Source organism: Phaethon aethereus, assembly GCF_964289735.1.
Source record: "Phaethon aethereus genome assembly, chromosome: 2".
NCBI classification, from domain to species: Eukaryota; Metazoa; Chordata; class Aves; order Phaethontiformes; family Phaethontidae; genus Phaethon; species Phaethon aethereus.
The window spans coordinates 155680086-155824264 of record NC_138582.1 but is presented as its reverse complement, the minus strand read 5'-3'; the positions used below and the strand labels follow the sequence as shown (position 1 = coordinate 155824264).

The window sequence follows — 144179 nt, the reverse complement described above, 5'->3', positions numbered from 1 at the left end:
ACATTTTTTAAAATACCAGCTTTAAAAAATAAGCATCAAAAATAGGTATTGCAACAGCTGTACAAGTGGGGAATAACATAACTTGAATGGAGAAGTCTGGTATGACCCAAATTTTGTAGGACTTAATGATAGTCAACAAGAATATAGTACACTCTCTTCATTAAGATAATGCAAATTAGTAACATTAAAACAAGCACAAGAAATGGTAAAACTCGTGATCACCAAATTAATTTCCAAACCAGAAGGAACAGAGGACAAGTGAACAAATCACCGTTGAAACAGTATTGGACACCAATCATGTTAGAACAATTGAAAAAGGACCTACGATCCTTAAACAGGAAAAACATACGAATTGGCTAGTAGCACTGGGGGAATATCCAGGGCTAAACAGTGAAGATCAAACTTTAATTGATAAAGCAGCCCCCAAAATTTTGGCTAGGCTTTACTTACTCAAAAATGCAAAGTAATCCAAAAGGTACAAGTGTATTAGGAAGGGAACTTGACAGGTCTGACAGTTCATTTAAAGTGCTGGTAAATTGCTAGTAAGTTGTTTTACACTGCAGAACAAAGAGCAAATTAAAATGGCCAAGGGATATAAAAAAGAAAAGAAATAATTGGGGACTGCAGCCAGATTAGTGATTGAGAACATTGGGGAATATTTATAAAGAGGGTTTCAAACTAGCTGTATATGAAGGGCTAAACCAGGCTGAGAAGATAACGAAGCCCAGTAAATCCAGCAACCACGAAATTGGAGAATTTTGTAAATATTATTTGAAGAGCTGAAGAAATTTTACAAGAAGAATGGGAGAGTTAAAAAGCTACCAGGTTAATAAGAAGGAAAAAAACTGTTCAAGTGGTAAGCTTTTCTAATCAATGACTACAGAGTAAAAAAATATTCACAGGTAAACAAGATCATAGATAAGACTGTAATAGAAACAACTGTGTATCCAACAACCAGGGTGAAAATGTTAGCCTGGTCCTAAAAGATACTGCAGACAAAAGCAGGGGATGGCAAGACAAACAGGAAAGGAATAGAATGAGGAATTAAATGATTGATTGTTATTCTTCAAGGGATGTGAAATCCATGGAGAGAAGCCTATGTATTTGAAGCCACCATGGAAATCTGAACGTTTTTTTCAAATTTACAATAAAGAGTTGCATAACACAGAAATCAACTTAAATATTCCTTTCAACACAAATTTTTGAATTGTCAGCTGGAACATATCTTGCGCTAAACCCATGCAGACAATGGATTAAAAAAAGTATGAGTAGAAGGGAAAGAGACCCAAGTACTTCATTGAGAAGTGTAGGGGTAATGAGTGGGACATTACATAGTATAGATTTCAGATCCATATCTAATGTATTTGCATTTATCATTCATGGACAATGACATGATAAAAGCATTCTTACAGGGAAATGGAAGTTTATACATTTTAGAAAATAACGGAAGACACCCTTTATTTTTTCTTTTCTTATTCTTTCTAACATCCACTTCATTATTTTCAAGTGTTATAAAAACAGCAGAAGAATCCATCTGTATTATTACATGACCTGTGTGATGTGCTGGTATGCAATGTTTGTTGCAAAATACAATTTTCCAAGGCTTAAAATAAGTGAAAATGTAGAAATGTCTACTTTGGTAAGTTTTATTTCAGAAGGTTGCACACCCTTACATGCAGCTTTATAGCATTATGATTAGGAAAGGGGACGGTTTGTGCAGTGTTATACTGGGAATATTTTAAAATAAGTATGTTAACGGCCTCACATTTGTCCTAAGAAAATACTAGAAATGGTAGAGGCCAGAAATTTCCTAACTATGGAGATATACTGATAATCAAAACACTACAAATCTGTATGATATGCAAGCATGTACCAATTTAGTAGAAAGAGTCTTTTGTTTTCAAGGAGACAATCAAGTAGCTTTAGAGATGTCCAACAATTGTTCTCCTGCTTCAGGAAAACAGCAGCAAATATCCATCACCATGAAGAATCACTCAATACAAAAGTTATCTTTTTCAGTCTGCAAAAAACACGCGCTTTATGTACTTTGTCATGTGGTATCTTGGCAGTTAGACCACACTTTGTAATTGAAAACCAAAATTTATCCAAAGACATTTGGTGCTCTGTGCACTCAATCAGATGGATTCAAGTGCATAATCAAACATACAATTCTGCCATTACAGTAATTGAAAATAACGCACAGGCTTTATGCTGATTTACTCCAACGGGGCCAATGGATGGAAAAAATTATGGAAAAAATCTTATACCTGTATCTACAGGGAATTATTCAATAACAGAATTCCAGCAAAATTAAAAGAAGATTGAACAAATCCAGCAAAATGTCACAACATGTGCATCACAACTTGAAAAAATATATGGTGATTTTTAATGGGATTAGATATTTTACAGTTCCACAGCATCTAAACTATTACATGTATTATTTCATCCATTTATTGTATTGTTAATAGTACAAGCTGGGATACTGCTATGTATCATTATGATATTTAAGTGTTTATCAAAAGCATGTGCATATTACAGCAAATATCAAAAAGTCAGTATCGGATGAGGCAAAACCAAAGCATTCAAAATAGACTTTCCAGTCAGGAGGCACATAGCAACAACCAGCCAACGCAGGCCGGGTAACGAACGCTTTAACCAGCCGAACTGCAAGACCGCAGTTACCTGAATACGTCCCTGCAAAGGAAGAGACGGGTGTAACCTGAACAGAACCAAATTCATCCCCCTTAACATTGTAATAATGACATAAATACCCACAAATATATGAAAACAGTGTGTTGCGTGTGTCTATGCTTTGAAACACCAGGGCTGTGCAGAGCGGATTACTGGTGGCTCTGGGATAAGGCCGTAGGTAGCAGGAAGCAATCACGAGGCAGCAGCAGAGGCCCCCAGGACAACCAGGGAGCAGAGGCCTCGGAAGGACAGAGAGAGGAGAGGGCCAGAGACCCAGAAGACAGACAACATGGCCGCTCATTGATACAGAGGTGTAACAGTGTAATGGAGCTGCCTATAGCAGGTAGCATGCCAGGGGTGCTTTTAAGGTGTATCTATCATAAGAATGCCACAGGAGCAACTGGTTGCCCTTGCCCTGTACTTCAGAGCCACGCATGCCCACTACATGGGTAGGTATTATGTGAGTAGCACCTTTAAAGGGACCTGTGTTTTGGGGTTTGGTCTAATGTTTTGCTAATTGTATATGATTGGTTTGGCTGCATGCTTTTGAGGACTGTCTGTTAAACTTCGCGGCATGAGAGACGACTGGCTGAGGAGACAAATTAAACCCCTTTTTTTTTGTCCTTCGTCTTTGAAGTTTGCAGTTTTTGAGGCTGTGTAGGTCAAGAAATTCAGAGTTCTAAGTATGAAGGCTGGTCACCTCAAGACAAGGACGGATGTGAAGAGTTCAGAGGGCAATACAAATGAAAACACACTGTTTTAGTTGCGGTGAGGCCACTGGCTTTGGCACTATTCATTTAAGGGCAATTTGTCATCGGAGTTAGGAACACTGTGCTGCTGGAGAATTTAATGTGATTGCAGAGACATTTTAAAACAACTCCCAATATGAAATGGAATCAAAGAAGCTTGTGGAGCTCTTCAGCAAAGAGAAATCCCTACTGAGTTGTGTAGAAGTATGTCATAAATGAATATGGAGTGTCTGAGCTGTGACCAAACGTCCATTGCTAGCCAACTTTATTTTGTGGTGGATTGATCTTTCTTCTTCCAAAGCCCAGTATTCATAAATTGTTCTGGAAAACATCAAAGTTATTTGAAAAGGTCTATAGCAGTATAAATTTCTCTATGCAAAATGGCTGTTTAACAAGATTGCCTCCTTGAACTTTTCACATGATTGTGACAGCCACTTTCATTTACTAATGGAAGTTTTATAGCGGATTTTCCCACTACTCCCACATCTCTGTTTACTATTATTTTATGGAGAATACTTTACAAATTGGGTCTCTGAAACAAAGGAATAAACATTCCCAGACTACTATGTGGCTTGCTAGCAGGCCTGCCCAAGAGACAGCACGCAGGAGAACCCCAACTCACCTGGACTGCAACCTAATGGTCCCATCTACATGGGGGTTAATTCAACAGTCGTTATGGTCATTGCTGAGAAACTCTTTTTGTGTTAGCCCTGCTTATATTCAAATTAGGAAGAACAGAAGGTTCATGAGGAATTGTTCCTCATTTTTCGTGGTGCAGAGAGCAAAAGGATGGTGTGTGTGTATAGTTAGGTTTTAAAGTGATAGTGATCATTTAAGTGAAAAAGGAAGAGAGAGGATTAAGGAGTAAGTGATTAGGAAGGCATCTGAGGCTTCATGCACCCAACATCCATCATACTGTAGCTGAATGAGTTTTGGAACTGATCAGGAACTGACTATTTTCACGTCTCACCATGCATAGAAAGCATTCACTTGGTATTTTAGGAAATGTCTCATGTATTCCATCTGGAGAATCCCTGGGTAATTTTGTGTTAAATGGCTGAATTCCCTCAGGGCAAGAAGTAAAGATGTTTTCAATTGCTTGATGAGGAAGAAGAGAGTAGAAAGGAGGAAAAAATATCTGGAGAAAAGAAACAGTAGATAAGTGTAGAGTATCATTTAGAGAAGCAGAAAAGAAGTGTAACAGAAGTCAAGGAATGATTTATTTATCTTTTATTTTTCCAAGTTATATGTCTCTGTGAAGTCTCTGTTGCAAAAGAAAAACCTCGAGTTTGCCTGATTTGACATTTTTCATTTTATGAAGGTTCATATTTTTTTTCAAAGACATTAATATTTCTCCCAGCAACTGAAGAATTTTTTACTCCAACTCCATTTATAAATGAGAATTAAAATAAATTTATGAAATTCTCTGACTTTGCACTTTGGTGAAAAGTCTCATTTTTACAGACAAACATCTTCTTTCTGAGCAATTAACAAAAAAGACATGTAGAAATAACTTTTTAATCAGAAAAAGTATCTTTTATTCTCAATGAAGTTCCAAAACTTCACAGAAGCTTTAATTTTTTTTTTATCAGCCCAAAAGAATATTTTGCACATTCCTGAATGTGACATGATGAACACTTCTTAGCTTTTGAGGCTGGGTCATCCTTCTGAACCAGGGTCATCCAAGGTCAATGCACTATCCTCAGCAGTGACAGTGTGAAGCTTATGATGAATCATTTCTACACATGGGATAAAAGCATTAGACTGCATTTTTCTTCCAGATGCACTCATTAAATTACACAAAAAACTAGTGGGAAAAAATCAGGCTTGAGACACACAGAACGTCATGGCTCTAATTGAGATGGCTTGTGCTTACATCAAGATTGAATTTCATATAGTGGTTGTACATTGCTGACTGAAAACTGTTTTGATTCAGGCTGTGTGGTTTCATATCAGCAACCTTCACTTTAATGCATACTTGCATCACTGTAATTAAATTTAATTCATAAAACAAAGATAATTTTAAAAAAAAATTAATTTTGTTGCTGTGTAAATGCTAGCATTGAAAATTTTAAGCTTATAGTAGGCACAGCAGGAGCTAAGCAACTAAATATGCAGTCCTACCTCCAGACCCCTTAAATTGCCTACTGTTGAGGCACATCATCTACATCAAAAGGACAGAATTCCGGCAGAGTATGTCCTCATTCATTACTGTGGCAAGTGAAGAGATGCACGATCAGATTACAATTACACTATGTAAATGCAAAGGATCAGAATAGGACCTCAAAGACATATAGTCTGGGCTTCTCAAGTAAAAGAGTTCCTAAATGTTGTGCAAAATAATATGTGGCATTTAATCTTCTAAGAGATGTAAAAAAAATGTCTTTTACTTTATACATTTAAAGGGAAAAGTCTTTTGTTGATCACATTGGATTTTTTATCCTTAAACTGTCAAGATGATAAAGGCATCAACATATATTTAAATTCCTTACCTCGAAAGATGGTAAATGATGTAATGTGCAAAAGAAAACCAGAGTGCACAAGAAATTTCTTTACACAGAGTTTGTACCATGGAAGTGAATGTAAAAAAATAGGTGTGTTTTTTTTAAGCTAATGTTAATGCATGATGAGGTCAAGTGGCAAGCAACTCCAGACAACTGAAGGCTTTTTTTTTAATAAGAAATATCATTTTTTTTTGAGATAGAAGATTATTTTTTTCTTTGCTTTTGCTTATATTGATGGACTGTGAAGGTCAGGAAGAGATTGATCCACAGAGGCCAGTAAAATTTAGAAGTAATTTAATTAGAGTTGTCCAAATCCGAAATATCTTCTAATCCAATTATTTCTTGAAGGAGAGTTTTTAGGTATCTATATTTGCTATAGAAAGATACTTTTTTGTAATCTAAAAAGATTCAGTTATTAATTCTTTCTTAAGAAACGAGTCAAGAAAAAAAAAATTGCCCTGATATTTTTCCATAGTTAAAAAATAGAAAATGTTTATGTTAGTTTATATGTCAAATTAACTGTATGTATGTGTGTGTGTTTGTGTATATTATATCTACATTCCATAAAATAGTCTTGTTGAGTCCAAGGGGAGACACTGTTGGTTAGATGTGCCATGTAAGAATCCATTTTAGTGCTACCTGCCTGATGTAGGCTGCTGTGATTCATCATAACAAAGGACGCACTCTGGGACATTTAAAGAGATGTAATTTTGTCTAACTGTCCTAATATTAAATAGACAAAATGCTTTCTGTGAAGAGAAAGACTGTCATCCATCAAAGATTTTCAATCCCATCTTTGCTGTGGTCATCCTTTTAGGGTTTTAAGGGTACAAAATGTACATTAATGGTAAGTACAAAAACTGAGGTGACTCTTAACAACTCTGAAAGCAAATGAAACATCATGTGAAGGTGAATACACTGCAAATGAGAGCAGAGAGGTGTGGAAGCAAATGGTAGTACTCGCCGAAGTGCAGCACAATCTGCCTCACAGAGCCCCGAGCTGCAGAGAAAGGTCTTCCCAGAGCCCCAAAACAGTAATGCTACCGAGAGGTTTCTAAGTTGCGCCTTCTCCACAGATAAACAGGTATTGCAGTCCTTCCTGGCAGCGTAGAACAGGATTTGCCTGAAAAGTGTTCAGTAGAAGTCTTGAGATAAAGTAGGTTTGGGTGTCCAAGCACAGGAGTGTAGGTGAATCCTTTCCTCTCCCTGTGTCGTTTTGTAGCACCAAAACAGAAACAAAGGGGTTTTTTAAGACATTGAGATATATTTTTCAAAAAGTCCCTCCCTTTCGTTTTTTGAATTACAGAGCCAGAAATAGCAGTACTGAGATTCTGTGAGAAAAACCGTTCTTGCACTTCTGGGAAATACCATCGTTATCGCTATAAAGTCTGTTGCTGTAAGATTTGGAGATGTTTTGCTGACTGCAGAGATCTGGATGTTCTTCAGACAAGGAATTGAAAGTTTGTCGCATTACCAGATGCAAATCTCCACTCTAAGGTCCACCCATTAACAGATTAGATTGTTGAAGTATGTTGAAGTATATTGAAGTATAACTATCTGCTAAAAATCTGGTAGGGTCTCCTTGACGTGAACATTTGCAACACTGGCTTCAGAAAATCTATAAATGAGGATGGACTGGTGATGTTAGCCAACATGATTAAGATGTTACCTAAATCAATGCCACCACTGAGTTGCCCACAAATGGCACAGAAATTATTTTATTTTGACAAATAAAGTATCAGAGTTAAAAAGCCCTGTGCACTGAGTGCTCCTGAGCTTTTACTTTTTTACCTTAGATGAGCAACCGATACAAACAATAATTAAGGGCTTACTTTAAGCAAGATCTTAAGCTCCATGTGCTCAAGTGCTTTGCTAAGCAAGAATGAGGTTACTCATATACTTAAAGATTTGTCTTGCTATTAGACAAAGAATTAAAAATTCAAAATTTATATCCATGCAAACTCCATCTTCGTATAACAGTTTTGCAAATCAAGAAATGTGCTGTGCTTTTTAGAGCTTGCTGCATCCTGGAAAACAGAGAATACTTTATTTTGTTTCTCTGGTTATTTCACCGGGCAGTTGAATTTCTTGAAGAGTATTGGGCAGATCATGCATTCCTAATGATAAATATGCCAGCATGATGACAACTGCTTTTACCTTGAATGTTTCCCTGGATAGTGAATTTTTTCTAAGCTGCTAATAATATGGCTCAGTCTCCCAGAGGGGTTAAAAATACTTTCCTAGGAGCTGTGTTAGTCTATGCTGAATGAGGGCTCTAAGAACAACCCTAGTGAGAAGTCACACGAAAGCTTTTTTAGTTAAAAAAAAAAAAGGCGGCTGGTCTAAAAGAGTTTACACAGCTGTGAGTGATAAAATATAGCAGCCATGGCAACCCACTCTCCAGTATTCTGATAATGCATCAGAAATGAGGCTATTAGAATTATTAATTCACATTAGTGGCTATTAAAATTACTACCTGCAGATTCACAGCCTGAAAATCCTTTTCTATTTCTAAGAGAAGGTTCAATTGCAGAAGGAACCTTTTTGCTAAATAGGTGCACTGCATTGTATGCTAGACATTATGGGAAGTCCAACAGATAATAAAGCTCACATTGAGCTTTATGTAGCTGCTTTGTAATGCAAGGGTAGCAGATGTAATACTTTATTCTTCTAATGATGGCAAAGAACCAATACAGCCCCAATAGCAGTAACAATAACTGGACTCTTACTGGTTCCCTGGAAGCTAATACTAGAGATTCAACTTACTGTAGGGTATTTCATTAAATAGCAAGTGAAATACAAAATATTCTACTTTGGTAGGTAATAAACAAAGCCAACAGAAATCAGCAGAAAAACTGAGCCAGACCCATAGAAAGGTTTTGTAGAGATGCTGTGGTGAGACTCAGGGAGTCCTGTAGAGATTTGGCTACATCCTTTCCATCCCCCATTAACTTAACTCAAAATGCAATTGCATGCTGTTTTAAGTAAAAGAAGAAACACTATTACACCAAGGACACAGCAGGAAATAATCAGGGGAAACAGCAACATGGCAGAGAAAGAACATTTTATTTATGGAAATGAGCAGAAAAAGTAGCACACAAGCTAGAAGCAGCCAAATAGGTACCAGTAAAAATAACAAACAAGCAAAGAACATGAGCTTGGATCAAAACCAGTTTTTAGGAATTCACATTACAGTCTATCTTCTTTAAGATCCCATGTACCAAAAATGGGTATGATATCCAGTGTTCTTTCTAAAAATTATTGTCCTCAGAAAGAGAAGAGGAAAACAAGGGTGACTGCAAAATGAAATTTAGCACGTCCCCACAGGCTAGCCACAGCAAATTATGTAGGCATATACATGGGGTTTGAGTAGCCTTTACACTAAATGCTGTTCTGAATTCTCTCCCCCTGGCTGCCACTTAACTCAAGAACAGTGCTGAATTCCCTAGGGACTTTATTTTTTTACAAAGCTCCCTCTGTGCCTACAGACATTTCTTTCTACATATGCATTTTTTATTTCCTGCAGAACTCTATCATTACTCTATCAGTGATGCCAACGGGTACCTGGAAGTAGATATTTATCCTCCTTAGCTTCCTTTGGAGCATGGAATCAGGTTCTCAATGAATACAGACACTCTTCTTTTTAAACATAGTGGCAATTACTTTCCTAACAAATAAAAAAGGTGGTAATACTTAAGGTCATGACTTAGAAGACCTAGTGTTCGTTTTTTCCTGAGGATGTTCAGGCTGACAAACACTGGATGTCTGGATGGCAGTCTCCTCAACATTCTTGAGGCTGTGCCTAGAAAAGTTCGTTTAGTTTAGCTGTGCCACCAAAAAACACCAACTGTGGGTGCACTTACAATGTTAAGAAGGTGAACGTAGAAATTTGGTTTAGTCCAGTTTGGCCAGCAAAATCAAAGAAATATTAACTCGTTGGGCATGCCAGGAAATGATGGTCCTCACAAGAGATGACCACATAACAAAAATATTTGTCAGTGACCTTATTTGTAAAATTTACAAGGACTAGAATTCTGTGGTATCAGTACCCTGCCCTTTTCCCATATTTCCTCAGGCATTCAGACAAACATTGATGGCTATGGTATTACTCAGACAGATAACAGTATCCCCGCACAACTAAAGGGGTTCATGCATGAACAAAAGTATTTGTTGTTTCTTTTTCATTACTTGCTGTTCATCAGCTCAAGTTCATGTCAGCTGGATGACTCATGTGCTTCCATTTAGCACGTGCTTAATGCTCAGCTGAGTGAAGCAGAGCCTACTGTGGCCTGGAGAGCCCCACTTGCTAGTGGGGGAGGGTGGGGAGGGGAGGGGAGGGGAGGGGAGGGGAGGGGAGGGGAGGGGAGAACAGAACCGAACCGAACCGAACCGAACCGCTTGTGCCCCATGGACAGTCACTACGTGAGCAACTAGCTGAGCTGCCACGGAGGAAGTACGACGTTGCCCCATACGAGGAGTGCTCTCCCAAGTACCCTCAGATACAGCCACACTTTCTTAGGTCACAAAAGTGTTGGGGAAATATTTTTGCCTAAGAACTTGCTGTCTCATAAGAAATGAAAGGTCTGGCAGAAGTGGTTTGGTTTTGACAACGTTGTGACAGAGCCCTGACCAGGTCTCATAGACCTACCTACCCGCCAAGTCTCTGTTGGCAATCTTCTTGGTTTCCTGTCATTGCAGCTGCCCAGGTCCTCCGTAACCACCGTGGATCATGGAGAGGTTTGGCATGACCGTACAGGAGCAGGGCCAATCACCAAATATCTTTTTGTTCCTCCTTTCAAAAGCTGAATTTTTTTTTTTTGCTTTTTCCAAATTACAGCTGGAAAAAATAATTAAAATATTAAAATCTTCTACAAAGCAAAATCACCTCTCTATACAGTTTGTGTGTAATGGACTAATGAACAGTTATTTTTCCCAGTGTCCAAAAGAAGATTTTTAGAAAACATTTGAAATGAGAGACAAAAGAAACTTTGCAGGGACTGGCTGGGGAGATCACATGAATCGGAAGAGGCAGTAGAAAATGATAAAGAGTCAAGAGTAGGCAAAGAACACAGAGAGGAACAGTCGAAGTATCAAAAAATATTATTATTTCTTACTAAAATGTCCACAGTTTAAAAAAAGGGTCCAGGTTTATAGTAAAATTTACATGGACAAATGCTGAAGGATACATGATGAAATTCTTCAGCGGGTCAGGGGAGATCGACTCAACGAATGCACAGGTCGTTCCAGCCATGACTCCTGGGACGTGCTCCCCATGCCCCTCACGTCGCTGCTCCAGAGCAGCTCTGCGGAGGGGGCGGACGCTTCCACAGCAAAACAGGCTTTCCCAGGGAAACTATTTCCACTAACAGTATCATCTGACAAAAAGTTTAAAATCATTTGCCTCTTTCCATTTTAACATTGTATGTGTGTTTTCCTTCAGATCATCCTCTTTTAAGTCACCACTAAGGCACAGCTTCCATCCAGTTTCATCCATTGCCCATTGACTAAATGACTGCTGCTACTTTTAGTCATTTTGATTTTAACTTAATCTCATATTAAAATCTAAATGAGGGATGATTTCAATTTCTTCTTGGAGGCTGGAAGGACCAGCAATGTGGGACTGTACCAGCTGCAGCTTTAGAGCTTTATTTGGAAGGCTACAAGGACATACTTTATTTCCTTATGGATCTCAAAGGCCTTAACTAATTAGTAGTTATTAGAAAACAAATTAGAAATGCATTTTATTTCTCCATATGGTGAAAGCAGGAGCTACAGTAAAGGGATAGGATATCAGAAGAGCTGAGGTAGTGCTTTGCAATGCATAATTTATTTGACTAATTTTGCCTTTTCCGTTATGCCGATGCATTGTCTATGCACAGGTAACAACTTCCTCGAATGTGTCCGTTGTTCAAAACAATTTGTCAAATAATTTTTGCTATGTAGTTCATCCGTGAACAATTCAATTCAATGTATTTGATCACTAAAATTCAAAATTGCAGTGCCAAAAAAAAATAGATATGCAGGTGACCTGGTAATTTTTTTATTTGATAATATGGTTACCACTATGAGCTTTTTTTATGTGACTGTGCTTGATATGATTTTTTAATTTTCTGTCAGCATAAATTCTTCAAAATTAGCTTAAAACTGCTTGATTGCCAGTAAAATTGACACAGAAAACAGGCACTATCAGGATTAAGTAGAATACACAGGAGCTTAAACCTTATCCTCCCTGTTTTGTGGTTGTTTCTCCCATGGTGTCCCTTATGTATGTAGAAGGTGATCCTGGCAGATGACTAAACACAGTTAAAGCAATTTGATTTTTTTTAAGTTAAAATGAATACCCAGAGAAAAAAGACAAGTTATCGTAGTAACTACTGTCAGAGACACCTTATGGAAACTCTGTCATAACCAATGCACTATTTCTACGTTTGTAAAAGACAGGAGCTCTAAGTGTTTTGAGGCTGGAATAAAGAACTAACGGTTCATTACGCCTTGAGTACATTAGAAACAGGAACACTGATCACTTTGGTGATCTCCTCCTGATACTGTTCATCAACAGGATGACTCCAGCACTAGCACCTGCAGAACACGACCACATAGAAGGCTACGTCCTGGTGATGTCAAATTCACAGCTCTTACCTCTCTTTCCTGAGTAGGACATAGTGGCCACAAAGCTAAAGCCATCCTTCTCAGCCCAAATAATGACCTCTAATCTTGGGACTAGTTAAGGTATTGAAAGATGTTCTTTTCCACATGCCCAAAGTTCAGGTCTTTAATTTCTGAGTAGGTTACTATTCAATAGGTTTTTATATGAACCATTTCTAGTAACCTGCCAACCACATTTGTTGTGGAAGTCATGTAGTGTGGAAGTCAGTATTACCAATGGGCTAGGTGTGCTTTCAGCACGCCCACCTACAAAACAGGGTGCCTTAGGGGAGCAAGGGCAGAAATGCCAGATTTGTTTATCCAAAAGAATTTCTCCCATTTGTCTGCTCTGGGCAATTTAAAACAGAGAAAATTATGCATGGATAGAAGTGAACAGAAGTAATTATGTCTATATGCACGCTGACCGTGCAATTGCATGAACAATTGATTCCAGACATTCCTTTTATAGCCCCTACACCTAGCTGACTCTAAACAGTCATCTTAGACCCCAGTACATGAAGAGCACATGGAGCCTAGTCCCATTAGTGAGACATCTAAATCCTTTGGAAACAAGCGTGTACCCTTCACACTACTAAATACTACAAGAAAAGGCATTCTATACATCTACTGGTAGAAAGAACTGTAAAAATAATCTAAGTAAGTATGACAGTTTGGGGGAATTGATTTTATCCCTGGATTAGTTTTTGTTCACTATTTGTAGATTCCAGTCAGACATAATATATTTTATTCTACTGAGGAGAAAAGGATAGGAGATCTGTTATCGTCCTTAAAATGTTTTCTAGCTAAAAATGCTTCTAATTTGTATGGTGCATTACTCCATGGGTGTTATAGAACTACGTGTTTAATTTATACAAACTGTAAGTATGCATGGATCATGTGTAGTTTTTAAAATTATGGAAAACTTCTTGACTTCTTGTTTTTCTCTGTTGATTTCCTTACTGACAGGACAGAGCTCACCTTTCAACCACCTTTTTTAACAGCACTTGGCTAGTCTATATGTAGTTTATAAACTCTTTTCTCTCTTTGAAAATGTTTTCTCCAGTATGTTCCACATTCAGAGCTGTATTTCAAAGTGCCACTTTAATCCTTTTTATCTTTCTGATAACTTAGAGTATTGGTCATTACTTGGTTATTCTGGTCACATTTCACTGTTCTTCACTGAAATCTCAATAGTGAAAGAATGCTTTAGGCAAAATGAACTCTGAACTTTTGTGTCATCAAAATCTTAATGTAAGTATATTGAATACAGCCTGCACAGCTTAACCTAAAATCATAAGAAACACATTTACATTATAAAGTTTGCATCAACACACAAATGGAATCTTTTGTGAAAAAGAAATTTCATTTCTCAGTGTTATTTCTTACAACCCTGGGTACTTACTAAATCTAATAATAAAAACAGCTTGAAAATATTTATATGAAATCCAAGAATGGTAGTGCAGAGAAGATAACAATAAAAACTTCCTGCTCCTTCCTATACAAACCATAATGCTTTTTACTGTCCATAAACTATTAAATGATTTGGCCTTCTACAATTACAAAGCTAGGACATTGTCTTCATGTGCCACATTTGAATACTTACAGGTCATGATGACACCATGAAAGTTAATGCGCATACTCTTTTTTTAAATACCATTATTACTCCAAGGAAGTAGTGCTTATCACAAAACTGTGTTTGAATTAAAAAGAGATATTAGCATGAGTTAAAGTGTCCTTTTCTCTTTCATTCTTTTAATACTTCATCTCTTAGGGATCATCAGAAAACTACTTGTTTTCTAAAATAGACATTTCTGACATAGGTACTTCAGCTCATACTTTTCACATATATCCCCACATCCTTAGTACATTAAATGACCATTTTTGTAAAGGATTTTGTCTTCTTTGCTTCAGCTTCTGCATTAGTTATCAAACCTGCTGCTCCCTTCTGGTACAGACCAATTTCTCACAGCTTAATACTCAAATTATTATCTCAAAATTCCTAAAATGCAGTTCCACCATGGCTTAGCCACTTTTTCTGCTTTTAAAATCGCTACTTATTAATGTTAATCATGTTAGAATGCTGGGTTTTCTTAACTAGTATAAGAGCTTAAGTTTTTAATCTGAGTCTTTTTTTTCCCCTCACAAATTTCCAGAAAATTGCTAGGATTAAAATACCATAGAGATTTCCTTTCAACCCATGTGAGCCTGTAACCCAGATTGCTTAGAAGAGAATCTTTTATCCCATTCAAAGGACATATATGCAGACCGATGTAAAGCACGATCTGTACTACATGCATGTCCACTCCGTCAGGACATTTGCACATCTTGCATGCTGTGGTTAGTAAAAAAAATAAGAACAAAGGAATTTTGTTACAAGCAGCTTTTTCGTCCCTTCACCTTCATCCTGTAACTATGTCATCACCCATCTTTTATACACCTTTTGAGTGTCACCCTAGGTGAAATATATAAGGCTTTTAAGCTGCACAGACCCCAAAGGGTAGTGAAAGCTGTGTCTCCATTCAGAAGAATAAAGGTGACCCTACAGAGGAAGCCAAGCTAACCTACCTCATTGCAATTAATTACCTGGGGAAAGGAGATGGACAAATGAACTCTTCACCCTCAGTGCTCTCCAAGACAACCAGTGTCTCCACCTGTGGTCACACAGCTGGGACTGGAAGGGATAAATGTGACCTATTCTCTAGTAATATGTCAGCCAGTTTAAGCAGCAGCAGTTTTGAAGTTTGAGGAAGGACTTCAATTTGCAACCTGGATTTTGGAACCAAGTTGAGCACAAATGCGTTAGATCAGATATTTCTGATTCTTCATAAGAACTAAAGACAGCATCTTTGCAAAACTACATAACCATTGGTCTTCTTTAAAAATGCATGTCGGTACTTGTAATTAATTCTGTTGCTATCACATTGCTCCACAACCTCCTTTCTAAGGGCCTTCAAGAAGGAAGATGAGGATAGATAAACCAGTCAGGAACCTTAATCTCTCCTTCATCCTTTTTTTTCAGGTTAATTTGAGTTAGGAGAATAACACAGAGGTTATTCTAGTCTCACTGGTTGTTGGTTTCTCCTTAACAATGGGCAAAACCTCAGAAGTCAGTTATAATTTCTTAGATCAGTCAGCAGGCTTTGATACCCGTGGTCCTTGGTTGTGATAAACAGCATAGCTCTTATGTTATCACTCACTTCAGTGATTTTGTTCTTTCCTCTCCAAATGTCAACTCCAGTTCCCACTGAACTCAACTGCAAAACTGCTTTAGGCTTCAACTAAAACAGGTTTGGGCCCCAGGAGATGAAAGTAAGTGATTTTGATCAATTGCTCATCTGCCCAAAGAACACTTTCACACAGGTTCTGCCAGGCTATATTTTAGCACCCCTCCTCTATGTGATGCTGAGAGAGATAATAACACAGTTTGGGCTGTTGTGCTATCAAGATGCAGATGACATGCAGCTCTATGCCTCATTTTCGTCAAACCCAGATGGTGCGGCATCTTTGCTTTGCCTGTGCCTGGCAGAGATTAATACTTAGATAAGGGCAAGCCGACAGAAGCTTAATTTGGACAAGGTGGAGGAGGTGCTATTGTGTAAGTGAAAATAGGTGTGATCTTACTTCTTTTCCACTTCCCATTTGGAAGAATTTCGACCTGGAGTGCATTTGGATTCCTATTGCTATTTGACATCGCAGGTGGCTTTGAAGACCCAAGACAACATTTCATATCTCCTTCCATTAGACATCTATCACATTTCTTCTTGGCTTCGGACAGTGCCACCTCCAGTCCGTGCCTTTGTAAATTCTAGACTTAATTATTGTGATGTGCTCTATATGGGGCTACAGATGAGGACCAACTGGAAACAATAGTGCGTGTTGAAACCAGCTGCTTGCCTGGCTGGCAACAGGAGCCATTGAGCACATACTTGATAGCTTCTCTGGCAAAAATTCTGTCTCTCTCCCCACCAAAGGGATGGTTCCCTCCCTATTGAATCTGGCTCCTACACTGAATTAGTATTAAATGACCTGGGTCCTATCTTCTTGAGAAAACACCTCCTGCCAAGTGAAGTCTCAAAGCAATTTCTGACAATATAATGTTAGAGCTCTAGAATTAAACAAATAGGAGGCAGTAGCAATGCTTTTAAAACAAACAGCTCTCAGCTTCAAAATTGGCTTCCCTAACTACTCCAACAGAGCCCAAATGTGTTAAGCTTGGCACAGCAAATGACCCTTCACTTTTCCCTAGCTTTGGATTATCAACACGCTTATCACAAAGGACTGGTTTGGGAATCTCATAGTAATTGCATCTGTATTCATGAGCTTTTTAACATCATCATTAATATTGCACTAGAGTTATGGGCTTGCCATTAAATTACACTAAACTGACACCAAGAACTTAATCTAAACAGCCTTGAACTTTGGATTCTTATTTTAAAGATTCCATCCGTGACCCATTGCTCCTCAAAATGTGCGGTTCATATAAGCACTCCCAGGGTTCAGTATTTTTCTGACGTGCCTCTTGGGTCAGCAAAAGTGGTTTGGAAAGCTCAGGAGAGTAGCCTTATTTATTATGTTTCAGCACTTCTTCTTCTAATTCTTGTTAAAACCAGGACCTACAGAGAGGAATTCTTAGGACATTAGAAAACTCCTTTTGAATTCCAGAAGGACTTTATGATTAGTCCTAAGATGGGAAAGCCTGTCACTTCTTATTGCAGCCAAATCATCCATTACAGGGGAAAGCTTAAGTAGAACACCATGGTCAGAAGTTGTACTACTATGTATTTAATGCAGAATACTGAAAAATCTTTTCTTTCAGACAGATTTGGTTATCTGTATCCATGTCAGATAATGCTATTCTCCATCAGTAGTGAAACTGCCAAAATGGTGTAAGATACTGAGGACTAAGCTACAACTTTATGAGAGTAACAGTGGCAGAATCTGCTTTTTATGATAATAGACCAATAATCAAATTCCTTCCTCTGTTGCTCCAGCCGACCTGTTCAGACCTTGTTGTCTGAATACAATACCTCTGTCTCAATTATTCAATTTAGATGTAATTTATAATTCTTGGAGGCAAAAATATTTCATTATTTCCTATATAGACTACATATACCAATAATAATTTAAATTCCTAAAGATATGCAGGTGTTTGGATGGAAAAATGAGACATTTCAATTCCTTGGTCTCTACTTTGTTTAATTGGATTTTACTGAGCATTTTAAATCCCCTGAGACTTTTGATCAACTGCACATCCACCATCACTTCCAAGAGCTTTCACAACACTACAGACCTGAATACTCATGACAGACATATTTTTGAATCTACTAACAGTTCCTTACTAAGATATTTTCATCAAAAATGTAAAACCTTATAAAAAATTCAAATGTTTTGGTGCAGTTGAGGCCCTCAACTAGCATAATATCATCTCATGTCTATATGGCATGGTGTTGTTTTTATTTGGAGGCTTTTAATACTACAGTGATAGTGATTTCAAAGGTTCTAGCTCCTTTTTAAGAGATAACTGCTCTATTCTTGATTTTGATCTGTCACCACCTTGCCACAGTATGGTATTCCAGGTTTCTTGTTTTGAGTAAATGTATTTTTTTAATCATTGCAGCTTGATAAAACAGAAGGCCATTTTGAACAATAAAGCATAAGTAATGTATTTCTATTTTTATATGTTTTCTTGAATATGATTGCAATTTATGAGAAAAACCACTATAATTATGAATGCAAATGATTTCACAGTTACTGCAACAGATTTTGTTTATATATGTTAAACTACGCTGAGAAAGAGCCGGCTTTGATCTGGGAAACTCATTAATGTCTTTGCAAAACAGCAATCAGAACATGGTGTACAGCAGCGATAGTGACCATGGTTCACCAGGATGTGACTCAAACCATGCCAGCTTTGAAATTCAGACACCTTCTTCTGTCAACACACAGAGGTAGATCATAGGGAAGCTAGTAAGACTTTTTTAATTAAATTGTTTAAAAATTGTGTTTCTAGCCTGATACTAATAACACTGTAATTTATTAAAGCAATAGAACCATGGTTTCTACCAAGGAAAGGCAGATATTCCAGGAAAGACTGATGGTGCATATCCATACCTTGTGAAATGAGTGTGCAAGCTTGAGCATTTGGCCCTTGACCTCTGCTCTGCATTCTCCTTTGTAGAAGTAGAAGTGGTATGGACTATCCCCCTTACATCTCTTCAAGATGAAGCTTGGGTTCATCCTGGGGTTAGCTTCCACCAAGGAGCAGTGTGGATGAGGCCATACCATGTTTAGCTATCTCCATCTGTCACCGTACTCCAACATTAACCCAGAAGACCTTGTACTCTCACATGCAACCCAAAATATTCACACAACACTCCAGGGCACGTGTATACTCTCCACATCACACTTATTAAAATCCCACTCTTGAGGCTGTAAGGCAATTTCCTCATTAGCAGCCTGGCCTAAGGACCCAGTCCTGATGACAAGTGTTGTTAACGCTATGTCAACAAATGCCTGAGGAGCACTGTGGAGCCAGCCTGGGCCTCACAGACAGAGCAACCCTTCTTTCAGCATGCAAAGAGAAAGCGCAGGAGGGGAGGGCCAGCCAGGTGCCCCAAAAGAAACATCAGGATACTGCACGATCCACAGGCCATACCGCTAGCACCACACAAGTTCGAAAAACAACAAAGTTATCCTGAGAGTATCCCAAAGGCAATGTCTAAAAGACATACCTTGCCTTAACCTTTCCCATTTTCCTAATATCTGTGTACACTCCAGTTTTTAACTCATTCATAGTTGGCCCAGGTGAGCTTAGAAGGATCTAGCTGTGCTTTACACAAGGCATAGGGAATATCTATGGGTGACTCAGCATACAGGGGCAAGATGGGCACCACACTGCACAGGCTCAAGACCTAGAAGGCAAAGGCAGGACATATGGCATGAGAAGGGTCATCTCCCACTGCCTTCAGTGTTTTCCCAGAACTCACCATCACATAGATGTGCTTCGGCTATGGGGTGGAAAGGTAGCAGGCCCCTCTTACAGCAAATGCGAGATCCACTCCTGATTGTGGTGGCAAAGCAAACTGGCACAGCAATATGGGGTGGTGCCCCTCTGTCCCTCTCAAAGGCACCCTCTTCCCTTCTGTAGGGTGTTTGAAAGTGTAACAGACACTGCACCCACTCCCCGTTGACGATGAGCAGCTCACACTGCTGAATGCTGAAACACTTCCTAGACCTTCTGCTAACCAGAGCTGTTGGAAGCCCTGTGCACCCTGGCCTGGCGACACAGAGAAGTCTGGGCCATCACCCAGTAGCTGAATAATAGGAATTTGAATGGGAAAGGGGTGATGAATCCTTTGCATGTCCTCGTGCTCGAGACCCTCCCAGAAACCCTGCCTGGAGCACCTGCAGGGTCTGATCCCTGGGTATCAGCAGGGACTGCTCTCCACACTGGGGACCTGAGAACAGGCTGTGGTACATAAGGTCCCCCTTCACTTTGATTGCTTCCTCTCCACACCAAAAACATGTTCCCCAGAAAAGTAGCTAGTTTTGGTTAACTCTTATTTTGATAGTTTTCCATTTGCTGGACAGCAACAGTTTTTGCAAAGATGTAGCAATTGTCTGCGCAGCTACTAAAACTATGTCTATACTAGACTAAAACTATGTCTATACTAGTTGGTGAAACAGGTCAGGGACTGCGGTCTGGGCTGATGGCAACTAACCCAGCCTTGTTAATGCAGGACAGCTTTGTCCTGGCTTCCTATGGGGAATGGTCCCTGGCACACGCTAACTCCCAATGCCCAGTGCCCGGGCACTGCCTGCCAGCACGAGCTCTCGCTGCCCAAAACCACGGGCTGTTTAATTCACTAAAATATTAAGCTAATTCAAGTTGATATAAGTAGGGATTGGAATGACTGTAAGTAACAGAGCAACACTCTTTCTTTGTTCTATCCTTTGGAAAAATAAACTTCTCTTTGGACTCCAAAATAGATTGACAACTGAACAAAATTATCCTGATCTGTTTTAATATACATTAAGTTGAATTTCATGAAGACAAAGTTTTCCATAGGGCATAGGCAAGCAGCAGAGTCTCCCAGAAAACTGACTTTTATCAATGAGCGTTTCTCAGGTAAATCTTCTGATTAGTTGCCAAGGAATTGTTTCTTTTCAATGTTTGTAATACCTTACCCTTCAATGAGAGCTGATTATGGCTGGCAGCATTCTCATTCTGGGGCAGCAGGTCAATAGGTTAATATCTTGGCTAAAGGACCTGAGTGTGCTTCACTTGGCAACACCGCAGAGTGCTGCCAGAATGCAGCAGGAGACAACAACAGGGAGCTTAACTCCCCCAGTAACGCTCCTCTTTGCCAAGGGAAGCATTACACACAAATACCCCCAGCCTCTAAACACCTGCAACTCTCCTTCCTGCTGGGTTTTAGCATCTACATTGCAGTCTTCCCACCATGTCTAGAGATACTAAACTTTGAAGCTACATTTTTAGTTTTGAAAGCAGTCAGTGTATAAAATGTTCACATTTCTTCTGCAAAAGTGTGGGCCTTTGGAGGGATGAGCACCAGCTCATCTCTGCTCTTCTTTAGCCATGAAAAAGATAACATTTAAAAGCAAAATCTGTTTGTCAACACTGTCTCACCACGAACTTCATCTTTTTTCTCCAAGTACCACATTTACATAATTAAGAACCATTCACACACTTTGTTTTTAAATTTTAATTCACCTTAAACTCTCCAAAATAATCTATACTTTACTTGAATGAAGACTTGGAGAGATTCTGAATATACTGATGAATGCAACATGTATTACATTTATATTGATTGCACCAGAATCATCTATCTATGCCACAAAATTATTTTGTAAGACAAAAATCAAGGTAGTAAATGTAAAAGAGGAATTTTCAATAAATCCAGTAAGTTCCTATCGTTCTCAAAAATCATATTTTAATTATACTCAGGAAGTGATACTGCACATGCCAAAAAATCAACTTCACTAATTTTCTAAAGTTTCATCCAGATACTGTATCACATAGGTCTAGCAGCCCTTTTCTAATTACGGGTAATTGGGTGAAAGAACATTTGAATTTATATTAACATATGAACTTTCTGCATGAAGGATACAGAGCTTTCCAGCAAGATGTGCAGTGTTTTTCTAAGGAGCTGAGGAAACGTCAGCTCCTACTCCGTGTTGTATGGCAGCTGAGGTTACTCAGTCTTTTATAAGATTGCTTGGTACCTTGCAGGATTAATTTGAAGTGGGGTTCTTGGCCATTGGTCACAGCATGGTGTTTTCTGCCTAGCTGAAATCATCTTCATTCCAGTCAATAAAAACCAAGCACCTTTTGGATTCACTACGTGCAGTTGCCAAGCCGTTAAAGTGGGCTTTGACCTTTTTCCAGTCTATATGTGGTACCTGTTTTTTGTCTGTTTTTTACTCATTAAGGTCTTTGTGATGGAAGAAATTGCCCCAAAGGAGAAGAAAATAATTGAAGGTTTTATGATATGCTATGGTGCGATGAACAAGCCATGAAGGAAATCTCAAAAACAACATAACATATAAATGTCAGGGAGTTTCCATTCAAACACAAATCTCACCAGAATAAATCAATGACTGTTACTAATCAGAGTCTGAAATAATCTTAAAGAACAAAGGTGTAAGTAAGATTATAACTACAGGGATGAAAAAGGAGTCAATGTCATGTTTATAAATTCTGCAATGGTGAAAAAGAAGCTTCAACACAGTAAAGCCAACAGAGTAGTTGAGAACAAAAAAGTGATCTCTCCTGATAGATGTAGAAAAACATTGAATTTCATTTTTTTTCACAGCAAACAAGATGTTCTCTGGCAAATGATATGAATCCTTTGTCAAGGCTGTCCAGATGGCCTTTGTGAATAAAATACTGCACACAGCAGTGACATACTTGTTGGACAGATAACTTACAGATTTGGAAACAGCCTGCTGGAGAGCTTCTTCATTAAACTAATAATGGTTATTTGGTTACAAGAAGCCAAGGCCCTGGTGACAATTTCACAAAAAAAGAAAGTTTTAGCTGCTATGACAGCCTGGAAAACTGTGTTTCTCCTCATGACAACCTGTCTGAATTATATAAAATCATGAACCCACAATGAAAACTGGATTCCAGAAAGGTCTCAGAAATGTAAAGCCATACCTGGGAGATTACAAGAAATTTAACACAATGATTCTGTTATCCTTTTCATGAAATAAGATTGGGAAGATTGTGAGATGTGTTAAAAACCACTTTAAGTATTGCTTACAAGCTTCTTTAGAAAACATTTTTTTTCCTACAAGGTAGGTAAAAATTGTTAAGTCAACTTTACTCAAAACAGGAGTTCTTCAGTTTACTTTATTGGCAACTAAAAGGTCCCAATACAGGTAAAAATGTGTTAGAAAAGACAGGAGAAAGAAAAAAGACAAACAGAACAGATTTCCAAGAAAGGTGAGGCCTTTTAAAACATAATTTCCTGTTCAGTCAGTCCTTGTTCAGGTTCTCTTTTGCTTTCTTTTTCTAGTTATATACCAGTGAGTCTGCCAGTCCACTTTTCTGTCATCCCCATTTGGTTTCTCTGAAATCCCTCTACTGCACCCTACAAATTCAGTTTTTAAAAAATTGCCCACCCATATTCCATAGCCAAAATGTCTTTCTGTTTAAATGCATCTTCTTGAAAAAGTAAGAAAGCAAAATATTACTCTGTAGGGTTTTTTACGAAGCAATTTTACAAGACATAACATTTCAGAGCCATTTTTCTACAGAGATAGCAATAAGGAGAAAGTACTGAAAGAAACCAACATTCTGAAAATGAACCCATTAGATCAGACCAGTTATGTTTCTTGCTTTCCACTTTCAAGACCCAGTATGAAACAAAATTTATCCAAGTAGAGCCTCAGAGCTCCTTCCAGATCTCGATCCATATTCTTAAGGTGCAAGACCAACAACAAGCAGATATATAAACTAATTATATTTACTTTCTTTGAATAATACTCCTACCATTTTATGTAATCACCTGAATAAAGATCTGAGTCTTAGGGCTTGCTTCCATCTCTTCCAATGAAGCTAACCAACTGGAAGTAATCCATTGCCTAAGAGTTAATCCCTTTGAATACGATTCCCTGAATTTCTAGTTAATCCACTATAGTCTACAAATGGGTTCTGCATTTCATGTATAACATCAAAGTATGCCAGTGTAAATGTTCTCTAGTTAATAAATAACCCAAACAAGCATTTAGCTGAAAAGCCATTTAACATCAGCTGTAATAAGTGACAAAGAAAATTATGATAGAGAGCATCTCTTGAAGAAGATGAGGGATGACGGAGAAAAGGAATCTGATCTGTAATGAATGCAGTTCGACTGCTTGTTTACAGTGATTGCTGCATTGTAGCTAAAGGGGGTGCATGACAACCATGCAGTGTCGCTGTGACAGCTTCCATTTCCCTAATAACATCGCACCCTGCCTAGTATTATTCTATCAGATGTAACACATATAAAGTAGTGCATATAATTTTCAATAATATGATACAATCATATGGGCCTTTACAGATGAATAGATTACATGAGCAGGACACTAATTTTCCAGCCAAAAATAGAGCAAGACAAGAAATACAAAGATACACCTAACACCATTTTCACCTACTTCTTAATGATTATAGACCTTCAGTCTGGCAAAGCCTTGCTTTGAAAGGAACTGCTATTTTGGCTTTTTGTAGCAGTTATCTTTGTGTAAACACAGGCATTGATATACCCATTGTGCAACCAAATGGAAACAACTGAAGTTGATAAAAACAAGTTTATAATCTAAGGGTCCATTATCGTCATACAGGGCTTGCTTTTCTCCTTTGAAGTCAGTGGGATTTTGTCATTGCCATCAATGGAAATATAATCAGATTCCTAGTCTGTATGCATGGATTTGATATGTATTACTTCCTTCATCACAGAAACAGCTACTTCAGAACCCCTTGAGTTGATCAGGCATTATTAAGGACACTGCCATAAATCATATGCTGTATATGTCCCCCACTTCCTATTTCAGATAAAAAGCAGATTACACCGAGAACATACGAATATTACTGAAGAAAAGAAAAGGTGTGGGGCAATCTGGAAGAACACGGTGACCATGCTTATATTTTCAGCAGCTGTAGCCATGCAAGCAGAAGAGGAATTAGGCCTAGGAGAGACCTGACAAGCTTGTTGTCAGATTGGAAATGAGAGTAGAATGATATGTGTGATGATTTGCCTTTGACACAGATGAAAACATCTGACTTTTGATAATCAGATAATCAGCTAATAAAGCCTTGGGCTGTGCTAATTTGTTGGAGTGGAATGTGTTTGGACAGGATGATGAACATGTTTTGATAAGGCGTTTGTGAGATGGCACAGTTGTGATTCCAAGGAGTTTGGTAAGATATTTGTAAAGTCACTCTAACCCTAACATCAGTATGGAGATGATGTAAATGCAAATGAATCTGATCTCTAACCAATGGAGTATAAGATCTGAGTGTATTTTGCAAGACATGGCCATATGTAAATTTAAATAATGAACAAATTAGATAGCATGGTTTATAAAAACACGTGTATTTGTAGTGGTTCTTTGGAGAAGGGTAAGATGTGCTGTGAAAAAAGAAGGATCATTTAGATGCATGTGGCTGGGTGTGGAAAAGAGGTGTAATGTGAGAGGACAGGGTAAAAAAGCATTGGGTGTGAGAGACTGAGTAGGAGGATAAAAGATGTAGGAGATAAAAGGGTTGAGAGGAGAGATATAGACAAGGGAAAATGTATGTCTGATCTTAAAGATAAGGGTAAATAGCTTCAGTTCAGTACAGTAAGCAACAGGAAGCCAAGCAGTGATTCATATGGCCAAAGCAACAGGAGAGGAGATGACATAGAAGCCTGATTTTGCAGAGATTACTGGGGAAGATAAGTGAAAGAAAAGTAAAGCATTAGAGAAGGTTATAAATGAGCACCAGACTATATATAAAGATATTAGTAGGTACTAGTCATAAAGCAAATATATCTTTATTCCCCACTAAATATTGGTAGGAAGTCTCCGTTTTCAGGCATTTAATATTATGGATGGGTTTAATTTGTTGTGTTTCTTTTCCAGAATAATACCAAATAAAGGTGTCTTCAGCTATGGATTAATCATTTGCCAAACTTAGTTTTTAATTAAATGCATTACTGTGCTATATGAGTGCATAAAGGAGTAAACATCAAAGCTGTTCTGTTCTGCTATTGTTAAAGTGGAAAAAGTGGTTTTTTCTTTGGAATTTTAAGTTTTATATTACATGATTTAGCCCAAGGCAAATATTTTTTATGGCTGAATTATAAAGTTCTTGAGAAACAGGTTTATAACAGAAGTGCAGGCAATCTTCAAAAAAGCATTATAAGCACCAAGTCAAATTATGAAGCAAAGATGGGCCTGAACCCAAACCCCAAAGCTAGCCACTCCATTAACTTTTACATACACTGGATTCAGATTCAGTCTTTGTAACGTTAACTCATCCTTGCCATAAAATGCCATTACTGATGTGAAAATGGAGAGCTGAACAAATGTGTAAGCAGTTGCAGGATCGGGACCTAAAATACTGTGACTAAAATGTGAGAAGTGGATTATAAAAAGAGATTTCTGAACATTTCATTTTATGCCAGTTTATATTCAAGATGATTAAAGATTAAATATTTTCAGATAAATATATGTAAACCAAGGATAGAATGTCTTCACTTATCATTTCAGGGCTATTCATACACGGAAGAAACCTGCTTCCTGTTATACCACATTACGATAGGAAAGGACATTAATGTACCAGACTCTGTTATATTTCCTAGGCCTTGAGAATTCAACAGCAAAAAAAAAAAGCCCCATTGTGAAATCCAAAATTCCCACAGAGTGCTGAGGAAGGGCAGAAATCCTCTTCCACGGGCCACGTTAGCCACAACAGAGGCCATTCCTGTTCAGCTGTCTTTGCAGCCTGGTGCACATCTCCCTCTGTGCAAGAGGAGGAAGCCCCGATATTTGAGACATGAGCATATTGAAATAAACCTTGGTATATGGATTAGTGGTTACAAGGTAGGCTGAGGTGATAAAAGCAACCTTCATCATTAGTCTTACAATTTATCACATTGTACCATCTTCACTAATGTACATGTTCTGCCTACATTTAAGTGTTTAATTTTCCTTCCAGAGAATGGAATTTCTTTAAAATACACTAGCTACTAACACACTGTGCCTGCATCTGTGGAAAGTGACTTGCTAATCCGATAGGAAAACAAATAGAAAAAACAACCACGGCTGGTTGGTTGGTTGGTTGGTTTGGAACATCTTTACAGCATGAGTGAATGAGTATTGCCTCTCTGCAGATTCGTAGAAATTACCTGATGGACAATGCTAATCCCAAAGCAGGAGAGCTATCATTGTCATGCACTAAGTGTAATTTTATATATATATGCTCTCTGGGTATCTGCTTACTATTTTTCACTTACAGAATTAATCTTAGCTTCTGAGACAGAATGTTTAAAACAAACTTGTATGTATACACTTCTGCAACCCCCAGTAAGCTACCATCAGGAGGTAATTTCTGTTTTCAAAATACATGTATTTTATTTTAAAACCTATATTGTCTCTCAGTCAGTCGCAGACTACGATCTGCTTCAGGACAGAACCAATTTATCTCAAGGACCATCCAGCAGCATGAGAGTTTTAATAACCAGAAAGCACTGTTAACTCTCCCCTTCCCCCTTGTTCTGGGAACTTCTCTACAAGAAAAAAATAAAGGGGGCTTAATGTGCTACCCATAAAATATACATCCCAATCAATCAAGGAAATGCATAAGTATTGCACATGATGATCCAGAGACTGCCTAAAGATGAGGAAATGAGACTGAACCCGATAACTCAGTCTGACCAGTTCCAGCCTGCCCGCTTTCCAGCCTGCCTGCAGATGTGGGCACGGGCAGCTGCAGGGGCAAGAGCAGGGGCAGAGGCAGAAGCTAAGGAAGGAAAGAATGAAGGAAAGTACAGAGAGTATAACAGGATCAAACTGTACTTTAGTGCACGATATTACAGAACTGCAATCACAGAAGAGAAGGGGAATGTCTGGCAAAAACTCAGAAAAGTAGTGATGAGAGAGTGTGCAGTACGAAACCGGCAGACAGATTTCCTACGGACTTAATCTCCAGACTTCAGCTGACCTTAAAGTCAGGGCTTCAAAAGGGCAGCGAGGGAGAGTGAGGGTGGAAGGCTTAAACTTGGGGCCGGAGACAAAGGGATAGGGGAGGCTGAATCTGTGTATGATTTCTGAACACAGATGTAACACATTTGTAGTTAATCTATGTGGCTGCAGACTTACAGTTATGTTTGAAAACTTTCAAACATAGTTACATCTTCAGAGCGGACAGGGATTTACTGCTGTGGCTGCACTTGGAGGATGACCCTGCCCCAGCAAAGCTCAACTCTTTTTCTCTCTGCATCCTTCAGAAAGACTCCTTGTGGAGTAGGTCCTCTAACAGGCCTTTTTCCTGATGAAGCGTTAACAGAGTTTGCCTCGACTGTGCACCACTAATAAATTGTTTTCAAACTCTGCTCTGGGAGATGAGAGTGGCTGACAGCCACTGTTGGACACAGGTCAGTTTCCTAGCACGGACCCATCTTTGGGGACCATTTAACACTGTGTTTCAGCTTTCAGCCTTAGAGCTCTTCCTCTAACCCCTACCCCAGTGGCCGGATAGCCTCCATACAGAGGGAGCTCAAAGAGCTCCACATAAAAGAGGCAGCCGGGTTCAGCTATTTAATCTCTCCCCGGGTGCAGAGACAGCCTGTAAGGCAGGGCAATGGGACAAGGAAGGGACAGAACCCATAGCTGGTGAGCACCAGATCGTGCAGCCAAAGCAGCGGGATTCAGAGCCCGCCAAGTCCCCGCCTTGTACCTGTGTCCCGGTGCCAGTGTGGGGTGCGGGAATTGCTCAGGAGACACACAGTCCCCAGTGGGGATTTCACACTGCATAGCCTCCATGGGGAGCAGAGCTGGCCCAGAGGTCACCAGCAGCTCCTCAGCCCCTCAAGCGGCTTCATATGAAAGATGGACAGACTGGGTGGGCAAAGCAGCAAGAGAAGCTGAGAGAAGCAGGAATGACAGCCAGGGTGGGCGAGAAGGGGAGTGGGAAGAGGGTCAGGAGGGAGAGGGTGCAGAAAGGCCCCCCCAGAGATGCAGAAATACAAAGGGGACAAAGGCCGTGGGTCTGGGTGAGGTTGCCACTGGGGGTCCCCTCACAGGGGGTCCCCACAGCTCAGTCCACACCAGAGTGGCCAGCAGCCCCTAGGATCACAGGAGAGGGTGGTGTCCCACTGGGGGACCGCAGGGACTCTGAGGGACACGTGTGGGGCCGGGTGCTTGGCTGCACATTCGCGCAAAAAAAAAGAGCGGGGTCGGGGGGGAGGAGGCAGAGAGGGAGGCCCGGGGGGCGGCGCAGGGTGCCCGCGGGGCACCGCGGAGGGAGTGGGCCGGCAGGCGGGAAGGGTGCGTGTGTGCACCCTGTGGGGTCGGGCCGGGCCGGGCCGGGCCGGGCATGAGCCCGCGGGCGCGGCGGGGCGCAGGTGGGTCCCTCCGCCTCGCTCGGCTCTACCTGCCATGGCGGGGGAGGCCGCCTCTCGTCCCCCTTCTTCCCCTCCCGCGTCCCCCCGAGCCAGCCCCCGCCCCGCCTGGGTGCCGTGTTTGTTTGTTGGTTCTTCCGTGCTGCCGATGTCTTGGGGGGCTGAGGAGGAGGAGGAGGAGGGCGGGGAGGGGGAGGGGACTGGGGCTTGGGAGACGGCGGCTCCTCGGCCTCTCTTATTGCCGCTGAGTTGCGCTCCTCTTCCTCAGGCTGCGAGCAGGAGCCGCCCGGGCGCTTCCCGTTCCCCGGCCGGCCGAGCGTCCCCGCGGCGGCAGCGCGCTCGCTCGCTTCCCGCCGGGGCAGGTGAGTGCGGGGCGCCGGGCACGGCTGGGCACCGCCGCCGGGCACCGCTGGGCACCACCGCCGGGCACCACCTCTGGGCACGGCCGGGCACGGCCGGGCACTACCGCCGGGCACCGCCGCGCCGGGGCTGCCGGGCTCCCGGCCGCGCCGCAGCGGGAGAGCGGGTCAGGCTGGGGGGGGACGCAGTTTGCCAAACTCCAGCTCCTGGCTGGTCCCCGCTCACGGCCGCTTTCCCTTCCTTCTCTCCTCTCCGCAGCGCACCCCTCCCCGTCTCCCGGAGCCCGCCCCAGCAGAGTGCTCCCGAGGTGCCAGCAGCGGCGAGGATTTTTGTCTGTCCTGTTTGTGTGTTTGTTGGTTTTGTGTTGTTTTTTTTCCCCTCGTTTTCATTTGGCTTTCTAGTCTCGCTGGGAATGGCAGGGGCAGCGGCGCCCGGGGAAGGAACAAGTGCGGGCAAGGGGAGAGGGAGCCGGCGGTGAATGACAGGATGCGGGCGACCTGAGCCACGGAAAGAAACCAGCTTCCCCCGGCCCCCGGGACTGCCCTTGCGGACCGTGCTTTCTGCTCCTGACTCCGGCTGGCGGATTTAACACCTAGGAAGAGTTGTGCGTGGAGGGCATTTTTGTTTTGGGTTGTTTTTTGGTTTTTTGTGTTTTTTTTTTTCCTCCTTTCCCTGCTGTCGGAAGGGAAAATGGATTGGGGACTTCTCCTGCACTGTGCTGCCCTCACCTTCACCCTCGCCAGGGCTCTGCGAAGCGGTAAGTGTCACGGGGCGCGTCGGGTCTCAGCCTGAGCAGGCAGCTGCGGGCGGGGCTGGGCTCTGGGGCTGCCAGAGCGGGGCGGAGTGCTGGTGGGCGATGGGGCACGGCGGACGATGGGGCCGCTACCGAGCTGAGCCCGGCTGGGGGGAACTTTCTGCCGGAGGAGGGAGGTGGAGCGGTCCGCGCCCGAGGATCGCCCGCCTGGCATGGCCTTGCGACGTTATTTTCTGCTCTTTTGGGTTGTTGTATACAGCAGGCTGCTCGTTCTCGCTAGATCAGGACAGCCAATTATCTTAACAATGTTTCCTCCCATAGGCGATTAAATAAGTGTCGCCTTCGATATCTGAAAGATAATGAACCCTTTAAAGGGAAGGCTTTTTCTCCCCCCCTCCCTTTCTTTTTCCAAAGCGTAAGATCGTAGTATCTTACGTAGTATCGGAGTATCGTGCCTTTTACTAGCTGTGTGTGTACCTGCGGGTAGTCTTCAAACGGAGAGCTCTCTGGGCTACCCCTTTCCCAAGTCTGCAGTTTACGTGCAACTTGCACAGTGCCAAGAGAGAAGCTGAGCTTCTCTGTGAAGGCTCAAGTCTCCCTTCCAAGAGAGAAATCCTGTAGCAAATGACTGATGTAGCTAATGTACTATCAGGCAGCCCTTGAAAACACCACTAATTAAAAGCAGCGTGGTCCTCCTTCCCCGAACAATGCCAGGGCACCGTGAATATTTCACTGCATGATGCATTTTTAAAGACGGTCTAATTGTGGGACTGCTTGACGTTTAGCTCTCGCACACGAGTTTTCCTTTCCCGACGAATCCTGAGCAATCATTATCAACTAATTATCAAATATTTACTTTTGCCTGACTGCGTTTTCAATCAAAGTAATTAAAAGAAGAGCACACTCTCCACTTAGGCTGGTATATTGTTTTAATAAGGGACCACAAGTGGAGTGTCGTGGAAGAGAGAGTATTAAAATCGCGTGTTTTATGATGGAAGTTAATCTCTTTCCCAATGCGTTTTGAGGAGGCTGCTTAATTTAATCAGGACGAGCTGCCTCCTCCAGCGTGCGCCAAGCCCAGCTTGGGGATGCTCTGAGAGGTGCACTTTGCTCACCCCTCCAGCCCAGGTGAGGGGTACGGGCAGCTGCCTCCCTGGCTCCCGCATAAACCGGGGCTGCCCCTAGTCCTGCACCTTCTGAGGGGCAGGAGGAGGCACCCAGTGCTGCTGTTGATCATTTCTCCCCTTTCAAATGGGAGTAGGGCAGGTTGCTGGTCAGAAGCCTCCACCACAAGCGGTTAATGTGGTGGCCCTGCTGGAGTCACCAAGGCCATTAACCTCCTCTGTAACCTACCAGACCTAACTAATGCCACCTTCACCTACATGCAGTACTAGTGTCCGCTAAATTAATTCATTAACCTTATTTAGAACTAATGGTCCAAAGTCATTAGAAACTGCTCTTCTTAATCAAGTGTGAGAGAGATTGCGCAGAGCCAGGGAGTCTAGCAGACCGTATTATCTTATTACACTGTCACTTTCCCAGAAGTCGCAGATTAAGGAGCACTGGTGGTAGTGAGTCCACCGCAGCGTCCTCTGAAGTGACTCTGTCAAGTGACTGGAAGCAGCACTGCTTTATTTCAGGGATTTAACAGATGCCAGACTCTGCCATGTTGTTTGCAGGGCTGGAGTGGGCTTAATGAGACAGGATCACTTTCCGAGTGTGCTTACACAGGGAGGAAAAGGCAAGATTCCCTGAGAGCCCCATACAGCAGATTAGCAAAATCACCAGTGACAATTTTTGAGCTTTAAGCTGCAATGCCTTTTGTTCTGGTCAGAGGAAAACAGCCTGTTTTGCAAAAGCAAAGTGGAAATAAATAATAAGATAGCCTTTCCCAGCAACATGCTTAGCAATATCTGGGTTTTGACCATACAGCTGAGTATGTATCATACCCTTCCCTCCTAATTTATGGCAAACAATTTCTGTAGTGTAGCTTTATGCATTTTTGATGTGCACTTCCTCATTCATTTCCGTTTGACCTGTTTTTCCTACAGTAAAATCCCATACATTTATAAATTCACGCTGAGAGCAAGGAATGCCATTTTTCTTTCACAGGGAATGTATTAGATACAGCACTGCAGCCTGTACATACCATTATTGGGATGTAGTGATACGTAGTCTGGCTCTTTAGTGTGGACATTCTTCCTGTCTGAAGTTTACTGTCATATTTTATTGCTCAAAATCAAAAAAACAGTGTGTGAAGAAAGCTTTTCCTCCCTGAAGGTCTATAGAAAGAAATCCATAGCAGTAAAAAAGTGGTAACACAAACCTGCTCTGGACAGTAAAGTGAGTGACCGTGTAGGTTGGATTTCTTGTCCCTTTTTATTTTTCCTGTAAACCTTAATAATGCAACCCTGACAATGCTGGCCAAAGGAGCAAGATGCAGCACAGCACATTTCACAGTCACACTTGGTGATTCTGGAAACTTTTGCAACTATTTTGCTGCTAGAAATAAATCTTTGTTGGGGGGGGGGGGGGAGGAAGGGATGGAGGGGAGAGGAAAGGATGTTGTTCTGCTCCATTACTTTGATGCAGTCTCCAAGCATGAACAAACTTCCTTGAAGGAATAAATAGTGGATGATTTCTGCTTCACTAAAACCACTTTGTTCTCTGCTAGCCTGGGTTTGGAGACCACAGATAGTTTCAACCTGCCTAGATTTATGGACTGATAAAACAAAGGGAGGGTCTGCTGTGAATGAGCTTGGATCCACCAAGACAATCCCAGTGGTCACTGACACAGAGCAGGCTTATCCCATAGCTTGGCAGGGGGTCAAATGGCATCCTTTTAGGTCTCCTCCCAGCTTTCCTTAAAACTTCATACTTAAGAAGATTATACTTTTTAGAGGTAATTGAGTCTCAGACACCCTTCTGAGCCAGCGTTAACGCTGTTGTGAGGATGCAAGGTTTTGACACTGTAAGAGGCACTGTGAGCTTGGGGCAAGGGTACTGTTAGAAACAGGCTGTCTTCTGCTACCTGCTGCCTGTCCAGCCGCTGGACTTAAGGATGAGTTGGAGAGGCAGGCCTCTTTCCTTCGGTAAAATGCAGCAGAGATGACTCTGTGTTAAAGGCGTAGGGATGCGGGAAAAGTTTACTTGAAGAAGGCCGCGACCCCCACCCCCCCCGGCATATTCCCATGGCGATGGGCTGATTCGCCGCTGCCGGCCGCAACCGAGTGCTTGCCGGGAGGAACTGAAAAAAGGCCAATCTGTTTGCTTCCCCTTGCAGATAAGTGCGGCGACACGATCAAAATCTTAAACCCCGGGTACCTCACCTCTCCCGGCTACCCCCAGTCCTACCACCCCAGCCAGAAGTGCGAGTGGCTGATCCAGGCGCCCGAGCCCTACCAGCGGATCATGATCAACTTCAACCCCCACTTCGACCTGGAGGACCGCGACTGCAAGTAAGTGCGGGCGCGCGCGCGCTCCGGAGCGCCACGGCGCCACCTGCCGGCGCGCCGCCGCCCCGCGCGCCCCGCGCCGCGCTGGGCTCTAAAGAGTTGGAAAAGATCTTGGCAACTTCTTTGAGCTTTGTAGGAGGTTTGAGTTCCGCCCGCCTGATGGGAGAGGCAAGCGGATGACGGTGCTGCTGCGCGTTACCGGGCTGCGGTTGGGGGAGGCACCGTTGCGCGTTCGTTGGGCTGCTGGCCTCTTTGAGCGAGCCTCCAGGGCTGTAAAAAATAGTTCCCTTCTGTTTCGTATCCTCGCAGCTACAAACAGCCTATGGCAGAAACAGACAATTTATAAATTGCCAAAGCCTCTTAACGTGGAGTTAGTCTGGCATTTACTCTCGCCCATTAAGGGGGCAGTGGACCGCAGGACTGATAGTCGTATTTCCCCCTTTCACTCTTTTCTGCTCATTTATAGCCAATAGCTCTTCTTCCCCCACCCCTCCTGCTCTGCTGTAGTGCCCCAAGAGGAGGAAGGGGACAGCTGAGGCTCCCCTCATTCCCTTCAACCACCTATTTCCAAGAATGAGGATGGGACTCGGAGCCTCCCAGGAGCTGTTTTCCACTTTTCCCCACGTCTGTAAACCGCATAGCTTGCACAAGGCAACACATGGTCAGATCGTTCCCCTCTTCAATGTGCCCTCTAAATTCAGCCTACTTGTTTCATGAAGAAAATATTTTAGTGATTCATTATTTAAAAATTTATTGAGTACCATGGATTTTTCATCCCCTTCTGACAACTGCAAGAGAGAGTTATTGTTCATTAATGCTACCAGTCAAGGTTTTCTCTGCATGTCAGAAAGAGATTAAACTCAATAGCTGTTGTGTTTGCCATTTCATGGAAGTATTCGGGATTTTACAGGTTTTGGTCCTGTAAAGTGATGCTCAGCTTTGTCAGGAGTGGTTGTAACAGACCATGTGGTTAGAGTGTTGAACTGAAAGACAGCAACTGTACTCAAGCACTTAGTTTTTACCATGCACATCTTTGTTCCTATTATTTAATAAATTGATTACTTAGATCGCAATTATTGATTTCCCTTAAAATGAAGTTCTGTAATGATGCAGTGTGGTGCTTAGTTGCTTTTTTGTTGTTTTTTCATAATCTCTTATACATCAGCATTTCAGTACCATTGTTCAGTGATAATGCAGGAAACCCTATGCTCATAAAACTAAACCGACTCTTTGTTAAAATGAGTTTTTACTGTGGTGTTGGAGCTGCAGCTCATATTCGCACCATATGTTCACACGCTGACTTCCCATTCTTTAATTTTTAATTTGTTGTATTGAGGCAATGATTCACTTCCCAGTGTTTTCTTGATACAGTTTTGCTTTCGTTCTGTGGGACAGTGCTAATGCTTTAAAATGTTTGTCTGTCTATGTCTCTTAGGTAGAGATTAGGAAATTAAATGAAGCATATTTCAGTGTCAAATCCTTCTTATTCCTTGCTAGAATACATGTTTTTCCAAGACTGTAAAACCAACATGGTCTTTGACAGCAGTAAAGTGGTGTACAGGATACAATTATTTGAAGAACAAGTAATCTTTGTGGCATAGTGTTGTGCTAAACAGTGATAGACTGAGCTGAACGGGGTCCAGGGAAGGGATTGACTCCCTCCCGCCATCACTCCCTTCTCAATATTCATTGTCTACTCTCTCCCCTGCATTATTTCTCTGAAAGGGGGCCCAGTGCAGTAATGCGATGGTAGTGGGTGGAAGGAAGTCTCTAAACAGGGTTGCTTGCATTGTCTTTGCAGTGTGCTATGGTGATGACTTTACCGTTATTTAGTCTACGCTGAAATGCTAATCTTCTAGGCTATGCTAAATTACTCAGCTGCTACTTCACTTATATTTAAAATTGCTCCTTTTAACTTGAGAGGGATTGCATTTGTGCCAAAAAAATTAGGACCAGAATAATAGAAAATTATTTCAGCAACAGGAACTCGTCAACAACCTCTGTGGTTTGAAATTTCAGTGTCTACTTACAAAATTCATATTCCTTGTACCAAATATTGGGTACAACAGGAGATTAATACAATAAAACATATCACAAGATTTTTTGGTTTTGCAACTAAGTACATTTTGATTTCCTAATATACTTAGCTTATTAGTAACTCGGTCTGCAGTCTAGAAATGTGCAATTTAGGTTACACTCTAGTTTATTGAAAGGTTTAGCACTGGAAATTAATAAGCACTTAAATATGAAATGCAGATAGAAAATGAGAGATAGGGGAATTCATGTCTGAGAAAAAAAAATGCCCCATACAATTAGAGTAGACTAGAGGAGAAGATTAGCTTGCTGGCCTAGCTCCCAAAATCCTCTTTACAATGCTGTTCATTGCATCTCAGACCTTAGTTAGTGTTGAAAACAACTTTAATAACAAGGACCCCCCTGAGCCCAGGGAGGGAAACAATGTGACTTTGGAAAGGTTACCTTCTTGTTCTGTAGTGTCAACAAGAAAATCGAGAGACCTTATCTAACTTTTAAAAATACTACTCTATATAGAGGGCTAGATGTATTGAAATGTAAAACTGGTGAAAGGTTGATTCTCTGAGGAGAATCAAAAGCAGCAAATCTAAGTATTAGCTGTACTGAAGCTGTTCCCAGTTAGTCTCTTTGTATGTTAGGGTTTGGAATTAATTTAAAAAATATGCCCTTGATTTACCTACTTATTATGCTATGCTTTAATGAATAAGTATTTCTCAAATGACTCCTAATAAAATTCATGTATGTGTGATTTTCTGACAATCAGAACTGTTTGAGTTGTTTTACATTTCAAGCAAACATGGTGAAAATTCCTGTTTCTCTGGAGGCATTCCAAAGGACTCAACTTTCACAGTTTTGAAGAATAAAGATACGCAAATAATTAAAAATCTGTTCACACAAGCTAGGTTCATCTAATAAAAAATCCAGCCAGAACTACTGAACCAGCATAATGGAAATCCTGGGTCTCGACGGGAAGTATACAATCATGTCAACCACAGATTGTTATCAAGGACATACATAATGAAAAAATACACAGTCTCTTTTTAACTTTTAACTTTAATGAGTGTTATGCCTCCTTTTCAGGAGCCCAAGAAACAGAAACTATGGTTGTACTTTAAGAGAAAATAGTTTCTGTTTGCTGTTTTGCCTTTTCTCAAGCAAGCCCAAATAATAGCCATGCATTTTTGGAGTCAGGAACATGGTTAAAATGAATAGAAGAGACAAAACATATGGCTACATATTAGTTAAAATGCTCCAGTGTTTGTTGCATGTGGTAAATGCTTTTCAGCACTTTCTGCAAGCTGTACAAGTCTCGTGTTGCTGAAGTATCCTACTGTGTAAATGTAGCCATCTTGAATCTAGTAAAACTTTATACCTAGATAATAAACAAGAATGTCACTGATACAGTACTTTGAATTTATGGAACTTTTCCGGTTTCCCAGCAATGCACACTATCAGCATGATAATTTATAATGGTTTGTGACAAATGTTGCTGAGCAAAGAGGTGTGTGGTTACATTCAGATCAGATGTCATTATCTAGGGAGCAATAAAAATTTCACAGACACTAGGTTAAAAACATTAAGAAAATGAATGTGAAGCTTCAGAAGAAAGGGGCTTTAGAAAGGTGGAGGGTTGGGTAGAGAAAGCCCAATAGTGGTTTCCTTACTGACAAATTATTGACTTCGTTGCCAGACTTGACTGCGTTGTTTTACAACGTTTTCATAGATATACCACACAGCACAATTGTTTTATTTGCCATCATTTATAGTAGTAGAGAGTAAATATCAGCCTTGGTTGACAACTATGGAGTATACGCACAATGCTGTCAAATCACTTGGAATGGAAAAATTACCCATTTTGGAAACATTTGAGTTGTAGAAGGAGAGATGTCATAGATAATTATTCTTTATATTGCATGTACCAGGGTTTAGTTTCACTGGTATTAGAGCTGTATAGAAACTGCAGTCACTTATAGAATACAGAGCAAAGAATACCCATGTTTGTTTATACAGAATAAAACAGCTCCTCCAGATCCTTGGGTAAGGAAGACAGCATAGCTATCCAGACCTGCAAGGTGAAACTGTAGCCCCACGGAACTCCTGTAGACCTTAATGACGTTAGAAATTCGTCCATCCATTTTATTTCTAAATAATGTCAATGGATTCATGCTGTAAGTCTGTAGGTATAACAAACTGAGGCCGGTAAAATAAACAGGAGCAAGGCAAGCCACGGCTCCGCCTTTCTTTAGTTCCTGCAAAGGGTAAGCTTTCCTTTGCTTTTGCCTAAATCCTGGTGCCTGTCCCTCTGTGCAGCGAGGCCTGCTTTGTGCTTCCTCGCGCAGAGGCGGTGCGAGCCCGCTGCCTCGAGTCACGGGGCTCGGAGTGCGGGTGTCCTAGCTGCCCGCCTCGCGGAGACCCGCCCGTGGCGGACGTCGCTGGGCCGCCCATCCGGCCTCGCCTGTCGGAAGGCTCCCGTGAAGGGCTGCGCGCACGTAGCCGCTTTCTGGCTGCCCAGAGGTGCGGCCCAGACTCCGGCCTTAGCAGCCCTGACCTGCTTCCCCGAAACTGCAACAGGGACATCTCGGGTGTAATGGAGGGTCTGGGCCCAGTGCAGCCTCCTTATCACTGAAAGCGATGGGAATTTTGCCCTCCGCTTCCACAGAGCTGTCGGCTGTTATTCTTTAAGGCTGTGAGGAAGGGTGCAGCACAGGCCCTGTAGGACTGTTCTATGACTGTATCAGTCGTTTTGGTGGCAAATGTCAGTCAGAGCTTCCTAATTCCCTCTCCCTCTGCTGCTGCTGGGCCCCTCCACTCCTCTGGGCAGCAGCGTCGGGCTTTTAGCGATTCGCCTGGGGACGAGGTACCCAAGAGCGGCGGGCGTGCCCCCTCCTCGCCTGCTGAGGGCAGCTGGAGAAGCGCCCACGCTCCCATGTTTGTCCTGATTTGAGTTCACTAAATCCCCCAGCCCACACACTTTGAGCCTGGGTGCACTTCAAGGGCATTTCTCTACTTTATATAAAGCACACAGATGGCTTTCTGAGGGACCGTGCTGCTAGTAAGTAGACTCCAGACACCTCTGCTGGTGACCATTGCTATTTGATACCCTCTGGAAGCTACAGTAAACCATGCCAAGGAAAGGAGTGAGCCCAGAGCCTGCGCAGGATCGGGGAAGCAAAAAACCCCACTTGTTGTAGTAGACATGGAGCATGTTATCGCACAGACACACACCTTTTCTGAACTTAAAGGTTCTGGATCATGAAAGTATATACAAGTACATGCTATAGGACTCGGCATATATTTGCATACAAGTATCAGATGCAACTATCTAAAGATAATGCTGTTATTTTATTGTGCTTTAGAGACTAAATAAGTGTTGAAAGAAGTTGGAAATTATATTGTTTTTCTGATTCCACAGTGTCATAAACTGACTCTTCCGTTGTTTATCCAAGCAGTTAACTCTTGTGAAAGTCTTTATGGTCAAACTGTTTAATAATTCTTTTAGAGTAGCGGTTTGGGTTTGAGTTTTCTTAGGAAAAGGTATTAGGGAAACCATGACTAAACTGCCTGGTCATAGCTGGAGATTCTGTGCTTGCCTGCGTTGGGGGCTGAGGTGCTGGATGCAGAGCCTGGTTTTCCACTCTGTGTGTATGGGTGCATTCCCTGGCACAGTAGAGCCTTGAGTTGGGTTTCTGTACAGTAGCGCACTAAAATTATAATAACAATCATATGTAAGTGCTTCTATTAATCCAGACAGTTAAGTGAACTGTGGGGAGAATTCCGTCTTGATGTGCTACAACCAGATGCCCTTCAGACAGAAAAGCTGAGGGTCATATTTGGATTCCCATGAGCCTAATCCTTCACCATTTCTGTGGACAGAGATAGACAAATTCAGAACAGAGGGCTGTCCTTTCTAAATTGAAATCCAGCGTCATTTGCATTAGTCCCATGAAACACTCAGTATGTTTTCAGTCAACTCCACCCTGCTCTCCTCTCCTCCCTCCTTTTCTGTGCTAATATAATTAATACAAAAACCTATGTGTTGCTGAAAATTAGTTTCTTAATTATAGCTCATTGAAAGCTATAACATTGGATCATAACTTGATAATTATGATTGATAGAGAGATTTTTATACAGCTGGTGTAAAACCAAATTCAATTATTTTCTTTTGTAGTATTTCCAAAGAATGAAATTATGTCTGAAAACAGGATATACATGCACTCACATGTATGTGTCTAGATTTCTATATCACACAGAACTACTGGGATATAGGCATACATGTTACATGCACCTCTTTAAGACTGTGCATATATACACACATTTATGCATATAGTAGATTTCTTAGTTTATGTAGAAGTTCCTAAAGTAAATCTACTAATTAAAGCGCTAATACCCATCTTAAGGCTGATAATTAGGTATAAAGAGAAAAAGAGACAGGATTAGTGTTCAGATCATGTTCCAAATGCCTCTTAATTGGGTGTTTGTAATCAATCCTGATTGCAAGAGGCAATGGTTTGGCAGAATAAAGAATGGAAAAGCCTTAGCACTACTATTTTCCTGTTAGTTGATTTGGCCATAGTATTTAGGTCAGGATCCAGTGTCAAACAAGGTAATTTTGTCAGCCTTAGCGATCCTCATAAAACATATAAAAATCTTTTCTAATGATATTTTTTCAAGCTAAAAACTCTCTCAAGCTAGAGAGTTATTTCTACCCAGAATCTTAAAAAGTGTTTTCAAGTTAACCACAGAAAAGACTTCGTTGTCCTGGCCTCCATCCACTGCTGACTTCTGAAATCAGGTCTGAGTTCACTGTTGGTCTTTCATTGCATTGACCTTGGTACTTTTCTCACCAAGCCACAGTTTTCCATCACAAAACCACACAGCTTGGTATAATGATTATTTCTTTATCCCAAGTAACCAAACAATTTTTTAAACAGGGTGACAGATTTCCCTCTTGCACTGTGGGAAGCAAGCACCTGGCCATTTCCAAATAGAGTTTTAATGAACTTCCTGAAGCAGATTTGAGAGAAGTTTAATAAGTCACCTGCCAACTTTTGGAGAGCATAGGTCATTTGTTTTTCTGTAGGAATTCACAAAAATGTGAGAGTAACCCCCTTCCCAAGTCTTAAACTTCCATGGAGGAAATTGATTTTCATGTGTAATATCAAAGCTTTTTAAAAATGTAACCTAAAAAAATCACATTTCTGATTTTTTCTCACACATAAGGTACTATGAAACTCTGGTCCACAAAGCTGGGTTGTGAACTGTGTGAGCTTTATAATAATTCATTTAAACAGAAAAGGATTGTGCATATTTAGATGCATCTTGCATGTTAATAGCATTACAAGTATTTTATGTAATGCTATAAACCAAAGAATTAGGTGGCTCAGAAGGACCATTGACAAAATATCTCCATATGTGGAAGAGACACGTGTTTGACGTGCTGATTTCTTCCAGAAGAAACTATGCACATCCCAGAAGCACAATAACCTGCTGTTCTACAGGAGAAACTGGGCGGTTGTCTGCTCCCTTCCATGCTGATGTGGAGCTGCAGTGGCCACATGCCCCATGTCTCCCCTAAATACAGACCAGCCAAGCCTCACAGTGAATGAGAGCCTGGGTTGATCCCTTCCTTACGCTCCCAGCAGCTTGGGCTCCACTGCACATTTGCACCGTGGGCTGCTCCGTGCCCCCATGTGAAGACACAGTCCATCAGAGCTGTGGGGTGGGAGAGGGCTTGGAGCACCCCACTGCAGGGCAGGCACACGCTGCACTCACAGCTCAGCCCTGCGCTGGGGCCATGCCCCACTGCTTTTCATGTTGGAAAAGAAGATACAGGTAGTCCCTTTTCTTTTTTTTTTTTTTTACAACATTCCTTCTTAAGTTAGAAGCTGGTAACCTAAAGAAAAATGGAGTTCTGTTCACACCCATGTGATTATTCTGCCTCAGGCTTTGAGAAATGCTCCCTCACAGCCAAAGTTTTGCTCATCTTACGCACATAAACAGTCCTGCTGAAGTCAATGAAAACAACAGACTCACTTGTGCAGATAATAGCTAGGACATACATCTATGGCACTACACAAATGAATAGTTACTTTTTATAACAATAGATTTCAGATGCTTGCAGAGTAATTTACGATACAGTAGAAAATTCAGCTTCGTTCTTTTTTGTCCCCTCAATTCATAAATCACGATAAATAAGTTATCATTTCTCCGCCTGAATCTTAGCTCATAATAGTGAAGGTTTGGGACAAGTTGCTAAGTGCAAGGGTAAGAACCAAAGTTTGCCTTTTTTTAGGATCTTGTGCCAATCTGTCATTAAGCCAGACAACTTCTACCGACTTTCCTCTCATGTATTCATCTGTAACAAGGGAAGCAGATCAGCAATTTAGAAAAGCTTTAGCTTGATCACCATGCAGAAACGTAGGCTATGCTGCCTATTTCCATAGCGATCATTCTACTTTGCCAGATGCAAAATGCGAGGCTTACATCCCTCATGCTAAAAACCCTTCTTAGAGGAAATCCTAGGCTGTCGCTCCGTTTGAGTAGCTTTAGTTAAGTCTGGAAAAATATGCAAAGGTAGCTCTTAAATAAAAGCTCTTTTTTTCTGTTTCACAGCCATCTCCATAATCTGTGTTGGAGACAGAGGCATAAGATGTATTAACATGGCAGGTATATGTTCTGATTGCTGAGTGTTTTTTGACATTCCCACAAAACCCCTGAGAGTTTGTGTCACAATTCTATAAACTTTATCTATTTGTATATTCATATCTGGGCTTAAATCCAAAACTTCTTTACATGCATTTATAGCAGACAATTTAAGTTCATCTCCTTGTATTTCAGATGGCAAGCAGTTAAAGCAGGTACACATTTTGACCACTCTACATAGTCTAACATTCTAATACATTTCAAAAATTTTCTGTTGTGCTTCAATAGCACATACGCTATATAATGTAGGTATATAAAATTGATACAGGACCACATTGAGCTGCGAAGCAAGCAAAGACAGCTCCACTGATGCCAATAGTGTTGCACCAATAGCTCAAGCACAAAATACCATAAGCATATCGTATTATGTTCCTTACTGGTCTCCATTTTCATTTCTCCTCCACAGCTATACTAGATGATGGCCTTCAAACAGTATAATAGTCTTCTTTATCTCATTTCTCTGACATCATTTTCAAGTTCCTTATTACTCTTGAACAGTGTAGCTAATAGTGCTTCTCATTCTTTCCATCATAGCATGTCATTATTCAAAAAGCCAGTGCTCTTCAGCCTTTCCCACACAAATAGCTGTCCCTCAAAGTAAACTTAAAACTTTCTTCCAAGAGCCAGTCTCACATTTCCCAGGCAATTAGGCTTCCTCTACTGGCTATTACATTTTTACTTTGCACATTTTTACACTTTTTAATTAACCGTACCTGCGTAGTCCTTGAGACTTGAATCTTTGTCTTCTAAAGCCTAGTCTTGACACACCGATTTTTGTACTCATTTAATGATTTCAATTAAGGTTTTGTGTATAGTTAAAACAATTCAACACACACTGGGGAATACATGTATTCTAGTATAAAGATGTCTTATGTCAGTACTTTTGAAGAAATAAACATTGTTAGTGTCAGCTGTTTGTAGTGGGGATTGTACTGCTTTATCTATAATGCTTTCTAAGCTGGTATAGCTAAAATGGTTGTAAAAACAATGTATAGGTTTACTTCTGCGTTGCATAACTAGTCACAAATGCTAGTAGAGGTTTTTGGACACTGTATTAGCTAAATTTGTTAGCAAAAATTAATTAGATTGCCTTAATGGTTGCAAGTTGCAAATTGCAATATACACACATATCTCTCTCTCTCTATGTGCATATTGACCTCCTCATACTGACACGTCCATTTTCTCCCAGCTTTTCCTCTTCAACCAAAAGCTTAGGCAAAGTGTCTAAGCTAAGCAGTTCCTCTGCCTGATGTAACTTATGCGTTCCAGGAAGGTTTTTTTTGAACTTGCCTCAGTAGGCAGCTAGATAAATTACTGTGGTGTGACCTTCAAGCACCTCGCTTACTCCATGGAAATTGTCCATATGCACACTCTCGCCCCATGATATTCCATATGACGTGCAAGGTAGTTTATCCCTTTTCTTAGTTATTCCTCCTCCCACCCCTGACATTACAAAGTAAAAACATGCTCACAGGTGTAACCACAGCTCAGCTGATGCTCTGAAATCAAACTCTGAGTGCTCTGAAAATAAACGTCTGATCACCACGTAACTTTGGTATGTGCCCATATGCTCAGCATAGAAAGGAAAATATATCCTTCCTTGACACATCGCAGCTTCATCTCTTTCTCATCTGATAATTTTCCTTTAAAAATGTAAAGAAAGGAAGCTGTTTTTCATGGGCAATATTCTAATTTGTCCAAAGATCATTCTACTGAAGTGAGTGGAGCACCAGTGATTTATATCAGCTGAGTGAGGAGCTGATTACATTTCTACAGTTCCCTAGAAACTCTCAGAAGAAAGGCCAATATTGTAGCTAAAACAGCATTAACTCAGAGTGAAGTCAGTTAAAGTTTTGCCATTCAGCAAGATCAGGCTTCAGTACTCATGCAGGATGGGTAGGAGCTTGTTAAAAGTAGGTGGAATAAAGACCAAAGTCCTTTTGTCATGTGTACAAACCTTTCTTTCCACTAACATCTTTAAAGCAGCACACAGGAGTGGGTGCTAGGGCACTGTGGCTGTTTACAGTGCTAACGCTCTCAGACTGCTTGATCTTGGGCCAGTCAATCGCCATCTTTGTGCCTCAGTTTCCTTAGAGAGGATAGTATTTCTCTGGTTTGCAAATATCTGAGGATGCACTTCTTAGTGTTTGTGAAGTCCTTGGAGACTGCTGGGTGGAAATGTAGTGCAATGTAACAGTTATTTGCCATTAGTTTGTATTTGTTCTTCTTCTGGCTGTTAATTTTTTTTTAACAATATACTGCTGTGTAAAAATGCGTGTGGCAATATTTTGGCTTTCAGAGAAGTGCTATCCAAACAAAAACAAAGAATAGGACTCATGCTCACAGGAGACACATTATCCTTGATGAGAAGAATCTATAACAGACACGGCACTAACTCAAAACTGAGCACCAAACAGCATCCAAATGCAAGCAATTTCAAATGTGTGCATACTGCCAGTACAAAACCAGGCCATTCTGCAAACGCAGCGTCCCCCGAGGAGCAGTGAACCTAGCAGCAGCAACACTAATGGCTGTCTTCTCATGTGCAGCGAGGGAAAGCAGCACTTTAGAGCCGCCTTGGGTAGCTGTTAAGTTATTCATTCTTAACTTACTTCTATAAAGCTGTTATTGTGGAAGCAGATGACACAAAGATTTTGGGCCTGCTCTGCCTGCTATGGGGGGAGCATTCCTCATCCCTGCACAGAAGGTAAAATTCTGGCTTCTTTCAAGTCAATGGCAAAATTTCTCCCTACTGAAAAAAACGTTGGTTTAGACTCCAGAAAATCTTTTTTTGAAGAGCACTTTTCTGGTACCAGTGTATGGCGTAGAATTTTTCTCAGTTTGGACATTACTTTCCTTCCAGTGCACACAGTGCGTGTAGGGGAGAAAAGAGGCCCATGAGTTTTCAAATGCATTCGTACTGCTAGAACAATGATAAAATAAAATTAAAAAACACCCCCATTTCTGTTGTTAGAGTACACGTAATGCATGAAGGACTGTGCTGGGTCATCAACCTTGTTTCTTAACCTCCTTTCGGAACATTTCAGGCTGTTTTGTGGTTTGCTTGTTCCACCTGATGCCTCATCCTTCCCCATCTCCTCTCTGTAGGTGATGTGAAAGCTCACACCCTCCTGAGTAAAACACAGTAGCTTGCTTTCTCAATATTGTCCACTCGAAGTTTTGGACATCGTAAGTCAGGCCTCAAAATTTGTGAAACTTTATAAAAATCCTTGTATCTCAAAAAGTACTGTTGATTTCTTTTTCATTTTCCATCTAATATATTTTGGGGAATTTCCTCGGTGATAATAATAGCCAGAAAATTCCTCCGCCTTAAATGAGAAGTTTGGCAATAGTATGTTATCAGCAGCTGATGCTTTAAAACCTGCAACCAAATTTCATGATACTCATGACAAAAACCATGACAGCTGGTAATGTTGGGTTCTTGCTAAAACCCCAACTTCCTGATGCTGTTTCTGTTCTCAGTCACAGCCTTGAAACTCCCGCTCAAGTGATAAACTTATAGAAGGAAAATAGAATCAAAAGGAAATGGAAGTATTAATTTATATTGATTTGACTGCTTGGCTATGTTTCTTCACCCCTCACTGCATGATCAAAACTTTCAGAAAGCAAAATTCATCCCAGCAAAAAAAACCAAACTCTGAGTTTACCAGCCTTTTCTCTCAGTACACATAAAATAGCATTAGGGGTCCCATTGTTATGGAGTCTAAATGTTTGGCTTCAAAGCCGACTTACACCAATGAGAAGAAAATTGTTTGAAAGCCATTAAACACAAGGACATGACTTTTGGCTCAGGAAGACCCTGATGTGCAAATTACTGGCATATTTGGGACAAAGATCACACTGGCTGCTGCAAGATCCTTACACTGTCCCACTGCTATCCCCTGGCAGGCGTGGTGGAGATAAATGAGCTGGACTGGCACAGAAAAAACCTTCTTATGCCATGTTCTTCTACACGTTGTGCAGGCTTACATTTCCAGGGAATTGTTCTCTTTCAAATATTACACAAAAATACTGTGCAAAATAGCTAACATCATTGACATTAAGGGTCCTATCCTCTACCTAACTATACCAGTTTTATGTCTGTGTGTTTCTAGTGAAGTTAGTGAAATTGTGACTACTTTGTATTTCCTTTACGGTTTGGATCCTTCCCTGCTGCTGTTACGATAACTGCAGTGGGTCTAACCTGATGTGCACAAGCTGAGAAGTGGCCAGATAGCTCTAAACTGAGGGGCTGTTCTGAAGACAAAACTAATTTTCAAAACATTTTTATAAACTCAAGGAAATCTTAATGTCTTTGTTCTATTATTACTTTAAAATAATAATCCCAAACTGACCTTGGAGCTATTACTCAATGAGTGCTGGCCCCTTGGAAGGTTTCAACTTGTCAAGTTTAGCCATTTTTTGAACGCACAGAGGAAGTCATTAAGGCACATCAGGCTGCTGATTGCTATTAAACTCTGCAGAGAATTCCGTGTAAAAATCAATGCCATAACAGGGCTACAAGAATCTAAGAGGCAGGAAAAGCATTTCTTTACCCTCTTGGTAACTCAAAAATGGATTGATAAAATTTGTGAAACCTCAAAAACATATCGCCTATGAGCTAGGGGCCAAATGTAAACCTCTGTGACAAAATAATACAGCTCAGAAAGCTCCAAGCACGTGAAAATGGGATTATAATGGAACTGTCACTGCTGTAACCTCAACTGAATGTTTCTGTGCTGGAGAAATCTCACACATCTGCACATATACGCATGCACGTGCTTATTTATTGTATCCCAAGGAACACCTTTTTTTCTGTATCGCCACTAAGGAACCTGGAGGGAAAGTGCATTTTTAGTAAAGTATGATCTTATACGGCTTTTGCCAGAAAAGTACTACAAGAATTTTCCAGATGGGTTGAGTCCCAGCATCAGCAAAAGCATTACTTAGAGGGCTGGTGGGTTTTGCTTGTGTGGGAACTGCGCTGAAAAATTCAACACAGTTTGCTACTAGTTGAAGACTTTTGTAGAAAAAATATTTTTGATGAGAAAAACTAGTTTAAATCATATTAGGAAGTCTTATTGTAACCATGTAGCATATAAACCAGGCAAAGGACATTGTCTGGCTCTGAGGCCAATTGCCATGGAATGGCTTAAATTCAAACCACCCAGTTCTCTTCCCCCCAGAAAGCAGAGTGGCAGCATTCAAATCATTTTTTGGTGCAAATTTTGTTCAATTTTTGATCATAAAATGTTGAAACATCTTTTTAATTTGATTATTTTTCTTTGAGTCTTATATTAAAACAAAATTTTACTTAGCTGTATTAAATTTGCTTCATTCTATCACAGGATCAATTGGGTTGGAAGGGACCTCAGGAAATCATCTTGTCCAACTTGCTACTCAAAGGAATTGCATTTTATATAATACAAAAGTTAAAATTAATCAATCCATGTAAAACCAAATATTTCCATAAAACCGAAGAAGACCTAGTTAGGATGTTTCAGAACCTTTATTTCACAGCCTATCCCAGCCTTTCTGCTCAAGTTATATATACTAGTTTCTCACCAGCTCTCCTTATTCATTTCAAAACTTTAGTTTTCATGCTTTTATCGAAAAGAAGGTGCCCTTCTGTTCTTCCATTTTAAAATACATGGAAATATCATGTAGGGTTGACCCACCCTAGGAGGAGGGCTGCAGGGTAGGTCCACAAGCATGTCCCTACATGTTGGCTGCAGGGCCCCGCTGGGTCATGGTCTGCCATCTCAGCTAAGCCCGGGAAAGACCTTTTTAAAAAAAGAGCATGAGGGTGAGCCGCCTCAGAATCAGGGCTCAGGACAGGAAGGACTTAGGACCAAAATAGCTATCTTTGGTCCCGGTGCAGGTAAGTTTTGCCCCAAGTTCACCAAGGCTGCAGGCATCTGGCAGTTTCCACCCTGTCCTGGGGAGCTCCCGCTGTGCGCCCGCCAGAGTCCATGGCGAGAGCAGGCGGTCGTGGCCGCAGCCAGCATGGCAAACCCTCCCAGAGTATCCGGGCCCCAGACTGAGACCTGGAGAAAAGGATCAAAAATAAGCTGTCCGTTAAGGACCATATCAAGAGCACTGGTTAACAGTGTGTTAACACAAGTTAAAGCCTGTTTTAGTGCGTATGGTCTGGATCGGCTGCAGCGAGGGCGCAGATTGCGGACTGTTTCCTCAGTGCAGAGCTGAGGATGGAGGTTCCTACACTCATTATAGCAGAGGAAAATCCACTTTTCTTGCATGGATAATTTGGAAGTTATGAATCAGCCTGTTGTTTTGATTTCAGCAGAGTACAGACAAGAGTTGTGTAAAATGAGATTGCTGCCTGTCTGTCAGGCAGCTGTAGTTTTTTACCCTGCAGCCTCTTTTAATGTGCATTCTTGGTGAATTCTGAAGAGAAGCAGTCACAACTGTGCGCTCAGACGTTAGAGCAGATCTCATACCCTGGTCACTGAGCCGAGGACTTCACTCGTGCATCGCCCTGTGTTTGATGCAGCCATTAAGCAAACTGACCCAGTAACCAGAAAACTGAATTGGTGTCTAAGTTAAAAGGTGCTGTAAAAATACGCTCTTGAACCATCTGTTTTTGGACAGAGTTTAATATTTTTTTGCAGTGTATCTGTTTTTCCCAAGTGTTAAATAGATGATTTGCTGTCTGCTGGTTCTTAGGGTTTTTTAAAGTAGGTGTTAAAGGCTATTCCAGCCTAACTCTACAGGGTTTTAAGGCATGAGAGGCGGTTATCTGCAGAAAAAACGTCCATCTCTCAAATAATTAGCAATTATCTGTCAAAAAAAGCTTCTGAACTGACTGCAGTAAGAAAAACATTTTTCATCCTAGGCTTTTTTTGTCTCCCTCTTTTCCCCTCCTCCTCACCTCCCTCCACCCTTTCCCCTAGCATTTTTAGAGCAGTTTTTGCCAAAGGAAACACTGATGAAAGTAGCTTTCAGTGGCTGAGCAGTTCCCTCCGTCACCTCCTCCCTGTCCACCCCCAAGATTGCAACAGACGTCTGCCTTTGTACACACCATGTCAGAGTCCAGCAGAGACATTTTATGTTCATTGTTTCTCCAAAATAAATAAAAGCAGCACAGACGATGCGAACTGGCTGTAGACATCCCATTGCTAATAATGGAGTTATGTTGGTAATTGCTAATAATGATGCAGTGTTTCAGCATGGGAACACTGTTCTAGCTGTAATGTGGATCTGGCCTGAATAAAGTGACACAGATGGTAACATTATTGCATATTTCTTTCTAGTGGAAGTTGAAATTTTACTGTGGGAAAAAAGCCCATTCCTACATTTCCTTCCAGATATTTCTTCACTATTAGCAGCACTGGCATACTTGATCCGTGAACTGTGTCAGTGCCACCTAAGGAACCTAAAGAGGAGTCTGCCAAGTGAGGAGAAGCAATTGTTTCCACTTAGCAAAGGAAGCACTTAGATGCTGTTTGACAGAATTGCATTTGCCTGCCTTGGCAGGGGTGACCCATTTTGATCACACGCAACAGCCAAACAACAAACAGACAATCTGCAGTAAATCGGACTCTAAACACCTCCGTAGCTGCTGTCTGAAAGACTGGTTCTGGAGTCCTCTCTCATGAACCAGAGCTCCCACATCTGTACCTCAGTCGTCCCGGAGTGCTTTGTTGCCTTTTTGCAGGCTGCAAACAGCGGGAACACATGCTTTGTGGGCCAGCTCCTGGGTTTCAGCTTCCTTTGATGCGCGCAAAGTACGTGCTCCTCTGGGACTGCCCGGCGTCCTCCGTGCTTACGTGCACGACCACTTCAGCACCCTGCTGAGCCAACCCCAGTGGAAGCACACCCTGACTGCAACATGTTTCCTTTGAAAGGTGTTTGTAAAGCTGTGGCAGCACGTCAAAGATAAGAGAGGCAGGAATCGGTCGTATTTGCCAAGCGCCTGCCTTTGTTGGCTCCGTCCGCAAGAGCAGCTACCCTCACTTTTGAACTCTCCGAACTTGCTGCGTGTTCACCCACAAAAATCGCTAGCTCACACAGACCTAGAGTGTCAGGGCCAGGGTTGTCCTTCCTGCAAGATTAGGTCACAGCATTAGATCAAAGTCCTACTATGCCATTTTAGACCACGTGGCTGCAACAACCAGCCAAGTTTCAAGTCCCAAGCACAGGTGTCTAGTAACTGCATGATACACACATGGAAGTTAGAGCCAGAAGCCGAATTTACAAGCTAAATTTATCTTTGTCCCCAACATTACACCTTTCTCATCTACCCTTGTAACTGCATTTCCAACTTAAATTTCAGAAGATTGCAGCTAATGTCTAAAACTTTCCTGCTTGTCTTTCCCTTTGCAATTTTCTCTCTTCCTCATTCTTTCAGAACTGAGCTTAATAATGTCCTTTTAAACAGTTGAGAGAGAGTGATCCACCAAAGAGGTTTCTCCCTGGCAAAAGAAGCAGTGCACAGTATTTATTACGATGTGGAGGGAACATGTAGCAGAAAGCAGTGTTGGCATGTGTGTAGGAAATAAACACAGTGTATTTGCTGCGGCATTTGCTGTGTAGCTGGAAGTGCAAGGCATAAGCAGGAATGATAAGCAAGTGTCATTTAGAAACGATTATGAGAAAAAAGGTGAGAAAGTGCAGGAAGAGCACCCAATTTCACCTAATCGATCCTTCCAAAAGCTGGATGTCTCCTCTAAACTGGGTATCTGCTCTTCCTCTGTGGCTTATGGGGAGGGAGATACCTCCAGCAAAAATATATTCCACTGTAAGACTGAGCACCAAGATACATCGTTCTTTCAAGGTGCTCCCATTTCTCTCCCCAGACTACCAAGGGATAACTATCTCAGCGTATCTCCCTGGGCTTTAGACAGCTACTGTAAGGCGAAATAGATTGCACCCAAAGTCCTCAGAAATGGCTGCCTGAGTGGACAGGAAAGCTGGCAGACTTAGATAGCTGCAGAAGCTCATTTCTGTCATGGTGGACACAGAGCTGATTGCCAGGATTGGTACAATATCACCCATGACAACAAGATAAAAAAAATCTTGCAGTTGATTGGAAATTGCTTGCCACGTCACAGGCTTAATGCACAACAAGCAGTATAAGTGGGTTACAAATGAAAATGAAAACAGAAAATGTGCACAAGACCTTTATTCTGTTCATATAGAAGTAAACACTTTCTTCAAGAACTGAAGCTGTTGTCTTAAAATATATGACTTGTTGATGTACTTACAGTGTAAAACTGCATGTGCTTGGGCAGTGTTACCTGCAGCTTCTGCAGCTTGGCTCAGAGCCTCTTTGAATCTCACTGGGGCGGGCTGACAGACCTGTGCTCACTGGTCTGTGGCGTTCAAAGTCACCTCTGCAGAGCCCATGCACTGCAGGAGCACACTGGTTGGCAGTTAGAGATCTTCTGCAGCAGACATACTTGGTAGGACATAAAGATATGAGCACCGTCCCTGAAGTGGAAGGCAATGGAAAGAAAAATACCAGAATGTAAGCGGACACAACATAGACTGCCTAATGCAGCAAACGCAACTCATTCACTTGAGCTTCCTCATTCTTCTCTCGGCACACACTCAGCCCTGTTTAACACATGCTTGAACCCCGCTTTATTTAATGTAGCCAACAGGTGCTTACAATTAGGCACATGCTTAGTAACGTGACTGAATTAAGGCCCAAATATTCCTGCCTCAACACATGAACAAGACTGTTTCTATTAAGATGGAGTATCGCACGCTAAGATTTGTAATCACTGCAGACCACACCACGTGGATGATGAGCCACTATGAAATGCTTCTGTTCAGAGACTGTTCATATGCATCCTTTTAGGTCTGAGCTCAAAACTTTTTCTTAATCGGGGTCAAAGTAATGACTGTGTCTTAGACCAAGTTATGAAGCCCAAATCCTGAAGTTCCTGTTGCTGCAAAACTCCCACAGTCTTGAAACACGCAAATCAGATGCAGTTCATAGACTCCTGGCAGATTGTCAGGGCAGTATCCTTAGGTTTCTGATGTTTTGCTAAATTGTAGTAAGTAGTTCTGTAGTTAAAAATTCAGCAAAAATAGAGGACACTGCATTTTCACTTACAAACTGATTTCTTGTCTCTACTTTATGCAGATAAAATAGGGTGGACTTAAGCAGCAATAGGTTAAGCAGTAACGATGCCAGCATTTTCTTTTGCTGAGTCTTTAGCCAAGCTAAGGATGTAATGCTAATCTAGAGTTGTTTCTCTTTTTCCTTAAATAATATTTTTATTGAGCAAGAAGCGGATGCCAGAATGGCCTTTTGATCAGCTAAAAACAACAGTGTCTCTAAGGGAATCTTTCCTGTTTATTGTATGCTGCTGCATTTGAAAAATGCTAGCCTACAGTAGAGCTAGACTCCTTAACATACAAGAAGAAGGGCAAAACAGGATGAGGCCAAAATGGGAACTGTATATCACAGGAACTTGGAAAGGCAGGAAGTAACAAAAGAAGTAGAAATTCTTGATTAAAAGTATAATTGTACCAGCTTGTGCAAGAGGATAATGACTTTCAAATGTCAGCCTTTGTGCCTGTTCATAATAATAAAGCTATTAACCGTATGTACTGTTCTTAATTCCATTTCTCATGGCAAGACATTTAGGATCCACAACTATTCTGTCCACTAAAATCTGAAGTATTTCTTCAGCAGTACATTCAAACAGTAGATTAAAAAGAGTGCTAACGAGAGCAGTGCCAGCCAGGACTGTTGCACAGTGGTTTAAAACATGTCAGAGATTCTGTTATAAGGCCCTACTTTCAAGGATTTAAATATCAGCCATAAAAATTCACTCCCAGGATAAAAGCCAGCCAAGGAGTGAATATTTAAACCTAATTTGTTAAAATAAAAAGACATAATTTTTGTAGTTTAGAAGTTTTCTGTGTAAAAAGGAATAAGGTCCTAAAAGATTTTCTTCAGATCTGTAACTGAAAAGTAAATCTATTTTAAAAATTAACTCAATAAGAAATTAACCCTTAAAGTAGTCAATGGCTCTGTTATTTCAGATAATTAGTTATAGCAGACATAGTCACAAACAAGTTACCAAGTTTTAAAACCGCTGCTGCACAGCTGAACTTGGTCCAGCTCTGCGTTGCTAATGGAAAAAACCCATTTGCTTCAGCGGTAACTGGATCAAATGCGAACTTCCTCGTCAGGAAGTTAGATTCTGGAAGAAAAATTGCAATCACAACACTTGGTAAAATGTTCACTTATAATGGCATTAAAGTTGCCTCCAAAGACAGGAGGACAAACATGCTGGTGTCACCATGGGTGCTTTAGCCTTCCCCAGCACTTCAGTCAGAGTGTCAGCGCTTCTGGTCCCAGGCCGTGGGATGGTGTTGCTTCCAGACTGGAGATGGTCATAACATGATTTATAATTATAGGCACATGCCAACAGAAAGGTACAGAATAAATTGTCATTACCAGATGGTTCAATGTTTCAGGGGGGAAGATGTTAGCAGAGAATTCTGCAGTAGCTTCCACAAGTCCTACCCAGCAGGTGATATTTATGGACTGTTTGTAAGATTTTCACATATGGCATTCTAAAGAGGTTTGTAACTTTTATACTCTGCCATCCAGTTTATTTATTTTACAAAAACCCACCCCAAAGGTCGGCTACGTTCTGTCTGTTCCAGCAACTGCAGGCCTAGGGAAAAATACTGAACGTAATCTGAACATGGAGTAGTTAAACAAATGTGGTTTTAAACATGGTAGAGAAGGTTTTGTGTCTTGTTCTCATATATCTTAGACCCCGTGTCTCTTGGCTTTAGGCATCATTTAAATAAGAGCACTGTTTAGCACCTCTTTCACATTCAAATGATATATTTGTGTTCTTTTGTGTGGAAATGTCTGTATATTTTCAATACTGCTCAGTTCATGTGAAAGCAGACAGGAACAAACCAACCAAGGAGACAAAGATTATGTCAAAGTGGGTGAATAATACCAAAGTGATCATGATGCATCTATTCTTCTTTTCAAAATCTTCAGAAGAAAACCTCCGTTCCTTTTCCAGCTTCCAAGGAGCACAAGGAAGCTCATTTCAAACCCTTGCAGCCTGACACTCTGCTCTTGGGATTTGGTTTCTGTCTCTGAGCCTCCTCCTCTGCTCCATCTGATTCAGGCACGGAGGCCAAACCCAGTACTGACTTCCCTCCTTACCTGACAGCAGAACAGAATGCCTTCTCTTTTTCTGACCACATCTTATCCATAGACCCGAATAGGTGCCATGCTAAGTAATGAATTGCGGGTGAAATTCAAGTAACACAAATGCCACTGCTCTCGCATGATCAATTCATTTTATGGGTGCAAGACATGCTTGCACACAGGGAAGACACAGATCAGCTTTTTGATTTGTACCCTAAATGTCACTGTAGCTGGGAGGTATTAGTACCTCAAAGTTATATTTATTGTAGAAGATCAGTGATAAAATTTCAACAATTGATTGAAGAGTTGAATCTCTGATTCACAAAAGCAGTATGATTACAGGGCAACTATTATTTATACCATATCTATTTGTGATATATATGTATAATCAATTGCAAATTATGTGCTTTCCAAACATCTGCTGTGGTTTATCGTGAGTCTATTACAGGATATCTAATATCCAGTAACAAATGATGTGTAAGAAGTCCATCACCTCTTTTCTGGCAGGAGGGCCTTGTAATTCAGAGGCTGTCTATCTATCTTCTTTGTTATATCAGCCCGCTGGATTTGAGGATCTGAGGCTTTCTGCTGAACCATCATGAAAATACCTTCATGATATTTTCATGTCTGCCATAATAAGCCTCTTTTCTGACCAAGAGGACAAAGCATCTATACAGTATGCAAAAATGGGCATAGCTTTAAAACAGGCATTAGTTCAAAGTTATGAAATAGTACTCTTAGAAAAATAACAAAATCCGTGTTTTCAAGTCAAAAATCACAAAATCGTTATTTTCACCAGCTGGTAATATCACAAGCACTATTCCTTCTAGGAATACTGCTTGGGAGTGTAGATTCCCTTTGCTCTTAGGAGTCCGAGGTACAAATTCGGACGCAGGATGCGTGGTTGCTCGTAGGATGCATAGGGACGTTTGCCATTTCTGGTCTTCCGCAAGTTTTGTCAAACCACCACAGTTTACAAATTCCATATTTTGCACTGGAGGCAGAACACTTGAAACCGCATCTCAGCTGCAAGGGATAAAGCAGCTATTAAATATACCCACTGCTACATGTTTATAGGTGTACGAAGGAGGACTTTCCCTGGGCTAGGTCTCAGCAGGTTAAATTGCATCCACGTAAATTAATAGAGCCGTGGCAGTTTTCAACTTTGGTGGAGCCGGAGCAGCCGGCCCGGACACCATGCAGGTCCTGCAAGCAGGACCAGAAAAGCTCCATGAGAAGGACTTGTAGATATTTTCAAATTGCTGTTTTCAAATTGCTCTTTGATACCCGAGATTCTTCAGTCGGTGACGCCTTTTCTCCTCCTGAGCATATGTGGCTCCACCAGCAGAACCTGCATGCTGCCATGCCCTCTGCTACCGAAGTCCGCCGAATTTCACAAAAAGCCAGAGAGGAGAGTGTGATTGCAGCGTGCAGGTTTTTTGGGTTCCTTGTTGGCTAAGGTGTCTGCCATGGTCCTGCGCACAGGACGGCCGCTGCGCAGCTCCCTTGGAGCTTCTGCTTTCAGCTGCGTGGCCGACTGTCATGGGCATGTTTTTCCCTTTTTTTTCCTCAGCCTGGTAAAAGTTCTATTATCTCTGTGAGAATTTAACTTATGCAGAGACCGTGGGATCGGGACCGTGGCTTACTCTGTTACACCTAATTAACCCTGGGAATTCATTTCCACAACACAGAACTAGGCCAAGAACATAGGTAGCTTTACGAAAGAAAATGAAGGATTTGCAATGAATACGTGGAATATCTACAATTACATTTCATATGATACAAAATAATTAAGGGATATAAGCCATAATGGTTCATGGCACAATCCGCATTCTAACAGATGGGGATACGATGAAATTTCCCCATGGGAAAGTGATTTTGTAATTGTAGAGGTGGGTGTATTCCATTTACTTCTGTATTTATTTTAGCTGTGTGTTTATATTTGTATAAACATTAAGGAACAGCATCAATCTATAACCTCTGGGTATTTTTACCATTTCTTTAAAACACAGAGGTAATTGCTGCATGCTTCTTAAAGAATAAAAGGGGAAAAAAAATGAAACCCCTCATTTTTCCCCACCCACACATTTCTCTTCACTTCATATATCCCAACCCTCAGATTGCCCCTCCCTCTGCAAAAGCCTGGGAAAAGATTCACAAGCACATGTGAAAAATGATAGTTTCACATGGCTGTAGTAGGTTCACATCCTTATTATGTAAATGAGTGGTTTTGGTTTGGGCGTCTCTTTTGTGGTTTCTGTGCAGATGGTTAAATACTTAAAGACAGTGGGCCAAATTGTTCCTACTGGAATTTCACTGGCTTTGGCTAAACTACGGCAGGAATCGAAATAGGCCGTGGAACCAAAATCTACTTTTGCATATAACGAAACAGCCAAATGGGTAATGGGATTGCTGCACAGTAGCAGAAAGGAAAAAGCAACCGTGAACAGATTTCCCTTTGTCTGTTCAGTAATTAATGAAGTACCTGGTGAACGATAGATCTGAGGAACCTCGCTTTGCTCCTGTGATCTGCACTTCCTCCAGACAGGTAAGCACAGAGCCCTGGGTGCTGGAGACTGATTAATTAGCCCGAGCCAGTTGTAAAATCGTTAGGAAACAAGTGGTGTCTGTTTTCTTTTGCACAGGATGCCAAGAGATGTATTTAAAGGGTGAGAGTCAAAGGTCAGTTTGACATCACGTACTCCAAGACAGACCCCTCGCCTGGATCGCTGTTTCGCGTTAGGAATCCTGTCTGCGCGCCGCGAAGCCATCGTGCTTGATAAGAGAAGGAGTGGGATTAATCTGTGGCAAGGAAAATTTAGGTTAAATATTATGAAAAACGTTGTAACTGTGAGATCACTTAAGCAAAGTAGCAGGCTGTCAAGGGAGACAGTCAAGGCTAGAAGTGACGCTTTTCTATCAGAGCTGGTTTGGAGAAGAATTAATAAGCATTTCTCTCTGAACGGGGGGAAGGGCACCAGGCTCCGCTGAAGCCTCTGCCAAACCAAATGAGCCTACGTACAGATAAAGCAGAGCTCTCGGAAAGGACTTTTCCAGCCTCTTCTCAGCTTGTGTTACATATTCTAAATGTAAATTGAATGCAAATACTTTGAGCTGTTCGCCACAAAGCAGTTTACGATCTCCTGCACTAAATCTGACCCACTGGAAATTTAAGGGTCTGTAGTAATGGTTCATAGAACTCTTTCAAAACTAATTGGGTCGCAACAGTGAAAAAGTCTGCTCCAACCTGTGATTTCTTATGCCTGTTTCATATTTATTTTCACAAATTTCTTATTATAGTTTAATATTTCTAAGTTTTTGACCAATCTCGCTCTGTGTCAAAGTTAATGAATGTGGTAGCATTGCATTCAGTGAGAAAATGCATAAGCTAGATGTGTGGCTGAAGTTCGAAACACTCTGCTAAGGTTTTTATCTTCAGATTGTTCAGGCTTATCCGCTTGCACTAAACCAGCGGTAATAACGTATCTTTCTTTCTGTCTTTGCTCTGGAAAGATAAAATTTGTCGTTTCCTAGCATTATATCCAAGCGCAGCAAATTGCAAAACAAATGCATTACCTCTATTTCGGGGGTGCAGTGTGTGTTAAACTCATTTTCAAAATCAGATTACAGGAGGTTAATTCCCAGTCCCTGATTTGCACCACCCAAATTGGTACATCATTTTAACAAAGGACCAAAGAATTATTGCCTTGATAATAACAGAAAATTTGAACTTGGTAGTTTTATAGATTGGCCCGTGTCTAAAATGCTTTAGTAAACGTTGTTCACCACCATCTCCAGTGGAGTGGCCTTCATAAAAGCAAACATTCATTTTGCCCACTGACAGGGGTTTTGGCAAAGTAAAGGGGGGCATAGGCAACACGAAATTTAATCCATAGCTTTCCATCTACTGCACCACACAGAGCCACAGCCCAGGGAACCAGAAGAAAGAGATCAAAAGGCTTTAAAAACGTCAGGCAACAGGATCTTATTTAAATTATTAGGTGAGATGCCCTCTTGTTTTTAACAATAACAAAACATATCACGTAGCCTGTTTTCTTCTCTCCCTTTTATGCTGTTTTTGACAGGCTGGTGCAAATTGCATGTAGAAACTGTATTTCTGCTTTCCAGCATCACTTTGGACAACATTTGAAAACATGGTTTCATAAAACAATGTAATATTCAAAGGTATTTGAATCATATAGAAGCTGGAGGATTTGTAATAGGTTCTTGAACAATATTGACTGAAATAAAACTAATTTGACAAAAAAACAGAAACCTGCCTTAGGTGAGACTGATAAGCACTTAGGGAATATAAGAAGGCTTATCTATAATTCTGTTAAGTGATTCAACTTTAAGAATTGCGCATTTCTAATTCACATACATATGCTAAAAGGTTTTTTTGCATTTCCAACAATTGAAATCATTAAAATCATATAAGAAGAGGTTTTTTTCTTGTTATTTATGTTGGCTTTATTGCAGAAAGATAGATACTGTCCCAACCTGATGTCATACTGCAGAACAGTAAAACCTTTCTCCCAAGCTCTGTGTGCAACCTCTATGCTTTTAAATCCTTGTGCACGAGTAGTCTCACTGATGTCAGCAAAAGCAGGGCTGTACAGTCTAATTCTCGAAATATGTCATGTACATATCAATTCGTGATGCTGTCATTTTTATCTCAGCTTTTGTAAGTTGAAGCATATGGCCTGAATATGAGACTGGCTGAATATTAGACTTCTCTAGCTTATGGAGTAATTCATGTTTCTAAATCATATGAGTAGCGGATAGTACTGATTTAATAAAGCACCAGTTAGCCAAGACTGATGTGCTTAAAATGAAAGAAATACAAATAAAATGTCATCAATATACACATGATTAATGATCACACTTAAAAGCAGTTTTCACCGTGCCTCCTAATCATGGATTTGCATGTCTCTGTGTCTGTGTGTATGAAGGGTGGGCTGAAACGAGGGAAAAGAAGATCTCTGCACCATCCTGTCTTCCTTACTTGTGTTAATGCCTTTAGGATTCTTTTACAGAATAACACAGATATTGCAGATTAAGGAAAACAGGATGGGCTATTTTTAGGATTCAATTCATATGAAACCATTTTCCTTTACCTTATAGCAACTCCCTGATTTTCTTCTTACAGAGTGTGTTGGCTTAAGGTAGATGGGCCGGGGACTACAAAATTGAAGTGAGCGGGACTTGCATCCTTAAGGATTAGAAGCATCAGGAGACAAAATGCATGTTGGAGAGGAGCAAGCTTAAGTTCTGGGTGTAAAGGGCACTGGTCATACTGCGTGAAAGGCATTTCACATTCAGAATGACTTGCCATAGTGAAGAGTTTGCTAATAGGCTCGCTTCCTCTCATGTTGCCCCAGGTATCTAAAACAGTTCTTATGTGGCAAACAGAGGGAGAGTCATTTATTACGTGACAGACTCATGCTAAGGCTGGCAGGGAATATCGTTAACCTCACAAGTCTTGATGTGACTGAAGAGGCTCGAGATCTGTATGGGAGACAAGTCTGAAAATTAACAGCCTCATTAATCAAATCACAATGTTTTGACAGCTTCATGGTGTGTGTGTAATCTATCCTGTGTACAATTTGGCTAAGGCTTTTATGCAATGAGACATTTTCTGCAATAACTTTATGTGAAAAGGCTCCACTCCACAGTACAATTACTGGATTGTATGCTGATTATCAAAGGGTGAGAAAGCATAATCAGCTGAGATTCGAATAGAAAATACTGGCAGGATTAGGAAGGAGGTAGCACATCTCCTTGGTTCCTGTTCTGTTTTACTGACTGAAGTATAATCACCATCATCATTTAGGAAGTCTGGGGGAAAGGTGGCCAACCTCTCACACCTGAGCTCAGGTACTCCTGTACCTCTCCTCAAAGAAGAAATCCTTTGAATCCATTTGCCCCAATATGTTTAGTCAAGAGTGAAACAAGTGTGGATAACCTGCTGGGGCACCCTGCCATGACCCAACAGAACATATTCCTCAGATAACCAGTTTTCCAGAGCAGCAGGATGCTCAGCACGGGGTAATTCAGAGTAATTTTGGGTCCCTCAGATGTCAGACAATCATTTTCTGCTTAAAAACAGACTGTCCCCCAAATCCTTTGTTCTTCAGACTCCTTGTAAGTACCCATCTTAAGGAGCTTATGGATACATGGTAGCCTCTTTCCACACCTAGGGATTTATGCAGAAGGCTTATTAATACTTTTGAGTATTAATTTTGTAAATCTCTGCACATCCATGACTATTTCTGAGTTATAAAGAAATGTTATTGCTTGTTATAATGTACTTAGTAGAACAATGTTTCATGTAGGGGCAAGAGTAGCAAAATGCCGTATTTCACAATGAACATTTTGAAATGCAAGCTCACAAAAAATACATAGTATTTTGAGACTTTTTGTCTGTCTTGTTCATTGTCCATCTGCAAAGGTAAAAATCTTAAATCAGTGCTGAAAGGGTTAGGAGCAAGAATAAAGAGCTGTCAACTAAATATATCTATTTACAAAAGACGTATTAAATCACTAAATTAATGACAGTGTAGCCATCTCAGTTCATCCAATGCCTTCAAACTCTTTCAGGGAAATATCAATATCCGATTTTCCAGGCAGTGAAAGTGAGGCGCAGGGAAGTTAGCTGTCACTTGGCTTCACTGAATAGTGATGGCACAGGAACAGAGCCTGTGCCTTCAGCCTTCCAGTCCAGTCTCTGCCCACTTTCTCCCATCATCTCCCATCTCCCTAAACAGCCTAAGCTCCATCACACTGACGGCCATATAGACTTACATTTGTTTGCATTTGAAGCATGAGATCTCAACTCTCTCTTTAATCCCCTGATGCTATGGCCCTGTTAGCTACCGTGTGAGCAGTACAGAGCTGTAATGACATGGAAAGTTTACAGGTGACTAAACAGGCAACCCCTGGGCAGCATGGCAGTCCTGCCCCATTCCCTCCCAACGCTCCTGCCTTCCCGGCCGGTGGCTCTCACAACAGCACAATGACTCCCAGCTTCCAACCTGCCACGTGTTGGACATCTGCATCCGCTCTGCAGTGAAAGACATGACTGAGGCATCTGTAATGGTGCCGAATCCTTACCCAGTTAGTGGCAAAGCTGTGGTGACATAGGTTTTATTGTCCCTGGTGGGAACATTCAGCACTGAACAGAGTCTATGACATTATTAGTACCTCAGCCTGTTAAATAAAAATGGTTCAGTCATGTGTCCCTGTGTTGTAATCACATCTCCAAATGCAAGAATAGCAGTTTTTGGTAGAGTTTATCACTGCTCTGAGCAGCACCATTAACGAGCAATACTGTTATTTTCCCAGAGCATAATGCTGCATATAAACCTTACTCAGGTTCTTTCCAGCTGATATACCCTTTTGTTGCCGGCATGAGAGGCTCTTCCATGATCCTTATCCCTATGGGGAAAATGGAGACAATCCTTCATCCGTTCCTCTCTTATCCCTCTGCTAGTTCTGACTTTTGTGAATTCCCATGTGGAATTTTCATGGGGGAAGGGACAAAGGTTTGAAATATTTCTTGAAGTTGTCTAACTCGTGTAGTTCCTGCATTAGACATGTGGCAATAATGCCAGGGAAGAGGACACTTCATGGTAACTGTTTGAGGAGGAAGAATGTGCAGTAATTGAGGAAAAGCTGAAATACAGGCTGTTATATGCCAAATACATGAAAATTCAATTCACTGGAGCTGTTTCAGGAACCTGTTCGTCTCAACATGTGTTGGTACTGTGAGTCAGGCAGGATTTTGCCTCTGCAATAGTCTGTTAGTCTCTTAACATCCCTTTGTTCAGAGAGAGAAAGAAGGACTGGTTTTACAGTGCCCGCGAGACCGGATTCAGGTTAAAGCTAATGAGGAATGTGTACATTTAATTTGTTAAAGGCTTTTTCTGCATGTTTCAGGAAAAAGAAGGGATTATTACTGTTTCACCCCCGTAATAAAAAACAGGATCCTGTATCTTGGAAATGTTTACATCGTAACAAAATGAGGTTATGTTACGCTGTAAAATTTTAAAGGGGACTACGTGCTGACACCTAGGCTCGATGGCACGAAACAAGCGAGCTGTTCAAACAGGAAGGGTTTGTATTTAGAAGTTACGAAAATAATGTTTCAGTTTGAGAAAACCAAGTGCTTTTGACAAAAAGTTTGAGATTCCCCCAGCTACAGATCCTCCCGCTGCCGGGTACCAACCCTTTTATTCAGCGCGTGTATCATCTGGCTCAAAGCCGGGTGCGATCGTGGTTATTTGGGTATCTCAGCGCCGAGCGAGCGAAACCGCAGGTTTCCCTTTCGTTACCACGCTGCAAGGGACGGTGCCTGGCGGTACCGCGGGCAGCGGGGGGACGGCTCCAGGAGCCCACCCGCGACCTGCCGGGAGCCGCACCGCCTCAGGCACAGCACGGGGCGGGGGGGGGCGGGCCAGGAGGATGGAGGCTACGCTGCCAGAAGGAGTCCCTGCGTCCTTCTGTGCAAGCCAGACATCTCTGTGAGCCAGCTCCGGGGGCTCAAAGTGAGGAAAGGGATGGGGCATTATCTCATTTCCTTCCCAGACTTCCTACTACTGTTTTGGGCAATTTATACCTTTAAGAATGCATAAGGCAAACAAACCTTGTTCTCCCTCGTGAGCGAAAGCCTGTCTTTTGCATTATTAAACCGCAGAGGAAAGCATGGCGTTATCTCGCTCAGATTCTCTGCACGTAGAAGAGAATCCGGCCCAAATATATTTCACGGCTTGTCTGTCTGGGTTAGTGTGCTGCTTGCCGTGAGTGAAGGAGAGGAAAGAATCAATGCTTAATACCACAGAGTCTTACCCAGATTGTTCTTGTATGCTTACCACTACTACGTAGACAAACAGAAATAAAAGCATTAATAGATACCTGACTAGAATTATCAGTTAGTGATAAAAGTGTAAACAAAACAAAAGCCATCAAATCAGGATTTTATCCGTTTAATTGCAGAGTAGGTGTTTTCATCAGCCATGTAATGGTTTATTGCCTTTCAAGTCTTATTTATTGTAATTGATTAATGAAGACTTAGAGAACCACTCTCTCATGGGTAACAAAAGGAAAGAAGTATCAACACCATTTATGTTTGCAATTCATTGAGTTACTACAGGTCCCCTTGATATACCAGGTAATACGTTATTATAGCTCCATGTCATACTGTCCCTGAGTAGAAAGCAAGGACAGAAGCCTGACCCATGAAATGCAGAAGACAAATCAACACCATTACCCCATGCTTTCTCAGACCCAGTAAAAGCCCTTTCCTGGAGACTGTGTTTTTCTGGACCACAGCTGTCGAAGCAGCCAGGACAAGGATGGGAGAGAGTGATTCTAGGAGAACATTACTGCTGACCTCAAAAGCAGCAATTCCTCTGTGTGTGGGTTAGTCCTGACTTAGGTTTTGCACTGCCCTGATTGGAAAGGCAGGGGCCATCTCACAGCCATGCAGCTCCAAACAAGATTTAGCCTTCACTGAGTATAGGTCCCAATGCTCAGCACGTTTAAGAGAGTACATCTCAAGAAGTTGCACTGATGAGGGAGGAGAAGGAAGTGGAAAGAAGACAAACTCGGTCCCATCTAATGAATACTTCCTTGACATTAGCGCAGCTCCCACCGGGGATTTGAGCTGGCGTGCATGCATGCGGTATGGTCCCAATTACTGAAGCCCACGAGCTGTGTATGTGTGTGTGTTGTGTGTATGTTCATTACCCTGCTTGCTTTCACAGGTAAGTACTTAGTACCAGAAGAAAACTATGCAAAATTCTTTAGCCGACACTTATCAGTTCTGGCAGGTTTTCAACGTAGTTTTCCATTTTAAAATAGTGTAGGCCAATGGACACCTGATGCAACTCCACTAAACTCTGTAAATTTGTACCAGGGATGATGTTGATCTGCTGTGCACATTTTCCTTCCTGTAAGTCATTATCACATGCCTCTCTTTCTAAGAAAGACATTTTTATGAGAGGTGGATCACTGGGGTGGGTTTTTTTTGTATAGCTGGTTTGCCCCACGCTCTAGCTATAACAATGCAGTTTCACTAGGCGCTGGGTCATATGGCTGACCTCAGCTAACAAGCTGTTCCTGTTTTTAGGCTACTGGGAATGTTTATTGGCCACTGTTTTCCTCCATTCTAAACACATAGTTATTTCTCAAGACCCATATAAATCATAAGGTCACAAAACTCATAAATACTGTGACACTCTCTGTGATACAAGATACGAATGAACTAACTTCAGGCTTAGCAGCTTTAAACAACTATGGTATATTTTATCATAATATAAATACATTCATTGAAGTTATATATGCTTTTTAGTTCAATGATACACACAATAAAATGGTAATAAAATTGCTCAACGGGACAAACTTATATACTGATGTTTCAAAGTGGTATAGTTCAACTGTGAGCTCTATTACAAAAACAATGTGCTGTAACTCTGTATGAAACTGAGTTTAAGAGAAATAGCGATCTGTTTGCAATAAATGTTAAATATTCACGTACTTTTTAAGAAAATGATGCTGAGGATGCTATTGAATTTCCTAATGTAGATTTCAAGAGCAGAAACTCATGGGGAGGCCTGTACTAACATGCTGGATCAACACACTGATGTGTGCAAAACCCAACTACACCTGTTAAGTTATCAACAGAAGTTTTATTCATAATGTCTGTACTGAAATTGGACAACAAATTAATAGAAAAGGCTTGGTAGCAATTACTACAGTTAAATTTGCATAGAGGTTTCCACTCTACTTCCCTGTTCTAATTTGCTTTAGTTGTTTTGAAATGCACATCTCCCAGGCTGAAAGTTTCCCAGGCTGCTGCTCTGCTTGAGAATGAATGGAAAGAGATAGTTACACCGATTCAGGTCTTTTTTTGTACAAAGAATATAAAAGATACACACAGAAACAAGCACACATACGTGCATACACATGTCCCCATTGCAAAACAGAAGAAGAACTGTGAGATTTTTTCAGGCAGCTCTTCAACCACATTTACTAAGATCAGAAGGCTGAAATTTGAAAGCACCATCCATGAGTAAATGTTCCTTGCACTGGTCTTGTGAAATATCATTTAGATTTCACAAAGCCAGGGCTTCTTTAAAGTTGCCGGCTATGCGTATTACTCATGCTGCTTAAGGGTTGTTTGCTAAAGTGGCAATGTACACAACCAAATTATTTTGTGCTGAGATAACGGCCCGCCAGGAAACATGCAGACATTGTAAGTGGGTTGATCTCTGAACTACAAATGCTTCTTATTCAGCTTTGTGTGCCTCTTGTGCCAGAAAGCACTTCTAGATGCTATGGCCAGGCACTTTGCCTTTCCAAGTTTGTATTAATTATATGAAAGAACTAAGGAGGGATGGTTTTCATCTTTAAGTGTTACAACAGACTGCCAACGTTCTTCTCAGCATTATGAGAATATTTAGCTACTAAAGCCACACATTTCATACACTTTAGGACTCCGTTTTCAATCCAAAAAAACCTTGAAAGTTTTGATCTTCTTTATGTAATTCAAACTCTTTTTTCCTTGGTGGTAGCTTAAGAGAGTCTGCCCCCATCCCTGCCCTAAAAAAAACACAGGAAAAGCTCTAATACGTGTACTTGCTTAAACACTGACAAGACAAAAGTTTCAACAACAAAGCTGTATTTTTCCAATAACTCCACTTCTTTGTACATATGCCTGGTTTTGTGGCTATATACAGGTTTTAGACACAGTCTCAGCAAAAATCAATCCACTCATTTACATGTGTCACACTTTCAGGCAAGGAAGACCCATAGCAATCATTTATATCAATACAGACTAGGTATGTGACGACACTAATCCCACAGCGGATTTTTCACTTGGCCAATGGTCTGCCCAAAGGGAATGTGGTGCAGAAATCAGAACAAAGGGAACAACATTGAGAACTATTGAGTTCCAAGTGCCTAACATTGCATCCTTAATACTCTCCTAATATAGTTCCTAACTGGAAAGAAATGAAAATACCCATCATTTTACTGCATTTACAGAGCTTCAGGACATGGTTGCCATGGAGGAAAATTGCCATAACTTGTGTTCTAAAGCTGATATGTATGTCTGCAATTTCCTTTCTCCTTTAGCCTCTTTTAGTTTCATTAATTATGGGTGTTTCTCAGAAAGGTTGTAGACAGCCCACAAGGGACAAATATTTGAGTTTCAAAAGTGTGGAACTTATTTTATGTTCTGAACTTTCACAGTTTCTGTGAAAAGCTAACATCTACCCAATACTTTCAAGAGTCAAGTTCCTAAGGTTATGATTAATATACCACATAGATCCCACCAGCATAATTACAAATTAATCAGCAGTTCAAAATTCCCAAATGGAGTACTATAAGGTTGCCATCACTTTAAAGCATTCCTTTTCTATTTTCGTGGAAAGAAAAAGAAATCACAAATGATTCTGATCTTCTTTTGATACAACTCTCTCTGTTCTTTAGGCATTTGAGGAAGCAAACCTGAAGCTTCTACAATTTACCAATTAGGCGGACTTTTTAGTGAATTCAGCAGCACATGCTAACAGCACTAATCCAACCACAAAACATTAAACTAGTTAGGCACATGAAAATAATGCTTAATGGATATAGAGGCATACAGTTAGTGTTTGTCTCCTTGCAGCAGTGTGTGTGTGTATATATGCATGAGTCTCTGTATGCGAGTAATTTAGTCTAGCTCTCCTACAGAAATCACACCAATGTATTTGTGGGACTGTCTGAGACTTTGCAGACCCTTCTTCCAGTCATTCTATGGCTTGAGAAAACTTCCAAGTTTTGAACCTCTGTTAAGAAGCTTTATTTGAAACCCACAGAAGCCATTAGGAGTCTTTACATTATTTCAGGAGGAGTAGACTGGGGTCTTATATTTAAAACACAGTATCTGGCTATCTAGGCTTTGTTCCTTGCTGTTTGCAAAATTTCTGGGAGACTGTTGGCACTCGGTCTCTCTCTTCTGTCTCCACATATGTAAAATGAGAATGACAACTTTACCTCAGAGGTATCTTGTAAAGCTTCACTTATAAACAGATTGGCATACTTGGATGAAGTTGCTCAACTAACGAGAAGTCCTCTGATTGATGGGCATCTCTTGGGAGATCATAAAAACAAAACCAAAATGGTATAATTGAGATTTTGGAAATAATTTTTTGGGGCTTACAAGAACCTACTCTTATGCAAGATGACCGCTTGTGCCGTCTTTTTTCTCTCTCTTATCACCTAGAATATCTTTCCAAATCTAACCATGTCAAATTAATGGCTAAATACCAAACTAAGTCAAGGCATAACCCTCACACCTGAAATGTCCACATGAAAGAATATAAAGCTTGAGGTATAGTAAGTAAAAAGAAAATTACTTTTAAAAAATTATAATTTTTTCCAGTTTCTTAAGCCCTTAAGAGCTACTGGCTCAATGTAGATAAAGTAACTATGAAACAACCAGTAAAAATTAGACTGTATTTTATTTTGTGAAGAACAGTGGAAAGTTGGCAAGAGGTAAGATTTTGCAGTGAAATAGGGAGGTGAACAAGTTGTAAATGACTCTAATATCTTCCAGATGGCATATTTTACTTGGGAACTGAGTTTAGAGTAATTAGAGGCATGTGAAATTCCTATAAATACTAAACTTCACCAGTTTGACACTAGAAAGCTCTTTCGTCTCTGAAGTCTTTAAACTGCTAAGTGTTTCTTTCCACCCCCCACTTAAAGTGGACATCATAGATTTGTAAATTTGTCTTACTTGACAGACAGAAACCTTTTTCCACTAAAAGATAGCATTTTTCTATGCCAAAAAGTTATGAACTGAAGTTCCTCACTGAAGAGGTTTAGAATTGAATGCTTCTTCCCAGAAGAGGTTTTGAATTTTATATACTGGGATCATTATATTATAATTTATTACAGTATGTGGCAAGCAGTGAAATCAGTGGAGTTTACCCTAACTTCAAGATCAAATCTTTTCATTGGTAAAATGTTTTTTGCAGATAGATATGCTGAAGACCTTAGCAGATGAATTTTGCTTTTACCTCCCCTAGGACATTGCAATACTAAAATGGCAAAACCTGGTCCACAACCTCTGCTTCTTCTTCATTTTCTGCATGACATCGTTACATTCATTCCTGGAGTGAATCCTGGTGTTCACATTCCTGTTGAAGAATTTTCCAGGTTTTATTTGGTGTAAATAGAATAGAACTAAGTAAATACAAGGCAAAATATTCTGTCACCACTTGCACCCTCTTCAGCCATATATCAGTGTAAACTGGCTGAGATCCATTGACATAAAGCGGCTAATCTCATTTGCAGCAGCTAAAGATCTGTCTACTGTTCTCAGTGGAGCTGTATAGATAAAAGTGCAGATATAATCTTGCTTATTTAGTTCAGATCTTCAGTTCTGCCAGTCCCAGGTATTCAAAAGGCATGAGCCAAACAACCAGAAGTGTGTGATAAGATGAAGGATAATCAGATTTTAAAATAGTAGCGATTATTTTTATTACTTCTGGGTTTTGAACTTTTATTGGTTAAGGTATGTTGTATTTCAGATTCCTCTGTTCAGCAGAGAATTAAAAGCTTAATTTTAAAATGGAAGGGCAAATCCCAAAGCATTAGATGATGCCAGAAACCGGTGTAATAATAAAACTGTTGCTAACATTAGTTGCAATCAAACTGTTACAGTGGGTAACCGTAGATCTTCATCCATGTCTTTGTTATATCTTTTCCCTTTTTCAATACAGCATTGTCTTGTACTAAAATAGATCCTCACTAGTTCATTCTTAATGGAGACCCACTGTCAGTTAATGGCATTAGTAAATTACTGAACAGTGGCCAAATCCCAATGGCCTTATTCCCAGAAATCTCTTAGGTTGACAGGACCTTTGTATGAGTAACTTCAGTGAATTTTGGCCCTGGGTGAAGACCACAAAAACACCAGCTCACAAAACACCAATGGAAACAAACCCCCCCCAACTGACAGGGATTTCAGTAGATTACAAATCGTTAATCGATTTGTATTTAAATATCCAGCACTTTAGAGAACTGTGGGATTCAGATGATATGTTGTCTCCCTTAGGGGCCTTCATCCGCACCATGAATCCAGTACAAGCAAAACCAGATTAAAAGCCTCCTGCCATGGGCATTCGCTCCCACCTCCGCCTTTCTCATGGAGTTTGTGCTGCCTGGCTGGTGCTAATTCAACTGTATCCGTGTGCACTTGCGGAGAAAGAGAGAAAGAGGGAAAGAGAGAGGGAGGGAGGGAGAGAGGGAGGGAGAGAGGGAGGGAGGGAGAGAGGGAGGGAGGGAGGGAGGGAGGGAGGGAGGAAGGAAGGAAGGAAGGAAGGAAGGAAGGAAGGAAGGAAGGAAGGAAGGAAGGAAGGAAGGAAGGAAGGAAGGAAGGAAGGAAGGAAGGAAGGAAGGAAGGAAGGAAGGAAGGAAGGAAGGAAGGAAGGAAGGAAGGAAGGAAGGGGTCACTTCACTCATCATGTCAAAGACAGACGTCCACACCAACAGTTGACTTGGGGGGACGGAGAAAGACTTCTGCATTGAGAAGACTGCAGTGTGTGGTGGGAGCGATCAGCCAGGCAGGAATACACCACGCAGGACCCTATGGCACCAAGCCCACTGGGAAGGGGCTAAAAAAACAAAAGACCCGGCGGTTCCCTGCGGTTCCCGTGCCTCCCGGTGCTGAGGGGGTACCCATGCCCCGCTCAGGCCTGGCGGCTGGCTGCAGACACAGCAGTCGCCCGGGGTCCCCCAAGGCCCACGTGGTGCTCGCACCTCCACCGAGGCGTGTTTTGAGGCCTGTGAGTCAGGAGTTATATCCCCTCCCGTGTGGCTACCGGCACTTTGCTGCCAGGGGAGGCTGGCCCGTGCCCGCAGGAGGGGGCTGCCCCTCCAGCACCCACCAGCCAGGTCACCTGGCCAGGCTGGGGCTGAGGAGGCCGCCGCGAGCAGTCAGGCTGCACGGAGGCTCGGGTGGAGACCGACCCGACAGACCCTTGAGGTTACAGGCAGAAAAACAGCCCATTTGGGGCTCAGTTTAATTTTTTATTTTTAACAGCGTGTACTTCCTTTTCCTGTTGCTAATAAAGCGGGGTGAGGGTTGGTGTCCCTCGAGTGCCTGCGGTTCTTAAGCTTCTATCTCTGGGCTCCAGACTGGCTTGTGCCACCATCACTGCGCTAAGTCCCACACTGCTGACCCTCAGTCACTAGTGGGGCACAACTCCATGGTGCAGAACAGCTCGAAACTCTTTATTTAGACTTCCTCTTGCAATGCCTTCTGTTCAGCTAAAATGGAGCTTTGCGAGGAATTTAAAAAAAAAAAAAATTATAAAATAAAGGCAAAAGAAAGATACATACTAAGAAGCAAGTGCTCAGAACTAAAGATAGTCTGACCAGGGTGGATCATTTGTGTCAGGGAGAGATTTAGCAGCTTGGTGGAAGTGAAATCAGAGTGATAAAAGAAACAGAGGGGTGGAAAATCTTTTCAGTCTAACAGGTGAATAACCAAAATACTCATAACCACCCCAGAGGTGCATATCATAGCCTACTATAGTAGGCTGCAGAAAAATACGGCATATTCAGATGGAAATTGTAGTTGTATATGCTTCACTGATTGTTGCATAAGGTAAAATGGCAGATATTTAGATTTCAGCTGAGTTCTGCATATGTCTTGGGAAGGAGTTTTTTTTAGGCAAAAGGCATAAGATCTCACTGCCCTAATAATAGGAAAATGTGTAGAAGCGGAGCGTAGCTTGGCAGAGCGGCTGGCTTCGGCAGCAGGCAGGGCTTTCCAGCGCTTTCACTTCATTTTCTGCGGTACAAGGTGCTATGGTGCACTTCGGGGGTCGCCAGCATGTTCAGAACCGAAACCAGACGTAAGCACTGTTAGCACCTACTAGAAACTGGAGTTCACCAAAATCTGAATTCTGCAGCTGTTTGTGTTTTTCATTGCCCAGTGCTCATTCTGTAAGTATTGCTTGGCCTTTTCCTCGAACCCACAACTTACACTTTCCAAAAAAAGAGCAAGTTTTTCGCAGTTCCTTCAAATATGTGTAGAGGAATCCTTAGATTCCCTCATCTTTCCGATGGGAATCTGTCCCAGACGTTGTTTTACTGAACCATCACACGAGGACCATCTAGTAATGGCATGCTCAGGCACGGGCTGGGAGGAGCAGGGGCAGCGTGGGAGCTCTGCGGCGCGCTTCAGCAGGCTCCCACGCGAGAGCCACGCCTGGTCCTCGCGCACCGCAGGGGGTGCGGGCAGAAAATGGGATGTCTGGAAAGACCCAGACAAGCAAAAAGGGAATGATTTTTTGCCTTGTGGCACAGTGGCTCCATGAACATATCTGCTGATTACCCCCTCTTCTGGGCAGGCGTCTCCTGTTTTCGCACGTGACCTCGTGCTCTAGTCGTTCACCTGAAACTACCCTCAACGGTTAGCGCCATGTTTATATTTACATCTCTGTGCCATAAACCCTAAAGGATTATAACATTACAAGAAATATTTGCCACACCATTGGCAGCAGTAACTGAGCGAAGAATTGCCAAGTGGGAAATCCAAATTTGCAAACTCAGTATTCTGGGCTGCGCGCCAAGACTGTCTGGGCGCTGTGGAGGTGACACGTTCAGTCTCCTCACAGGGATGCCAATGTGCCAACTGCATCCCTGGCACAGCATCTTCTCCTGACAAACTTACGGAGAACTGCTACCAAGTCCAGAGGGAGATGCAAGCTGCTTTCTGAGCTTCCTTGGCAGCAACTCCATTTTCAAGTTGTGACTGTACTGTCTCCTATTTACAAGAACAGTTGTTTGTGATACACTATGGTCTCCGGTAGGATTTTGAAAAGTGCAAAAATGACAGCGGGACATTGGTTTCCAAGTATGAACTAGTAAAATCCAGAGTAATTTCATTTCCCTGAGAAAAAAATAACACAGATACTCACAGCAGCCCAGATATCAGATGTTGCTGCCAGTGTGGGAGAATCCAAATCCATTTGTTAGCTGCCAAGTGAAAGGCACGATCCTTAGAATATGAAGTCTCTAGGGCTGATCGCTGAAGTTTCCCCTTTTCAAATCATGCTTTGTACGTATTGTCTTACAGCTAAACTTCTTTTCTGTCTGTCAGTAATTTTTCAAAGCAAAAGAAAAACCCTCCAGTCTTCCACAGGGCTGCATGACCTATAACTTGCAAAATCCATTAGAAGACAGCCTTTTAGTAACCAAATTGTGTCATTTACAATTGCACAGCAGCCAGAAGGAGCACCATAAATTACAGTTCTGTCATTATAAGGGACAATGGAAAGGTGTGGGCAGGCTACCACTATAAAGTAGGAAACCTAGGAGAGTGATAGAATTTAATTTGATTTTTTTTTTTGCCGAATTTACTCCATATAATTGCTACTTACAGGTTAATTATTTTTTTGGTTGTATACAAAAGACTTAATAAGGCTATAGAAGATTGTTTATTTTTAAAATATAGCAGAATAAAAATGCTGAATTCAAAACTTTTGTTGTTTTTTTTTTCTTCTTTATAGATGAGGTAAATAATCATACTTCAGAAATAGGGTTCTTCTTGATATTCATTTGAAAAAGTATGTACTGTTGAGGCTTGAGCAATGAATGGTGCCTGGGAAACTGGTGAAATAATGTCATCATGGAGAGAAGAGCAAAGACTGTCACGCAGATGCTGCGGTTTTATGTGGTTACTCTTTCTCTTTAATGAACGGTTAATTATTCGGAGGAAGGTTTTGTTAAAAATTTTCAACATTCATTTTTTCCCTAAAGTATAAAAACTAGCAGCCGGCATTCCTGAGTACTTCCAATAGGTTTTGCAAGGAACTTAGAGCTGGTATTCTTCAGGATATTGCTAAATGAAAAACAACAACAACAACAACAAAAAAACCCCAAAGAAAAACGATTCCGAGGTCTTTTTACAACTCTCCTCACAACTTTCAAATCCTGTTATACATATATCACAAAGAAATTACAGAAAAAACAAAACTCTATTTAAAAAAAAAAATGCAGGCTACTTAAAGTATCTGTAAAATTATCTCAGAAATTAACATTTCCACTTTGTATTTCCACCAGTCTGAATCAGGACAGTGAAGCTAACTAGCTGAGCAATTGCTACTAGAAAAATCAAATACATAAGAGGAAATGCAGTTAACACAGTATTTCACATATGTTAATGCTTACAGTTCCATCAGTGTCAGCTTTATTTTCTACTTGATATACACCAAAGCTGGCACACAATTTTAACTGATGAGGTAATGTCATTTTCAATTTAAGGAGCCTTAAGCCGTCCACTTTAACTAGTGATATCATCTTTGCAGTTGTCTCACGGGACTTCATGTAAACATAAGTAATGTGCCCTGGATGGTTTGGAGCAGAGTTGTTAAAAATGACATTGGTCATCATGAAGACATTTTTTTCCTTTGATCTCTTTAAAAATGTCAGACACACTTTATTGTCCTGTCGTTTTTAGCTCTTCCTTTTATATTAATGTGCTCGGAACATTTCAGTGAATGTAACGGCAGAATAAAGGTCTAAACAAATTAATGGCAACATTTTAACGTCAGTCGTAGTAGGATAATGAAAAGTAAATGAGATTGTCTGGCTAACAGCAACCCGTTAAATGAAACGGCAGCGCGGCTGAGGCACCAAGACGCGGGGGCAGAGAAAAGCCTCGCGCCGCAGCCTGAAAGAGTCCCGGAGCACAGCCCGGGCTCCCAGTGCCACCGCCTTTCGGAGAGGACTAGACTGATTCTACAGGTTGTGTCTGCTCCCCCTTCCTGTCCGGGGTCTGGTGAAATCGTCTGCTGATAAAGCTTAAAAACCAGCCCTGTCTCTGCACCTGCAGCCTCTGCCGCGCCGTGACTCTTCCGCTCATTTGTGTTCCCCGGCTGGCTCAGGACACCAAGCTCGCGGCTCTCCTCAGCCCTCCGAAACGAACCCGTCAGGCCAAGCCCCGCGTATTGGCACCTCCGGTGGCAGGGCTGAGGCACCCGAAGATGACTCTTGCTCTCAGGCAAAGTTTTCCTACCAATCATTATTGCGGTGTTATATGCTTTTCCTTACACAGTCCTTAGGAGCGAAGCGAGTAACCAGGGCAGGATTTAGCCCAGTCTGTTCCGTAATCACACGCTGTACAAACACGAATATTATGGTGTGCCTTTCTTGATTCAAATACCTAAGCGAAGACGATTTGTAATGAAACGGGTTTTGTCTGAGAAAAAACAAGTGCTGTGACTGACGTGTGGATTTTGTGATTTGCTCCAAACTGTTTGTCCAGCTAACAAGGAAAATAACAGATTTTTCTACCACTGCTCGGAAACATGGTGGAGTTTTGAACAAAATCTAATGTTGAGGGATTTATTTATCATTCTGCGGACATATGTTTGGAGGACAGCATATGGAAATCAAAGTATTGTTCATAAAGAGTTCCAGCTAAAAAGACATTTTTGAATTCATAACAGAACTTCACAGTTTGAAAAGGATGCCATGCATTATGTATTGATAACAACACTACACAGACAAAGGAACACAATTTAATAACACAGAATTGTGCTCATGAGATTTCCTTTTTTTTTGTTAATTGGTTACTTTAGCTGACATTGTCTGCAAGCATAATGGACACCATTCTTCCTAATAGTTCCATGTTGCCAGATGATGTCTACAGACATAATGTAGTCCATTTTAATTATTTCATTTTGCTTACATCTTTCAGCATAATGCATTTTCCAAGCAAGCTAGCATTTTTCTTGATTATCTATGTTGTGTTATGGTTTCTAAATTAATTAGTTCTCCTTCTTTCCTGGAAGTTAAAAGTTTCTTCCTTCCATTTATCTACCAGGTATGATTATGTTGAAGTGATTGATGGAGATAATGCTGAAGGACGCTTATGGGGAAAGTACTGTGGAAAAATTGCTCCCCCTCCTTTAGTGTCTTCAGGACCATATCTTTTTATTAAATTTGTTTCCGACTATGAGACACATGGAGCAGGATTTTCTATCCGTTACGAAGTTTTCAAAAGAGGTGAGAAACAATTCATTGTTATATCGCTCGTGACCTGTGATTTTTGCTTGCATCAAAAAGTTCACCGTAATTCCTTGGAACAGGGGCAATGCATGAAAATGCTTGAAAGAGAAAATTGTATTACCCTTGTCATGCCAAGGTGGGGCGTGTATTCAATGGGTGTAAATCGTTTTGAATCCAATGGGTCAGCTGCATCTGAGGATTGGCTCCTCTGGGTGTAATGTGATAGTCTTCATCAGCTGTTTCAACCATCTTAAAACCATTAGCTTTCTTCCTTTTTTGTGTGTGCGATAATAATTACCGTGTGATTTACAATGTTACTTCTTTAACAGCACTGTAACCTTCTGAGTCCTTGACTTATCTTGGTTAGTGTTCTGCTCTGAATTCCCAAGAGATGGCCGTGGGCTTGGAAAGGACGAGAGTACACATGGGCAGCAGATGATGATGATGTTGCTGTTGCTTTCACAAATCATATCTGGGAGATAAGCTATAGGAGAAACTCACACTGTTCACAGGCATGACCTGCTGGATGCTTGTGCCAGGCGTTCAGTGCCAGTGAGCACAGATACCTGTATAGGGCATGGAGAAAGCCCAGAGAAACAAACAGTCCAGGATTAACCAGACCTATAGAGAGTCCCTCTTTGGTAGCTCTCTTGCTGAGTCAATAGCTAGAAGGGCAGTAAGATCTTTTTTTTTTGCCATACACCTTCCCTATAGTTGGATGGAGAGAAATAATTCATATATTCCATGCCTGGAGAATACAGAACCAAAACTCATAATATATAAAAAGACAATAAGCTTAACTTTATAGAAAGAGATATTGACTTCCACATCAATGTTTAGGGTCATATTCACAAAAGCAGCTTAAACCTCCAAATTTCCAATGCACACCACTCCCAGCCAGTGCCCCATTTTCAGAATCAGTTAAAGACCCTTTTACAGACCTAAACCAGAGCCAGATTTTCAGCTGTGTTCAGCACACCCGCTTGGTGGCAGCTGTACTGTTAATGAGGAGAATCACAGTAGTGAAGTCTCTTTTTTATCGCATGTGATTGCTGCTCTGCACAGTGCTAATTGGGGCCATAGACCTCTTGTTCACCATCTTCCCTGTCTGTAAATCCACTCCTGGCTCCCAGAAATTCTTTTGGTGACCTTCAGGGTCACATTTTTTGAAAGAACTCAGCATCGAAATGACACCAAGCTTTCCTGAAAAAATATCTCTATTTGTTTTGGTGTCTTTAGGAGGCTAAACTCTTGAAACTGTGTCATGAAGTTTCTCAGTGCTTATATATACAGTACCATCTTCCGTAAAGAACAAGGCTGAAGCACAAGAAGTGCTGAAAGAATGATCTGTGAAACATCTATTTTAGCAACTGAGCATTTTCAAGAAAAAAGCTTTTATTTCTTTCCTAATAGTGTAGTGGCAACTCAGAGCTGACAGGAATGTTGTGTTTATTTCCTTGTGTGGTCATTTACGTCTCTCAATGATACACATTAACCATGTTAAGGTGGCGTTATGAATGTGATTTTACACACACAGAAGTCAGAGAAGTCAAAATTATGGCTCCCAGAGCAATTTTAACTCTAGTTCATCCCACGTAAACTGTATATTAAGGCAGGAAAGTTACCACTGAGTACACTGTTAGAAAATGCTGTGTGTACACAAAGGATACAACTTATAGTTGCGGTGGGAACACAGCCCTTTTTAATTTTTGAATTAATGCGTATATGCTATTCCAAATGCACATTTTAATATCTGTACCAAATAAAGCTGACCAGTTCACCGTGTTATGCAGGTGAATCTCAGTTGCTCACGCCAGACTAATATGCTTCGTTTTAGCATATTCACAATTTAGCTCATCATTTCCCAGGTATAAGAAGTATTAAAATGATCCCAAGGTCCTGTGGTGCTGAGCTGAAGGCTAAGCTGCATTCCAGCAGACAGTATATTTTTGCCCATTATTCCTGTCAAATCATCCTGGTTTTGAAAAGAGATACTGCATTACACTACCTGTGTCCTAAGCTGAATTTTAAACCTGATGCTTAAAGTGCCCCATGCCATGGAAATTGTAAGGAGACACCAGCCAGCACATGTAATGACTGCAATAAATGAAGTACGGGCTTTGAGAGTAGGAGCTGCCTTTCCTCCTCATTCAGCTCCTTAGCCACAAAGACACTGAAGAATTTGAAATGAAGAAACAATGTGAAGAAGTTGAATTCCAGACTAAAACATGAAACCCGTATTGCCCATCTGAAATGTTCATTGTTTTGGATTCGGCAGCCAGCCTATCTTAGGATGGATGAGGGGCCTATTCACTAGAAGAGGATCTACACGGTTCACATTCAACATTCCTCACTTTAGTCAACTAAATTTATGGTGTAAACTGGAAGAAAAGACAGTGTCAACCAAGAAGGCAAATGATTTTCTGGCTCAGTGACACCTTCAGAGACAAAATGAAATTATCTCCAAGGTCACATCTTTTTCTTTGCTCTCTGTATTGCTTCCTCTCTCTTTCCTTCAGCTCATATCTCTTCCTCTGTTTCATACACATGCCCACATGTAGTTTCTCCACCTCAGAAGTATCTATTCTGTCAGGTCTCTGCTAGAACCTTTTCTGCTACTTTTCCGTGAAGATCACCCTATGAGTTCCTCATAGTCTCAGTGTTTATTTAACTCCTGGAGCTTCTTCACAATGTCAGTAAAGGGTCAAAATCTGTGGAGGGCATTTTAGTGAGGCAGGTCTTCCAAAAACAGCTTTTGTTTCTTCCACCAGATTGACTTGAACATGTTTAAAACAAAGCAAGCTGGTATTGAGATACCATGTGTAAGCGTAAGGAGCCTGACGATTGTGCACTCACAGAGCCGGGATCTGTCTGTATCTAATAAAGCAGTAATGATCCTGGCTTACATTTTATATTGCATCTTTTATTGGATTCCAAGAGGAGTATAGAGCACTTTATGCTATGAATGGCATAGCAAAGCTTTTTTATCCTGGAAGAGCAGCTACTGGTCGGAGTGAGGAGCAACAACCAGAATATAACCCTCCCGTACATGACAAGGAGACAAGGGAATGACAGGGACAGAAGAGAAATATCCGACTAATGTGTAAGGAGGCGATTTAATTATAGGCAAAATGTAATTTCCCAAATTGGAATGGGTCAGGTTACGTGTGCATTAATATTTACATCTTCCAAAATATGCCATGAAGTGTTCTGAATATTGATGTGATAGCTCAAGCATTTTCTCTCAGTGTCTGTTGAAGGACAAAAATACCTGAACAGACTAAATTCATTCAGACCTCTCTCTTGAATGCTGAATTTAACTGGGAGGTGGCCAAATCTGTAGGGGGTAATATGTTTGGCACATTCACAAGGAAAACATTTTCTATGGTGAAATAAAAGTATTCATATATGCAACAAGCCAGACTGTTTTCTTTCAATGATCTGTGTTAAACATTGGAAATCCTCTAAGGCTCCTGACTATAGTCTTTAAGGATGCTGGGCATCCTCATCCAAACTGAAACCTCGCACACACTCATCCTCCAGCACTGACCTGCCTGTTGCAACCAGACTCTGTTGCCTGTGTCCTTCTACTTACGTCCAAAGACCTTCATCTGAGCCATCCTACTCAAACTTCCCAGGTTGGCTGCTATCCACCAATGCCCCAAATCCTGTAAATCACTTTCCATTAAATTTGGAGTGTCAAAAGGCAGAGAGGGGTACCTAGGCTGACCTTGTGGGAGGATGTGTGGGCAGTGCCTGCGGCTGACTTCTGAGCACACCTGCAGATGTGGGATCCACAGGGAGGATTCCTGAGGGACCTAAATAAAGGAGAAATGCGATCTGTCAACAAGAGAGGGACTCCAGTTTTAGTCCCCTGTATTCACAAAAGCAAATCCAGGGATATGGCCTTTTATACCCTTGCACCTTTACTGCCACTTCCGTGCTCCGCCAAGAGCACTGTTTGGAGCATCCCATTATGCCATGGTGGGGACATCAGGGAAAGCTGGTGTGTCAACATTGACATTAGGTGACTTCTAGCAACACTGCCTCTAATCACACAGTTTATCATGCCTGCACTAACAGCAACATTTTACTGGTGCACCTGTGTCAACACCACTCAGAATGAGTCACTCACCCTTGGTACATGTACGAATTACCTTTCACATTTAGTTTGTCAAGGAGGCATAGGTCACATCTGGCAGAGTTACTGAGTCAATGCTCCAGGAATCCGAAACCACTACTCCCTCTACTGAATTCACTCACCCGCTTTTGTAAAAAATTCTATTTTACCAATAAAAGCCTGTCAGCCATAAGATTTAAAGATTTGAGCTTGAAGGGGCTATAATTATTTCTCTAGGGCTCTGTCGAGATTTCTGCAGCTTACACTTTCATTGTTCCCACATGACTTTGTATTTGTCATAATTTTTTCTAGAGCTGGTACAAGTTTTCATATTGTTCCATACAAATTGAAAATTAGAGATCAGACAGTATATGTGAAATGTGCTTTAAAACCTGACTATCAATAATAGGAACAAGCTGGCTGAATGATTAATGCAACGATTAAAATGAGGTGTTTCATTGAAAAGCCACCTTTGCTGCTGGAGAGACAATACGACCTAATTTGTTTTCCAGCTAACTACTTTGCTTAGTAGCACAGTGTTAACCCAGGTGATTTTTCTCTTTCTTTTACAGGACCTGAATGTTCCAGAAACTTTACGGCATCAAGTGGAGTCATAAAGTCCCCTGGATTCCCTGAAAAATATCCTAATAGCCTTGAATGCACTTATATTATCTTTGCACCAAAGATGTCGGAGATTATACTGGAATTTGAAAGCTTTGAGCTAGAACCTGATTCAAATACTCCAGGGGGAGCGTTCTGTCGCTATGACCGATTGGAGATCTGGGATGGATTCCCTGACGGTAAGAGAAAAATGGACTGTGATATGCATAACCATTACTCTACAGTGGGCTGCAGAAGGCGTAGTCTCATTTATTTAAATGTCATAGTAGAGAGGTTCTTGCTTGATTTATGTAAAAAGAGTTGAATTAAAGAGAAATAGGGAAAATGCTCTGTGAGTTCATTCAGTAAAGCCTATCATAGTGTGAATGGGATTTTTTATGAAATATGTTGAATTTTGAACAGTTGGCTTGGGGGAAACCTCTCTTTTTAGAGGGAATGTGTGATGGACCTGCTAGGCTAAATTAAATTAAATATGAAGCCTTATAATGGGTCCCCAGACTTCCACAGCTAACACACAAGTATTGTCCAGAAATTTCCAACGACTTGCACAAACTGGACTTCAGGTACTAACCCTCCAGCTTGTGGAGGAACCAAGTTACAGATCAGCTGTCAAAGCAGAGAATTTTTTTGCCAGGGAAAGCATGGTGTCCATACAACTGAAATTATAGTGACTAAATGATTAGCCAGGTTAGGAAATAGTCAATGAGTTATTCATTCGGTTAGCTTTGGCAATTGGGCACTGCAGGGTTCCTCCCTTACTGTGCTCTCTCTTCCAGCAGTATAAGCAAATCCAAAGGTTTTATCTTAATTTGTTAATTTATAATCTCTGATTAGCTGGGCACATGTGTCAGGGTGGGTGTGTTGGATACCCTTCTGGAACTTACTTCTCTGCCATGTCAGTAATTTTCCATTTAGTTGTTGACCACACTTGACCTTGTGCAAATTCACTAAGTGCATAGCTAGATATTAGCTAAGCCTGTAGAGCCAGCGGGCCCTCATTTCACCCTCTGCCCAATCTCATATCCCTGTTTTACACTGAGACTGATGGACAAAATAGCTGCATGATTCCTCTATTTTTCTCATATACGGCAATGAGTCCGCAAGATCCAAGTCACCTCCAGGTAGGGCAGCCATGTGCCAGTTCTCCAAGGACCTCAGCTCAATAGGCTGCGGCTCCAGCCTAAGAGGGACTGTTCAAGCTGAATGCCTAAGCTTTAGGGTGCCCAAATGCCTATATGAATTGTGCAAACAGCTATGTAAAACTGATTGTTTGTGATGCCTACTTCACTGTTTCTATGTATGGCATAAGCTGATAAAGGGAAGCATATTGAGGCTGTCCTTTTTCTTCCTAATTTTGTAACTTGTAGCAAAATTCAACAACTGAAGATTTATGTTGTTTGTGTTGGGCACCAATTACAGCTATTTCAGTTTTCCACTGGTGTGATAATCCATATTAACAGATATTTTCTTTGCTTTTATGAACAGCAGTGGCAGTTTCTACAAACTACTAATCTTACATTAATATTTCAGTTAAATGAAAACATATAAAGTAAGGAACATATTTTAATAACACAATTAAACTTGCCTGTTTTCCTAGATGAATCCCCAATATAATTTTAATTAAAGTTTTTATTGATGCTGCGGTAAATAGGTATGTGCTTTTTAATGTATATTTGGTTTTCCTTTTTGTTTTATGCTTAATGGGCTTATCATGGCTCTTTTCAATCGACACCAATAAATAACGGAGAAAGACCCATAACAGTAGCTGAAAGACTATTTAGTATTTAATGCCTCAGTTAGGAAAACATTGTTGTAACACTGCAATAATGATGTCTGGAACATTTAATAACAGGTTTATTTGTGTATAGGCCAAATCTGTCCAAGCTGAATTTCTGTAGAACTTGCATTTAAACTGACATATGAAAAGATGATCCAATCAATCAATTTATGTGCAATATTACCAAAATGAAATGCATTATTATTAGTGTCAGAGGGTTTCAAAGCCATAATTTCCTGGTTCAAGAAAGTGGCTGAGCCATACTGGAGAGCAATTAACAGCAGGCATTATCAGCCTTCCAGTTCCCTCACAAACTGTCCAAACCCAAAATGATCCTGACATCCAATAAGGGTTTTTACATGTTTGTAAATATTCAACTGAATTTGTAGACTAGAAAGAAGTGTTTCCTTAGATACAAACTGTTGGAGGTTGAGGCAGTTGTAAGGAAATGTTTGCTGCATCATTTCACTGCAGGACGATCCTTAGCTGTCAGTCTCACTTGTTTAACTTAACACTACAAAGGCAGAGAGGATGCGATTACTTCTCTATAAATGCATCACAGGATGAATCCCTGGGAGGGAGAAGAACTGTTTCAACCGAAGAGCAAAGCTGACACAAGAAACCACTGATATGACCTGGCCATAAACTGAAAATAGAAATTAAATGTTTCTAGATATCAAAAAGAGAGTATACAGATAATTTTGGAAGAAAAAAAAAGGAGAAAGGAAGGCAAAATAAATCTAATTTTCATCCACATGGAAGTAGTAAATTTCTGAAAATTATTAGACAGTATGTTTGCCTTTGATGAAGGGAAGCTCACCCAAGGTGAGTCTTTCAGCCATTTGTCCATTTTCCTTTAGTCCGTGAAAAAATATTCTGAACCTCCATCTACACTATTAACTAAAACAGAGCCAAGGCACGGTTATGTGTACTTCTTAACTGCGGGCACACTCCCTTGCACAATTTTAGCCCACATCAGCTTGCACTTTCCCAAGCAATTCCTAAGCATAATTTGGAGGACAGCGAAAGCTGGGCAGCGTTCCCAGCCGGCACGTTGGACACGGCCATCCTGCCTCCGAGGGAAGGGCCCTGTGGGAGTGAACTGTGTCACACGGGGAGTCTGGTCCCAGGAACAGTCCCTGGCCACTGGCAGCAGGTCTGGAGAGTGGTCCCTGGCCTGCTCTATGTAGTGATATAGACATAGCCATAAAAAAGCAACCTATTTTGCTTTGTTGCACTGCATTGCCTCTCACATGCCCAGTTGTGTTAGAGGTTAAAGCCCTTACTGCACTGCACTGATATAAACAAGAAGTAGAAGGATTTTTTAAATGCTTGGAAAAAATTATACCCTTCAGTTCAAACCCCCTGCTCCACAGCAACACAGCTGTGATTTGCCAAGGTGATGGCAGTTCTTAATAGGACATGGAGAACAGTTTGATGGAAAATAGTTGTGGCTGCAGCCAGCGCAGAATTAGATGGACAGCCCCCTGAACGTGCTGCTCTGACCCAGCTCGGGAAACCTGGTGTCAATATTTGAGCCAGGCACCTTTAATCCCCCCATTCTCAGCAGAGAACAGCACCCCACTGATTTGTCTCTGATATCTACTTTAAGGCAGTTAATGGAGCTCTAGAGATGTTTATCTCATTGACTGTACTGGCAGCTGTGGATCACTAACGTAGACGTAAATTTGAGGTACATAAGTTAGAGCAGATGAAATCCACCATAAGTGGAAAATGTTTTCACTGTAGAGTTTGATCAGCTACAGTCACCGGAGATCAGCAGGAAATGAATTTGCTGTTTTCTACAGTTGTGATTTTTTTCCTTCCTCCCCAAAAAAAGAGAAAAAAAAAAAAGTTCTCTTAAACAAATTTTCACAATGATGTTGAAAAGAATGTGTCAAAATCAGCATGCTTCCATTTACATTTTGTTTCTATGTAACTGCCATTTTTCTCATGGAAAACAATTTTCTGTTAGAGAATTTCCTAGCAACTATAACAGTCATTTGCGATGACGTTAATCCTGAAATGCTCTGTCACAATCAGGGAGTCCTCAGCCTACCTGGTTGCCCTTTCAGTGGATTGAATCTGGCAAGTGTTGAGTACTTGCGTCTTGATTCTGAAAAACATGTGCTTATCTTTGAAGCATGTGGGCAGTTAGATTAGATTGACTTCAAAAGGAATTCACCAAGGACACTTACGGGTCTGAAGTTAAACACTGGTGTAAGTGTTTTGCTGGTTCAGGAGGGGAATGGTAGGCATTCAGGAATGCCTCAAACCTAGCATTTTGTTTCTGCATAACTGCATGCCAAGGACACCCTTTGGTCTCTGTTTTAAAACAAAGCAGTAAGTGAAACAAACCCTGTTGGAGAGTGTTTGAGAACTAGAGGTGCATGTTGCAAATATTGCACAGAAAAGGGACCATGGTTTGAAGGAGATAACAGGTGGAGTGGGAGCAGGGGAGCGAGTAGATCACAGAAGAAAAATATGTGATTTGCATCAATGAACTAGACACCAAAAACGTCTTTGCCCAAGGCACAAATATACCTCAGCCAGCCTCGCTGAGAACAGGCCATTGATGACTTTGAAGAAAAATAGCCCACTCAAAACCAGGACTAGCTTAAGTGATGAATTGCACATATTCATCACGCAGCTCTCTCTGAAGCTCTATAGACTGTCTTATAGGGGCTCAAAAGTAATTTAAAGAAGTTTACATATGGTTTGAGAACCACAGGCTAAGCATTGCTGCTTCGGTCAATACCACAAGAGCCTCCACTGAATTACAGAGCAAAACAGAACACTTTACTTCAGTTGTTAACATCAGTGCAAATGAAAGTTGCTATTAATCTAGGTGTGTTTCTCCTCTGTTGTGATTGCTTTCTACATTCTTGTGAGAAGCTCTTCAGATACAAGAGTATACACAACCACAGTGTAGGTGACTACTGCGCTGTGAGGATGGGATTCATTTCTCAGTTATTTTCTCTTTAGCATCCTAAATTGAGTGTAAATGTTTTGTCACTAATAATCATACTGCTGTGAAAATACTGTCCACAGCACACCAGCATAATTTACAGACCAGCTTTAAAATTCAGTAAAATGGCTCTATACTATAACATTTCTTTTAATATTTTAGACGTCTGATACACCATTTTTCTTTGCTTGTGTTTCGTTGGGGGGGGTTAAAATTAGTTCAAAAAGGTAAGATTTCAAATGGGTGGGCAAATGTGTATTTCAATAAGTCTCAAGATTTCCTGATACCAATACTTTCTGTCCAGAAGGGCAAACAGTAGAAAAGAAAAGAAGAATTAGTAAGGATAGGGTTTATATTTAGTCTTAAACCACCAGCCATATTCTATACATTCCAGACTCAGATTCTGTAAACCTTCAAACACACGTATTAAGAATAATCAAGGATTTACTGAAGTTCTAGAATTAGACTCTGCAAGTTGGGAAAAGCTTGCACAGCAGGTTTCTTAGTTGCCCCTCTACCTTTTAACCTGAAGTTTACTTAGTTTTCCACTGTATCATACTATGCCACTGGGAAGAGGAGCCCAGGTCCCAGAAATAGCTACCACATGGGCAGTCAAATGAAGCGGCTGGCTCACCGAAATGCCTTTGTTCTGCAGGTAATGTAGAAGTGTCCTTGAGTGAGAACATTTCCAAGTGACTCGCGTTTGGAGTAGGCCTTCCTACAGAATGCTGACAAAATGACATGATGGTCTATAGGTAAAGGCTGCAAAGAGCTTTGTGGACCTAAAGACTTCTCAGGATCTGCCACCCTAAAATTCCCATTTGGAACTGTATATGTCTATTATGAAAGCCCATCGCGGTTCGTAAGGACGGGTCAGAGGAAGATGGTTAAAAAAAAGCAGTGGCATAGTCTACCTAAGCAGACAGCAGTATCATCCTCTTAATGATTGCACAGATGGTGTTCCCCACACAGCATTTATTTGATGTGGTGACACCTGAAACATTTGATAATTTATTGTCATTCAAAAGTTTCCAAGATTTGAACAGAAAAAAGGATAACTTTGTGTTAGGAATTTATTCAAGAAGAATAAGAATCCCTATTTCATCCAGTTCTGCTCAGATCAATACCGTATTACCTCAGTAGGCTAAGGTTTACATGTTGTGCAAAAATATTCAATACCTCTTTGTGTCATATTCTGCAAGTTTTAACTCTTGTGTCTACACAGCTAGCAAGGGGAATAGTACTCTAACAGCAGGGACAATCTGTAGAAGACTGAAATGCAGAATCACTAAATATGTCTTAAAAATTATAAACCAGTGAGTCATGGGGAATCTTAAAGCCTGTCTGCTTTAAACAAAGTTCTCTTCTGTTTGTCATTTCAAAGAGGCTTCCCTACAGGAAATGGGAGGAGGGAGGCTCAGAGTGCCATAACATGGTGGCCTTATCCTCCCTATTTTCTTGCAGTTCAGAGCAACATCAGCAGCTATAATGTTGAAAGACCATCACGGCAAGAAGCAGGATCAGAGTTGTTTGCACATAGAAAATGCAAAGAAAAAAAAAAAACCCTGCAGCAATTGGAGTGGGGGCATTATTTTGTGTTTTTAAAAAGCCACTAATGTTAACAGTCTAAAACAACTTTCTCACTCCAAATAATAAAACAGTAAAGCTTTAATTATTTCTAGGGCGAGGAAGAATTCAAGTTATATCCTCTATAGGGCGTTTCGTTCTATCAATACTGCACTGGACAACCTTGGTGGAAAAGGGCTGAACTGGCAATTATTTTAAGATGCCACGGTATTGCCAAGGCAACTGAAGACTCACTATGGCCAGAATATGGATAGAAAAGCACATGCTGGCAGCAAGAGCTATAACATCTGAGCTCCCTCTTTCTGGCAGCTCTGGGGCTTTACAGAAATGTGTAGCTTACATAATAAAGTTATTCCAAGCTGTTTTAAAAGAGTTCTGTTTTACTTGTTGGAAAATACCAATAAATTACTACAAAATTATGTTAGCTGAGGATTTTCTTTGAACTGTGAATAATTAGGATATATAAACATTTTATATTTTAAACTGAAAGTGAAATGGGCTTCCTAGAGGAGAAATGACAAGGTGTTAATTTAAGCCTGGAAAGCCAGTGGTGTAAGCATTAGAATGACATCTTATGATTATTTTCATGATTGACTCCGTGGGTGGGTTGTAACATTACCTTTTCTTATTGTTTGTAAGCACAGAGGTACTACTGTTCAACAGCCTAGGGACCTATCTGTCGGGAATGCTCAAGTGCTAGAAGGCCACGTACGTTGGTTGTGAATTGAGTAGCTTAATCAAGGAAAAAGATTATCTCATTGCACAGGAAATCCAGAAAAATATCGTGAGCTGGTTTATACATTCTAACACTGAGCAAGCTCATACATGTGTGTATGTGCCTGTGTTCTGTGACATGGAGATATATCTAAGACATCCTTTGCTCTTTTGAAAAGATTAAAATTTTCCTCTTGAATTCTTTTACAGTATTCTTTAGTATTGAGCCTATGGGCAAGAGATCCATGAGAGTGTGCTGAAAACCTAAATAGGAGAGGATAAAAAGTCATCAGTCATAGCCTCAATATGAATGCAAAAATGTTTTTCTAAGTTGTTTATAAAAATAACAGATTATCTGCAGTATTGAGCATAAAACCTGGAAGGTGCTGTTTGAACTCCTAGTCCCAGAGCATCTTGTAGACTGGGTGGGCAAATCAGGGCATTTAGATGTCCTTGGCATAAATAGGTGCTTCGATCACACTTTGGAAAGTACTTTTGGTATTTTGTACGTGTAATTTTGTGCACTGTTGCCCTCTCTGCACACTTTAAAGGACACTTTTTGAAATCCTGATTCTTTACATTTTCAGAGGTTTATGGAGTGCTATCTGGAACATTTTAGAAGTAAGATTACTAGAGTAGGATAAGCAATTTATTGTTCACTGCTAAGTTATTGATGAGATTGTGATTTTGAACTGTTATAGAGGTTCACTGCTTCCTGCTGAGGGACTCTCTTTAGGAGGTTATTGTAGTGGCATCTATTGTAGTAGAACTGGTAGTTTACCATTATATCCTGTCTTTTTGCAGTTGGCCCGCACATAGGACGTTATTGTGGGCAGAACAACCCAGGACGTGTCCGGTCTTCAACAGGGATTCTTTCAATGGTATTTTACACCGACAGTGCAATAGCAAAAGAGGGATTCTCAGCAAACTACAGTGTGTCACAGAGCAGTGTATCAGAAGGTCAGTATTTATCTATCCTACAGAACTTCTTGGAAAATATTCTCCGTCATGTCTTCTTGCACACCAGGTGTTGCATGAAACTTTAAAGAAACCTTAAATAAATAAGATGGTGGGTAAGGGTTGGTTCTGTTTTGCCTTTTTTTTTTTAAAGAGCAGCTGCCCTTTGAAAAGCAGCGCAAGAAGCAGAATTCTCCTTACGATTTTATTCCACAGTATTGCCAGGAAGTTGGGATAATTATTGTGAAAAACTGTGCTGACCAAGGAAATGCAGGAATGCAGAGCAATTGAACACTTGCTTTAAAACAATGAAACATGAACAATGAATGCACTATCCAAAGCCTTCTTTTATTACATAGAATAAGCTTTGATGATCGATTTCTTGAATAAAAAGAACCCATTTAATATATGTGCTCTTGTTAAAGCATTTCATAAGCTATCTAAGCTTTGTTCTCTGTCTCGTATTTTTTTCCCAATTGCCTCATTTTCATGCTTACCCTCTGGACAGAGAAAGAAACAAAGTGAGGGAGACACAGGAAAATAACAGGCTGTGTTATACCATGTCCTTGCAGATTTCCCTGCTTTGGTCAATGATTAAACAGGCACTTTAAATCAAACTCTCTCTCCTTTCTGCGACTTACTGAGTTTTGAGCAAATTCACCCAGATTTGATGTATTTGTTTAGTCAAAGAAGGAACAAAAGAAAAATCAGTGAACTGCAATTATCCCTGTTACTCCCCACCTCTCCTCTGCCCTTTGCCTTTTTAATAGCTTTCTTACACATGCATAGCCGGGAAGAGGGAATGGGACATACCCCAGCCTCTGTGGATGAATCCTCCTCCATCTCTCTCAGGCTGTACCTCCACCTAGTTTGGCTTCTCCTTATGTAGGCGCTGCTCCTACCCCTTCATTAGCTAGCACAGCCAACTCAGGTCCCCATGTCCACCTCCTCCACGGTCACCCTCCCTGAGGCATCATCACACTGGAGCCAGAATTAATATCTGCTATGGTGGGATGCCCTCAGATCTTAAACACAGAACAACAGAACAGAAGTTAGTGTGTGTGAAAACCCTTCTGGATGATAAGAGGACACATTTTCTATGATGCAGGCTTAGATAGAGGAGTTTCAACATTTTTTTCCAGGATATTTTAATTTTCATTGAAAAATGAGAACTTTGCTTATTAAAAGCTCATTTTTCCAACTCATAGATTTTGAAACCTTCAGCTCAGCACCTTAGTCTCTGAAGGTTTCAACTGATTCTATAGTGTCTTGGTAACTTTTGTGTCAACAAAAAGAGATCAAATAGAGATGATCAACTTATTTAAAATGCAGCACATTATAGAAGAGGCGGTAATTCCCCTAGGTCAATACTCTTCCGGCCTGGATTCAAATTTTGTTGATCTGTTTCTTTCCTGTGTTTAGGATCAAAAGAAAATGGCTAGAATTTTAATAATATTTTTTGAAAATTATATACTTTTTGTACTGGAGTAAATAGTTTTAAAATAAAATTGTTTTATACGGTCATCTGGTTTGTCTTTCCTGGCTTTGTGCATAATTATGAGTTGAACATATGTTGTTTTATATTACGAAACCACAGAAGTGCCTGTGCTACCCTAGAAAAGAGAATTCTATTGTCCTATATTGAAATGGCTAGAATGTTGGGCTAAAAATATTTGTATAGCATTATTATTGCAGGAATTGCCATGGCAACCCAAGTGACAGTATTAAGAATGACACCATAAGCCCAATACTGCCTCACTTGAAGTTGCTAAAGAATTCAAAGTCACATAAAAATAAATTATTTATGTATTCATATTCAAAGCAGGAAAATGTTCTCATTATTCAAAGTCTAAATCAAAAAGCTGACCATAATAATGATGGTAATTTATTTTTCTTCAGATTTCCAGTGCATGGAACCACTAGGTATGGAGTCAGGAGAAATTCACTCTGATCAAATCACTGTCTCCTCGCAGTACAGCGCTATCTGGTCTTCAGAAAGGTCCCGGCTAAATTACCCTGAGAACGGATGGACCCCAGGGGAAGATTCTAGCAGAGAATGGATACAGGTAAAAAGATAATGTTTTAAAGATATTATTAATAATATTCTGAGGAGTTTATTGAGTGTGGAGCATGCAAAAGAAAGAAAAAAAATAACACAGTAAAGTAATTCTACATAATCTAAGAATCATTGCAAGTGAATAGCTCACATTCCCTATTAGACACCAAAAAAAAAGACTGACTCCCAAAGGTATAAAAAAAGAAAAGGTCAGGAAGATTAATTCTTCTGCTTCCTACGTCTATTGTTTTTTCAGTCTTCTGGGCACAAATAACAGAGATTTTGGTTTAGTGGAAAAGTCAATATTAGTTTAACATGCACTTAAAGTGGAATGTTCCAGTAAACTGAGCATGTGCTATGTCTCTAGCTGATTGCAGTTAAGCATTAATACGGCACGGTGTTTTTATGCACTCAGATTTCACCTCAGAAGACCTATGTCCCTTCTAGAATATGCTACACACAAAATGAGTTTAGCGTTCTCTGTCTAGTGGCTATTCTTCCATGTACATTAACACAACATTCATTAGCAAGATTGCTTTGGCTCTGCTCTGTTAATACAGGAGAAAACCTGCAAAGGTTTGACCCCACGAAGAGACTCCTTAAGTTCGGTTAGCCTATTTAAGCTTGTTTGGTAGTTGTCATCAGTCCATAGCTTAATTGCACATGATTCCTGAACAGGTCAGAATTATTCGTATGAATTACTGTATACAAATAATCCATACTAGCAGGCAAGTATTAATATCATAGGTGAAAAAAATACTGATTTGTCTCAACTGTAGGTTGACTTACACTTCTTAGTTGCGATCTAGATTCTATTTATGTTGGCAAAAGCTAAGAGAAAGACTTGAGCATATTAGATCAATATTACTAATATTGAAAACTTGTTCATATATTTGAAACATTCCTCCTGCTTCTGTTATTTTCTATAGGAAATTACTAACTGACATATGAAAACAATGCCTTATTAGCCGTCCACATGAATGTTCACACTGATGTTTCCTGTGAGGTTTGCTGTCTGCAAGAAAGCTTAAAAACATGTTAGTAAAGTAGTTAGTAAAGGGAAGAAAGAGGGGAAAATCTTCCATTTCTGATCCTTTGCACACAATGGGGATCTCAGGTGTACTGCTTAGGGGCCCCTACACATCCTGAGCTCTTGGCAAATTAGTAATCGTGTACAATAGTCCTAATCAGACTTCAGAGTGGCAAAAAAAAAAATCTGTGGATCCTTTTTCCTTACTTAGGAATAAATGTTAAAATCTCCCCAGCCTTATCTGAGTGCAAGCCTTGTTATTAATCATTGCTACTTGCAATTTGTGGAATGCACATGGAAAAAGCGTGGAATGCCTCAGAATCAAATTCCATATGCTTCATCTGGTTGGAGGGCCACCACTTTTTCTTTATTTCCTTCTTTTCTGCTGTCACTTACATATTTATGACTGGATAATCAAAACAAGAGAACTAGTTAAATCTCATTCATGTGTTCTGTGTGCATATTAATTTTGTTAAGTTATGATGGATACGTACATACACATATAGATTAATCCTTTCACTTAGAACTAGATCTTTCTGAGAAAAAGTTTCAAAGGACTTTTTTTAACCATTAACTGTTTTAATAACAAGCACATAACAGAATCCAAGCTACTCGGGGGTTTATGCTTAAAACAGCTCAGGGTATCTCAGGCCTCCTGCCCATGAATTTCTCAGCCTCCTTTGCCTTCTGCCATAAACCAGGATTCTCAGGTGCTGAAACAACCCCTGAGCATAATTTTGAGCAGCTTTACACTGCCTCCAGCTATGACATGAGCCAAGAAGTTGGTGGTTATTTGTATGCTGTACTGCTCACACGACAGCTCTCACCTCTTTCACCTAGCCCCTGGTTTGGAAAAAGCAGCATGAACTGTTTCCCTGAGCAGTCTAGCCCTAGGGCATCTCCTCCACTGCCCAGGGCCCATGTTGAGAGACCAGCACCCCCAAGGCAGACTTCATGACGGGCTGTATCAGCCTTCATGCAGAGCTGGGTCTTGTTTGCAAGACTGGGCCTACAAAGTCTTGTTTGAAGATTCATTGCATTGAATAGACGTGGTTAACACATGTTGCAGAACTGTTAATCTTTCTACCACTCAGCCTATGCAGCAGAAGGAACTGAGCTAGTTTGGAGACTGACTATGCCATCCTATGGCTTTTCACAAGGAACAACAGTTTAACTCATCTTTGGTTCCATTTGTGTCAGGAGAATATTAATTCTTATACTTATTTATTACGGTTTAATTCAATACTAACATTGCTAATTCAAACTTCCAAATGCTTTCCTGTTAAACTTAATTGACAGTCTTGAGACGGGTGCTAAGCTCTTCAGACCATCAGGCACCTCAATAACAGGGTCCTTGCATGTGTGAACTGCGATCTTCTACAAAGGCTTGATGCCATTGGCAGTAAGCACATGTTGCGAGTTTGTATCTGGATAAAATATTGAAATCCCATGTTTCCTCTGTACAAATATCCCCAGGAACAGATGTTCATCTCCGTAAGAGCCTAGAAAAAACCAAGGACATGCAACTAATAAAACACTCTGAAATCACCCGTTGAAAAAAATCATAATATTTTATAAAAAGAGAAAGACACTTGTATGTGAAGGACTGAGGTCACTTTGTTCTGTTTTGTTCTGTATGTTATTGTAAACTAGTCATTTATTTGAAGTATTTGCTTTTGTGCAGTGCAACATAAAATGGATTTTTGTTGCATAGTGCAAGAACTCTAGAAAATTTTCAACAGCAAAAAGCAGGCTGAAAGATACAGCAATGCTGAACTTGGAACTTTTAAAGTGAAATTATGCCTATATGCCCCTGTCTGAGAGACAAAGATTTTGTGTATATCAATATTCATTAATCATTTCATGACTGCAGGTTTACATACCTGCACACACACACTGCAGCTGGTTAAGTAGTGATGTCTGCCTTCAAACTGCTAATATGTATATGCAAGAAGGGCATATATATCAGATACGTACAATCATACATGGGCGAAGCAGCTTGAAAATTTGGCTCCAAATACCAGTTTCCTTAGTGTATCATTTTTTTTTTTAGTATAGGGGAAATATTATAGTTTTCCTTTCCCTTCCTTTTACCCCTCCCTTCAAGGTTAATGTTTTTGCTAAGACAAAAGAAACAGAAAACCTCAGTTAAGTATCAGCAAGGGGAGATTGGTATCTATAGAGGACGTCTAGAGGGCATGTGATATGATTGTCTCCTTTGAGGTGTTGACGTCTTTCAGACCATTTAGCTGAAAAGAATTGGGAAAATAATGTTGGCTTGTTGTTGGAAATGGATTTGCATGAATTCCATCTGTGGATGTGGAACCCATTCTTTGGTGGAAAAAATAGATTTCTCCTTTGTGGCTGACAAGGTACTAACTCCTGAGTTCATCTGAATGATGCCTGCTTACTGGGCTCTGCTAAGTGAAAGCTGTCTGTCCGTTCCTTTCCTTAGTTGTTTTGAAATAAATGTCAAAGCATAGGTTCAAAATATCCATAGCACAGTCACACCGTAAGTCTGCACAGTACTTTCTCTATTTTATTTTTACCCTCAAATACACTTTTTAAAATTGCTTGACTAACTTGAGATTTGGAGTGACTCCATAATCAGAAACAGAGTCACTCCAGATTGAATTTCTTCTTTAAAAAAACGTTAATAAAGTCTGTGGATTTTCTAACATGAATGGAATAAAGATATGCATGAGGCATGGGCTGCCAAGAAAAAGCATGAAGTTAGTTTATTGTCGTATGGGATATTAGCTCCTCAACCCTAAGCTCAGTCTACTTGTTTATTACACTTATGTTTCACACATTCGACTGCCCTTTAGTGTGCAATAGCATAATTTAAGATAAAAAGTAAAAAGAGCCCTTTAATTTAATCGGGATCAGGGAACTGCCATTGCAACGCAAGTCATTGTCCCTCATTAATGTATCCTTTCACAGGAAAAATAGTATAGTGTTTCCATTTCTGTAATCTGAACAACAAACACGTTAATAGGTATCAATTACCAGCCAGTTTCAGTACTTAGAACCAGTAAGAAGGCCAGTGTGAGGGTTTCACATCTGGTTTTAGTGAAACTGTTCCTGTCTGTGGTATTTAAAATTTAAAGAACTCCTGTTATTGTGCAATTGGGAATCCTAGGGGAGTACAATGTTAATGAAATCCATAACGTGCAGGGATTTTATGATTGCATTTTCAAGGCATTCCTTCAAAAGGGACAACTGATTTCTGCCATGGCAGCAGTAATTGTGTTTTTACAGAGTAGATTTAATGTTTGCATTTAAGAACAGCAGTTACGTTTGCACTCGTCAGAAAAAGAAACATGCAAAACCTTTATATTTAGGGAACTTTCTGCATCTCATTTTTGAAGCCTTTGAGCGGGAGCCATGGGCCACTGTGCGTGGCAAGCCCTTGCTGCTCGGGGATGCCCCGACGGGTCGTGGCCAGCAGCCGCCCAGGGCAGCGCGGGAGCGGGGGTGCTCCAGGAGTTGCGCCTTGCCGGAGAGGTGCCGTCAGCTAAAGACACTTGAGACCCACGTGTGTCTGGTTTTGAAGGGAGACTGATTGCCTATTACCAGGGTCACTGGGAACCTGTGCTATCATCAATCCTCATAATGGTGTGGGTTTTCAAACCCGCAGGGAGCAACACCTTCTGGGTACTTTTACTGCGGAACCTGTATGTTCTCTATCAAAATGTTTCTTCGAATGCATATAACACAAAACTTTACACTCCCACCAAGCTGGATGATAGTTGCTGGGTGGCACAATTTTTCTCTCATCCTGTAACACTGAGCGAGACCTCCAGCTTGCCCAGAGAGCAAAGCATGTTTGTTAATAACACAAGATCTTCAGTTCATATTATGGCTGGGCTTGGACAGAACCATAAATCCAGCTTTGAGAATCCTAGTATCAGATCAAAACTTTGCAGCCATAAACCAAGAAGCACTACTCTGGTATAAACACAAGTTTAAAGCCAGTTCAAATTTGTTTAAAAAAGGTTAACAGCGGGTTAACATAAACAGACATTATACCCTGGGTTGGGTATTATCTGTCATTCTGCAGCTGACATAAGGCCATACACCAAGATGGACTCCTTGTTGTCCGTTCTGGCTAATATGACACAAAGGGCTAATCCAGCCCAAATTTGTACTGCTGGGTTTTTCAGCAGGGCACAGGTCTGGTATCACGTGGAAATGGCCGGAGTCAGCGGTTGGCGCCGGGAGCGGGTCTGGTCGCTCCCTCTGGCCTCTGCCTGCTCAGCTCCACCTCGTTCCCCACCCATCCCTTGGGCGCCTACGGCTCCTGCAGAGTATGCCGCTAGACCTCCAGAGAATAGACCTTTGGGAATATCAGCGGATGTGGTGCAAACTTCTCCCTCTGTATCTTGCAGCATTCAGGGATCTGGAGAGAGGCCGGAGAATAGGCCTCCTCAAAAAGCAACCTGGGAGATCCCTCCCGCCTCCACTGATTGAAATATCAGTTGTTTATTTAACACTAACTCTCCCGTGCAAGGAAAATACACTTCCATTGATTTAAAACACTTCTATGTATACACTACTTCACCAGAATGAGAGGGACCTCTGAGGTGGAATTTTCCTTCCACATTTGTCTTCATTCCTTCACATTTGCAGTAACCTACATTCCTTATTATTTGCTCCTTTGTAAGCAAAACCCAGAAGCATGCATCGCTGATACGAACTGGTATATAGATTAGTACAGATTTATTCCTGTAGCATGTCTGAAAATAGTTGCAGTTCATCATTCGGTGTCTGGACCTTTCATCTGTATCATAGCATATTTCCTTATCAGATATTCACTTAAAAATATAGTCAGTATTTATATATGCTGCTGCACAGCACATTTGTTTCATTAACAGCTTTATTCTTACACCAGGAAGATGTTTAGGTTGACTGTACCAAGCAAGCTTATCTAAATATTTCACATGAAAGCCCAAGGAAGTGCAAGTCAACAATGCCTGTCATTTTTATTCTTATTATTTCTGTTTATTTTGGAGTTTGATATTGCAGTGAAGTGCTTCACATTACTGCACAGAATAACATGAAACCTGGGAAACCTCAGCCTCCCAGTTCTCCTAGCCTTTGAAGGACTGCCTGAGAGCTGAAGTTCAGCGGCTTTGCGGCGGGACTTGCCCATCATTAGGGAGCACACTGACATGAAAGCACAAAAACTGTCAGTCCATTGTCTTCTCTACTGCTTTAGAATACAAGTCATGTATTTGGTTCATGTCATTTTACAGTTCATAACTGCACTCCAGAAATTACAAAAAGCAGAGTTAGCTTTGTGTGGAAAAGTGTTATAGTTATCTTACGGTCTTAGCATACTTGGCACATGGGCAAAGAATGACAAAAGAATATTCCTTTCTAGAAATCACAGCCAGTACAGACTGTGACACAGCGCAGAACCGGGGTTAATTGACCCAGCAGGATACATTCGTACCTTTATTTACTGTGACATGGGAATAAATGGTAGAGTTTCACAAAGGCAAGTACTGAAATTAGACAAGAAGGAGAGGGAGAAATAAAAGGGCCTTAGAAAGTATGAAGTTTTTTTGATTATTCAAAGTGCTTTAAGAGCTATTTTACTACCAGAAAGTTCCCAGCCATAGATTTATCACTCTGGGAAAGCTGAAGGGATGCTCAGAGAACTGTGCAAAACTCTTGGCAGCCTTATTACTCCAGAAGTGCAGGTGCAAAACGCAGTTTAGAAGAAAATCCTCTCTACCTCCCTCTGACATGTTTCAGCATCAGCCCTAATACAGAGGGGAGTCTTGTGTGGCGTCGAGCAATCCTGCGTGCAGCATATGGAGGAGCAGCAGAAGCAGAGCCCCTCCGAGCTTCCACTACCAGCCTACTCATTACAATAGTTTCAGTTCTTTCAGGGGATCCATTATGCAGAGATCTGAGTAGTTTGAATATAACTCTGTAATTACCTATGCATCCACTTCCCAGTCCAGCCCTACATCCCCTCAACGGCTGCAAGACAGATGGCCCTTTAGAGCTGAGATAGCAAATTAAAAATGTGTCCAGCAAAAGCACTGATTCAGCAACTACTAAAATAATTTTGTAAATTTATCTCACTTTTACTAGTTGGTTCCAGGAGGGAAAGAAATTAAAACCTTTAAATATGGCTTTAAACTAAACACCACAGTGTTTTTTTTAAAATCACATCGTTCTCTACTTTCACAGAAATTAAAACCACTTGAAAAACTCTGTACAAAATGATTCTTCTCTCTCTTTTTTTATCTGTTCAATAGGTTCACATGTTTGGCTTGACTCAAAACATTTGTTATTGTTTGCTGTTTTTTAAACTGCCATTAAGCCAAAAAATCAGTTGTTTGTGCCATTCTGCTTGGTAGGGGAGCTCTCTCCCAGACGTCTTGCAGACCCCGTGAGGGCTGAGGCAGCCTTGCCCACCCAGCTACCAGGGACTGCAACACATCTGCTCCACCACAGCCAGGACTTTCTGCAGATGTGAAGGCAGGTATCTCAGAAGGAGGTTTTTTTGAGTCCAGCAGAAATAAATTAATCTACAAGACCAGGCAGGTGTCAAACTGCAGATGAGGTAGAGCTCAAGGCTAGAACTTAAGTGACTAAGGGTAGTGGCTAGAAACACAGCCTTGGGTAGGAACGCACAGCTGAGGCATGTTATAATAAGTAAAGTTGTTACTGAGCTAAAGGTCTCCGTTCTCACAGGGCCGACCCTGGGTTGGAGATGATAGGTGTGCTGCTGAGTGCTTTGCAGAGACGATTGTGCATTTGTATTCACTCTTTCCACACCTGCACAGTAGTATGATGCTGAGTGTTCATGAGTCCTGTGGGCCCTTCCCCATCCTATGCTCCAGATTTTCTATTGCTGAGCTGTTATTTGCCTCCCTGGTCCTTGTGTCATCCTGCTTTTCTGTCCCAGTTTAATTCTGTTCTGGCCATTAGGTGACGTTTTCACAGCAGTAGCAAGATAGGTAAAGTGGAAGGATAAATGAGATTTCTTCAAAGTGGTAAATATCTGCCCTTTAGAAAGCAATTTGTCTTCTTTCCATGAAGAAAGAAAAAAAAAAAAGAAAAAATATTTCAACAGGGAAATACTTCCTTTTTTGTTTTACCTCTAATGTTTTAATGTTTTTATTCAAGGTTTAAAAAAAGTCTTTAAAAAGGCATCAGAGTAAATTACTGTCTGATTAAACCTACTAACAGAGAAAACAGTTGACCAAACATTAAGCTGAGGTTTGGTTTCTCTGTTTTCAGGAACAACTGGCTTCTCATCAGAGAAGCACTGTTTATACATAACTTCTACCAACCGGCTGTACCTATGTAGTCTGGTCTTTCTCTTTGTTGCAGCCTCCTGTGTTGAACACGTTGGGCCAAATTAATTTCTGCTGGGGATCCTCTGAAGTTGCCTGAAAGATCCATTTGTACTCTCACATATAAAACCCGGGCATATTTTAGCAGGTCGTATTTAGGTTATAGATTATCGTACTATAGACTAAGGTGGCTTTCAGCCTTAACACAGACAGGAGCAGGCTCTTCCATTGCAAATCCTACTAAACTCGAGCTATGGGCCGACGGGCTGACACAGCACAGAATAATTCTAAAATGCCCTTATCAGGCCATAAAAATTAACTCTCCATAGGAGTGTTCCCCCCTTTCATGATATGCTTAACTAAGAAAATACATCCTGTGTTTATTTTAAAAAGCCACGGCACTTAAAAATCGATAGCTTTGCTCTTTACATAGCTGGAGATAGAGCAACTTTCAGAGAGGCCAGGTGGGCGTACACAAACCAAGCACCATTCTTTGGCCAAAGAAACCCTGGAAATGAAAACCCTGCGGCTGGAGTTTGAGCAGGCTTTGTTGAGAGAAGGGCAGAGCTGGGGGCTGCCACTCTCCCTGGTTTGTTCTAGCACCAGAGGGAAAATTCTCCGGGTGGCCACTGGCCTGCACAATCCCTGCTGCTGTCCCCCTTCCTCCTCCGGCCGGGGACGAGAGCTCTGCTCTCAGCAGCGGGTCTGCCAGACCTCACCCCAGAAGTATTTCGTCTATTCGTGTGCGTTTCCTCAGACCTCTGAGGGACATACCACGGAAAAACCAAAATTATCTTTGCATGCATAGTCTTTGTCTCTCATTTTTCCCTGCACATTTACAGCACCCTCACCACACCATCTAACTGCAGCTACCTGACATTTTTCTAGAAGGTAGCAGAAACTCATATTTTAAAAAAGCAGCGACTTGCTTGGTGACCCAGTAGTAAATTAAAATCATCATACACAATGTGTATGAAATAGAAAATCGAATTTTGGTGCAACAAAACTGACAGTTCCATTTAACAGAGAATAAATGAATGCAGGCTCCTGTGGATGACTGACTGATTTAAAGAGACTGTGACAATTTTCCAAGATGAGAAAGCTGATCACAAGAAAATACATATATTTCTATGTGACACAGGATATACACCTGTTCCAATTGCCAGTGAAATTAGCCTTAAAAAGTATTAAATCTCAGACACTGGCACTTTTTCCCCATTTTGTTGCTATTTTTTATAGAAAACTCAAAGCCTGAACTTTCAAAAATATCTAAGTGTAGCAAATTCCAGTGATTTCAGTGGAACTCTCTCAGAACACAGTGATTGCATGGTCAGATCCTGCATGGTAGATCATCTCCTCACCAGCTTCCTACCCAATTAGCACAGGTATGCCGCGAAACAGGGAGAAGCCGAGATTATTTCTGTGCTCACGCATGTGTAATATTCTACTTACATTCAAAATACCAAAACATATTATAAATGAAGTCCTGCTGCCTGTACCCTCTGATTTCAGCAGGATAGCAGCTGGCAAAAAAAAATGCTACAGAAAAACTTCATAGGCAAAATTCAGTGTTTTCCACCCAAAGCCCAGTTATTCACATGTGAAGCAGCCTGATAGAGAAGCCTTGGATTACTTGTTTCCCATTTGTGCATTAGTTGCTCAGTACACTCGAGGGAACAAAAGTCCTACAATTATGTCCTTCTCTCAGAAAAGAGTGGTTCTGCGAGTATTGCTATAGAGTTTCCCTTTTCTATAGTTTCTAACACAAACTAGGGAAGGTTACATTCAAACTGCACTAAATAGTTGTCTTCATTCCAGATCAGAGGATTAAGCTCAGGTTTAAAATTAAATGTAAATTACAAATAAGTATTCAGAAAACGTTAATTAAAAGTATTACGTTCCTGACTCATTTATTGCTCAGCAAGGGTTCCTAAGCATCTTAGCTGGAGAAAGGGGCCATTCACATTCCTCCTTTTTTGACCAAGTCATTGTACATGTCTTAGGTTATCCATTTGCAAGTTAATGTAGTGCTGAAGCAAAGGTTTTCATTTTAAAGAAGTAATATTTCACAGCAAGATATGCTCCTGCAAGACGTAAAACAATCTTTTTCTAAAGCACTGGGAGTTAATCAGCCTTTCTCTCCATTGCTACGGAGAGGGTTCAAATGGCATAAGATGCTGATTACTTAGATCCCGGACTCTATAGAAATCCCAATACGGTTACATTTTCCTGCCTTTGTTATTAGAGTTTATTGTATCTTGGTGTTCAGGTTTTCAGTACTTTTCAAGTAAAAAAATAAATTAAGCAGAAGGTATTTTCTTAGTCCTCTGAATAACGATCGTGATACATCAGAGCACCACATGAATGTGTAAGGTGGAGCTTGCAAATGAATAGCAGAAGGATCGTTCCCTATCACTGCTTGGGCACTGGATGCGTTTCATACAGTACAGCAAGCCCATTTAGGGGAGCGTTGCGTTGCCCTTGCTTTTAAAGCGAACTCCTTCAAAGACTCACACTAAAAATGTCCCACAGAGCTAATGTGGACCAGTGGTAGCGCTTCCCCCGGCCCACTCGCAGCATTTCTCTTTCATATTTGATCTTTATAGTTTCCATACTGGAGAGATTTGGTTTGCTGAATTCTGGAAATGTCTCAAGTTGAAATGCTAGTGTATTAACCTGCTGTACTGAGTCTCTTTTGTTTCTCTTTACCAGAGTGCTGCTTGCCAATTTTTACAACTACAGCAGATTTTACTATTCAAACAGAACCAGATGGAACACCAGTTCAAAGAACATGTCAGAATTAAATATTTCTTTTTTAATTAGTTGCTTCTGATTTATGCAAAAAAAAATTAACATAAGAGTGGGAGAATGTGCCATGAATCCAGATGCAACACAACCCACACAAGCATTATCTTTTCTCTGTCAGAGACACAGAGGCCTTTTCTTTCTTTTTTTCTTGTCTTTTCTTTTTTCTTTTTTGTTTCTGGATTTCATTTTTCTACACTTTCTGCATCTTTTCCTTCTCAAACCAGCCCCATAATGATGACTGAAGTTCTCTTATGTTCATCAGTTATATTTTTCATCATTATCTTAAATTTTCTCTTGTAGAAACTGGCTGATTTGCGTCTAAAAAAAAATTACTGTACTCAGTACTGCAATCCCAGCGTCAGTATCCCAGTGTGATAGCATCCTTTGAGGCCATTCTTTGTTTTCATTTGGGGGAATCTTTACACTTACGTTCTTTTCTGCTGCAGAAAAGGATTTGGGCAGAAGGTGAAGATTGTGAGGAATATTTCAAGTGCTAAAGAAAGTTCATTTCCTTTTTGCTGCCAAGCATTCCTGTTTCTTTGGCATGAATGTTTGCTCATCTTCTCTTTCTTGCTTCCCCATTTTTGCCAAGTCACATAAGCATCAGTTCAGTAAAGCATACCGACTGAGGACAGTTGTTAGGCACGGACTAGAAGTTGAGCGTGTGATTAGCTGCTTTCTCTTCTGGGGCTTTCAGGATGTTGCTGTCAAGGTCAATGAGAAAGAACTTCAGTGACTCAGGAGAGATCTTACTGACAGCAATATTTTCTCCTCGCTTTCTTTATGGAGCTGCCACAAATATCACTGAGAATTTTGCACAAAGATCTGAGATGGTTTACAGCCTTAAGTATTTTCACTTAAACCCCGGATGAATGTTTACACTCTGACATTAAAAAAAGAGTTGTGATCTTTTAATGACTACTCATTTCAAGGAAAAAGACTTTTGGAAGTAATATTCCAACCAAATTAATGAAACTATTTTCAGAATTCCTACTACAGCCTGTGCCATTTTTGACCTAGCTTTATCTTCTTCTTTACTTAAAGCTCAATAAATAAAGGAATTAAGTGATAGTTGTATATACATCATGGGAGAACATGACTGGTTAAATCAACAGCAACACCTAATAGAAAAGATCAACTCTTGCTTAATAAAATATTTGACAGAAGAACAGTGAAGTGTCACAACAGTTAATCTGACCCAGAGCACTGTATGCGATGTAGGGAAATGACACAGTTCTCTAAAAATATTTACTTTGGTATGTTGTGTCAACTGATGGATTATACAGCTTTTCAAGCCACAAGAGATGCCCACAACAAAAAGCTTCCTGTTGTTAATCAAACTCCAGCACTTTGTCCTTTATTTTCTCAGGCTGTTGAACAGATCTACAGTAGAAGTGTTAAAAGCTGGTAAAACTGCTCCCTTGATACAGCTTCCTCAATGACTGTATTTTATTTAGCAAGGCAGATTTTCATTCTGAAAATAAGGTCTTCCATACTATGACATGGTTATGTATGACGACAGGAAACAGCAATATTCATTTCAAGTCGTGCATGTTGTAAGTTGTTCCTTACCCAGCAGTTTACTAAGATTTGCTACATGATATATTGTGCAGAGCTAAATGTTATTCTTTTTCTTTCTCCTTAACTGGTTTCTAATAAAATGCGTATGCCACCCCTTGCATATCTATGTCTTAAAAATGTGTCACCCACCCATATTTTTCAGAGACAGTAAGACAGCAACAAAAGTATTTTTCGTGGATGCTAGAAGGTATTGCATAATCAACGGAGGAGAAGTAATTCCTATGTAGAAACAGCCAGCGTCTTACAGTATGCTTTCACAGGAAAGAAATTCATTTTAAAAGTAGGAAAAACTGGGGCTTTTTTTACATGAACATTTCTCTCCTGGAAAAAAAACACACACTTGAGATGTTCCTCATTTCTTGTAAGTTAGGGACCAATTCTTATAGGCAAGTGTCCTCCCAGTCTTGTGCTTACCAATAAAGGTGGTCACACCGCAACACAGGCAGTCAGCAAAGGCTGTGTTTTTGGATAAGGCCCTAAGGCATCATTTTCCAGAAGAGATATGGGTTTTAATCTGAATGAAAGTGAATAGAATGTGAAAAAAGAAGTAGAAATACACTGTTGTTAGTTAGTCAAAGCTAAAACTCTGGTCATGGAAATGAAATGTCATGATTTCAGGTTTGGAGAGAGCTGCCTATCTCAGATCACAGACATACAGCATGCAATAGCTTACAAAATCACTTGCATCCTCTAAAATAAATACCAGATGTTTGTTTACCATATGTGCAGAAAGTTAAATGTCTAATAATTGCAGGGAAATGCATTTGATGTTCATCTTCAAAAGTCCTGTATTTCATCACCACCTCTCTCCACAGTTCATTTTAACATGAAACACAAGCTCTTGAAACAAAAAGGACAAGAAGCCCAAAACAAAAAGGACAAGAAGCCCAAAACAAAAAGCTAGTTGTTAAAGATTTGTATTACTATCTCAGCTGGAGGAGACTAGATCTGAGAAAAATGGATTAGCCCTGGTCATCATAACACTTGGAGACCTCTGTGGAGAGGATGTACTAAGCTGACTGGAAATTACACTGATAGTTGGACTCTATAAGCATAAGCCTCCAAAAAGCATGAGAACTCGTATCTGTTTGGTGACACAGCTGTACTAGAGCTGCTGTCCTTTACAACAATTCCTCTAGATAGCATAGTACAGAAGTCTGTGTCTTACTACAGCTGCATTATGGTACCTTCAGGTTCCAGTTGTTAATAGCAGTTGATATGGTTGAACATCAGCTCTGAGCAGTTCCTGAGACATTTAGAATATGTATTTTATGCATTTTACAGAAGGTAAACTTTCAAAAGACATTGGAAAGAAACCAAAATACATCACAAAGTGATTAATAAAGGTGAGCTTTGCAGCCCCTTACGATGTGTCATGCAGTTTCCAAAGTAGTCTTCTACATAATTTATTTCTATCACCTCACTTAGAGAAGAAGATCGGTAAATTTAGAGCTTGATTTACAAACATACTTAGGCACCACAGAGGGGTGCTCAGTGTTGCAAATCTGTTTCTGTGCACCTGGAGAGGAGCAGTTCCTCCAGAGGCCACTGCAGAGAACTGTCAAAGGGAGGAAAATGCCTTAACCTCTACCTCTCTCCTGGACCACTGCATTGAGTCAGAGTTAGTACTTACAAACTCCAACCCTTCTGCTTCCCTGCTGCTTAACCCCATCTTTCTTGTTTGCACTGCTCCTTTCTCACAAAACACTGGTGGAGAACCTCATGAAGTTCAACAAGGCCAAGTGCAAGGTCCTGCACATGGGTCAGGGCAACCCCAAGCACAAATACAGGCTGGATGGAGAATGGATGGAGAGCAGCCCCGAGGAGAAGGACTTTGGGGTGTTAGTTGATGAAGCACAACATGACATGTCAATGTGCGCTTGTAGCCCAGAAAGACAACCATATCCTTGACTGCATCAAAAGAAGCATGACCAGAAGGTGAAGGGACGTGATTCTGCCCCTCTATTCCGCTCTAGTGAGATCCCACCTGGAGTACTCCATTCACCTCTGGGGCTTCCAACATAAGAAGGACATGGACCTGTTGGAGTGGGTCCAGAGGAGGGCCATGAAGATGACCAGAGCACTGGAGCACCTCTCCTATGAAGACAGGCTGAGAGAGATGGGGTTGTTTAGCCTGTAGAATAGAAGGCTCCAGGGAGACCTTATAGGAGCCTTCCAGTACCTAAAGTGGGCCTACAAGAAAGCTGGAGAGGGACTTTTTGCAAGGGCATTCAGCAATAGGACAAGGGGTAATGGCTTTAAACTGAAAGAGGGTAGATTTAGATTAGATATAAGGAAAAAAATTTTCACAGTGAGGGTGCTGAGGCACTGGAACAGGTTGCCCAGAGAAGCTGTTGATGCCCACTTCCTAGAAGTGTTCAAGGCCAGGTGGGATGGGGCTTTGAGTAACCTGGTCTAGTGGAAGGTGTCCCTGCTCATGGCAGGGGGCTTGGAACTAGGTGATCTTCAAGGTGCCTTCCAACCCAAACCATTCTGTGATTCTGTGGTTCTATGAAAGGTTATTCTTTTTTCTTCTACCAGCTTCTGAGCAAATACCCTTTGACATGTGGCAGGTCAGGGGTTACAGCTTGCTTTTTCAAGGGGTTTAAAGCTGTAGCATGCAGCTGAACACTTGAGCCATCAGCCTCCAGGCGCTCCGGGAGAGGACTGCTGTTGACATAGTTCCAGTTTTCAAGAAGCACGTAAAGATCTGCTGATCCGGAAAGAGCGTATCTATGTGAAGAGATGTTCTCCCTAATGACAAGCGATGCCCCCCTCCTCCTGTACTGTATTACACAGTTACTGGAGCCAGGAGTGCTAATAAGGTTGCCTCTTCCTTACGTATAGGCAATAAATTACAGGTCTTCCCAGAGCCTCTTTCTCTCCCAGTGAACTGTTAACTTCTGGCAGGAGAATTTCCGCCGACCTGTTGAATTCTGCCATGTTTTAGGAATGAAGTGTCTAAATCCTTTGTGTGTTTAGAACTTAGTTCTGGGCAGTGTGATAGATGCTGTAGGATATTCAGTGCCCCAAGAGTTAAGGGAATGTACTGAATGCCAGCATTTGGACTGAGCAAAGTTTAGGTGCCTGAAGTTCTTTGATGGGACAAGCCTGAGTCTCCTGCACGGTCAGTGACCAGTAGCTGTAATTGTTAGCTCAGGCATCAACTAATCAAACCTTCCCTTAAACCCCGAGGTTAAACTTTAACTTGGCTTCAAATACCTAGAACTCTTGTAATAGGCCATTGCTTGACTTTATTCACAATGAAGTACTTACTGTATATTAAAAAGCCCCTACTAGCATCATTTCAAATCAGTTGGAACGGTACAGGCTTGGGACCCTAATCATTTCAAAACTGAAGAGCTGTTTCAAATTGTAAGAGAAGCAGATCATTTAAATAACTTAGCTCTGCACTCCCTCAGACTTCCAGATTTTCAAGTGCACTTCAGCCTGGAAGTGAATGTGGTATTGGACATAACTCAGTGCAGCACACTTTACAATCAGCAGAGTACAGTTTGGAGAGCATTTGAAGTTAAGCTGAGATTGCTCAGCGCAATGATGCCCAGATTCCCCCATTAACTTTCAGATTGCAACAATCTAACATCTGAGACTCTCCAGTTGCTTTAAATCACTTGATTGTTTTTGTAAGGCGGTGCTGGGATTTTTTATTTTTTTTTAAGTCTGATTTTTTTTATCACTACAAAACAAAATGTAGTAACTCACCCCTAAAGACAAGGGCTAAAATGTCACATGTAGACTTTACCAGCCTTAAAACTGGGGCAGGAGCTTTGCCCTGAAAGCTAGTTCTATCTGTCACATACAAGGCTGCTATTCTTGTGTTGGAAGACTTCAAAATGCCTTGCATATGACATGGGCATTGAGAGAGCAGCCAGTCTGTCCTCAACAGCACTTTCTTCAGCCTTTTGAGAGAGAATGCAGAGCATGTCAATTCAACTGCTCCAGCGCCTTTGGATATATGACATACATCCAGGAAAAAGGATGCCTGTGGGACACAGGGGACGTATATTCTCCATCCTGCATACTTTGGAAATAATGAAAAAACCTGAGACATGGGACATTCACTTGAGAAAGGTTAATTCAATCTATTATCCTACTAAAGTCTGGACAACTGAAATTTAGGGGAATAAATTACTCTAATATTTTGTGAAGAGTGTCATTTTATATTGAAATTAAATGGTTTGCTCTAGGAAACAAAGAGAAGGTTCTAGTTGCAGGCAAAGAAGGTGATGAATTTGATTTTAATTGGTTTGTTGTTATGGCTAAAGAAAGGCTGTAAGGAAATGGCAGGTGTTTCAAAGCTGTGGTCACAACTTGGCTGTGAGAAAGTTTTGGCAGCTGGACTTGTGCCCTGGGAGAAAGGTTTCTTTTGCCAGCAGAACTGATTTGAGTCGCTGCACTCCTGCACCCCACACCATCCTCCCAACCATGCCGATGTATCTTCTGTGATGCCACATGATGAACTAGATCAGGAAACAGATCTGGATGACAAATAAATAACTGGGGGAGGGGAAGGTTAACCTAAATCACTTGTCCATTTGTTTGCAATGTAACTGCATGGGGGAAGGAGAAAGAGAGAATAAGTGAAGAAGAGAGAAGGCCTCTAACACACGTTCATGTGCACACCGTAGGACTCATTTCTCCAGCAAGTTCAAAATGCCATTATTTTCTATTTGTTAAAGTTCACTGACAGCTGGAACAGAATTATTGCACTTGTGCTAATGCTTCTTTCTGTTTTCTTCAAATACATCATATGGTACAAGCAACTCATTTGCCTTTTTCCCAACAAAATCACATAGCTATTTGTAATTATTTTGTGACTAACTAATACACCATGGGATTCTTTTCTCCTCTTCTGTCTGCAAGTGATGAGCTCCTGGGTTTTAGCAGAATTCTTGTTATCATTCCCGAAGTGCACAACTTTGATACTGTACTATTTGATTTCACCGCATTTCTAATACTCCAGTCCTCAGGGTCAATCAGTTCTCACTGCATGACTCTCCCCTGTGTTGACGATGCCTTGCAGCTTTGTGTCCTCAGTGAATTTCATTAGCATCTATGCAAGGTAGTTAGTGAAAGCATTAAGTAAGATTGTTCACCAGACTGGTCCTTGAGGAACCTCTCTAGTAACTGCTTTGCAGTCTGGTGGTCCTCGCTCGCACTGGTGGGGTCTCTGGTTCCTCCCCCACAGAGGGAAGACAATTCTCTGGCATGTGAACAGCCCTCCTGGCTAATTAGGAAAATGTTCCCGTCTCCTCTGATGACACTGTTTATAAAAGAGGAGATTATAGCTATGTTATTAGCGACAACATGCTGCAATTTCCTTTATATAAAATCCTTATTATCTTTGTAAAACGTGGAGGGGGTGTAATTTCATTATTACTGTTACGCTCTGAGCTGACTGTCCTCATGTCCCGATTCATTCCTTGCCACAGGTAGATCTAGGCCTTCTCCGCTTTGTTTCTGGAATTGGGACCCAAGGAGCCATCTCAAAAGAAACAAAGAAAGAATATTATCTGAAAACATACCGCGTAGATGTCAGCTCCAATGGAGAGGACTGGATTACACTGAAGGAAGGAAACAAGCCTGTTGTAAGTCTTTTCTCTTTTACCTCTCCTCGGCCAGGAAATAGACTATTGTACTGTTTTGTTACTCTCAGTTGTTAAAAAAGGAGGAATAAGGTAGGTTTACTCAGCTTGGTCAGGGTTTACGATATCCCAAATCCAAAAGACAGCTATTGTCTCAGTAGTAACAGGCCACAGAAATTGTTTACCCAAAGCCCAGAGCAGCTGAAAGGGGTGCAAGGTGCTGCCCTGCCTGTTGCACCCACCAGAATGTGAGTGGTTTGGGTCTCTTCCCTGGAGTGTGCTGCCGTTTCCCAGTTTGCCAGAGATTTTGAGAAAAACATTATGGGGAACCTTTCAAAAAATATGTAAGTCCCTTGCCTGCGATGAAGCTCTGGATATGCAGTGTGTCAGTGGCTCAGCTCCCTGTGCACAGCCATGCTGTCTCGCAGGAGTCCTAGCAAGTCATTAGTAATTTGTTAGACTTCCAGGCATCTCAGTGATGGGGGTCATGCAGACAGATAATTAGGCACATCTTTCCATCCTTATAGATTTTTATCACCTTTCCATTTATCAGTGGATTTGCTCTCTGTGACCTCCCAATGAAATAGCTTTAGACACTCATAAGAAAAATCTTCATTATCCGCTACCATGAGCATAAAGCTCGTTACTGAGAAGTCATTTCTGCTCCAACTCTCACAGGAATAGTCCCAGTGAGGCTGTGCCCCCCTTCCCACCTCGCTCAGGATGTGCCCGGGAGCAGCATCCCCAGAGGCTGCCAGGGGCTGATGCAATTGGAAAGGTTTTGTGGTACCTCCCTTCCAAATAGCTTTTTTGTGACCCTTCTGTGAGGACCGAGAAGAGCTGTGTAATATAAAACTCTATCAGTGTAACCCTATCTAGGTCTAAATATTTTGTTACTGGTTCGTCCCTGATTCATCTGTAAGTGCTATGCCAAGTCCACTACATTTATCTAATCAACAAGGTAGCAGTGTTTAACACATACATCTTTCTTCTTTGAACCACTTTGTAAAACAATAAAAAATGAATCCTGAAAGTTTCTCTTTGACAGGTATTATCCTGGTTTTACAGAAGAGGAACTTTAGAAGGTCAAATGCCACAATGTGGGCACTGTGTAATGATGTATAACGGTACAATAACTGACTTGCCCAAAGTCACAAGAGGAGCCAGTGCTGCGGCTGGTATGAGACACAGGGTTTCCTGGCTCTGGTTCCCGTAATCTGAACAAATGCCTCTTTCAAAATCAGACCATGCCTGATCTTCATTACCAACTTCAATTTGTAAACTCTCCAAGAGTGTATTTTACATGAGTTTCTATTGTACATGCTGTCCTTAATCAGAGAGAACACTGCCTAAACCTGTGTTATTTGTTCAAAGGGTTTATTAAAAAAATCAGGTTTCTAAAATGGCAATGCTTTGCTGTTGATCAGGACAAGAAAAATCTACACACCAGTCTCCCTCTGATATTTTTATTCATATGAACAGTTAAGGAGACGTGGCTGCTGAAGGAACAAAATCAGGCAGCCGCAGATCTCCTCAAGGAAGCCTCACACGAGTGTTGCACTAACCACACATAAGGAGTTGTGCACTTTTGAGAAAAGACTCATTTCCTCTGTCAGATGCAGACCTTGGGAAAACTACAGCAGGTCATCCCAGAGAAAAAAAGTTGCCGAAAAGAAACGTAGCTCCTTTCAAAATCTCTTGCTAGGTATGAAACTCCTATATTAAACCACTTGAGATATAACTGAGCCTGATGAGTTGAGAGCTGTGCGCTGCTGGCCTCCGCTCCAAATGAGTGCAGTTAGTGCAAGTAACAAACAGGAAGGTAGACGGTGTGTGCAAGAAATGGGAGAATCTCCCATAAAAGGAGAGGGGTTTGTATCCATGGAAAACAACAGGAAATCGGTACTCTCTACGTGAGGAAGCAGCAGGAAACTGAATCACCTTCTTTGGACTAGAACATTGCAAGGTTTCAGCTCTGCTAGGAAGGAGCGCGTCTGCAGGATCCTCAACATGAAAGCACAGCACAACCCTGTCCCTTCTTGTGGAAGTCTCATTGTTCGTCTAATCTGACTGTTAGCCTCAGGGGACGCAGAGAAAATCTTAGAGCCTGCTATATAGATTTTAAATAGACTTCCATCTCGGTGTGCAAGGAGAAAGAAAGTCTGAGTACTTGTTAAAAAGGATTTGAAAACAGAAGGTGTTTAACAAAGCAAGGTTTGCACGATACACTCTGCAAAACTCTTAAGCCCAAGGACAGCAAAATAATATATATTTTTATCCTAACTCCATGTAGGATTTTTATGTGGTCTAATTGAAATCCAAACCTTTAATTTGGGCCTGAGGTTCTGTAGCTTTTTGCATTATTCTATGAGTGTATGAGGAATAAAACTGCCCTAATGGGGCATTGAGGGGGGTCTTCCGGGACACGGCAGCCCTTGGGTGACAAAGGCCGGCGTATGTGATTCCTGCATATAGATCTGGGCATCAGGAACACCTCAAAACAGGCAGGCAGTGGACAGACCCCTGTTGCACCCGGGTGAGCTGCTGCTCTCGGGATGGCCCTGAGCTCTCCTGGTCTGCTCTGCAGCGCTGAGGTGTGTTACGGGGCTCTGCAGGTGGCAAGTATTTTTCAGTATCATCGACCACCTTACCTCTTCTTTTTTCCTACCCAAGGAAAGCTTATCTGTCTGCAAAACCTGTGTTAGGGTTTTAATGAAATAGTTCCCCACGCAAGACTCTTGTCTCATCGCCCCCCCAAAATAACCCTGTTAGACCTTGTATCGTAACTATCCGTGAAACACAGAATTCTAAACGCCATTTAAGAGAAAGCCTAACAAATATATACTTTTTCTTTCCACACAAAGGTGTTTCAAGGGAATAGCAATCCCACTGAGGTTGTTTACAGACCTTTTGCCAAACCAGTTTTAACACGATTTGTGCGAATTAGACCTGTGTCTTGGGAAAATGGAGTATCACTGAGATTTGAAGTTTACGGCTGCAAGATAACAGGTAGGTCTTGGGAAGGATTTTACAACCAAAGGAATTTATTGTGCCTATGCTGTGGGTTTTATTTTTATGTCACTATTTCTACTGTGGTCTGAATGCAGAAATGTAAAAAAAAAAAAAAAAAAAAAAAAAAGAAAAGAAAACACAGCAACTCAAACATCCACTGTTATCTGAATGTTGTTCTGGCATTATCTTTTAGATGTTTAGCTTTAAGAAGTGAAAAAAAAAAAAGGTTTAATTACTTCTCCTGCAATTATTTTACGGCTCCATGCAAAATACCTGAGATACACAGGTATTTTGCAAATTCTGATCTTGTTTTTCTTTACTAACCCTCCAGTCCCTCTCTCTCATGCCTGCTATTTGTAGGTAGTTCTCGGCAGGTTTCCCAAGGAACAAACATACATAACTAGGTTTAAAAGCATTGCAAGGTACAAACACTTAGACCCGAAGCCTGTTCAAGCAACTCAACAGATATAGTAAGGTTCCCGCTAGTGATCGGTATTGGAATGCAACTAATACTTTTCACAAAGCTGATTTAAAAAAAAAAAAATATCTGGCAGCATTTTATAGCTCTTAATACAGTTCATTGGCACTAATTTTTAATAGTTCTAGGGATATTTTTTCATCCCTTAAGGTGTTTCTTTAGTCTTAAAAATGTTTCTTAGGACTGGTTTCCATACAGCAGGAACATAAGCTTACTGACTACTACGTTATAGAATTCCAGGTTGTTCTGTGATATCTTTTCAGATTAGACAAAGGTAATATCAGCAGAACTGCTGTTACATTCTATATTGAGAATCTTCTTTCCTTCTTAGCAGCTTTTCCTACTTCTAATTTATATTTTTCTGGGACCATAAAAGAAGCAACTCTCTAGCTTCTGTGTCATTTGAAAAAGCCTGAGAGACCAAAGAAATACAGTAGAAAAATCTCGACTACAGCAATAAATCATATTTCACAGAACGTATAAAAGATTTCTATTTCCAACGTTACCAAAATTAAGTAATCTGCAACCAGGTTTTGGCTGATTTTAGAAGTTTTCTCTAGAGAAATATTGACAAATTCAGATGTGACCCTGCACCCTTTGCCTTAGCAAGAAGAATAGAAAACAAGAATAGAATAGGATTTTCTGATCCTTTTGGTTCCCATCAAGCCAGAAATACTTGTGGTATTTTGGTACTTCCTGCCAAAACTAGGATGTGCAAGTTTGAACAAATGAAAATTATATAGAAATCCAAAAAGATTATTTGGATATAAGAAAAAAATAAGTAATTGCTTATGATAGTTGAACCGACTGATGTGTCCTGTTTACGTTTTGGTGCTTGTTCAGGTTAACTATTTATTTGGGTTTTTTCCTCTGTAGATTATCCTTGCTCTGGGATGCTGGGTATGGTGTCTGGGCTCATTCCTGACTCTCAGATTACTGCATCTACCCAAGTTGATCGAAACTGGATCCCAGAAAATGCTCGCCTCATAACAAGCCGTTCAGGTTGGGCGCTGCCACCAACTACTCATCCATATACAAACGAATGGCTTCAAATTGACCTTGGTGAAGAAAAAAAAGTGAGGGGCATAATTGTCCAAGGAGGCAAGCACCGAGAAAACAAAGTATTCATGAAAAAATTCAAAATTGGCTACAGCAACAATGGATCAGATTGGAAAATGATCATGGATTCCAGCAAAAAAAAGATAAAGGTAAGGAGGAAAGAGCTGGACTAAAAAAAAAAAAAAAAAGTTGCATTTAAAAGAAAGCTTGCACTAATTTTTTAAACATCTATCTCTGACCTTAGAAAAGGCACAGAGTTGGGATGAAGCCAAGCAGGAGGAGTCCTAGGGCCGTAACCCTGAAAGGATGCTGTGGGAACGGTACCGTGCCTGAGGGCAGGAGCTGGCCTTAGGATATTTGCCTCTGTGGCAAAGGTTTTGTTTATTCAACAGCCTTGATTTCTAACACGGGTGGTGTGCCCCTGCGGCCCCGAGGTTACTGCAAAATCCCATGCAATGGTAATGTGCAACACTGCCAAAAAAGTAGAGGTCCCTCTGCAGTTTTTCCACAGATACTGAATGAACTTCTTTGAGATACTGAATTACTTTTCCTTTGCTTCTCTTTTGTCTGAGCTGTAGAATGAGAATGGTGTTATTTAACTCAATGGGGTACCTGTTGGATTTCTGAACTGCCTATTGACTGCTTTGAGAGCTTCACAGGCTCTCAATGGTCTGGTCCAGTCCCTCCACAAGAAAGTGATGGAGTTTTTGATGTGTTATCCCATCCCAAGTGAAAAGGACTATCATACTGTCACAAGTGAAGCATTTTGGAGGATGCTTGGGAAGAAAGGATAGCTGGTTCATAGATTCAAGCAGAAAATGCAAGACATTTATGGAGGGGGGACTAATGAATTGCTGGGTGAGATGTCAAGGAAAAGAAAATGAGTGTGGCTTAGAAAAATTTCTGGGAATGTACTTATTCGGGTTTGTCTTTGAACATAATGCTTTTCAGGACACAAATTGCACAGAGTGTTTAGCTTATTTACCCCGAATCCCATTCATTAAGTCTCCCATTCCATTTTGCTATCGTTACTTGCAAAGTACATTTTTGCCTCAAAAGGCACAACCATTTTTTAGTCCTCCTACCCTGTTCCTTGAGGAAAGCAGTGAGCATGCAGTCCTGTTCACACTGCTGCACCACTGGGATGATCGGGGAATCACATACCAAAATGTGCCCTCAAAAGCCAAATCCGTGTGGTGCTTGGCAGATGGGAATCCTGAGAGTTGCTCCATAAATCACCTGCGTTAGTCTGAAAATTAGACGTAAAAGCTTTTTTGCTATATAGACTCATCCATTGGACAAACCTGTGTTTCCCTAAAGGAAAAGCTGAGTGGGCCCAGGGATGTAGCTTTTCCAGGCACATTTGGTAAATATTGGACTTCATTCTCTCCTGTTTTAATCTCACTGAATATGTCTGCATTTTCTCACTTCTCATCACTTTTCATCATTTGTTTTGGGGATTAAAACTAAATGAATTCAGCCTTTGCAGTCAGCTCCTTTCTCTTGTTACCATGAGTTTTGACTTCATCATAAAGTGTGAAGAGAGTGTAAATCAACAATGGGATCTAACCATTTTCTCTCTAAAATAGATGTTGTTTTGACATGTACTTCTACACTGTGGCTCAACGAGGGAAAAAAATAATGCCATATGCTTTCAAAGCAGTGCGCCGTCTGCTGCATGGCTTTCTGTTTCCTAATACAAGCACTTGCCATCATTGTCAGAAGTTAGCAGTTTGACAAGAAAACTAGTGTGCTAACTAACGCACTGAGCCCATCCTCAGCTTTCATCACTACCAGAAATTAACTTTCAAGTTTAATGGAATGGGGAGGGCTGGAATTCAAATCTCTTGTGGCATAATTATAAACCTTCTCAAAAATTCAAGACTTTTAATAAACTTTCTTCTGAAGCACAAGTTTTCTTTAAAGAATATCAGATAAATCCCATGATTTGGGAGTCTGAGAGATTTAAAATGTTAGTACTGGAATGTAGTATTTTTAAATGTAAGTGGAGCTGGATGGGGCAGAATGCTATAATGAGTCACAGCAGGAGTGTGGATTAGAAACAGCCCTGTTATATGAAATGAAACACATCGTTTCACTCGGTTAAAATCTTGACTTTCAATAAACAAACAACTGCATTTTAGGAAAAGAAAGAGCAATGACAAGCTAAATATAACAACAGAGTATGTTCAAAGGATGCACCACCACCTTGTTTCTCAACCTGATCTTGTCATCCATGCCTGCAGCTCCTTTCACAAGACTACCATAACTCTTTCCTCTGTAGTTGACCCAATTTCTGCTATTTTTGAATGTGCAGAAAGTTTCCCCCTTTAGCCTAGCTAAAGCACTCAAAGGAGTGAACACCACTCAAATCCTCAAACCACCATGCAGAACCCCATTTTCATTTCAAGGTACAATTTGTATTTCTTCTCCATAGTCTTACTTAAGCTTACTCCATAAAGTCATCTTTGTCATACTTCTTTCCTCCTCCCACTTACCTGCTGATGACTTTTGGGGGCTTTTTCACACCTCCTCTCATCATTTCTGGTAAAAGAAACTTCTGACTATCCTGCCATTTGGAACAACCTTGTTAAATTTTTCTGCCATGTTTATTTTGATCTTAAAATATATTAGGAAGAATTTTTTTCCTCTCACAAGTTTAGCTTCTCTTTTGTTTAGCTATTATTCATTATAACTTATCTTTGTAATTAAATAAAGCAATTTGTGACATAGCCTGTATAAAAGACACTCATAAAGCGAAGTTTTACTGTATACTCTGCTCTCCTCCCCCACAAAGAATATCAGTACGTGTTTTAAATGAACAGTCAAAATTGAATCACAGGCAGCTCTGCACTACAAAGGACAATGATTCAATATAATTATGATTCAATATAATTCTAGATGCCTATTGAATTCTAATGTCTATGTGTCAGTACTCCAGTACTGATGTCTTTTATAAAACAGTTTTCATTATTATATGTTGCTATTAAGACTACTATTAAAAAGGAAGCAAGGATTCCTCAGATACATGTGTCTGTCTAAAATGGCATTCTTTATTTTATGTGGTAGGTAGCTTTTCTGATCATTTGCACGATATTGCTATTCAAATATAATAATATGTAATTGCATGTTAATTAGAGCTGACAGGCTATCTACATGTGAATTCTTGACAACTGTCTTCCAAGCACTGGCAGAACACCAGGTCAACCAGTGCCCCTTGACACCACCTTGGAGGTACAATCTCCCCTAGGAAATAGAAGCAGCATTAATGTTGAAGTGATTTTTTTTAATTTAGTTGGTCACAGTCCCCCCTCATTATTGGCTTTTGTGACTGGCACTCTAACCAATGGCCAGAAAGACTTGTGGACCATTGGTTCATAATAGAGAGGTGTACAGTAAAAACAAGCAAGGCTTTTAGGACTGCACTGAAAATATAAACAACAATCAGTATTATTACCTATGCTAGTTTTGTGCTTTGGGAAATAGGGCCAGCTTTTCCCATGGCCTTGGTTTTGTCTGCCCCCAGATCAATAGGAGGAATTCATTGCAAGTTGGGTTTTGTTCTCATCCAAAATGAAAGACATCTTGTGGTTTCTTCTTGAAGAAGGCTTCAGGCTTTGCAGCTATGAGTTGGAAGTGTCTTATAAATAGTGCTTCTAATCCCAAATTTAAACTCTAGTTCAAAGAAGACATTTTTTAATGTTTTGCCATTTAACTAATTCACAGAAAAGTTGAAAGTACTTTACTTTCACTTCATTGTTATATACATTTTCATATTTTGTACATTATTCTCTACATGATATCCCAAAGTAATTTTTTACTATAAAATAGGGTAAAAATAACTCCTTTTGCCTATCTTATGTTATAAATTATTCAGGACAAGGACTGCTTCTTTGTACAGTTAATTCATTCTAAAGACCAATCATCTCCATCCGAGGTGTTGCTATAAGTACAAATTATAACTTGTTCTATATGCAAAAGATCACTGACAAGAGAAGCTGAAAGTATCAAACAAATGCCATTGAGAGCTGCATTATGGCTGAAGAACCCAGAGTGCAACTCAGAGAAGAGATTTTTGTCTGAAATGTACATTTGCTGACCTGCCTTGCCCGTTAGATTATATTGCAGTTTTGTCAGGAAGCAGCTTTCTTCTTTCTTTCTTTTTATTCTTATTCAATAGCAGGCTCACTGGAAGAACTCTTGCAGCTACTGTTCCTGGAGTTTAATTTATGCCTTTTGAAATAACTACAACTTGCGAAACTCTGTCACTGGGGGAAATCAGATTGAAATTTTCTCTTGAATAGTTGGATTATTATTGTAACCACTTAAAAGGTGACAGGATCTTCACCTCAGCCATTTTTTTTCCCTGAGAAGTGTTGAAAATGTCACCCAGTTAAACCTCCGATCAGAGCGTCATTTAAAAACATGTCTCATTAAACACTCAGCTCTTGTTATGACCCTGATGGATTAGTTGCTACTGAGTTTATGAAAAATGAAATGCATTACTTTTGCGAGAAGCTTTAACTATGTATTTTCCATTCTCATTTAGGACAGGAATGCCTGACACTTATTAAGTGGTCTAGTGCTCACCTAATTCAAAGACTAGAGAATGAAGGGAAAAAGATGAATGTTGAAAATAGCTTTTTTTTTTTTTTAACAAGTAGCACTTGTCATGCTTTGCAGACTTTTGAAGGCAACACCAACTATGACACGCCTGAACTGCGGACTTTTGAACCTGTATCGACAAGATTCATCCGTGTCTACCCAGAGAGAGCCACACACGGAGGACTGGGGCTGCGAATGGAGCTGCTGGGCTGTGAACTTGAAGGTAATTGCTCTGCTAGAGATGAATGCACTTTATTATTTTCATAAATACATTCTCCACTTGGACTACTGCTGAATACTGCTGTGTCTGTACATTCAGCACGTCGGACTCTTGCGTCCATGACTGCCATTAGTGCTGTTTCTTGGCCTAATCAGTTCCTTCTCTGCAGACATTTGAATATGCCCAAGGCACAAATATTATTCTTTCTCCCATTCCTTTGTTGAATCACAGTGATATTCTCCACATGGTTTTCTGTTCTCTTAAGCAGCCTTATGATTATACTTTTGAGAAGCATAGAGCTATTAGGAGATAATAGAGACAGGAACTTATATTTTATGTTACTGTGATACAACCCTAGAAGAGATGTTTTCAGATAATGCAGAGGGAGCTTTGCACTAAATATAGCAATTATGTCCCTTGTTCCTTCAAAGGACATGAAAGTCACACCAGACTCTATGGTGGGCAACGATTACTTGGCTGGACAGTCTCTGTGCTATTCCTTCTGGGGGGCAGAAGGGGCCTCTTTGTTCCTTACCAAGCTTTTTGCAATTTTACAAAAGTATGCAGGAGATGAAAGACCAGGAAAAGCAAAGTTTAGACATTTATCCTTGGACTGTGACATGAAGTCAAGCTTTGATTCTTGTTATATAAACAATAATTACTTAACTTCATAGATAACTACAGATAACTCTATGTGATTTTCACAATTTTATCTGATGGATGATGGTGTAGTGGCATGGCTTATAAACCACACAGCCCAACAATATACAGAATAACAAACCATGTTATTCAGGGTTTCATACGATACCTCATATAGAAGTAGATGAACAGGCTCCCAAGATGAATGGGAATGACTGCTCTGCCTCCATTTCTTTCTCACCATTTCTCCCCCAAGGCGGAAGAGTGGGAGGCACTTGCTGTGAGAATTGATGAGTTCTGTGTTGTTTTTTAGTGAAGGCCAGATTGAATAAGTGTGCTTTTTACTTGGCCCGGAAAGTGGGGAGATTGGAAATACTTCTTAGTTCCTGCAGGAAGTTCTCGTTTCCTGTGGGAATACTTAGTTCCTGCAGACTATTGTGCTACTTGCTCAGAAAAAAAGAAAACCCAGCACCTGCCTCATGTAAACTCACAACCTGTGGGCAAAGTGCTGCAGCCACAAGGCTCCTTTAGCCACCTAGACATCAAGAAGTGAGTCTGTGGACCACCTTACAAGAACACGCTGCTCAGTGAAATGGAGGAGGCAAAGAGGAGACTGGCCAGGCAAAACGCCTTTGCTTTTAGGCAAGCTGCAGCAGCACGTACAACTTCTCCCTGGGACACATCTACTTGCATTTGTCTTTCTGCTGTGGTGTGCTTTTGAAGGGTGCTCACCTGTAGGTCACCCAGAGACAGGGGAGGTCAATTCCCATTTACCCCTGGGAGAAGCATTATAATAAAACTTAGTTGTAAGCTGCATCTTAAGGAGAGAGCTGAATGAAGAGAAGTCACTTGAGATTTACCGAGAAGGAAAGGAGTTGAGATGAGAAAAGAAGCATGGAGGTAGGCACAGAGAGGAGTAGAAATCAGCTCTCCAGCAGTAATGAGCAAAGGGAAGCTTTGTGTGCTCAAAGCATCCGAGGGGGCTTATATGAAATGATGGCAGAGATGTAGGCAAGCTTGAGGCTATACAGGGGCATGAAGATCAAGGTAAGAAACTTAACTCGATGTAGAAAGCTAGAGGGAGTTCCCAGAGGGGTTTTTGAAGAGATGTGGGGAAGAAATTCTCTGCATAATTCGTAATAGGTACAGAAATGTTTCTTCAACTAGGGCTAGATTTTACCTGTAAAGCATAGGTCAGGGTCCTAAAGAGTCGTATTTCATCCCAGAATATAGCTACTTCAGAAACTACCATTCCTCCTGACATTTTCAGGCCAAGAAGTCAGTGCATAAGATCTTATGTGGCCAGCAGGCTCTGGAGGCAGTAGAAGAGCAAAGAAGAATCCGAGAAAGGGATGCAGTATTGCATCTCTCATAATGAGAGCAAAACATTGTTAATGAAAATAACAGAGGGTGAGAACAGACAAAAGCCTGGACCACATTCCCAGTCTGGTTATCTTAAGCCAGGGAACTATACTTGCAGCATAAAACATAAAACTAAACATAACACCCAGTATCTGCATTCTGATTTTCCAGATGTGGTATGTTTTGCAGACACTGGGCTATAGATGTATTTTCTGGCACCTTGCACAAATCTCAAGCTTTTAACTGTAATAACAAAGGTCAGACTTTTACTGGTTATGCAGCAGCTACCGGAAAGTCGTCACCAATGAGAAGCAAGCAGGTGGCCAGGAGGGGTGACTGACATCATTGATGTCTTATTTATAACTTCAACAAAACCAAAAGAAACTCCTTCCAGATCTTCTCATTGAGCACAAAGTGATTCTACATCACACTGCCTTCCTGCCGCTGTTACCAGGACTCTGCTCAGACATTTCCTCTCATATATGCTCTGCAGAGAGATTTCTTCAGCAATGTGGTGGGTGCTGGAGAATTACCACCTTGAGCATGCACCCCTCCTGCTCCTCTGTACAGGCCCACTCATAGGCACTTTGGCCTGCAATAAAATGATGGGGTTTCTACCCCTCCCCAAGCCTCCTGTTCTGCCTTGCCAGGCTTTCACTCTTCGTTGGTAGGAACAACAAACACTCATCAGCCAGTGAATAGACAGTCCGGAGCTTTGCTGTCCAACTCCGCTCAGCCCTTGAGGAGCTCAGATACAGCTGAGTCCCTTGGCACCAGGAGGCAGAAGAGATACATCCCATTGCAAAGTAATACTAACTAACCTGCAAAGTAGAGTTGCTCCTTTCCTCAGATAAAACACATGAAGACAGCGTATGGTGCTCATCAGAATGTTACTGCCAATTGCATGCTGATTCTGCAGCATGTTTTAACTGAATGATGGGATTTTGTTTCAGCTCCGACGGCTGTCCCTACCGTTTCCGAAGGCAAACCCGTGGATGAGTGTGATGATGACCAGGCAAACTGTCACAGTGGCACAGGTGATGACTACCAACTGACAGGTGCAGAAACCATCCTCATTCCATTGCAGCTTCATTGTAGCTCATATCCATCACCAGTTATCAGCTAAACGTTTGCACTGATTTAGTCACTCAACATACATGGACATTGGTATGCAGTTCGTATTGTCAGTGCTGTCAAAACACAGGCATCTGCCTTTTACATATGACAATACTTTTGATTGTTTTCTCAGCTATGTAATTTTTGAAGCAAATAATAATGACAAGCTGGAAGAGAAGGCACTTTTTCTGAGCAGGAATTGTTTCTAATCAAATGTCCTAATCAAACTTTCTCTAATTAAGAAAAATGCTGGACAAATCTTTCGAGGTTTATTGTCTGACACTGAAGGTCTCAAAATGAAATATTGTTTAGGTTCAAGATACATATATACTTCCATAACGAAAATCTAGTATAGGACTCAAAACTCAGCCCCAAACCTTTCCCAGACAGAAACAAAGCAGATTTGTTTGATCAAAGCATACTCACATATATACCACCAGAAACATTTCCATGAGCTTCCCCACCAACACTGCATTACAGCCTCAGAGGCACTGATGTGCTCCAAGCTGCCATCACTAGCAGAAAAATAAGAAGGAGAGACATAACATAGTCTGCACCTGGAACGGAGGAAGCTTGGTAGTTCTGGTACCAAGACCCCTGAGCTGGAAGATGGGCACAGGGAGCAGAATGAAGTCCCCACAATCCAAGAGGAAATGGTTAGCAACCTGCCACACCACTTAGACACCCACAAGTCTATGGGGCCAGATGGAATCCACCTAGGAGTACTGAGGCAGCTGGTGGAAGTGCTCACCAAGCCACTTTCAATCATCTATCAGCAGCCCTGGCTAACTAGGGAAGTCCCAGTTGACTGGAAGTTAGCAAACATGGTGCCCATCTACAAGAAGGGCCAGAAGGAGGACCCAGGGAACTACAGGCCTGTGAGTCTGATCGTGGTGCCGGGGAAGGTTATGGAGCAGACCATCTTGAGTGCCATCACAGGTGATCAGGCCCAGGCAGCACGGGTTTGTGGAAGGCAGGTCCTGCTTGACCAACCTGATCTTCTTCGATGACAAGGTGATCTGCATAGTGGATGAGGGAAAGGCTGTGGATGTTGTCTACCTGGACTTTAGTAAAACCTTTGACACCATTTGCCACAGCATTCTCCTGTAGAAACTGGCTGCTCATGGCTTGGACAGGCAATACTCTTCTCTGGGTAGAAAACTGGCTGCATGGCCAGGCCCGAAGAATTGTGCTGAATGGAATGGTTAAACCCAGCTGGCAGCCGGTCACAAGTGGTGTTCCCCAGGACTCAGTACTGGGGCCAGTTCTGTTTACTATCTTTATGAATGATCTGGATGAAGGGATCGAGTGCTCCCTCAGTAAGTTTGCAGATGACTCCAAGTTGGGCGGGAGTGTTGATCTGCTTGGGGGTAGCAAGGCTCTACAGAGGGACTTGGGCAGGCTGGATCAATGGGCCAAAGCCAACTGTATGAGGTTCAACAAGGTCAAGTGCCGCATCCTCACTTGGGTCACAACAACCCCGTGCAATGGTACAGGTTTGGGGAATTGTGGCTGGAAAGCTGCTTGTAGGAAAAGGACCTGGGGGTGCTGGTTGACAGCTGACTGGCTATGAGCCAGCAGTGTGCCCAGGTGGCCAAGAAGGCCAACAGCATCCTGGGTTGTATCAGAAATAGTGTGGCCAGCAGGACTAGAGAAGGGATTGTCACCCTGTACTCAGCACTGGTGAGGCCGCACCTCAGATACTGTGTTCAGTTGTGGGCCCCTCACTACAAGAAAGGCTCACTATAAGAGTTGCTGGAGTACATCCAAAGAAGGGCAACAGAGCTGGTGGAGGGTCTAGAGCACAAGTCTTATGAGGTGGGTCTGAGGGAACTGGGGTTTAACCTGGAGAAAAGGAGGCTGAGGGGAGACCTTTAGTTTCTTCTCCCAAGTAACAAGCAATAGGACAAGAGGAAACAGCCTCAAACTGTGCCAGGGGAGTTTTAGATTGGATATTAAGAAAAATCTTGTCACTGAAAGCGTTGTCAAGCATTGGAACAGGCTTCCCAGGGAAGTGGTTGAGTCACCATTTCTGGAGGTATGTAAAAGATGTGTAGATGTGGTGCTTAGGGATGTGGTTTATTGGTGGACTTGTCAGTGCTAGGTTAATGGTTAGGCTTGATGATCTTAAAGGTCTTTTCCAGCCGAAATGATTCTGTGATTCTATGATTTTTGATCCAACAGCGGATACAAATGAAAGTGCAGTTTCAGCATCAAACAGTTTCTGAGCTTTGCCAATGTCTCCTGTAAATGCATGTGGCAAATCATAAATTGAAAAACAGTTCTTGAATGGAAAAGACGTTTCACGTCACTGTCACTGCTTTCCAAATCAGTGTCCCAGATGAATCTTAACCTTTTTTAAAACAGCCATGCGGGGCGTCTGATAAAATAGTCTGTATTGTGTCAAGGCAGCTCAGAAAGCTTTCAATGTTACTAAACATTGTAATTTATTTATTACAGGCCAGGAAACGCTGGGGCTTCCTGCAAAGCCCTGCATTGAGGGCTGGCTTGCAAAGCCCGATAGGTACAGACGTATTTCACATAGTGAGGGGAAGGAGACAGACCTATGCAAGCACCTTCGCTGTTCGCTCATAGTCTGCACTTCAGGGAGCTCAGGACTGCATCGGACACGTGCCTTAGGGAAAACTTATTGAGCAGAAGAAACTCCCTCTGGCAATTTTTGCAGGTTGTGCTTAGGGAAGCAGCTTATAATCTCTAAGACAAGGGAACAGCCACCAGCCTTCCTGAGCACCTGCTCTTTTGGGGAACTGAACCTATTTCGGTACTAAAATTGAAAATTACTACATCGCCCTTCTACGACAGTGCAGAGACTTTAGTATAATCCATTGCTATACCACCTAGAAACCCTGAGCAGTGCGTGCCCAGTTGTTCTGGACACTGCAGAAACTCTGCATTGTATGTATGATGTTACAGAAGTGATTTTACCAATAATTTCATGGTAAATGTTTTTTCTTCCTCCAAAATGCATAGAAGGAAAGTATGTAAATCTCACGGCCCGTTAAGGATAGCAGGGCAGCGCAGAGGGGGTGACATCAGTGCCTTACCCTCTTTTATCCGCTCCCGATGTGAGTGTGGCACCCGCATTCTCATGGGTACAACAGTTAGAGTCACTTCCCTGAGAGCACTTGCACATATGTGAGTATCACAATGAAGCCTCCCTTGCAATTAACTGTAATTGTGCTGTAGGCCAGATTCCTTCCTGCTCTATTTGGACCCCATACAGAGCTACTCCATTTGCGTGGCTTATAGCATTTCCCATCAGATCATTCTCACAAACATAAAGCTAATATAGCTTGGGCATTCATTCTCACTGGAAGTCATCATAGTCATCCTTTCTATAATGCTTTAAGCACTTGCTTGCTGGAGAAAAGAAAAGCCATTGACTGGTAATCAGCACCCCACCGTGAATTTATAATTGTGCTAATTTACTTTTTGTTTCCTTTATCAATATGAGGCTTGCTTTAAAAAGTCAAGTATTTTACAAATATCAATTAGTAAGCTTAGGAGAGGGCCATGACCCCACTCACCTCTTGTTCATCTGCTTGAAGAAGACAAAGTCCTTAATTCCTCCTGCTCTTTGAGACAGAAGTGAAACCTGCCTTAGACTATAGCCTAAAGTCGGGCAGTTCCCGTGCACGTCTCTCACAATGCAGCTATGAAACAACACACAGGGAGGATCCAGCATGGCAGGGGCTGGAGGACCTCGTGTCCCGCATATGAGAAACAAGATGCCATGGGTGAATGCGCGAACTGTTAGGAGGTGCTACAGAGATCAGTCGCTGACTTCCCATGTGATTTGGAGCAAATCACTGCCTATAAAACAAGGACGGCCACAGGGACATGGTGAGGATTGATTAGCTGGTGTTTGAAAGGACTTCAAAGATATACAGCTTTATTTAATGATGAGTTCTTGGGGGTTTTTTTGATAAAGGAAACTGGATCTTTAATGTCATATTTTCATGCTTAAGCTCACATTGTCAGTTACCTACATGTCTAATAAAGATGGTAATACTTCAGATTTATATATAGGATATTCCTAATGACTGCTGTGTCCTTTGTTGTGTCCCATGTATCATGATATGCATAATTTCTTTTCCAGGTGGTACTACAGCGCTGAATACAGAAAAGCCAACAGTAATAGACAATACATTACAACCAGGTAAAAAAAAACTATTAAGATTTTTCTTATTGAAAACATAATAAATTCCATACCCAAATTTCATGCCAGAGACAAAATAATGAATTGCAGCACTTCCTGACTTCCCATTCCCTAAAAGTCTCTAAAGAAAAGAAGCATCTGGTCTCTCAGCTCTGTACAGTAAATATTTTATTCCTTTCATCCACATGTAGACACAGCAGAGAACAAGATTTCCTTCTGCATCAGCAAATGCCAAATGCTGACAAAATTAAACTAACTTAATCACACAGTGCACTCTGTTTAAATGTGGCATGTCAGTGACACAAAGTGTGTTTGCAAACTCCAGGAAAACAAAAACAGAGCCACACAGGCCCACTCACTATTTATAGCCCTGGTTTTACAAAACTAAGACAAGTAAAGTTTGCCAGTTTTCTCCAGCAGGGAGCTGGCAGTTTTACAATATTGTTTTCTAGCAAGTTTTCTCAAAATGGGGTTACATAAACTGCCACCATGAACTTGAAAAGGGAAAAAGAAGTTGCCACTGGCAGCAGGTCCTTTTTACTTAATCAATACAATGACTAGCAGCATTTAAAACCTTTAGTTTGCTTCTTCCACAGCTTTCATACCATTTTTTAATATCCTGTACAATTTACTGGGAGTGGGGGAGAGGATAGATTTGGACAGAAAACCCAAACTCCACAAACTATGAACACTAGTTTAAAATGCTTTGCAGTAATAATTGTGGAGCGGTAAAGAGGTCAGTTTTTAGTCACTCCCATTTCCTCCATTAAAGTACAGTCAGGCACAGCCTTGCAAGTGATTTATTAACAGGGTGGGTAAGTGTTTATCATGGTTTCCTCAACCATGTGGCACAATCCGCTTTTGCTTCAATTAAAAAAAAGAGACTAATAATACAAAAGTTTCCTAAAGGACACTGATGCTGTCAACCTGGTTAAGAGGCAGAGCTGACTTATCTCAGACTTTGCTCCTGCTCTTGGCCTCTGCGTTCCGATATTGCAGAGGCGAATGCTTTTACTCCCCCCAAAATTTGTCTCCAGGGTCATCCAGTTGGCTTAGTCAGCATACACTGTTTCTAGCTCTGCCCTGCTTTATGGGAAGAGGGAGATTGCGGAGTACCGGAGCAATGAGAAACGCAACGGCAGGCTGGCCTGCCCTCCTGGGACACCTCTCCGCACTCTGCCACAGCGGAAGGGCTGGAGGGCTGCTGGTGACCCCACAGTTGGGAAAAGGGTGGGGGTTGCAAAGGAAGAAAGGATGCTGTGCAGTGGTTTTAGAGTAAAACATTTAAATTTTTATGTCTGAAAGGATCTTTTAGCTTTCTCTTTTGTTGAAATGAAGGAATTTTTTTAGGTTTTTAACTGTCTTCTTGCATTTAAACAAATCGCAAATTCATAAAGTGCCTCTGTGCACGCAGTTTTCCTCCCTCCTCCCCAGAGCCAGTTACGTTTGCAGGTTGTGTTTAATCCCTTTGGCTTGGGTGGGACTCTCCAGTAATAGACTGACTGTTGCTGCCAGAGATGTAGATATCCTCATTTTCTCTCCTTATTTCCCTCCTGCACCACCTTCGCTTACCCTGTGATGAGCCAAGTTTTTTCTCCACGAAAGGAGATTCTGAGGTTCCCCTCGGAGCATGCCAATGCTACTTCCCTGCATTGTGCTGGTAGCAACTGTTTCCTTCCGGGGAATAAGGGACAAGTTCACATCCCAAACTCCAGGCTCCCACATGGCAACACATTACAAAGATCATAGATAGAGATCAGTCAGGTTCTAATAAATACGAATAAGGTTTCCAGAATCTCCAGTTTAAGACGTAAAGGTTTCCAGCTGCTTCATAATCCCTCCCTGAAAACCAGCCAGAAAACTCCCAAAAAGGGGCAGACAGAAATTCCCCTCAACATGGGGAAACCCCTCCTGGCATGAAGGTGGTGTAAGCATTTCCTTCTGCTCAAGGGGCACGGGTGGACCTAGCTGGCCCCGTGGAGCACGTCAGAGCAAGAGGCCGTGCAGCAGGGAGCGAGAGTCTGCCTCGGCAGCCACAAACAACATAGTTTAAACTGGCCTTGAAGTTACAGAGCTGCCCAGGGACCCGCCAGCCCTCAGCTGGCTGAGGATCAGCGCACTCTGGCTCTTTCAACTATTCTTAAGCTGAACGAGGTATGAATTTAACACACCAAGGACTGAGCCTGAATTCCCTCTAAGGGATGGTTTACCTTAAGATGCTGCTACACCTTGAGGTAAATGGTGAACTCCAAGCCAAAGAGCAGATCAGCTGCCGGATGCAGGCTCCAGCGCGTAACCCCGCACACGCTGCACCGCGCCGGTGCTGGCCCCAGCAGCCTGTGCCACGGTGATTCAGAACGGAGGTTTGCCAGCCCTCAGTAGCAGCGCCTGCCGTGGCGCAGGTACTTCTGCAACGGGTGCTAACGCCACGTGTAGCTGTCCTCCTGCCTGCATCCAAGCCTGCAAACACCACTAATCTTGTTAACCCAGACTAACATGCTTGTGTGTGTCAAAGCCTGAGATTATCCTATTCCAACCAGCTTTCATACACTATAGAAACAGTTAAGAGCAAATAGCTGGAAAGCCTCCATGCATAAACAAGCTTTCCATCAAGGAGACTTTTACAGTTCATTTCAAGAGGGCTGAATTGTAAGAAATAAAAAAGAATCATGATTTCAAACTGCTAAAAATGTTTAAAGGTTTGGATTTTTTTTAAGAGGGGATCTACTTTCCTCCTCAGACGAAAAAATATGCCTTTAACAGATCTGTTTGTCAAGGTAAATACCTTTCAGGCCTCAGTCCTAAGATTCATCAACATCTAGTATTTTTGAACACATCTTTTTCAATTCCAAAGGACTATTTGAAATGCTTCACTCTTAGCCATTTACATACAGAGCAAGCTGTTCATTTACGTTATGTGCTTTCAGCATGTAAGCTCAGTCCTTCACAAAGCAGACTGTTCAGGAAGTAAAGTATCTTGTTTTTCACACAGGCACTACCTATTTCAGAAAAATATAACTAAGAAATCCTGAGGTTAAAGTCTATGCTAAGAAATCTTTTGAAGGTAGAATAGGTCTGATTCTCGTTTAAGGTGGGACAACTTTGCATCAATAAAGGGCTATTAAAGCAGTTAGATTATCATTTACTATCATTTAAGATAATTCTGTGCTGCCAGCATAAGGGATATAAAAAGGTGAAATGCAAATATGAATCAGACCCAATATACTACTTTGAAGTGGTCCAAATTATGTTTGTAATTTCCCATTTTAATGTTGATTTACCCTTTGGCAAGAGCATCCTATAGAGAATTTTCATAGCATCTTTAATGCCATCATGCTCTTTCTTGCCTCTTGTTGGAGGAGTTATAAAAATATGTCAAAGTCTGTGGGCCACAAAAGATTAATGGACTTGCAAGAAACTCACTCAACTAGATTTTCAAATGACTTTCTTGTTCATGTGCAGTAATGGTTCCAGCTGTGAGCAAGATGTGGTCAAGAAGTACAGCTGTTGGTTATTCTTTGAGAGGATAAATCTGTTTTAATTCAGTATCACGTACCCTACATTTTCAAAAAAGGCATATGGGATTTCGTCACACCTCCTTCTCAGATTCTCATCTGAACTGCTGCTATTTGGTTACATAATAGCTGGTTTTCTTCATCCTCTCAATACACACAAACCCGGAGATCAATCACGTATTGGCAGAAGAATTATCCTAGCAGGGGAATGGGCCAGCACTGCGGAGGGAGCCCAGCAAGTGCTACTTGTCCCTACTTTCCTTTCTTCCCCCAGAGTTGCCAAGCTATATTTCAAGGACAAAGAAGAGGACAGATTGCCTGTATCTTACTGTGAGCTACTGTATCAGCCCCCTGGGATTTTTAATAGAAGCGTTGAACTATTCTGTCTTTTTCTGGGGCAGATCCATTGTCCGTATAACTAACGAACCTATCCTGATGCTACAAGTGCCTGTTATTAATTGGCTAGCAGGTCTATTTTTTCTTTTTATGGGTCCCTGGGAGAAGCATTGGAAGAGACATAAGAATAGACAATAAGAGATGGCATGTTTAAGGAGCCCGTAAAATAAGAGCACTCTGAAATGCCTTGCCTTTGACCTTCAATCCCATTGCTGTGATTGTCTAAGGAATACATTAACACAATCACTTTTGAGAAAATAATAGGAACCTAGCAAGAAATAGCTATCTGAGAGCAGGTTACTGGTCAAATCCAGCCCAATTCCAGGGCATTCTCATTAACTTCTGCATGGAAAAGTTCATTTTTCTGCTACACTGTGCTGTCTGTGAGACCAAAGCCAAGCATGGCCAAAGCATATCAGACTTAGGCTCTTTGCCAGTTTCCTGGACTCTATATATTTCAAATGAAAGTGTAAGAAATTCTCTATTAGATGGCGCTGTGAAATTTAGCTCTGCTTTGAAACTCTCCTAATCCAAATGTTCAGAGCTGGCTTCAGACCATGAAGCAAAAGGCCTTTGCCATTCCCTGCACTTTAGAATTAACAATTAAATTCCAGATATTTTCCTTACCCTTTTCAGTGTCCAGTTCTCTTTCAATTGTGTTCAGCCTTAGCAGCATTTGAGGCAAACAAGTATCGCTCACATCATATGAGATATTTTTAACTTTGATCCACATTGAACTTCACTGGATATCTCACAGTTCTCAGGCTATGAAATGGAGAAAACAGAATATTGTCATCTCCCTCCTCTGGATTCTTCATCCATTTACATACTTCTCCTGTATCTTCTGCTATTTATTTTTATTCAGAGTTGAACAATACCAGTCCTTTCAATGTCTTTGTGCTATGTGCTCATTTATGCTGTGTGATATCTTCAGATTTATGTGATCTATCTACCACTGTTCTCCTTTTTTGTGGTTTGAATACACACAGGTTATCACTAGCTTTGCATGATATAATCCTTCGTGATTAATAAGGTTAATTTTGTTTTACGTTTCCTAAGACCTTTTCTAAAGTTCTGTTTCATGGCTCTAATGTCAAAGCCATGCAATATAGCTCTCCCTAGGCCTCCTTGACAATGAAAGGCTATTTTTCATGAACTTAAAATCCTTTAATTCATTTCAATGTCATTCTGTTTCTTTAAAAACTCCTCTTGATTTTCAGATGTCCCCTTCTGGGCAAGTTGTCTTTGATCATGGTCCCATTGTCTAGAAAAAAAAAATACTGGAGAAAGAAATATAATGTATTGTCTTTCTACACTCATGTGTGCACAGGCTGAGTTCTGCTTCTTCAGTGTTTTGAGCCAAAAGAGAGATTATTCACCATGATCTGCCCCTTTCCAAGAAAGGGCTAGGGTCCTCCAGGAAACATGTTTTCTCCACATTGAATTCCCGTGCCAGACATTATCTGTTTAATTCGTTTGTTCCCAGCTAGGATGCTGTATTCGTGACAATGTGGAGTAGACCCCTCTGGAGGCCAGCGGGAGGGAGGGAGGAGGCGGGCGGGATGGGGCAGATGAAAGGAAGGAGCGAAGAACGAGGGCTCAGTGCCGAGAGATGCCACAGTACAGCCGAGGTACTGACAGGCGGGGGACAGGGCAGGAGCTGCCATATGCTCAGAACTCTCTGCTGACAGAAAGAAATTTTCTAGGAGCCAGACAGGAGAGGGCACAGTGGCTGTAATGCAGGAATCCAGCAAGTTGAGTTAAAACTGTGTCTGGGAGCAAGGACCCCCCAAACGAGGACACAGCAGGCCAAGAGAGAATGATAGATGAACCCTTTTTATATCCATTCTGTCTCAACCTACTCACCTGAGGTTTTCTCTGTGTTATAAAATGATTATTCTAGTTTACTTTCCATTAAAATCTGGGTTATGAGTTCAAAGGCCTTTCCAGTCTTCCCTGGGCAGCTCACTACATGGAGGAGGTCTTTACCTCTTCAGACTGGAAGAGCTCCACCTCAAAGGTCTAGCCAGCCACAGGCCCCAACACACTTCCCATGTTTCTCCATATTTTCCCACAATAAAGAAAACACATTCTAGGGGCTGCATTATCTTTCCTGGCTTTTTTTTTTTAATAATGGGTAAGAAAGCAAAAGAACACAATTCTTCCTCCAGAGCTGATATTGATGGAAGCACAGAGCCTTTGTTCTTAGTTCATACTTGCACAAAACATCTCATTAAAGTAAACCTAAGTTATTCCTTTAATAAGGTGTGAGTCATGTCTGAGAAAAGACTTCAGGATTTGGTCACATTGCTGTGGGAAGGGTATTGTTCTATTGGGAGTTGTCATTGCTCAAGGTGAGGTAAAGGTTCATACCAATGGGGTAGGAACCGAAAACGCAAAAGATTTCAAACTGCTTCTGAAAAGAAGAAATGCAAGGTATTTATATGCTATCTTTGTATAATCTTTCCATTCAAATTCCAAGTTCCAGTGAAGAAAATAAGCTACTATGTATTAAACCTTTGGGCAGAGTTGAAGAGAAGCTGAAAGCAAGATATGATCTCATCCTGACCATAATACCAGACTTCCCATGTTTTATGTGGAGCTTGTTTTGAAGCTTATTTCGAGTTCATTTGGCAATCAGCCACATTTGTCCCTTTTCCATCTCAACTTGTCCATTTCAATGCTGCCATCTTGTGGGCCTACTTAAGTGTCTGGAAGACGCTGAAATAAGTTCCTTATTGAAGCCACATACTATACATTTCACAAGAAATCCTTTCCTGCCAAGGACATTCCATTAGTATTTCTGCCCTTTCTTATTTTTGTCCAAATCTTATTGTGAGTTGTTGCAAAATATTGCACAGTTATGGTACAAATAGATATTATCAACCAGCAAATATATCTGATAAGTAAGCCAGAGCTTTCTTTTTGAATCATATCTCTTTACAGCACACTTATCAGCTAGTGTGGGCAAATCAGAAGAATTAAGCTAACCACAAAAAAATCCCAAAATATGGGTCATAAAGAGACAAGAAACAACCACATCATTTACTAGAAATAGTCATTCTTCATCTGTTTCCCAGCAGAGCTGCTCTTGGTATGGCTTCTCAGAGTTTCAAGTAGGAATGGTTCTGTTAATGGTCAAATGCATGCATTTGGTTTTGAAGTACAAAATACGAATTACGCAATTAATAACCACATTTCTTCCCCCCTTTTTCCTCTTTCCCTGCAGAGCTGCCACTATACAACTTCAACTGTGCCTTTGGCTGGGGATCCCAAAAGACTTTGTGCCACTGGGAGCACGACAACCAGGTGGATTTAAAGTGGGCAATCCTGACCAGCAAAACTGGGCCAATTCAAGACCACACAGGTAATCATGAGTTCATGATTTAGCCATTTTACATGGGAAGAGGTTGTTCTGCTTAATGCTAACATGCCTTCCAAAACAAGAGGACAGTGAATTATACCTAAAATATGTAAAGTCACAAAGATGATTCTCTAGGCAACCTAAACTGTTACATGTAGTCACAACAGACCATAACTGTCCTTTCTGTTGGGCAATAAAGATCATTTATTGTCAGGAATTGAAGATATTTCTGACTTCCCTTTGGATAACTGTCACCTGGGATAGAAAAAACCCTGAATGACCAAATATTCTGCAAATATTACTTACCAAGTGATAGAGTCATGAAAAAACCTCATATTATTCCAGTTTGTGGTTACACAGACTGTTCACCACAGGATGGTCCTATAAGTGAAACTTCCCAGATGGACATATTTCCATGCCCTCCGCTCCAGCAGGAGTTGGAGATTATAGCCATACCTTCGCTCATTTTTCCAGAAATATCACCCTGGGAAATTGATTGGTTGGTTTTGTAGTATCTAACTCGTGGGTCTGCATAATTAAGCAATAAACATGCTGCTGGCTAGTGGAGAAGGCAGTGCGCTGCATGACCTGCACAGCCTCTCACTTTAGTGTGCTCTCTTGCATACATGTAGATTAATCAAATATGTTGAGATGAATCCCCCTCCCCACTTCTGCAACCCCTTTGCCTAATGAGAATGACAAGGAAATTAGACAAAATTGGACTTTTTAAATTCTGAGACACTTTCAATTGAATCTTAAGACAAGTACAGTAGTTTCAGGGAAAAAAAAAAGACTTCTAATACTTTGACTATAAATGGCATTGTACAAATAAATGGCATCAAATTAACTAAATGCAGTTAGCTGAAGTGAAGGCTGTAATGGTGGAAAAATTGATGTAAAGTGAAATGGCTCAGTAGGATCTGACATTGAAAGGAGGTTAAAAGCTATGTTAGCCAGAGACTGACAAAATCTAAAAGGCATGCATAAGTAAAGCTCTAATTAAGACAATGAAGACAGAGTTCCTGACCCAGCACTGCAATAATATTCTGGAAATGAGAGCTATCTGCACTTTGCCACCAAGGATTATAGAGAGACTGAACCTGTCTTCAGTCAAGAGATGAAGAAATTATATTCCTCAAATGAGATTTTGTTGTTTCCACTGGGCCCTGCTAGTGCAAAAGACTTATTTGTTCCATTAGCTGTAGCTTCAGGAAGCTTTACAGGCAGCCCCTTTTTCTCCTTACTGCACTAACTTTCAATATTTTCCAAAATTTTCCTTCAACTCAAACGGCACCTTCACCTGCCAGGTTTGCCGTTCGCCTGCCAGCAGGTACAGAATGAGTGGGGTGGATGTGAACGCAAACCGCGAGCAGTCTGAATGGCACTGCTGTCCCAAACAAGCCCCTCAGTGTCACTGCTACACAGCAAGACCACAATGAGCAACTCCCAGGCATACCTTACTCTCAGCTGCACTTGTATAAAGCTGAAGAAACTCCACAGAAGTGTTCTTCAACAGCAATTGCTTTAAGACAGCAGGACATGCTCTATGTCACTTCAAATTATACATGTTATGATTAAATCTGGCCAAAGTTAGGTCATCCAACTGAGACAGCCATCCTAACGCTGTGATTATTTTCCTTTTCTCCTCCCTTTGCATTTCCCTATCACCATTCTTCGATGAGATCTGCACATGTTGTGCTGCCCTCTGCACAGAAGCAAAGTTGGAAAGAGCATATAGGCACAAACACTGCTCCTGAAGAAGCTGGACTGTTACTGCAGTAAGATAGAAAAAAGGAAATAAAAAGCCTAATTTTTTTTGTGAATTTAACATCATCTTCCCCTATAAAATTCTTTCAAAGGCCAGGTATTTCCACATGCATGTTGGCCAGGATAACTGGCTGCCCACAGAAAAATCCAAATAAAAGAAAACGTCCTTGTCTCATGTTAGAATATTTCTCTTTCTCATTTATTAAGCCCACTCCTTCCAACCACTGGGTTTAACCCACTCCTCTTTGTTCCTGATTCACCTTTTACTACCCTGTCCTTCTTGTACTTCCCGGAGTGGCAATGCTCACCTTCCCTTCTTCACTGCTGCAGGACTATACCATTAAAATCCAGCAAGTCTCAATTACACATTATTTCAAATTAAATTCAAGAATATCGTGTATAAGCAAGATCAATGTTGATAAAGCTTCACCCTTCCCAAAACATCTTCCTTTGCCTCTTTTTACTCTTCTTTTGTTTAAGCATTGGTATAAACAGAGGTTTGTATACTTATTTCAGCATTTGAGGAACAGTATTTCTTATTGTTACTTTTCTCCCTCCTATTTTCAAAATAACTTTATACCAATGCCAGTAAATGCTATCTCCGTCCTTTTGTGTGAGTGCATTGCACAGGTAATCTATTCTTACACACACCAGGATGAACTTTGTATCTTTCCACCATAATTCTCTGCAAAGAAGTTGTTCAAAAGCTGACTGAAATGGATGCCTGGTTGGTGTAAATCAGAAGCACTTCTCTGTAGTCAGTATCTTACTTAGTAATTTTCTGTTACCAAACTAATCACACTCCCACATACTTCTCTCCCAGTGTGATTAAGCAAGTAATTTTCCAAGTAAAGTGTATTAGATGTTCAGATTTCAACATGTGTAAATCCATTATGCTCTTCAGAAAATGTTAGTGATCATCTTAGTATTTCAGGAAACAGCTCACAAATATACAGAGGCAAATATTTTATTGCCAAAACCAAGGGAATAACTCTGGCACCGTTTGTGACGATGCTCAGGCTCTATTTAGGAGCACTGTTTAGATTTCAGTTCCTGATCTCTGATCATGGCTGTTCAAAGCTATTTTATCCTCCAGCGTTTTTCCCATTCTAATCTTGCCTTCTCAAGAACATATTACTTTAAACAGAGATTAAAAATAGCTCTTTGCACAATTAGTGTAGTTTAGGCCCGGGGGATTTCTGTCTAGCCTGCTGAACTAGGGCTGACTCTCTTCAGGAGGTGCACGCTGACTAATGGAGCAGACGTGTCGCACCAAACGTGCTTTTCCCTCCCTCCCTGACAAAAAGAAAATGCCTCATCTGTGCCATGTAGTGAACATGTTGTTAGGGTTCACTCTCAGCACAAAGCATCCCAGTGAACAGCAAAAGAGACTGCCAGAAGAAATAAACTCTCCTTAGAGAACATCAGCTCTCCTAGAGCTCCCAAACCAACGCCCTCCGACTCTCTCGGTTGCGAGGCTTGGCCCATCAGCACGGAAAGCAAGCAAAGTGATCAGGGGTGGTCGGGGCTTCTTAGGTAAACAAAGAAAAGGAAAGCTGGTGGCTATTCCTAATGCAGTCCTTCTGTCACAGTAGGAGATGGCAATTTCATTTACTCGCAAGCTGACGAAAGCCAGAAAGGGAAAGTCGCCCGACTGCTGAGCCCCGTGATTTACTCACAGAACTCTGCCCACTGCATGACTTTCTGGTACCACATGTCCGGCGCACACGTCGGCACCCTGAAGATCAAACTGCGGTACCAAAAGCCAGACGAGTACGACCAGGTGCTGTGGACCCTGAGCGGGCACCAGGCAAACTTCTGGAAGGAAGGACGTGTTCTTCTTCACAAGTCTGTGAAACACTATCAGGTGAGCTTGGCTGCTCCTCGCTGAACTAACAGAGCCGAGGCCAGTAAGACCTTGCTGGTCATGTTTTATACACCGTGGCAGAAAATATCGCTGAAGGATTTATGTAGACAGTATTATACCTACAGATGAGGTGCTGTTGCTGTGGCAGTAATAATAGTGGTGCATTTCACGATGCCTCAGCTGAGCGATACAAGGAATTTGTTATTGAAGTCCAAATAAATAGTTTAGAAATCATTTCTCATCTGTCACAAAACTGCATCCTTGCCACAGTTTTGCTGCTGATGTAAAAGTCTTTAATGAAGTTATTGACATTATATAAATTCACATTTGCATATATAAGTTCATAAAGGCATGCAGTGCAGATTGGCAGACCACAATCAAAGTACATGCGGATGTGGCATCATGACAAGTGCAGATATGTGTTAACAACTAATTAAGATATCCTGAATGCTGCAATTGTGTATTAACAGGAAAAGAATGTGAACATTATCTTATTTTGCCAGGTGGTCATTGAGGGAGAAATTGGAAAAGGAACTGGAGGAATTGCTGTGGATGATATTAAAATTGACAATCATGTAGCACAAGAGGATTGCCGAAGTAAGTACGAATAGAAAGAACATACAGAAATCTTATCCAAAATATTATCTATTTTGTTTTGATAGCTGTTTCTATCTGTGAGAAAGGGACAGATAGTTATTGACTATATAGGAAGTTTTGCACTGAAAACATCCTGATCTGGCCCATAGCTTTATTCATAGTAAGTGCCACTGATGTCACCTCAGTACTGCAGCAACTGCAGTCTTTTGGATCAGAACTGGCATCCTGCTGACATGGGTCACAGCATGTTCACATTCTCACATCTAAAATAGCTATATTTTAGATTGCTGCCCTCTTTAAATTTCTCTGCTTTTCCTAATGCTCTTCTCTGTTTTATCTAATCCTCAAAATCCAATTTTATTTATTCACGCTTTTTAGATCCCTTACTACCAAGCCTACTTGAATTCTATTTCAGAGGACCATTACACCCTTACAGGGTACACAGATAGGGTGAAATGGCCTCTCCTCTGTCCTCTGCTATCCTGTAATTCTGAGTTTGCTGTGACTCGTTTGCTGTAGTCACCAGCTCCCAGACACATGGGACACGAAGTAATGTTAGAACATGGCCTTTTCCACATCTGAGAAAGGCTATTCCTGAGATGCTATTTGAGTCCTTTTATTTCTGGCCAGTCTTGAGTTATTCCAGTCACTGCTGATCATATGTGCATTGCATACCGCACGTAATTTGGCAGCCGCAACCCCAGATAAACACAAGCTAGTGAACCTGTCCTTCACGATGGAGATGAAGCAATGACTTTATGTAGGAGAGGAAATAGAACTGAGAACCCTCAGCATTAGAAATATAAACTTTTGCCATGCGAGTTGGCAACACAACTGAGAGCAATAACAGAGGGTGTTTCTCACCTTTTGTAGCTAATATCCTTTCGAGGGTAACATGACAGACTTCAGCTACATGGTAAATTCACTGCAGGATGAGAAGGCTCTTTTTATCACGCAGTCCATCTCCTGGGGTTCATCATATGCCACCAGAGTGACAGTTAGGAGGAAAGAGAGGCAGGATGCACTGCTTGGTCCTCCTGCAGTGTTCTCAGTGCCAAGAAGGCTGCTGGGACCACAGCGATGGTATTTACCTGACCCCAGAATGAGAAAGTAACTTCTTTCCTATCTCCATATGTTTTCGTTGTTCAAACCAAATGCTGAGCAAAGATTTTGGCCTATGGGAGCTAAAGCCAAAAGCTCAGCCTGAAGCCCAAACACAAGTGGTCTCACTACAGTCAGTGAAACTATTCTTGTGATTAACTATGCCTACGCTGATGAAGTGTTATGGAATTGGACTCCAAAATTGTAAATAGAATAAATGAGATGCTAATTCATCACACTGATTTCTCTTTCCCAGGCATGGGAAACCCCTGCTGATAACTAAAACAATGCCAAGACTAGGCAGAGAGGAGTTTTTAAATCTTTCTTTTTTCTCCATTAATTTTCAGAGCCCATCATAATGAACAGTTCTGTCAAGCTGACATAATGATGCTCCGACACAGGAAAATCTGCTATACCATTATTGCCAGCATGATAGTCAATCAGTGTTTGTAACCCTAATAATCAATGTCAATTCTCTTTGCTTCATTAGAATCAACTGATGTGGAGAATGAAATAGATGAAGAAGAAGACCCAGAAAGTAATCAAACAGGTAAAAATTACGTTATTGTTAAAAGGGAATTAATTTTAAAGTGCATTTTCATGTGAATTTGTGTATTCTGTTTATTTATTTATAGATTAATTCTCTAACTGCATATTGTATTAAAGTTATTTGATTTATCTAGATCAGATGCTAAGGAGACTTAAATTTATTAGGATTTAATAGCTTTATTCTTCTATGTCATATAATCTTATGGACTTCGTATTATTTATACCTGTCTCATCTCAAACCTTTCAAATTTTATATACATAATTTTTTACATTGTATACATATATATGCATGCACACTATAGCTCCTTAATATTTTGTTATCTAGAAGTCTTGTCCACAGCTGAAGAAACCACTATCTTTATATCTTACAATTTATGACTCACGCAGTATCTAGGTAATTAGACTCAAAACTCTTCAGGCTAATTGTTTCTCAGACCTGGCTGAAAATGTCATTTTATGACCAGTCTACCACAGTATTATCATTTTCAATGATGATAGCTGTAAATGGATCATTAAATGGCTCATAATTGTCATATTGTCCTGATAATAAAATATACTTGCATTTTTCAGACAATGAGCTTAATTTTTTTCTGTTACAGTCAACAGGATTGCTATCATTGATTTCAGTGAAAGCAAGCTTTGTCCAAAAAGATTTTTTGGCTTTTCCTGCAACAATTAGCAGGGTTTGAGAGCTTATTGGATCTCTTTCATAAACTGAAAGGGTTGAAGGAAAACATAATGATACTCACTAAATATTTTACACAAGGGGGCAGAGTGCTCTTCTGTGTCAGTTCTGTCACTATTTCCATTTCAAGGTCCAATCCTGAAGTCAGGGAAGTGGAAATGGATGCAAAATGGCTGGAGATTCCCAACTGATGTCTAAAGCTATAAACATTCTCACTGAGCTGAATAAGATTTAATTAACATTTTTGAGCTAAATACTGCAGGCTGTCAAAATGTAATCCAAAGGTCTTGTTACTCATTCCCAAGACTCCCACTTGATCCAAGGCAGGATCAGACCTCTACTAATATGCAGCATATTCAAGGATTGGAGAACAGTATGAAAAAAATAAATAACTATTTGGGCCACATTACAGTTTTCAGCTATTTATGCTATCTCCAAGAACTTGGGTTTTCAAATTTTGTAGCAACTTATGTCAAAAACAACTTATGTGATGCCCTTTCTCCAAATTTCAACTCATCAAACACTGTTCTAGCTAGAATCAGGTCTGAAAATTTTGCAATCCTTTACTCCATTTCAGGGTTTACGCCTCCATACCATACAGGCGAGCACTATGATGATAACATCTCCAGGAAACCAGGCAACGTCCTGAAGACCCTAGATCCGATCCTTATTACCATCATAGCCATGAGTGCACTTGGGGTGCTTTTAGGAGCCATCTGCGGAGTTGTCCTGTACTGTGCCTGTTGGCACAATGGGATGTCAGAGAGGAACTTGTCTGCACTGGAGAATTACAATTTTGAACTGGTCGATGGTGTAAAACTGAAAAAAGATAAACTAAACACACAGAATTCATACTCGGAAGCATGAAGGTATAAAGCGACTGGAGAAGTTTCAGAGAATCGGGATGGAAGGACATAGCTCGGTCGTGCTGGGGAACTGTTGATCTTCTTTTACTGTACAGGCTGAAAAGTGCATTGATGACACTGAGCCAAGCTTTTCTCAGGAGCTTCAATGAGTGTGTAACTGATAAACATGGACAACAATCTGTGTTAACAATCTGAATCATGTACAGTCTGCTTTTTCTGTTGGTTTTATTTGAAATAATCAAATGCTGGTGTTGAGACCAAGTATGATTGACTTATAGTTCATTTTGCCTTTCTTTCTCTCCCTCTTTTTTCTTTTCTGTTAATGGATAATTTTGTTTTTACTGTGCAAAATCCAAGATGCTGTCACAAAATGTATTCAGTGGGGTCCTTTGGATGGACATGCTGTCTGTAGCTCAGTGCCCAGAAAATATTGGAGTAACAGCAATTTAGTGGACTCCTGCACCTGTATTTGTGTATAATTGCTCGTGTTGTGCATAGGCAAAGAAGGGTTAGGATGTTTTTGAAAGTACTGCTGCATCAGTACCGATATAGTGTGTCAGCTCTGTTTACGAAGCAATACAGTCAAATTTTATCGATGTTTTTCAGTGTTGTACTAAATTTTGTGCTTGTGAACTCCATAAAAGAGTATGTGCCATCATCAGACACAACTGGTAACCGAGTGTACTGCCTAAAAACTAAACAAAAAAGTCCTTGGCACTGGCTAGTGTATGTCCTCTCAAGTGCCTTTTTGTTTGTACTGCTTCTCATTGTGTTAACATTAACTACAGCTCTGCTTCTCTGCAGTTATGCCCTTGTCTTTAATCATACTCTGATGGCTCACTGACTAAAAGAAAAGTATATTTTAGTGTAAGAAAGTAGCCGCAGCAAGGCAAGGGCTAATCAGATTTGACAACCTGGCTCAATTGTTCTGCTTTCTGTATTTCAACTTCATGTCTCTTGACCCTTTTGTATAAAGCTGCAATATCCCCTTTTATTGTTCTTTCATATAGAATGTATTTTCAAATGTAAAATCTCTTTCCCTTTCTCTTCTCTTCTCTTCCTCTCTCTCTTTCTCTCTCTGAGTAGATTGCATAAGCATTTGCCATTGCCAAGGAAAGAAAACTGCAGCTTTAACTTGCTGGTAATGGCAAAGGATTTATTAGAGTTTGTGTTAAAAAATAAGGGAAAATTCTTAACTTTACCCTCCAAAGTCGAACTTTGGGTTTCTTCTTAACAGCATAAAGTGACAGTATCTTTTTTCCTGAAGTCATGAAACATGTCTTTTATCCTGAACAGCTTGCCTGTTAATTACGCTAGGGAAAATAATTCGCTTACTGAAAGATTGCCTTTAAAATGAGAAACTTTCCTCCTCCTGCCCCTACCTGAACCCAGAGTTCTGTTCTCTGAGTAAATGTGTATTTTCATGCTAATCAATGCTAATTGGGCTTACGCATGGGTACTGAGGGCAGAATAAAATCCCACAGTGTATGTAGGGTATGTTCTTACCATCCGGTTATATCCAGTTGGCATTTCACGCCAGGAGGCTTCCGTCTGACCAGAAGTGCAGATAGTGATGGATTCAGTGAGCTGAGTAGTGTAAGCTGTCGGGAAAATGTGTTTGACAATTATGTGGCAATTTTTTAATATTTTAGGACAAATGCTATTGGACAAATAATATTCAACAGCCTATGCAGCTGGTCCAACAGGGTAAAAAGAAACGAGATTTTGTTGCCCTCCATAGGGTCCATAGGAGGACCATAGAGAGTCCCACCCCATAGGAGAGATCATTCGCCTCCTGTAGGCGCAAGGGGAACCCCTCAGTTTTCTGTGGTCGCACAACTTGCACACAGCAGAGCCATAACTGGGGAGGCAGTTGAAGAAGGCAGCTTTAACCTTCCCCTGGGCATCTACCAACCAGCAGGTAAAACCAGTGCAAACACGGGGAAAGGAATATCCTGCAAAGTGCTGAACTCATGTTTTTCCTCACTGAATTCTCTGAGCAGAGTCAGGGAAGTGATTGCGACTTTCTGAGTTAGTCTTTATCAAAATTGCTTTTGTAGTAGAGCAATGAAGTATCCTGTCCAGGATTAGGACTAAAGAAGGGCTAATTCATCCTTGAATCACTAGAGCAACAGAATCCACCCCTATTTATCAATTAAATGTTTTAGAGCATATCATTTCACCAATACAAACCATAAAACAGAAAAACCTGTAGAAACTCCACCAGTAATCAAGAAATTGAAGAAAAGGGAGGGAGACTGGAGGTAAAAATGTGAGTTTGGAAATTGAAAATATTTTAAAGGAAGACACAATAGAAAAAAGAGTGGACAGTTGCTACTTCAAAGGAGTCCTAAAGGCAGAGACTACAGTGAATATTCAAACACCCATTTAGATGCCTAAATTGGAAGAGTTACCTCCCTAAGCTCTAGAATTGTGTCCTCCAGTAGGCAAGACAGAGCACCTGAGGCCTGAATGTTAGACCTAAAAGTTAGTCCGTGAAATGTCCCAAATGACAAATTCACTTTGTCAGAGGTAGAATTTTCATTTGTATCCAACAGTGTGATTTGGCCATAATAATACCGCAGCAGCTAGCTAACTAACCCAAAGAAAAAGTGGATTTTTTCAAAACCATTTTCAGCACACTACCACCATGTGATTCAAGCATTAGGATCTGTTCTCCATAGCTGAAAAAAACTTCTAGTTCACTAACCTGACTGAGAGTTACATGCGTGTATTGCCTTGAAGAGAAAATCCCATTGGGGAGCCTGAGCCCAAAACCTTTTGAAATATGCCCATGGATTTCAGTAGATTCTGGACCAGCTGTTGGTCTTGATCTATGTGAAAAGTAAAGCTGGTGGTAGTAGGTTTTTTCTTTTTTTATCATACGGAGAACAGTGAACATCTCCTTTGTGGTCTTCAGACTTTTCTATGATAATGAGGATCTAGCACTGAAGATTTGATTTCTCTGAAGGTAATAGAGTGAAAGTTGCCCTTCAATAAAGGAAAAATGATACTGCAACTTTACATTGAAAAGTATCTTGCACTGATAAATATATTTAAAAAAATTATATGTTTATAAAGTTATTAATTTGTAAAGGCAGTGTTACAAAATGTTCAGTTTATATTGTTTTAGATTGTTTCATAATTTTTAAAGTGTAAAATAACATATTTTTTCTTTATTGAAAAACTATAAAAATCTTCTGTAGTAAAATGATTTCATTTTACTGGTATATTATTGCTTCATGTTTTGTACCATCATAAAACTTTGTGCAAATTTTTTTTACAGAAATTTTTATTTTCTATGACAATATGACACTTGTAAATTGTTGTTTCAAAATGAACAGCGAAGCCTTAACTTTAAATGACATTTGTATTCTCAGACACTGAGTAGCATTAAAAAAAATCACATAGAACTGAACTGTAACTTAAATTTCCAAACTATGACTACTACATTCCAAAGAAACAGTTGAATTAAACATTTTCATAAAATATCCCATACCTGATGTATTTTATTATACTAAAATGGATTGGTTTTACATAAATGGCTGGTTTTATTTAGAATCTTGCAACAAGCACAATGTTTTAATCATAGTTACATCTGTTGGTAGGTAACTCCAACAAACCGACACCTTGGTGAGACTGTTCGTGGTTTAGGATGGAGGGATTCACCCTCTGCCTGCCCAGTGCTCTCTCCCTGCTGGAAGACACTCCAGCTACATGCCTAGCTTTTAGCCAAATAGCAGGGATTTAAGAGGACAAATCTGCCACCACTGCTTGCAGGTTGTAATTCACCTCGCTGCCGTGGGAAACCCAAGACACACACCCTAAGTCATACACACCCCTTGTGGCTTGCTCTTAGGGCAGTGAGTTTTACCAGGAGTAATGTCCATTTTTGACAAGTTGTTCCACTAAGTCTCTGCT

The 144179-nt window shown here is 41.0% G+C and overlaps 1 protein-coding gene across 1 annotated transcript; it reads left to right on the top strand.

Annotated features, from left to right (window-relative positions):
* Nucleotides 1–28847: 28847 nt before the first annotated feature.
* Nucleotides 28848–140259, top strand: NRP1 (neuropilin 1; the record flags this gene model as incomplete). The annotated part of the gene is made up of 16 exons (XM_082014725.1): nucleotides 28848–30316; nucleotides 33597–33771; nucleotides 75552–75733; nucleotides 80429–80656; nucleotides 88328–88483; nucleotides 90380–90546; nucleotides 108728–108883; nucleotides 111745–111889; nucleotides 113247–113578; nucleotides 118113–118257; nucleotides 121209–121313; nucleotides 125492–125551; nucleotides 132692–132829; nucleotides 136189–136460; nucleotides 136964–137057; nucleotides 139970–140259. The coding sequence occupies exons 1-16, from the start codon at nucleotides 30250–30252 to the stop codon at nucleotides 140257–140259; spliced, it is 2712 nt and encodes a 903-aa protein (XP_081870851.1). The 5' UTR covers nucleotides 28848–30249.
* Between the last annotated feature and the right edge of the window lie 3920 nt (nucleotides 140260–144179).